The sequence below is a fragment of the Myxine glutinosa genome, chromosome 1 (assembly GCF_964187855.1).
Source record: "Myxine glutinosa chromosome 1, kmMyxGlut1.1, whole genome shotgun sequence".
Lineage (NCBI taxonomy): Eukaryota > Metazoa > Chordata > Myxini > Myxiniformes > Myxinidae > Myxine > Myxine glutinosa.
In genome coordinates, this window is record NC_136261.1 from 12,533,387 (window position 1) to 12,644,085 (window position 110,699).

General features: G+C 45.6%; 1 long non-coding RNA gene across 2 annotated transcripts; it reads right to left on the minus strand.

Moving 5' to 3' along the window:
* Positions 1–8,151: 8,151 nt before the first annotated feature.
* Positions 8,152–77,863, minus strand: LOC137418276 (uncharacterized). Of its 2 annotated transcripts, none has more exons than XR_010982599.2 (3): positions 77,737–77,863; positions 46,211–46,328; positions 8,152–8,351 (listed from the first exon to the last, which is right to left on the minus strand). It is a non-coding gene; the product is annotated as an uncharacterized LOC137418276 (long non-coding RNA). The 2 variants fall into 2 exon arrangements; XR_010982598.2 differs by lacking the exon at positions 8,152–8,351 and adding an exon at positions 44,798–45,081.
* Between the last annotated feature and the right edge of the window lie 32,836 nt (positions 77,864–110,699).

Consider the following 110,699-nt stretch of genomic DNA (forward strand, 5'->3'; position numbering starts at 1 on the left):
ACCGAAGGCAGCTCCGTAGACTGGGGAAGCGAGGACTAAAGGTGTGCGAGTCAGGTGTCATCCTGGATTTTGGGAGTTTAACCTGGAGAGAGTTACTGGAAGAACACCTGCATCCCAGAGTTGCCTGGATCCTGGAGTTGCCTGCATCCTGGAGTCTGACCTGCATCCTGGAGGTCAGAGGACTGAGAAAACAGAGAAGGGAGTTAAACCGAGGGGAGTCTGTTAAAAAAAAAATCGAGACTACCGACCTGCCTGAGATATGAGAGCAACAAACCTTGTGCTTCGGTTTCATAGCGCGAGATTCCAATAATGTTGGGACCTGTGGATTCCAACAGCCGGCTTTGTGTCTCGCCCAGGAGAGTTTCACCCAGGAGAGTTTCACCCAGGAGAGTCTCACCCAGGAGAGTCTCACCCAGGAGAGTCTCACCCAGGAGAGTTTCACCCAGGAGAGTCTCACCCAGGAGAGTCTCACCCAGGAGAGTTTCACCCAGGAGAGTTTCACCCAGGAGAGTTTCACCCAGGAGAGTTTCACCCAGGAGAGTTTCACCCAGGAGAGTCTCACCCAGGAGAGTCTCACCCAGGAGAGTTTCACCCAGGAGAGTCTCACCCAGGAGAGTCTCACCCAGTAGAGTTTCACCCAGAAGAGTTTCACCCAGGAGAGTCTCACCCAGGAGAGTTTCACCCAGGAGAGTCTCACCCAGGAGAGTTTCACCCAGGAGAGTCTCACCCAGGAGAGTCTCACCCAGGAGAGTCTCACCCAGGAGAGCTTCACCCAGGAGAGTCTCACCCAGGAGAGTTTCACCCAGGAGAGACCCATGTGATGCTGGAGCCCCAGCCTAGAGGGGACAACAACAACAACAACAACAACATGCATTTTTAAAGGCCATTTTCCCTGCTAGAGCGGGGGTTAGCCTTGCGGTCCCCATGACAATCTTCTCCATTTTGCCCTATTTTCTGCATCTCTCCTTGTTAACCCCCTTGCCCGCATTTCTTCTTCCACCATCTTTAGCCAAGTCTTTCTCGGTCTTCCCCTGTCTTCTACTTCCTTCTACATTCATTTCCATCACTCTTCTCAACCAGTCACTTTCATCCTTCCTCAACACATGACCAAACCATCTCAACCTGTTCCTCTTCACAGCATCAATCACAGGCTCTATTCCCATCATCCTTCACAATTCATCATTTGTCTTCCTCTCTCTCAACGATACTCCGCACATCCGTCGAACCATTCGCATTTCCACCCTTTCCAACCTTCGTTGCTGCTCTATGTTCATTACACATATCTCGCTCCCATAAATCATAACACTTCTCACACATGCAGCATACACCTTTCCCTTCAGCTTCAACGACACTCCCCTCATCATCAGCACGCCACTCAATTCCCGAAACTTCTTCCATGCACATCTCACTCGAGCAACCGTTGCCGAGTCTGATCCACCTTCTCCATTCAGCATATCTCCGAGGTAGCAAAATGTTTTCACACCTTCCAGCTTCACGCCGTCTCCAAGATCCAACTCAACATTTCCTCCATCTGCAGCTCCCTCTGTGCACACCTTACATTTGAATGTAGCTGCCACACTGGTTAATGACCCTCTCAGACCACAACATTTTTGATGAACCCACTCAGCGCACATTGTACACTGAATGGAGTTCACTCCGACACCCTTCCTACACACAGCACAGGGCCACTTCCCAGTTCTTTCCACCTCACCACATGCTTTACCACTTGCCATCACCTTCGTCTTTCCGATATTCACCTTCAGACCTTTTGTCTCCATACATTCCTTCCATGTGTTCATCTTTTCCTTCAGTCCATCCATACTTTCTGCAATCAACACCAGATCATCTGCATACAACAACTCCCACGGTAAACCCTCCTTTACGTTCTGAGCCAGCACCTCCATCACAGCTACAAATAGTAGTGGACTTAGTACCGACCCCTGATGCACTCCCACCTTCACCTCAAACTCACCACTGTTCCCGTCCTTCGTCCTTACAGCTGTGCGTGCTCTTTTGTACATTGCCATCACCACTCTGATCAACCATTCCTCCACTCCTAACTTCCTCAATGCCCATGTCAATACTTTGCGTGGAACCCGATCGAATGCTTTCTCCAGATCAACAAACCCAAGAAACAACTTCTTCCTCTTCTCCATGTACTTCTCCTGCAACTGCCTCACAATGAAAAGCGCATCTGTCGTTCCTCTTCCTGGCATGAATCCAAACTGCATTTCGTCGATCTTCACTTTCTTCCTTATCCTCCTCTCCAACACCCTTTCCAATACCTTCATTCCATGCTCCAATAACTTTATCGCTTGGTACGAGCCACACTCCAGAGGGTCACCTTTCCCCTTGTATAGAGGGACGAGGGTACTCATTTCCCAATCCACTGGAATGCGGCCTTCTTTCACCACCAGATTCCAGATCTCTGTCATTCTCTTCACACCCCAACTTCCTGCTGCCTTCAACATATCTCCCACAACTCCCGTCGGCCCTCCCGCTTTTCTACCCTTCATTGCTTTTATCGCTTCCTCAACTTCCTTCTCAGTTATCTTCTCTGCCGGTCCTAAAACTGGGTTACTCTCTATGTTGCCATCCCATTCATTCTCTGTATTCAACAGCATTTCCATATATCTTTTCCATCTTCCTTTAATTCCATCTGGGTCGACAACGATTTGTCCCACTTCATCCTTCAAGCAACTCACCCCCATCACATCACACCTCTCTTTCGCTATCTGCTTTGCAATCCTGAATACTGCTTTCTGACCCTCTTCCGAATCCAAGCGTTCTCCGAACATTTTCCTACATGCCTCCTGCGCCTTTCCTACCTCTTTCTTTGCAGCCTTCCTGGCTGCCTTATAACTTTCATGCTCTGCTGTTTCTGCTCCCGTACCCTTCGCCTTCTGCCACTCCTTGAACTTCTTCCTCTTCTCGTCAATCCTCTTTCCAACTTCATCATCCCACCACCATGTTTCCGAGTACCTCGGTGGTCCTTTTGTCCATTCACATACCTCACCAACGGCTCCCAACAGACTAGCTTTCATTGACATCCAACCACTTTCAAGCTCAACCACATCATCCTCGACCCTACTCAGCCTCTCTTTTAATGCCTCCCTTACTGTCACCTCTTTCAACCTCCACACCTTCATTCTCGGTTGGTACTTCACCCGCCGAGCTCTCCTCGCACCTTTCACCCTTACGTCGCAGACAACCAAGTGGTGCTGTGAAACAGCCTCCTCCCCCGGGATCACCTTTGTGTCCCGGAGGTGCCCCCTATCTCGCCTACGCACCATCAGGTAGTCAACGGTTGTCGTTGACCCACCTGACGTGTATGTAACAAGCTTATTATCCTCTTTCTGGAACTGAGTATTACAAATCAACAAATCAGCAAACTCCAAAATCCTTTCACCTTCTCCATTTCTCACACCATATCCGTAACCCCCATGAACTCCGTCAACACCATCCATACTCCTTCCCACATGTCCATTTAGGTCTCCTCCTACCACAACAACTTCCTCATCTTTCACGTTTTCCATCAGCTTCTCTATCGCACACCAGAACTTGTCCTTCTCTTCATCGCTTCGACCAACCTGTGGAGCATATCCCGAGATGACGTTCACCAAGAGCTTTCCAATCATCATTTTCACCATCATCAACCTATCACTCACTCTAGTCACACTCACCACACTGTCTACAAACTCCTCAGAAAACAGGACACCAACACCATTCACGCCCTCCAGGCACCCTTGCCACACAAACTTGTATTTCTGTCCCTGCCTACCCTTCACCATTCTCACACCACTTCCCTTCCATCTCGTCTCTTGCACACAACATATGTCCACTCTTCTTCTGACCAATACTTCCACCACTTCTCCTGATCTCCCTGTCATTGTCCCTACATTCCATGTCCCAAACCTCAGAAACCGATCTCCACTTCGGGCTGTACCCTGCCCACATGTAGTTGTAATTGTCATGGTTCTCTTTTTGAGGCAATGTTTTTATGGCCGGATGCCCTTCCTGACGCCAACCCTCTTAGTCGCCTCTTACGACACGCAGGGATACGGCATACCTATTCTTATCCAGGGTACACACTGGGGACACACATGCAGACAGCAGTATTCCCTAGAGGGGACAGCAGTATTCCATTGAGCTACGGATAAAGGCCTTGGTCTGCGAGTAGTTCTGATTTTTCAAGGAAAGATTTGGAATACCAGAGGATGTTCGGACTGAGGCTCACATTGGAAATCAGCTTTCTGATACAGTCGGCCAGAGGAGAAGGTGATGTTGAGACGGAGGAGTTCAAGAAACTGAACCTCTTTCCTTGGTTGACCATGGAAATCATTGGGTTTGTTTGACAAATCCTTCCAGAGCGAGACGATGGGACTGTGAGACTTTCCAAGAGTCAAGGGAATGTTCTATTTATCAGAGCAACATGTAATCCATTTCAGATCAGCAGAGAGTGAAACAGCTGCTGTCTGCCAGGAAATGGGATGATGCGGTACCATTCGACACCGGGTGGGAATAATCACGGCCACTACTACTCCGACGTCCTTGATTATTCCCACCTATTTGTGGGTAGGCCAAGCAACGTTTTTGGCCCAAGTCTTTCATGTACCAACTGATCAGTCCTTCCCTGATTCTACTGAAGGCGATTTGGATCGGATTTTGGAATTTCAGGGTGTCGGTGATAACTCACCTCCTGTTTGTGAAGGATACATAGGATGTTCAAGGTCCACCAACTAATGCCTGCAGACGTGAGGCCTAGGTTAATGTCCATTGAGGCACACACATTGATGCCTGCGACACACCAGGGCGGTAGTTTGTAGCTGGATCGAGATTCAAACCCAGGCCAATTACTGCTATATGCCCGAGTGCACATACCTCTAGGCTATCCTACCATATAGGCCAAGCAAGATGAGCTCCTCCCAGGAATAGGACTACCTTTAGAGGCCATTTTTCCCCGCAGAGCAGGTGTTGGCCTTTTTTGGGCACCGTGGTCCCCTTTTTGAAGCAATGTTTTATGGCCGGATGCCCTTCCTGCCACCAACCCTGTTAGTCACCTCTTGCGACACGCAGGGAATTACCAGTGAACTGGTACTCGATTTGCCGACCTCGGAAGGATGACAGGCTGAGTCAACCCCCCTGGTGTTCATTCAGCAATCGACCGGGATTCGAACCCAGGATCATAGGATCCCAAGCCGGCACCCTAACCGCTAAGCCAACACCTAGCTACTCCTCCCAGGAATACAGGTATTAATCTGCACACACAACTTTATTTACCTTTACTTTACCAAAATGAAATATTCTTCGAACAACAAAATGATTGCAAGCGATTCATTTTCCATTCTCACTCTAACAATACACCTACTTCACAAATGATCAAGCACACCTATAAATGCACACCTTCTCGAAGCAATGACCGTTAAGATTGACACGGTGTGCTCAAAACCGGATACCATCCTTACGACCCATGTGGTGACTCGTCCATTGTCTACCAATGTCCTTGAACATCGTATAAAATGCACTAATATCTCCCGATGTCTTTGTCCTGTCTGCAATCTCTGCAAAAGCTCCTCCATGATTTCGTCACTGTCCAGAAGACCATCACGTGAGTGATTGTCCCTGATTATTAAATGGCAGATTCTCGATCTAACAGGAGCTGATGATGTGGTTTACCATGCCCAAGAGAGGTCTTGGTTCTCTAATGACTTCAAGGTCCATTGGTTCGACGTGTATTACTTAGAGCATGCTACCTGGAGCATATCCACCAACCGAAGCCTAACGGTGGACATCGGGCAGAAGTGAAAGGTCACTGGTGTTCCCTTGTGCTTATAAACCTGAACAATCCAGCAGAGTTGAGGCCCATGGGGTATTTTAACACCTCCGGGAACACGACCTGTACCGGCTAAACCTGCCAATTTACCGGCTGGGTGGCCAGGTCGGTCGGGGTCGACTTATTTTGGGAAGAACACAGTTCCATTTTGAACGCAGACCCTCGTTTAGCTTCCCGACTTTCTGTACTTGATCATAAAAGTTAGTTGTACGCAAGCAATAAGAGTTACACGAGGGTCCATCTATTTATTACATACGTAAATGTGGTAGAATGTTTGATTTTTTTCCCAACTGTCTGTACTTGATCATAAAAGATAGTGGTACGCAAGCAATAAGAGTTACACGAGGGTCCATCTATTTATTACATACGTAAATGTGGTGGACTGTTTGATTTTTTCCCAACTGTCTGTACTTGATCATAAAAGTTAGTGGTACGCAAGCAATAAGAGTTACACAAGGGTCCATCTATTTATTACATACGTAAATGTGGTGGACTGTTTGATTTTTTCCCAACTGTCTGTACTTGATCATAAAAGTTAGTTGTACGCAAGCAATAAGAGTTACACGAGGGTCCATCTATTTATTACATACGTAAATGTGGTAGAATGTTTGATTTTTTCCCAACTGTCTGTACTTGATCATAAAAGTTAGTGGTACGCAAGCAATAAGAGTTACACAAGGGTCCATCTATTTATTACATACGTAAATGTGGTGGACTGTTTGATTTTTTCCCAACTGTCTGTACTTGATCATAAAAGTTAGTTGTACGCAAGCAATGAGTTACACAAGGGTCCATCTATTTATTACATACGTAAATGTGGTGGACTGTTTGATTTTTCCCAACTGTCTGTACTTGATCATAAAAGTTAGTTGTACGCAAGCAATGAGAGTTACACGAGGGTCCATCTATTTATTACATACGTAAATGTGGTAGAATGTTTCATTTTTTCCCAACTGTCTGTACTTGATCATAAAAGTTAGTTGTACGCAAGCAATAAGAGTTACACGAGGGTCCATCTATTTATTACATACGTAAATGTGGTAGAATGTTGGATTTTTTCCCAACTGTCTGTACTTGATCATAAAAGTTAGTTGTACGCAAGCAATAAGAGTTACACGAGGGTCCATCTATTTATTACATACGCAAATGTGGTAGAATGTTTGATTTTTTCCCAACTGTCTGTACTTGATCATAAAAGTTAGTTGTACGCAAGCAATGAGAGTTACACGAGGGTCCATCTATTTATTACATACGCAAATGTGGTAGAATGTTTGATTTTTTCCCAACTGTCTGTACTTGATCATAAAAGTTAGTTGTACGCAAGCAATAAGAGTTACACGAGGGTCCATCTATTTATTACATACGTAAATGTGGTAGAATGTTTGAGTTCTTCCCAACATCTGCCCCACACATGCCATATTCCCCTCCCTTTCTCTTATCTTTTCCCAACGGAACCTACTTTCCATCCCTCTGTCCTGCAACGTTTTCTTCATTTCCTCAATTTAACCACTTCCATCCACTCCCTTCAACATCATCATCCTCCGTGCATTGGCCCTTCGGCTGCATCATTCAATTCACGTGATTATCAAAAACCTGATGTTGTACAACAAAAAGTGTCATTGCACAGGACACCAGTAGTGGAAGAGCTGGTGTCCCACCAAACCGCGTTTGTCCGTGATGTTCACCTGCTTCGTTCTCCTGACAGTGTGACTCGATCATGGATATGACGGATGAAGATTTGGAGCTCCTGCTTTCCAAGGAGCTCGAACTGCTGTCGTTATCCGATGAAGACGGTAATGAGGACCTGGAAATCGGCGAGAGGAGTGAGGACGAAAGAGACGGTGTAAGTTTTCTCCCGTATGATCGTTACATCCCATGATTGAGTATCATAATCGTTTTTGTAAGGTAACACTTATCCATTGCGTGTCCACTTTATAAAAGCTTTGTTATCCTTATGTGATGCCTCCATTTTGCTAAGCTTTTGGTACCGGCTGCTTCAATGTATCTCATACAACCAATATAATCAAATGCAATTGTGATCTTTGGTAAGCAATGGTAACCTGTTACGTGTTTACTTGGAGGACCATGCACTTTGCAAAGTGATTCAACTGTGCATGCAAATACTGTAAGGTGGAATATTGAATCCCAGTGGCCCCTACCTCTCCGACGTGTGCTCCACCCAGCTCCTCTCACGATTCTCTCCACATCCTCTGAAACTCCTATTCTCTCCAATCATTCTCTGTTTCCTTCCTTTTGCATTAACATTTTGTTCCTGTTATCCCTTCCCTTTATACAAGTTAAATAGATGTCTCCTTCGAAGTGCTGCAGCCTGACACAGAACCTCTCCGCCCACAGGTGATGCTGTCAGAGAGAGTGCTCACCTGCCTGAGACTCGTGCAGCAGTGGACGCGCAAGATCGACGGACGTTTTGCTGACGATCTGCGGGATCTGAGCTGCTGTGGATCTGCCGAGGATTTCCATCTCACCCGGGTTGAATCCTCATTTGCGACACCTGTAACTGTGTGTGAAGTATTCGACGAAACGTCAACAAACACATGCAGATGCTTCCTTGGTTCAACAATCGTGCAGAGTATAATTAATTAATTCTGGATAACGTTAACTCCAAAGGGCAACGTCGCATCATTTTGCCACTAATAAATATTCGATGTAAATCGAAATTGTTGTGAACGTAAATATATTGGCCACCAGGTATCAATAAACACTCCTCTAATAATTGCATCACTGAGCCATGGCCGGTGCCAAAGACCAATTTGAATGAAACAGATACCTGAGGCCATAACACCTTTGGATTTTTATAAGAGACCTCGTCTCGCTGACTGAAAACTAACAATTAGCAGGTTATCGATAATGGCAATGATGTGATGCATGTTCATTCATTTCATATAGAGCACATGGCTGATGGTTTGCATTATTACTGGGAGCGTGGCTGTGCCGCTGATGCGGTGCCCTTTGTAGGTAAGAGCAGGAATTCGTATTTTGTTCAGGGGTGCCGGCGATAAGTCGCGTACTCTAACGTCCACCTGAGGGACAGCACACGCATTGATGAATCACTCTACCTGTGAAACACCGGGATGACAGTTTATAGCTGGGTCGGGATTTGAACCCAGACTAGATAGCTCAGAGGGGAGTATGCGTACCTCTATGCCATCCTGGTAACAGGTTATTTACATCATCAATTTAGTTTCGTCCATAAAATCTCCATTTTATTCATTGATAGCGTAATATGTACAACATGTTGTAAATTGGTTGTTAAAATATCAACCTGTACGGCCTGTTTGGAAATGCCCATCAGAGCAATGAGCTCATCATCCGGGCGTCCGACGTTCAAATTATATAAAACAAGCATTCTGAGTATTGCGCTGCATTACATGTCCCCTACCAAAGTTCCAAGTTCCATAACTTTGTCAAAAATGATCGAATATGCAAATTTATGCACGGTTGATGCTGGTTTTCAAACTTGATCTGAGGTATGCTGAGACACATGTGTGTCACGCCTCGCCTCGTTGATAAGCCCGCAAGGTCGCTCCATGGAGCAGCCTGCACGTATTGCACTGTGTGAATTATATAATTACCAACTCCCGGTCTGAGGTACTAGCGATTCAAGAGATATCCATTTTAAAAATACTTTCGTTTAATTAACGATATCTGCCAAACCACGTGACCTATCGCAAATTCCAAAAGGACATTTTAGTAGACTGACATGCGGAACAGATCTGTGAAGTTTCCCCTCGATTGGATCAAAAATGAGGGAGGGGCTCGGTTTTAAAGGTTCATGCTTAAAAACGTCATAACTCTGAAATCATGTGATGCATGACGTCATGCTCGTTGACTTTTTTTGTTCGTCATGGGTATGCGATTTTGCCTGCAAAGTTTGGCCTCGATCTGTTCAGCCGTTGCAGAGAAAAAGGGGTTTTCGTATTTTCACGAAAAACAATATGGCGGCCGAACCACGTGACATGTGACGTCATAATTACCATTAAAATATTCTACAGACCGAGTCCCCCCAACGGTGAAAATTTGATCTCAATCGGTCCTATTATTTCAGAGAAATTGGTTTTTAAAGGAAATTAAAATTTAAAATGGCACTGAGTTAAGGATCATCAGAATTATCAGAATTCCCAAAGTTCAAAGTGCCATAACTTTGTCAAAAATGATCGAAACGTCGTGAAGTTCGAACTTGATCTGTAACTTATCATGAGAAAACCATGTGCCAAGTTTGAAATCATTAGTATTAAGCGTTTAGAAAAAAAAGTCCGGAAAACTGTTCTTTGCGTGATGTACTGACAGCCTGACGGACTGACGGACTGACGGACAGACAGAGGGACGGCGTGCAAACCTATAGTCCCCTCCGGTGTACACCTGGTAGGGGACTAATAACTTGAGGACTTGATGCAAGCCAAGGTTTTTTTTTTGGATCCAAGATGGCGCCTGTACCATGTGACCAATGACGTCAGAATTATAATTAGAACAATTCTACCGAATGAGACGCTCATATTCTGAAAATTTTGTGTTCATCGGACTAACAGTTGCAGAGGAAAATGTTATTTTCAGACTGATCAGATCAAGCGTTGTACTTGTCGAATTATGATGTCATAGCCGGCGAAGCCGGTGTTGTGAATGAACGCGTACGTATTATGTTGAAAAGCCAGATTTTTCTGGATCCCTTGAGAATTTCGAAGCTTTGACGCACAAAATCGCTCTATGGAGGCCGCCATCTTGCGGATGCGGAAGTATGCATGAACAATTGCGAAAAAGTTCAATAGGAGTTTGCTTCACCGTCTTTTTTTGATTCACGATCTTATGCACCTCTAATTTGTAATTAAAATACTTTAAGACCAACCTCGTTCCCCCTGGTTATCTTCAACGAAAATCGTCACCAAACACCGGAACCAATGAGATTCGAGCATTTCAAAAAGTATTTCAAAAAAGCTTATGACCACGTTTCGGAGGCTGAAAATGGCGTCAAATATTCTAAAATTGACGAAGAATTAATTTTTAAAAATCTCGCGGCCATAGGGGATAGTTTTTCACGGCTGGAAATATCCGAAGTTGAGACGGAATTCACCGAATTAATCAAGAAGGAAATTTTATAAATTTTAATCTCATCTAGAATGCAAATAGTGTCATTTTGAACTAGGTACGGTACCTACTACACCTACCTACTACCAACTACCTAACCTACTGATGCCATAGTGATGGGTAAAATAGTGGCAAGAGGCTTTGGCTTCGCCGGCTCATTGCGGCTTTGCAGTCGGGTACTAGTAATAGAGGCACCTATGACATCATCATTGACATATCCTATTTCCCATGAGGTGTACTTGACAATGAGCCATGCTTCAATTTTTTTCCATTAAGCGGTTTGGGAGATATAGAGGTGTAACCTTTTTCCAAGATGGCGTCCGTACCACGTGCTCTATGACGTCATAATTTTCAGCAAAAAAATCTACGGGCAGAGGCGCTCCTACGGTAAAATTTCATGCCAATCGGACCAACGGTTGCCGAGAAAATGAATTTTTAAAATGGAGACACCGCACACGGCACAAGTACGACACACGTATGGCACACGGCACACATATGGCACACGTACGCAATGGATTGCTTAACCGTGTTTTCGCTTCGCGAGAGCAGGGTAATAATACAGTATTTTCCCTTCCAAGGAACTTCCATGCAAGAGGAGGCCATTAGGCACATCCATCAAAGCCTGCGTTGTTATTACCGACTTATTGTTGCTTGTCGGTGCTCTTCCTTTTTAAATGCTGAAGGCAAGCAAGGAAGCAGCCATTTTATAGTATTTGCTATGACTCGGCTGCCATCTGGGGTTGAAACTGTCGACCTCCCAGACTCAGTGCAGATGCTCTAAACATTACGCAGCCGAGGCTGGTTTATTGTCCCCCGTCGCACCGCGGAGCGAAAGGGGGACTATGGTTTACCCCTCCGTCCGTGTGTCCGTCCGTCAGTCCGTGCGTGCGTGCGGGCGTGCGTGCGTGCGTAAGCAAAGGACCGAATTCTAATTTGGTGTGCGGGTGCAACCCACGTCAAAATCCAAGATGGCCGCCGCCATGTATGTCTGACGCCATGCATGTCTGAACCTTGTGAGCGGAATATCTTTAAAAATAAGCGAAGTACCAACTTCAAATCTGGTGTGTGGGTGTATCTAGGCATAAGGAAGAACGATATTGAAAATTGGGTCGTCACGTTAACATACAAGATGGCCGCCACCATATATATGTCTGAACCTTCTGAGCGAAATATCTTGAAAAATAAACGAACTACTAACTTCTAATCTGGTGTGTGGGTGTATCTACGCATAAGGAATAACGCTTTTCAAAAATTGGGTCGCCATGTCAAAATCCAAGATGGCCACCGCCATGTATGTCTGAACCTTGTGAGCAGAATATCTTGAAAAATAAACGAACTACTAACTTCTAATCTGGTGTGTGGGTGTATCTACGCATAAGGGAGAACGCTATTGAAAATTTGGTCGCCACGTCAAAATCCAAGATGGCCGCCTTGCGTCTTCCACTTTGTCAACTCGCATCACTTCACCGACGGGGGACCTAGGCGTAACGCTTGTTCTATGTTGCTTTATCCATTGTCTAATGTCCTCTGACACATATCCATGTAAAAATATGTGTCCGAGCCATAGATGCTGAAAAAGGAAAGGTGGAATAGTATCTGCAATGTATCTTCCTCCAATGTATCTTCCCAGTTCCTGTTAGATCTACAGTAGGTGATAAGGATCATGGATTGGACCACGTGTCTCTAGAAGATCCATCTGTGAAGGGTGGAGGAGGGGGACAAGAGGTGGGTGTGTGGATCTTCTTCCTGCAAATACAGCACCTGGCTGTGGGTTTGCTTCATTGGTGGCAGTGCAGACACTTCTGTAGTGCCCCCTGTAGGTTAGGGCAGGATTTGTTTTAATTTGTTCAGGGTACCGGAACATTACAGTATACTCTTTGTTGAAAGGTACCGTGGAAGATGGTTCCCCAGCTAAACGTCCATGATGCAACAACTCAGGCAATGAAACTCCAGGATGACTGTTTCTCATTGCATCGGCCCTGGAGGGATTGAAGTGCCTGAGTGGCGCACACGGGCAGCACTATACCCCAGCCTGTATGTAAGTAGTGTGATATGCGGACTGTTCTGTAAGTAGTTTGTTATTACCCTCGCCAGAGGAGAGGGTATTGCATTTGAGTCCGTTTGTCTGTCTGTCTCCCCCTTCCTCTCTATTGTTGTTTTTATTCTGTAACGTATCGATCTGTTCAGTGTACTCGCTCTTTCATGAGCCGTGACCTTGTATACTAGTAATGTGCATCCAAACTAACCTCGATCATGTTCTGGAACATCGGTCGAGGCTCTCACTTTTTTCTTCTTCTTTTTCTTCCACCCTCACATTTTCACCTTTATTCGCTTTTAAATTAATTTTCTCTGCAACCGCTTGAGTGATTGACACGAAACTTTCAACATATGAGCGCGTACCAATGGTAAATGTTGATGAACAAAGTTAAATCATTATTGAATGGAAAATGTGGCCGGCGTTCCAAAAAGTCTGTTTTCCGTAGACATCGGTTGCAGGGTGTTTCACGTATCAGAAATAAAGACCTCGACTTCGCTTCGCTCGGCTATGGCCAAACAAAAGATAAAGTAATATACCCTTCATTAACCCCTCAGTCATTTTCATAACAATACATTATTCTCGGGCTTTTCGTTCAGTACACCAAACCGTCTTCATTTGATATCCCTATACACCATCAATCAGAGAACCCTCTGGTGCACATGTTCAGGATACTGAATATATAACTGAGTCCCAATAAGTTACGAGAAAGCATCTGAAAATGCAAAGGCCATCCGCATCAGTTTGTAATCAGACATCTTCTTCTTCTATGGTATGCCCAAAATAATGAAAACAGTTAAAAAATATATACAAAATGAAAATTGATAATTGTATGCAGCCTTGAACCTTGAGCTTTAGATCTAAAAAAAAATTTAATCAGGTCCTAGCTTTTGATTGGTGAACCAATTCTGTGACCCAATATGCAAATTCTTAAAATTTCAGGTCAATCAGATGAAAATTGATCATTTTATGTGACACTGACCTTTAACCTTTTGACCAAATAATTAATTTGCCTTCTCCATATACTCATAATAAGACTTTGTAGAAAATTTGATGACAAAACTCAAATGGTAAATTGAAATTTCAGGTCAATTGAATGAAAATTGATGATTTTATGTGACGCTGACCTTTGACCTTTTGACCAAATTATTAATTTGCCTTCTCTACATTCTCATCATAAGACTTTGTTGAAAATTTGATGACAAAACTCAAATGGTAAATTGAAATTTCAGGTCAATTGGATGAAAATTGATGATTTTGTGATGCTGACCTTTGACCTTTTGACCAAATAATTAATTTGCCTTCTCCATATTCTGATAATAAGACTTTGTTGAAAATTTGATGACAAAACTCAAATGGTAAATTGAAATTTCAGGTCAATTGGATGAAAGTTGATGATTTTATGTGACGCTGACCTTTGACCTTTGACCAAATTATTGATTTGCCTTCGCCGTATTGACATAATAAAGCTTTGGTGAAAATTTGATGGCAAAACTCAAATGGTAAATTGAAATTTCAGGTCAATTGGATGAAAATTGATGATTTTATGTGACGCTGACCTTTGACCTTTTGACCAAATAATTAATTTGCCTTCTCCATATTCTGATAATAAGACTGTTGAAAATTTGATGACAAAACTCAAATGGTAAATTGAAATTTCAGGTCAATTGGATGAAAGTTGATGATTTTATGTGACGCTGACCTTTGACCTTTGACCAAATTATTGATTTCCCTTCGCCGTATTGACATAATAAAGCTTTGGTGAAAATTTGATGGCAAAACTCAAATGGTAAATTGAAATTTCAGGTCAATTGGATGAAAGTTGATGATTTTATGTGACGCTGACCTTTGACCTTTTGACCAAATAATTAATTTGCCTTCTCCATATTCTGATAATAAGACTTTGTTGAAAATTTGATGACAAAACTCAAATGGTAAATAGAAATTTCAGGTCAATTGGATGAAAGTTGATGATTTTATGTGATGCTGACCTTTGACCTTTGACCAATTTATTGATTTGCCTACGCCGTTTTGACATAATAAAGCTTTGGTGAAAATTTGATGGCAAAACTCAAATGGTAAATTTAAATTTCAGGTCAATTGGATGAAAATTGATGATTTTATGTGACGCTGATCTTTGACCTTTTGACCAAATTATTAATTCACCTTCCCCACATTCTCATAATAAGACTTTGTTGAAAATTTCATGACAAAACTCAAATGGTAAATTGAAATTTCAGGTCAATTGGATGAAAGTTGATGATTTTATGTGATGCTGACCTTTGACCTTTGACCAAATTATTGATTTGCCTTCGCCGTATTGACATAATAAAGCTTTGGTGAAAATTTGATGGCAAAACTCAAATGGTAAATTGAAATTTCAGGTCAATTGGATGAAAATTGATGATTTTGTGATGCTGACCTTTGACCTTTTGACCAAATAATTAATTTGCCTTCTCCATATTCTGATAATAAGACTTTGTTGAAAATTTGATGACAAAACTCAAATGGTAAATTGAAATTTCAGGTCAATTGGATGAAAGTTGATGATTTTATGTGATGCTGACCTTTGACCTTTGACCAAATTATTGATTTGCCTTCGCCGTTTTGACATAATAAAGCTTTGGTGAAAATTCGATGGCAAAACTCAAATGGTAAATTGAAATTTCAGGTCAATTGGATGAAAATTGATGATTTTATGTGATGCTGACCTTTGACCTTTTGACCAAATTATTAATTCACCTTCCCCACATTCTCATAATAAGACTTTGTTGAAAATTTGATGACAAAACTCAAATGGTAAATTGAAATTTCAGGTCAATTGGATAAAAGTTGATGATTTTATGTGACGCTGCCCTTTGACCTTTGACCAAATTATTGATTTGCCTTCGCCGTATTGACATAATAAAGCTTTGGTGAAAATTTGATGGCAAAACTCAAATGGTAAATTGAAATTTCAGGTCAATTGGATGAAAATTGATGATTTTATGTGACACTGACCTTTGACCTTTTGACCAAATAATTAATTTGCCTTCTCCATATTCTGATAATAAGACTGTTGAAAATTTGATGACAAAACTCAAATGGTAAATTGAAATTTCAGGTCAATTGGATGAAAGTTGATGATTTTATGTGATGCTGACCTTTGACATTTGACCAAATTATTGATTTCCCTTCGCCGTATTGACATAATAAAGCTTTGGTGAAAATTTGATGGCAAAACTCAAATGGTAAATTGAAATTTCAGGTCAATTGGATGAAAATTGATGATTTTATGTGACACTGACCTTTGACCTTTTGACCAAATAATTAATTTGCCTTCTCCATATTCTGATAATAAGACTTTGTTGAAAATTTGATGACAAAACTCAAATGGTAAATTGAAATTTCAGGTCAATTGGATGAAAGTTGATGATTTTATGTGATGCTGACCTTTGACCTTTTGACCAAATTATTAATTTGCCTTCTCTACATTCTCATCATAAGACTTTGTTGAAAATTTGATGACAAAACTCAAATGGTAAATTGAAATTTCAGGTCAATTGGATGAAAGTTGATGATTTTATGTGATGCTGACCTTTGACCTTTGACCAAATTATTGATTTGCCTTCGCCGTATTGACATAATAAAGCTTTGGTGAAAATTTGATGGCAAAACTCAAATGGTAAATTGAAATTTCAGGTCAATTGGATGAAAATTGATGATTTTGTGATGCTGACCTTTGACCTTTTGACCAAATAATTAATTTGCCTTCTCCATATTCTGATAATAAGACTTTGTTGAAAATTTGATGACAAAACTCAAATGGTAAATTGAAATTTCAGGTCAATTGGATGAAAGTTGATGATTTTATGTGATGCTGACCTTTGACCTTTGACCAAATTATTGATTTGCCTTCGCCGTTTTGACATAATAAAGCTTTGGTGAAAATTCGATGGCAAAACTCAAATGGTAAATTGAAATTTCAGGTCAATTGGATGAAAATTGATGATTTTATGTGATGCTGACCTTTGACCTTTTGACCAAATTATTAATTCACCTTCCCCACATTCTCATAATAAGACTTTGTTGAAAATTTGATGACAAAACTCAAATGGTAAATTGAAATTTCAGGTCAATTGGATAAAAGTTGATGATTTTATGTGACGCTGCCCTTTGACCTTTGACCAAATTATTGATTTGCCTTCGCCGTATTGACATAATAAAGCTTTGGTGAAAATTTGATGGCAAAACTCAAATGGTAAATTGAAATTTCAGGTCAATTGGATGAAAATTGATGATTTTATGTGACGCTGACCTTTGACCTTTTGACCAAATAATTAATTTGCCTTCTCCATATTCTGATAATAAGACTGTTGAAAATTTGATGACAAAACTCAAATGGTAAATTGAAATTTCAGGTCAATTGGATGAAAGTTGATGATTTTATGTGACGCTGACCTTTGACCTTTGACCAAATTATTGATTTTCCTTCGCCGTATTGACATAATAAAGCTTTGGTGAAAATTTGATGGCAAAACTCAAATGGTAAATTGAAATTTCAGGTCAATTGGATGAAAATTGATGATTTTATGTGACGCTGACCTTTGACCTTTTGACCAAATAATTAATTTGCCTTCTCCATATTCTGATAATAAGACTTTGTTGAAAATTTGATGACAAAACTCAAATGGTAAATTGAAATTTCAGGTCAATTGGATGAAAGTTGATGATTTTATGTGATGCTGACCTTTGACCTTTGACCAAATTATTGATTTGCCTTCGCCGTTTTGATATAATAAAGCTTTGGTGAAAATTCGATGGCAAAACTCAAATGGTAAATTGAAATTTCAGGTCAATTGGATGAAAATTGATGATTTTATGTGATGCTGACCTTTGACCTTTTGACCAAATTATTAATTCACCTTCCCCACATTCTCATAATAAGACTTTGTTGAAAATTTGATGACAAAACTCAAATGGTAAATTGAAATTTCAGGTCAATTGGATAAAAGTTGATGATTTTATGTGATGCTGACCTTTGACCTTTGACCAAATTATTGATTTGCCTTCGCCGTATTGACATAATAAAGCTTTGGTGAAAATTTGATGGCAAAACTCAAATGGTAAATTGAAATGTCAGGTCAATTGGATGAAAATTGATGATTTTATGTGACGCTGACCTTTGACCTTTTGACCAAATAATTAATTTGCCTTCTCCATATTCTGATAATAAGACTGTTGAAAATTTGATGATAAAACTCAAATGGTAAATTGAAATTTCAGGTCAATTGGATGAAAGTTGATGATTTTATGTGACGCTGACCTTTGACCTTTGACCAAATTATTGATTTGCCTTCGCCGTATTGACATAATAAAGCTTTGGTGAAAATTCGATGGCAAAACTCAAATGGTAAATTGAAATGTCAGGTCAATTGGATGAAAATTGATGATTTTATGTGACGCTGACCTTTGACCTTTTGACCAAATAATTAATTTGCCTTCTCCATATTCTGATAATAAGACTGTTGAAAATTTGATGATAAAACTCAAATGGTAAATTGAAATTTCAGGTCAATTGGATGAAAGTTGATGATTTTATGTGACGCTGACCTTTGACCTTTGACCAAATTATTGATTTGCCTTCGCCGTATTGACATAATAAAGCTTTGGTGAAAATTTGATGGCAAAACTCAAATGGTGAATTTAAATTTCAGGTCAATTGGATGAAAATTGACGATTTTATGTGACGCTGACCTTTGACCTTTTGACCAAATAATTAATTTGCCTTCTCCATATTCTGATAATAAGACTTTGTTGAAAATTTGATGACAAAACTCAAATGGTAAATTGAAATTTCAGGTCAATTGGATGAAAGTTGATGATTTTATGTGATGCTGACCTTTGACCAAATTATTGATTTGCCTTCGCCGTTTTGACATAATAAAGCTTTGGTGAAAATTCGATGGCAAAACTCAAATGGTGAATTTAAATTTCAGGTCAATTGGATGAAAATTGACGATTTTATGTGACGCTGACCTTTGACCTTTTGACCAAATAATTAATTTGCCTTCTCCATATTCTGATAATAAGACTTTGTTGAAAATTTGATGACAAAACTCAAATGGTAAATTGAAATTTCAGGTCAATTGGATGAAAGTTGATGATTTTATGTGATGCTGACCTTTGACCAAATTATTGATTTGCCTTCGCCGTTTTGACATAATAAAGCTTTTGTGAAAATTCGATGGCAAAACTCAAATGGTAAATTGAAATTTCAGGTCAATTTCAGATTTTTAAAATCTCAAAAAAAACAAAAAAAAAACCCAAAAACATTTCCTTCCGTTTTTATTCGTTTATTCGTTCTTAGTTGTTCGTTCGTTCATTCTTCGACCACGCTGTTTGTGATCACGTTGTTAAAAAATGTTTCACCTGAACCCTGAAGACCTATATTCTGTCATATTCTATAACACCTTTTTCTTCTTCTTCTATAAAAGGATGCTTTCGACTTGCTCACCAAATCCATTCATTCCCAAAAAAAATTCCATCTCTTATAGTGCATCTTTCATTCATTCCCTAAACTCTCCAGCACTCCATCCTGCCTCCAGCGTCCTCAAACGTATTTTTGACTCGAATGTCTCAAGAAACTCATTTTGCAATAAATGTTCGTTTCCCATTAATCGTACATTTTTCAAAATCCCATCACCCCAAAATCCCATTTCCCATCACCCCTCCCCTCTAAATCTACCCCCTTGCCCATCCCCTCCAAATCATCCCCATCATCCATCTCTTTCAAATCTTCCCCCTTGCCCCTCCCCTCCAAATCTTCCCAATCACCCATTCCTTTCAAATCTCCCCCCACACCCCTCCCCTCCGAGACTCTCCCTCACTCCTCCCCTCCTAGACTCCCCTCTCACCCCTCCCCCTCAAAGCGTCCTCCCCGCTTCTTCCCCCTTCCAACTTTCACCTTCATCTCCCTCAACCTTCTGCCTCGCTCTTCCCCCTCGTCAAATAACACCTCACTGCGCCTCTCCCAATCACCATCAAACCTTTTGTCCGCCCCATCCTTCCCTTTCTCCGAGCTATTCTGTAATCTCTGACACACCTTCAACAGCTCTCCCTACCTCTTCCTCCTCTTCCACATCTTACCCTACCGCTCCCCCCCCCCCCCTGTTCTGTATCCGATGCTCCCCCTTCCTCTTCCTTAACAGTATGGACCTCAAACATCCGGGGCCTTCGCTCAAACATGTCTGATCTCTCCATACAGGTTGCTTCTGACAAACCCGACGTGATCTGCTTAACAGAAACTTTCCTCCTTCACGATGTCTCTGATTCCTTGGTATCTCTCCCAGGTTACTCCCTACTCCGGTATGATAGACCTGAGCCTCGTCCTGGAGGTGGGGTTGCTATCTTTATAAAAAACTCTCTTCCTCACTCGCCCTGCACTGCCCTCTCTCCACCTCACCCCCAGGAATACCTTTGGCTACGGCTTCCCCTTCGCTCCCACCTTTTGTTCATATGTGTGTTGTACCGTCCACCAAACAGTGATGACTCCATCTACATCTCGCTGTCTGAGAATATGGACCAACTTCTATCTACCCATCCCAACTCTCTCTTCCTCATATGTGGTGATTTCAACTGTCACCATGCCAGTTGGCTGGGTGTGGGTACCTCTCTCACCAGCCATGGCTCTTCAGCAAAGGACTTCTGTGACTCACTGGGACTGACACAAACTGTCAATTTCCCGACCCGGATTTCAGTCAACGGAGCATCTTCTCTTCTGGACTTGGTTATGACTAACTTCCCTGAAAATGTCTGCTGCTCTTCTTCTGCTCCAATCGGTTCTTCTGATCATGTGCTTGTTAAAGTGGACATCTCTCTGACCATTCTCAGAGAGCCTCCTCAGCGTCGACGAGTCTGGCATTTCACTCAGGCCAACTGGCACGGTCTTCAAGCAGCCATCAATCATCTGGACTGGTCTCCCATCTCTACTGCCTCTGACATAAATTCTTCCTGGGAATTCTTCCAAAGCAAACTGCTCTCTCTCATGCACAGATTTATCCCATCTCGTCTTCTGTTGTCATACCCTTCCTCCCGTCCATGGTACACGGAATCTTGTGGTGAGGCTATTGCCCAGAAACAACTTGCTTTCGTCTCCTGGAAAGCAAATCCAACGTCAGGAAATCTCATTTCCTTTCACAAAGCCCGAAACAAGTGTGTGTCCACGCTCAGGAGAGCCAGGAAACAATATCTCTCCGTTCTCAGGACCGAACTCTCTTATCTGTCTCCCTCTTCCAAATCCTGGTGGCGTCTGGTCAAATCTGTTTCTGGTGTTTGTTCCCCCTCCATCCCCTCCCTCACCTCAAATGGCCACACGGCTGACTCCGCACGCGAAAAAGCTGAATGCCTCAACTCTGTGTTTGCCTCTAAATCTTGTGTCCCAAACCCATCCCTCTCTGTACCCACCGTACCCAGTCGTACCCAGCTGCTCCTGGACTCTGTGTCCTTTCCTCCTGACAAGGTGGAAAAGTTTCTGTCAACCCTCGACTCGGATTCTGCAACTGGACCTGACGGCATCAGCCCACGGGTCCTAAAATCCTGTTCTTCCGCTCTTTCACTCCCTCTCTCTGTTCTCTTCACCCTCTCTTTTGCTCAAGGTCATCTTCCATCTGCTTGGAAATCTGCCAACATCACCGCTTTGCACAAAAAAGGTGCAAAAACAGATCCCAGCAACTACAGACCAATCAGCCTTCTCCCAATTATCAGCAAAGTCATGGAATCCATCATTGCTTCAGATATGAAATCTTTCCTCTTCTCCAATGGCTTGATCTCTGATCATCAATTTGGTTTCAGACCTGGACACTCTACTCTGGACATGCTGCTTCTGCTTTCTCAACAATGGATGGAGGTCCTCAATGCCAAACAGGAAATTAGAGCAGTCTCCCTTGACATATCACGTGCCTTCGATACGGTCTGGCACCCCGCTCTGCTCACCAAACTCTCCTCTTTTGGTATCCATGGAAATCTCCACGCATGGCTGGCGGACTTCCTCTCTAGTCGTAGTCAACGTGTGGCCCTGAATGGGTTTCTCTCATCTCCTCTTCCTGTTCAGGCTGGAGTTCCACAAGGCAGTGTTCTAGGCCCTGTCCTTTTTCTGGTCTTCATCAATGATCTCTCTGACTCTCTTGAAAATCCTCTGTATCTCTTTGCTGATGACTCTACTCTCTGTCGCTCCATTCTTCATCCCTCAGATCGGCAGTCTGCTGCCTCCTCACTCTCTGCAGACCTGGACAAAATCACAGACTGGGCAAACAAGTGGAACATGTCTTTCAATCCTGACAAATCTCACACTCTTACGATGTCTCTCCGAAAAGACCGACTGGACAACCCTCCCATCCACTTTCTGAATAATCCTCTCCAAGAAGTTCTGTCACTCAAGCTTTTGGGTCTCACTATCTGCCATGATCTTTCCTGGGAAAACCACATTTCAAATCTGGCCTCCAAAGCCAGTCGCCGACTGGGCATCCTCCGTCGTGCGAAGTCCTTCCTTGGCACACCTGAGCTCCTCACCACATACAAGGCTTTCATCCGCAGCTCAATGGAATACTGCTCTCCCCTCTGGGCTGGTGCTCCTGCCTCACACCTAGCTCGTCTTCACGCTGTTGAAACCAAAGCATTCAGAATCATTGGAATCTCCCGCGATGAAGCTAACTCCAAGGGCCTCTCACTCACTCACCGCAGGCAGGTTGGTGGTCTTTCCATCTTCTACCGACTCCTCTCTGGCCTTGCCCCCCCAGCTCTCTCTGGGCTCTGTCCCGCAAATATTCCTACAGGTCGCACAAGATCTGCCTGCAACCCTCTTATGGTCAAACTGCCAAAATCAAGACTCTCTGCTCACCTTCACTCCTTCATTCCTCTTTTCTCCCGCCTCTGGAACAAACTCCCTCACTCTCTTCAATCCCACTCCACCCTCCAGGTCTTTAAAACAGCTGTTCACCACCATCTCTTATCTTCCCCCATCCAAAACCTTGATCTTTTCTACCCCCGCTAATTTCACCCCAATTCCACTTTTTTGAAATACCAACTTCTGTCCTGGAAGTCATTGGTGTCCTTGTGTTTTATACTTCTCCCTCCACCCCCCCCCCCTTCCCATGCCTCCTCCCCCCAAGCCCTCTCCCTTCCACACATCTCCCTGCTCTCAAATGTTGTGTTTGTGTGCTTCACCTTCTCTCCCCATCTTGTTTTCCGCTCCCGCTTTTTATATATTTTGTTTGTCTGCTTGATTTGTTTGTGAAGTAAATGTTAGCTCTTTCACGAGCCTCGATTCAGTATACAAAAAAAAAAAAAAAAAAAAAAAAAAAAAAAATTGGATGAAAATTGATGATTTTATGTGATGCTGACCTTTGACCTTTTGACCAAATTATTAATTCACCTTCCCCACATTCTCATAATAAGACTTTGTTGAAAATTTGATGACAAAACTCAAATGGTAAATTGAAATTTCAGGTCAATTGGATGAAAGTTGATGATTTTATGTGACGCTGACCTTTGACCTTTGACCAAATTATTGATTTGACTTCGCCGTATTGACATAATAAAGCTTTGGTGAAAATTTGATGGCAAAACTCAAATGGTAAATTGAAATTTCAGGTCAATTGGATGAAAATTGATGATTTTATGTGACGCTGACCTTTGACCTTTTGACCAAATAATTAATTTGCCTTCTCCATATTCTGATAATAAGACCTTTGAAAATTTGATGATAAAACTCAAATGGTAAATTGAAATTTCAGGTCAATTGGATGAAAGTTGATGATTTTATGTGATGCTGACCTTTGACCTTTGACCAAATTATTGATTTGCCTTCGCCGTATTGACATAATAAAGCTTTGGTGAAAATTTGATGACAAAACTCAAATGGTAAATTGAAATTTCAGGTCAATTGGATAAAAATTGATGATTTTATGTGACGCTGACCTTTGACCTTTTGACCAAATAATTAATTTGCCTTCTCCATATTCTGATAATAAGACTTTGTTGAAAATTTGATGACAAAACTCAAATGGTAAATTGAAATTTCAGGTCAATTAGATGAAAATTGATGATTTTATGTGATGCTGACCTTTGACCTTTTGACCAAATTATTAATTCACCTTCCCCACATTCTCATAATAAGACTTTGTTGAAAATTTGATGACAAAACTCAAATGGTAAATTGAAATTTCAGGTCAATTGGATGAAAGTTGATGATTTTATGTGACGCTGACCTTTGACCTTTGACCAAATTATTGATTTGCCTTCGCCGTATTGACATAATAAAGCTTTGGTGAAAATTTGATGGCAAAACTCAAATGGTAAAAAAGTTACGGCCCGGACAGACAGACAGACAGACAGACAGACAGAAACACAGAGGTGATTACAAAACCCCGTCTACTCCTGTACACGGGACGGGCTAATAAGGGGGCTGGTGGATGGGCATCTTGCCCCACCTGGCCAGAGTTATCTTGCCCCAATTAGCTGACTCTAGTTGAATGTTCTAAAGTAAAATTAACAACCTGTATTATTGAATGTTTTTGTGCATCAAGGGGGAAATGATTCATTCACTTGTTTTCTGTTTCAGCCTCTTGCGGAAATGACTGTGGACGAGCAGAGCGACAGACAGCATGGCACACTTTCACCAAGTAAATGTACATTTCCAGTTCGGTTTTTTTTACTCTACTTCCCAAGGGTCATCCATTTATTAAGTATGCATGATTTGGACCGTGTTGCATATGCCTGGTACATAGGGAAGGAGAGGGCAGGTGAAGCATTCCCCCAAAATTTGCTTACATAGTAAATCGATGGTCTCTCAGTGAAACATCTAACGGCTGTTACCACATTTAATGTCGTGCTTTGCTGTCTTCTCCTCGCAGCAATGGCCGGTGGAGACGTGAACTGTCAAAGTGACAGTAATTTGTCCTTCATCTGGACTCAGACCTCCATACGTGACCACAGGTTCATCAATCGGACCTCACCGCTGCCTCCATCTTCACCAGCGTGCCAGCAGGTCCCGTCACCTCATCTTCCATCCCGTTTCGTCCCTCCTCAAATCAAGATGTTGCCGCTCCATTCTCGTCACCTTTCGGCACGACCTCGTTCAGCCCCAGCCTCCCTGGACCGTCGTCCCTCGGCATCTGCTGATCCCGCTCCCTGGCTTGGGAGAAAGGCCTTGGCCAGTTGTTGTCCCACTTTGCGCGTTTCTGATATACTCAATCATGGCTTTCCATCCACCTGTTCCTCCTGCTTCAAACCTCCTTTGTCTACTCATGTCACAGGCCACCCGCGTTCTTGCTCATCTCACAACCACCACTTATATAATTTCAACAACCCACTACAATCGATCCCGTATTCACTGCCATTCCATTTCCCGAAAAATCCTTCGCCGGACTTCTTATCCCTCGAATCCCACTCACAATCACCACCAACGCCGGACATTCATGTCAACGAGAAGCATACCGGTCATTGCACTTACCTGGCAAGCATAATTGATGAAGATGGAGATGGAGAAGGAGTAAAAGAGGAAGCGATACAGGAGACGAAGGTGATGGAAGGTAAAAAGGATGATGGACGTGACACGTTGGCCCAGTTACACATTTTCCTGGATGAACAACTTTGCTTGAGACAAGCTCACCTGGCAAGTAGCTCTGTCGGGATATCCTCACCTGTTCGTTTAGTGCCACTTTCACTTTCCACACAACTTGAGATTAAGGACCACCTTTACAAACCCAATAGAGGGTCCACTGAGGTAGAGGCTCATAGAAGGTTTCAATGTAATGATTATATGTGCAAAGCTCTGCAAACACAGATGTTCTTGAGTTATTACCTCCTCCACCAAAGGTGGATGGAGGTTATGTTTTCACCCCTGTCTGTCAGTTTGTCTGTCCGTTTGTGAACAAAATATCTCAAAAAGTTGTGGACGGATTCGGAGTAAATTTGGCAGAGACGTAGCGAATGTGACAGGGCCGAAATTATTACATTTTGGTGAAGATTCGGATCCGGATCCAGCCACTACAATTTTTTATGTGAATCTTCACCATTGGGAGATCCGGCCAAAAACGATACACAGCAGGATATCTCAAAAAATTATGGACGGATTTGGACGAAACTTGTTGGACAGGTTGTGTGTGTGACAAGGAAGAATCGATTCGATTTTGGTGAAGATCTGAATATGGATTTGGATATGAGAATTATTTAATTTTCAAGTGATTCTTCATCATTGCGAGATAGGGCCAAAAACGATACACAGCAGGATATCTCAAAAAATTATGGACGGATTTGGACGAAACTTGTTGGACAGGTTGTGTGTGTGACAAGGAAGAATCGATTAGATTTTGGTGAAGATCTGAATATGGATTTGGATATGAGAATTATTTAATTTTCAAGTGATTCTTCATCATTGCGAGATAGGGCCAAAAACGATACACAGCAGGATATCTCAAAAAATTATGGACGGATTTGGACGAAACTTGTTGGACAGGTTGTGTGTGTGACACAAGGAAGAATCGATTCGATTTTGGTGAAGATCTGAATATGGATTTGGATATGAGAATTATTTAATTTTCAAGTGATTCTTCATCATTGGGAGATATGGCTAAAACGATACATAGCAGGATATCTCAAAAAGTTACGGATGGATTTGGACGAAACTTGTTGGACAGGTTGTGTGTCTGACGAGGAAGAATCGATTAGATTTTGGTGAAAATCCAGATCCAGCTTGTAGAATTTTTGAAGTGATTCTTCACCATATAGTGATATGGCCAACCAGGCGGAGGTTTGCTCTCTACTGAGTGCCGTTCTAGTTTGTCCGCAATGAAATGCTCAGATGATTCAGAAATTCCAATGCTTTATCAACAATATGCCCATTATTAAAACTGATCACCTGTTCTTGAATCATATAACATTCACCAATGAATCATATTTGAAAAAACAATTAGATACATTTGCATTTGGTAATTAAAACATGTCTACTTATTGTGTACTTTCAAATGCTGCAACCCTTCCCCTCACACCCTACACTCTACACACTACACACTCCCCCTACATGCCACTCTCTTCCCCTCACACTCTACATACTCTCTCTACATGCCGCTCTCTTCCCCTCACACTCTACATACTCTCTCTACATGCCGCTCTCTTCCCCTCACACTCTACATACTCTCTCTACATGCCGCTCTCTTCCCCTCACACTCTACATACTCTCTCTACATGCCGCTCTCTTCCCCTCACACTCTACATACTCTCTCTACATGCCGCTCTCTTCCCCTCACACTCTACATACTCTCTCTACATGCCGCTCTCTTCCCCTCACACTCTACATACTCTCTCTACATGCCGCTCTCTTCCCCTCACAATCCACATACTCCCTCTACATGCCACTCTCTTCCCCTCACACTCTACATACTCTCTCGACATGCCGCTCTCTTCCCCTCACACTCTACATACTCTCTCTACATGCCGCTCTCTTCCCCTCACACTCTACATACTCTCTCTACATGCCGCTCTCTTCCCCTCACAATCCACATACTCCCTCTACATGCCACTCTCTTCCCCTCACACTCTACATACTCTCTCTACATGCCGCTCTCTTCCCCTCACACTCTACATACTCTCTCTACATGCCGCTCTCTTCCCCTCACACTCTACATACTCTCTCGACATGCCGCTCTCTTCCCCTCACACTCTACATACTCTCTCTACATGCCGCTCTCTTCCCCTCACACTCTACATACTCTCTCTACATGCCGCTCTCTTCCCCTCACAATCCACATACTCCCTCTACATGCCACTCTCTTCCCCTCACACTCTACATACTCTCTCTACATGCCGCTCTCTTCCCCTCACACTCTACATACTCTCTCTACATGCCGCTCTCTTCCCCTCACACTCTACATACTCTCTCTACATGCCGCTCTCTTCCCCTCACACTCTACATACTCTCTCGACATGCCGCTCTCTTCCCCTCCCACTCTACATACTTCCTCTACATGCCACTCTCTTCCCCTCACACTCTACATACTCTCTCTACATGCCGCTCTCTTCCCCTCACACTCTACATACTCCCTCTACATGTCACTCTCTTTCACTCACACTCTACATACTCCCTCTACATGCCGCTCTCTTCCCCTCACACTCTACATGCTCTTTCTACATGCCGCTCTATTCCCCTCACACTCTACATACTCTCTCTACATGCCGCTCTCTTCCCCTCACACTCTACATACTCTCTCTACATGCCGCTCTCTTCCCCTCACACTCTACATACTCTCTCGACATGCCGCTCTCTTCCCCTCACACTCTACATACTTCCTCTACATGCCACTCTCTTCCCCTCACACTCTACATACTCTCTCTACATGCCGCTCTCTTCCCCTCACACTCTACATACTCCCTCTACATGCCACTCTCTTTCACTCACACTCTACATACTCCCTCTACATGCCGCTCTCTTCCCCTCACACTCTACATGCTCTTTCTACATGCCGCTCTCTTCCCCTCACACTCTGCATGCTCTCTCTACATGCCGCTCTCTTCCCCTCACACTCTACATACTCCCTCTACATGCCACTCTCTTTCACTCACACTCTACATACTCCCTCTACATGCCGCTCTCTTCCCCTCACACTCTACATGCTCTTTCTACATGCCGCTCTCTTCCCCTCACACTCTACATGCTCTTTCTACATGCCGCTCTCTTCCCCTCACACTCTACATGCTCTCTCTACATGCCGCTCTCTTCCCCTCACACTCTACATGCTCTTTCTACATGCCGCTCTCTTCCCCTCACACTCTACATACTCACTCTACATGCCGCTCTCTTCCCCTCACACCCTACATACTCTCTCTACATGCCGCTCTCTTCCCCTCACACTCTACATGCTCTTTCTACATGCCGCTCTCTTCCCCTCACACTCTACATGCTCTTTCTACATGCCGCTCTCTTCCCCTCACACTCTACATGCTCTTTCTACATGCCGCTCTCTTCCCCTCACACTCTACATGCTCTCTCTACATGCCGCTCTCTTCCCCTCACACTCTACATGCTCTTTCTACATGCCGCTCTCTTCCCCTCACACTCTACATGCTCTTTCTACATGCCGCTCTCTTCCCCTCACTCTCTGCATACTCTCTCTACATGCCGCTCTCTTCCCCTCACACCATACATACTCCCTCTACATGCCGCTCTCTTTCACTCACACTCTACATACTCCCTCTACATGCCGCTCTCTTCCCCTCACACTCTACATGCTCTTTCTACATGCCGCTCTCTTCCCCTCACACTCTACATACTCTCTCTACATGCCGCTCTCTTCCCCTCACACCATACATACTCCCTCTACATGCCGCTCTCTTCCCCTCACACTCTACATACTCTCTCTACATGCCGCTCTCTTCCCCTCACACTCTGCATGCTCTCTCGACATGCCGCTCTCTTCCCATCACACTCTACATGCTCTCTCGACATGCCACTCTCTTCCCCTCACACTCTACATACTCTCTCTACATGCCACTCTCTTCCCCTCACACTCTACATACTCTCTCTACATGCTGCTCTCTTCCCCTCACACCCTACATACTCTCTCTACATGCCGCTCTCTTCCCCTCACACCCTACATACTCTCTCTACATGCCGCTCTCTTCCCCTCACTCTCTGCATACTCTCTCTACATGCCGCTCTCTTCCCCTCACACCATACATACTCCCTCTACATGCCGCTCTCTTCCCCTCACACTCTACATACTCTCTCTACATGCCGCTCTCTTCCCCTCACACTCTACATGCTCTCTCGACATGCCACTCTCTTCCCCTCACACTCTACATACTCCCTCTACACGCCACTCTCTTCCCCTCACTCTCTACATACTCCCTCTACATGCCGCTCTCTTCCCCTCACACTCTACATACTCTCTCTACATGCCGCTCTCTTCCCCTCACACTCTACATGCTCTCCCGACATGCCACTCTCTTCCCCTCACACTCTACATACTCCCTCTACACGCCACTCTCTTCCCCTCACTCTCTACATACTCCCTCTACATGCCGCTCTCTTCCCTTCACACTCTACATACTCCCTGTACATGCCACTCTCTTCCCCTCACTCTCTACATACTCCCTCTACATGCCGCTCTCTTCCCCTCACACTCTACATACTCCCTGTACATGCCGCTCTCTTCCCCTCACACTCTACATGCTCCCTCTACACGCCACTCTCTTCCCCTCACTCTCTACATGCTCTCTCGACATGCCACTCTCTACCCCTCACACTCTACATCCTCTCTCTACATGCCACCCTCTTCCCCTCACACTCTACATACTCCCTCTACATGCCACCCTCTTCCCCTCACACTCTACATGCTCTCTCGACATGCCACTCTCTTCCCCTCACACTCTACATCCTCTCTCTACATGCCACCCTCTTCCCCTCACACTCTACATGCTCCCTCTACACGCCACTCTCTTCCCCTCACTCTCTACATACTCTCTCTACATGCTGCTCTCTTCCCCTCACACCCTACATACTCTCTCTACATGCCGCTCTCTTCCCCTCACACCCTACATACTCCCTCTACACGCCACTCTCTTCCCCTCACTCTCTACATCCTCTCTCTACATGCCACCCTCTTCCCCTCACACTCTACATGCTCCCTCTACACGCCACTCTCTTCCCCTCACTCTCTACATCCTCTCTCTACATGCCACTCTCTTCCCCTCACACTCTACATGCTCCCTCTACACGCCACTCTCTTCCCCTCACTCTCTACATCCTCTCTCTACATGCCACCCTCTTCCCCTCACACTCTACATGCTCCCTCTACACGCCACTCTCTTCCCCTCACTCTCTACATACTCTCTCTACATGCCGCTCTCTTCCCCTCACACCCTACATACTCCCTCTACACGCCACTCTCTTCCCCTCACTCTCTACATCCTCTCTCTACATGCCACCCTCTTCCCCTCACACTCTACATGCTCCCTCTACACGCCACTCTCTTCCCCTCACTCTCTACATCCTCTCTCTACATGCCACTCTCTTCCCCTCACACTCTACATGCTCCCTCTACACGCCACTCTCTTCCCCTCACTCTCTACATCCTCTCTCTACATGCCACCCTCTTCCCCTCACACTCTACATGCTCCCTCTACACGCCACTCTCTTCCCCTCACTCTCTACATCCTCTCTCTACATGCCACCCTCTTCCCCTCACACTCTACATGCTCCCTCTACACGCCACTCTCTTCCCCTCACTCTCTACATACTCTCTCTACATGCCACTCTCTTCCCCTCACACCCTACATACTCCCTCTACATGCCGCTCTCTTCCCCTCACACTCTACATACTCCCTCTACATGCCGCTCTCTTCCCCTCACACTCTACATACTCCCTCTACATGCCACTCTCTTCCCCTCACTCTCTACATGCTCTCTCTACATGCCGCTCTCTTCCCCTCACACTCTACATACTCTCTCTACATGCCGCTCTCTTCCCCTCACACTCTACATACTCTCTCTACATGCCGCTCTCTTCCCCTCACACTCTACATACTCCCTCTACATGCCGCTCTCTTCCCCTCACACTCTACATACTCTCTCTACATGCCGCTCTCTTCCCCTCACACTCTACATACTCCCTCTACATGCCACTCTCTTCCCCTCACTCTCTACATGCTCTCTCTACATGCCGCTCTCTTCCCCTCACTCTCTACATGCTCTCTCTACATGCCGCTCTCTTCCCCTCACACTCTACATACTCCCTCTACATGCCGCTCTCTTCCCCTCACTCTCTACATGCTCTCTCTACATGCCACTCTCTTCCCCTCACTCTCTACATGCTCTCTCTACATGCCGCTCTCTTCCCCTCACACTCTACATACTCCCTCTACATGCCGCTCTCTTCCCCTCACACTCTACATACTCTCTCTACATGCCGCTCTCTTCCCCTCACACTCTACATACTCCCTCTACATGCCACTCTCTTCCCCTCACTCTCTACATACTCCCTCTACATGCCGCTCTCTTCCCCTCACACTCTACATACTCTCTCTACATGCCGCTCTCTTCCCCTCACACTCTACATACTCCCTCTACATGCCGCTCTCTTCCCCTCACACTCTACATACTCTCTCTACATGCCGCTCTCTTCCCCTCACACTCTACATACTCCCTCTACATGCCACTCTCTTCCCCTCACTCTCTACATACTCCCTCTACATGCCGCTCTCTTCCCCTCACACTCTACATACTCTCTCTACATGCCGCTCTCTTCCCCTCACACTCTACATACTCTCTCTACATGCCGCTCTCTTCCCCTCACACTCTACATACTCTCTCTACATGCCGCTCTCTTCCCCTCACACTCTACATACTCCCTCTACATGCCACTCTCTTCCCCTCACTCTCTACATACTCCCTCTACACGCCATTCTCTTCCCTTTACTCATGTTCTCTTCCAAGTTAAAAAAAACAGTTTTTTCCAAACCTGCCTCACCTAAATGCGTGGTCCATCACCCCTGCAGTAACCCTCTTCTTTTTAAACCTCAGAAATCCAGACTCGCTGCTCACCTGCACTCACTTGTTCCTCTTTTCTCTCACCTGCTGAACCAACTTCCCCAGTCTGTTCAGTCCCATTCTTCCCTATCGGGCTTCAAGACAGCTGTTCAACACGCATCCATAGTCGTGACTGATCTCGTCTACCCCCAAATGATCCCATTCTCAAGCTACGCCCTCTTATTGTCCCTTTTTCCACGTTATTGTGATTTCCCTGCTCCCCCTCTCCTCTTTCCATTTGCCCGTTTTCGATTGTTTTGTTCCTTTTCTGTTTCATCCCCACCTTCCACGTCCTTTTCTTCTTATGTTGCATTCAGCTTGTGTGCAGCTTGTTCACCCCCATGTGTCCTCTGCCCCTTTAATGTCACTCTCTTCTATTGTTGGTGTTTCCCCCTTTCCATCTTGTTCCCTTCCATTCTGCTCTCGCTCTTCCATGAGCCTCGACCATGTATACAAAAAAAAAAAACTTCCCTCCTCTCCCCGCTCCTCCAACACTTCCATCCTTTCTCTCTCCTATCATCCTTCCTTCTCTTCTTTCTCTCAATATTAATTCTCTCAATATAGAGCCCTCTTTGCCCCAGTTATATACGTAATAGATAGTTGGCCCCAATGCTTTATTTGTTTTTGTAAGATACGTTTTTCTGTTAACCCAATGACATTTTATTTAATTAATCCATATTGATTCTCAGATCAGGATCAGTATTCTCAGCGAATGGGATGACGACACTACTTTTTGTTCGGCACAAGGATGAGTGACCACCTTTCCAGGACCAGGGTCCACTCATGGCTGATTAGGATTTGTTTAAGCCTGCAGGACTGAACCACTCTCTCGGTATCACTCGGTATATATCCTGATAGAACAGAAAGACTGTTATGTGACAGACTATGCTGCCCGCCAGGAGGCAAAGGTTCGCAATTTGGCCTCGACGCTGGCATACAATGGCCTACTCTCGGTTGAAATATACTGTGGGATCTTTCTTAAGACCCACAAGTTAGTGCTTCAAAAGGAACAGACGACTTAGTAGCTTGACCTATCCTAACTAATGACATTGGAGGCCCTACTTTATGGTGCAGCAACTACGGATGATAGCAACCCTAACAGAATTTCCAATGGCGTATAAAGAGATCTGATAGAAAAATTCCTCAAGAGACCTCGATCACATTTCTAACTATAAGGAATGCTGAAATTCTTTGAAAATTTGTGAATCCAGTTTGTGCAGAGCCAATAGTCCCCCGCTATAAGCACACCTGTGTGATTGACGCCCTCTTGTGGTCTTCGTTTATATCGTGACTAACCCTTGTTATACTCTCATGCGGCTCCGTCAACAGGTGGAGATGGAAATGCACTTGAATTCATACGTGGAGGCTTTGTGGGTCCAGATGAAGGAGCGTCAGGTACATGACATTGTAGCCTACTCTCGTTTCCTGACTTACACCTGCCTCTCTGATACATACAAGATTCTGTCTCGAATCCTAATTATGAACCCACAGTTACCTTTATGGTGGATATTGAAATAGAGGATGTACTTCAGTATCATATGACTTTTTATAAGATGTTCATATAACAGTAGATCATGCTCTTCGTGCAGGTCGAGCTTGATGGCGTTTGTGAAGAGATGAAGGAAGAGCAGAGGAGACAGCAGGAAGAGTGGAAAAAGGTGGAGAACGGTGCAGCAGCCAGGCAGCAAATTGCTGCACTTTGCATCCAGGCTACGTGGCGGAACTGGCAACAGTGCAGGATTGAGCAGGAAGAATGGACGGCTATCACACAAACGGAGGAACAACTGGCAACAAAGAGATGCGAATCACAAAATAACAGAGAGGATCTTGGCCCAAATGGAAGTGAAGGCAAAGAATTCGAGAATAAGACGGAAAAGAACAGCTGTTATCGGAATGAGACAGGACTTGGAGAGCAGAAAAGTATCGCTGAAGATGGAGAAAATAAGAAAACTATCAGGACTTCAATAGAACAATTACAAGATGTAACTGAGAACGAGGAAGTAGTAACACAAGATGAGTTTGGAGAACGTTGTGGGATAAATGTCGAGTTACATTGGGTTCAGCAATGTAGAAATGGCAGTTCTTCGCAGTGGCACAAAGAAGAAGGGGAAAGGGTATCTATAAACGAAGGAACAGCATTAAAGATGGAACATTTTGCAAGGAGACAACGAGAAGGATGTGAGCAGACTTCAGTGGAGGTTCAAAAAGAGTACCGGGAGCAACGGAGCGAGGAAAGAAAGAGTAGAGAAACTGAAAGCACTGAAGTAGATAATAATTTAAAAGGTCAGGACTTGAAAGAGGAACCTGACTTTGAAATGGAACCAAAGGAAAGTTCATCTTTGGCCTTTCACATGGGGAATGTGATAACGAAGAAGGAATACAAAGAACATCCGGTACATTCCGGAAAACAAGAACAGGGCAACTTTGATACAGGAGAAAGTGCAGAAGGGAAAACCATACACAGTGATGGGATTCATGAAGAACCTACAAATGAAGAAACAAACATTTTGGATGGAATGCGAACTGAGGGAGACAAGTTAGAGAAAATGCAAACTGTTGATGAAGAAGTTCGACAGGATGGAGAGCATGGAAGAATGGATGAAATGAAGAGCAACATTGAAGATGGCAAGGTGATGGATCGAGGGGAAGCGAACAATGAGCAGGGTGGGATGGAAGTTTTAAAAAATCACACGGAACAAACAAAAACTGAAGAGGTATTCCAACAAGAGCAGAGAAAAACAGGGAATGGAAAAAGAAGGAAAAAACATGAAAGGAAGAAAGTAAAGGTGGAAGAGGAACGAGAAAAGGTTAAGGATGAACATTTTCCCAAAGAAAGGAAGATTGAAAAAATGGGAAACGAGACTGAAGAGAAGAAATCATTAGTTGACGGAGAAAAACAGGTGTTTGACGAAAAAAGGAATAATCCTCATGAAAGGATAAATGAACAAAAACACAAGGATGAAACAACAAATACTGCAAAAGGACAATTCAGGAAGGGCAGAGAAAACAACATGAAGAAAGAAGATGGGTTCAAGTCATTCGAAGAGCAAAGGATTGTGGAAAAAGAGGCGGACGAGGAAAAGGATAGAACCTTTTTGGAGTGGAAAAGGAGTTTGGAAGTAGAGCAAAAGAAAATTGAGGAAGAGAACGTAAGGTTTCTTGAGAGCTTGAGGAGAATAGAAGAAAAGCAAATGAGGTTTGAAGAGGAACGACTGAAGGACCAAAAGAAAAGGGAGAAACAGGACGATATGGAAGAAGGTCAGAAAGGAGAGAGAAATTATGACGAAATACATGGGAAAGAACTGCTAAAAATAAACAATATAGAAGCTTGGAAAAAAACTCCAAAAGAAGAAAGTCCAACTGGGCTGAAGAGGACCGATGAGGTGACGAAGAAAAGTGAGGACAGAACGGGCCACGAGCAATTGGCCGATCCTGAAGAATCGCTAAACGAGAAGAATGAAGTTGAAGTAAGGAAGGTTCAGCTAAACCATCCAAATAAGAAAAGGCAGAATAGTGTAGAAAAGCCAAAAAGCGTCGAATTGTTCAAATCGCAAACGGTTAGGCCATTGCGGACGAGGGAGGAAGAAGAAAAGACTGAGCGAAATGAACGACGGACACGGGAAGAAAGAAAAAGTATAACGAAAGACATCGGTGTGAGTGGTGGTGCAGAGATGTACAAAACAACACAGGTGGAAGAAAGCGAAGAACAACGCAGGCAAGAGGATGAGGGAGTGAAGAAGTTGTTGAGCCTTGACAGAAGTCATCACCATGATGCAGCCACCTTAATCCAGGTACGTTTAGTTTGTAAACACTTGCAGTTGTTTTGATGGAGAGGGGCCATACCCGTGGCCGTACCTCCGCACGGTACACGCGTGGCTCGCCGTGCCCGCACTCACATCAATATCAATGTGCCGTATTGTTTGCGCGCACAAGTGTGTGCCCCCGGGGACCCTTCGGTTTTAAGATGTGCGGCCTATCTTTTGAACCCCATTCTCTGCGGGGTTAATAACGTGCGTAATAAACCGGCAAGCCGGGGCCACGTACGGATTGCGTCTGCGTTACATTGTGGTGTCAAACATTGCGCTCTTTCGTCCACCACAAGAGTCCGCATTGAAGACCCGGCCGGTTTGGGGATTGCTTAGTCCCGAGGTTGGAATTCTGGTTTATGCCGAGGCGGGAGAGCATTGCCCTGGGAGAAGAAGCCGTTAGAAAGGCTCCCTGTGAGTCGTGAGTGCGAACGGAACGCTGCGAGCAGTCTAAACATGGCTTTCATGGTGCCTCTGCTAGGCCTAAAACAGCAGCCTGATTGACCCTCCGACCCCTTCCCGCCGTTAACAGCGAGCAGTGTACGTTGTACTCTGCGTGCTGCTCCCCAGCGAGCTGGCCTGCCCGCCCTCGCTCCCTCTCGCCCCACGTTTGGGACGCCAGGGTGCGCTGAGGTTGAGCAGAAACCTAGCCGAGGTGCTGCAACTGCCGGGTTTTCATAACGTGTGGTGCGAGTGGAGTGCCACACTGGGCTGCACCATCCCTTATGGTATCGTGTACGATTGAGTGTCTGCAAAGGCTCTTTCAAGTGTTGACTACACCATGATTGGCGCTTCAGAGCGATCACACGATAGGTATTTCGCAGAAGAGTACGGTGGAGGTATAGACCACTATACAGACCTCATATAACAGTTATATTTACCATAACGATCAGAGGGCTAGAGGGCCTACAAAAAGACCACATAATGTGTTACCATGAGGTTCTGAAGATCGATCCCTTGGATAACGGAACATCAAGTTTCACAAGAATTTGAGGATGTAATCACACATAGATACATACACACATACAAACAAACTCGACACACAAACATGTACCCATGTGTGCATACGCACGCACACACACACACACACACACACACACACACACACACACACACACACACACACACACACACACACACACACACACACACACACACACACACACATCACACATATGTACACACACATATATATATATATATATATATATATATATATAACGGAGGTGGATACTTAGAGACAGTAGATCTCCGTTCCATCTCCTTAGGTCCACCCACATGTGGGGATAGGAAGCAAAAACACCATGCATGCATACACATACACACACACACATGCATATACCTGCACACACTCATACACATACACACACTCACGAAGGTGGATAGGTCAAGACCTGAGAGGGCTCCGTTCCACCTTCTGAAACCCGCGTTTGGAGATAACAAGCAATGACACATACAGTGCCTTCAGAAAGTATTCACACCCTTTGACTTTTTTCACAAAAGACGCTCATCAACACATAATACCCCATAATGTCAAAAGTGGAAATCGTTTTTTTGGAATTTTTACAAATCAATTAAAATGAAAAGCTGAAATGTCTTGAGTCGATAAGTATTTAACTCCTTTACTATGACACTCCAAATTGAGCTCAGGTGCATCCAATTTCCTTTGATCATCCTTGAGATGTCTCTACAACTTGACTGGAGTCCACCTGTGGCCAATTCAATTGTTTGGACATGATTTAGAAAGAAACACACCTTTCTATATAAGGTCCCACAGTTGACAGTGCATGTGAGAGCACAAACTCCACCAGGAAGTCCAAGGAACTGTCCGTAGAACTCCGAGATCTAATTGTGAGGAGGCCTAGATCTGAGGATGGGTATAAATCAATTTCTAGAATGTTGAAAGTTCCCAAGAGCAAAGTGAGCTCCATCATTAGGAAACGGAAAGAATATGGATCGAACGAGACTCTTCCTAGAGCTGGCCGTCCGACCAAACTGAGCAACAGGGCAAGAAGCACCTTAGTGGGGGAGGTGACCAAGAACCCAATGACCACTCTGACAGAAATACAGAGTTCCTTGGCTGAGATGGGAGAACTTGCCGGAAGGACGACGGAAGCCACTTCTGAGAAAAAGGCACATGACAGCATGCCTGGAGTTTGCAAAAGAAAAGGCACGTGAAAGACTCGGAGCATGAGGCAAAAAATTCTGTGGTCTGATTAAATCAAAATTGAACGATTTCGCCTGAATACAAAGCCATTTCTGGTGGAAACCGAGCACAGCTCATCACTGAAACGAATGCAATCCCGACCATGAAGCATGGTGGTGGCAGCATCATGTTATGGGGATGCTTTTCAGCAGCAGCGACTGGGAGATTTATAAGGATAGAGGGAACAAGGAATGGAGCCGAATACAGATACATCCTTGAGGAGAACCTGCTTCAGACTGTAAAAGACCTTTGACTGTGGCGAAGACTTACGTTCCAACAGGCCAATGACCCCAAGCATATAGCCAAAGCAACTCTGGAATGGCTTCAGAACAAGATTGTGAAAGTCATTGAGTGGCCCAGCCAAAGCCCAGACTTGAATCCCATTGAGAATATGTGGAAACACTTGAAGATTGCTCTTCACCGACGTTCCCCATACAACTTAGAGTCTGAGCAAATCTAACCTGCAAAAGTGTAATTTCTGCCAAAGGCGCTTCTACGAAGTACTTACTTATGGGGTTGAATACTTATTTAAAATATATATTTCTATATTTAAGTTTTAATTATTTTGTAAACATTTCTGAAAAATAAACCCACTTTGACATCAAGGGGTATTATATGGAGATCATCGACAAAAAAAACAACTCGATTTAATCCATTTTAAAATGCGGGCGCTAACACAACAAAATGGGAAAAGTCAAGGGGTGTGAATACTTTCTGATGGTACTGTATACCCACATACACACACACACACACACACACACACACACACACACACACACACACACACACACACACACACACACACACACATGCGGAGGTGGATACTTTGACATGTGGTAGGTCTCCATACCACCTCCTGAAACCCACTCATGTGTAGAGATAGCAGCCAACAATAGCAACTTGCCTGCACACACACACACACACACACACACACACACACGCACACACACACACACACACACACACACACACATGCATGCACACATGAAGATGGATACTTTGAGACATTGGAGGGCTCAATTCCATCTTCTGAAACGCGTATATGGAGATAACAGTCAACGACACACACAAACACACACTCTACATACACTCCACATACACACACTCACACACACAATCTACATACATACGTACACACACACACACACACACACACACACACACACACACACACACACACAATTAATTGTACAGTATCGGTTGTTCCTAAACTTAAATATAAATAATTTAAAGGATTTCTGGAAATGATGTTAATTTCACAACATGCCATGTTCAACTTTATTTAAATTGTAAACCTCAAACATAATTTCTCCACCTAAACTCCTAAAGCAAGAACGTTAACCCGTAAGCAATTGACTTGTTTCCCGACTGCATGGATCATCAGCTGGGCACCGTTCTCCTCGAGGTCTCAATCCTTTCAGCCCAGGAGCTCTCTAAACAGCGGATCCACAACCTCGATCATGGATCCACATCAGTAGATGGTACATCAGTAGATCCACAACCTCAGTTGCGTCCAGGCAGTCAGTCAACCCATCAATGCAACATCACTTATTCCAACTTTACTCGCAATAGGATTTAATGTATTATTATATATTTATAACTTTCCTTACACACTCGATAATATGATATTGAAGGAGCTGCGCTCCAACGCGAGTCGAAAGAATTGACGCGACCAAAGACGGAATTCGTCCGAGTTGCTTTATTGAAACAAAACAGCTCAGGTATTCTGACAAGCCCGTTTATCGGGCAGCAATATATATATACACATTTATGCCGGGGCGTTTGCCCGGGAAAACCGAGACCGGGCATGCCCGGGTGTCAAGGGCGAGTCCTGGAAAGGCGAGTCTGGACATGCCCGGGCGTCCTGGACGCGGCATGGCAAGTCGAGGCTGGGCGAGCCCTGGAAAGGCGAGAGCGGGCATGCCCGGACGCTCTGGGCGAGCCCTGGAAAGGCGAGTCTGGACATGCCCGGGCGTCCTGGACGCGGCCTGGCAAGTCGAGGCTGGGCATGCCCGGGCGCTCTGGGCGAGCCCTGGAAAGGCGAGAGCGGGCATGCCCGGGAAAGACGAGACCGGGCGTGCCCGGGAGGTACGGGCGTGCCCGGGAACAGCGATTCCGGGCATGCCCAGGAGAGGCGCGTCTGGGCCCGTCCGGACGAGCCCGGCATGGCGATCGCGCCCTGGCCGCGTCCTGGCAGGTGCAAGGCGATTGTGTACATTCAGCGGGAACCGCTACACATGCCCCTCCAGAATCGACCTGCACCGGCAGGGTCAATTTAAGGGGGGTCCGGATGACCCGGCCGAAGCGACCCCTGGAGGGTCGTGGGGGGGGGGGGGGGGTCCGATCTGGTGGTGGGTGGTCGAGCGGGGGGAACTGTGGACGTGGGGCGGCCTCGCCGCGGAGGAAGGGCCAACCGTGGTGGTCGGTCGACGTCCACGTGCGCCGGTTTGAGGCGGTCCACAGAGATCCGGTCCGACCGGCCGCCGACGTCGACGACGAAGGACTTGTCGCCCCGTCGCAGGACCCGGAAGGGCCCGTCGTATGGCGGCCGGAGTGGCCCCCGGTGCGCGTCATGACGCACAAAGACGTACTCCACTGTGCGAAGCGCCGGGGGGACGTAGGACTGGGGGCTACCGTGGCGGGACGTTGGCACGGGGGCAAATCGTCGGGCGGCCTCCTGGAGGTCCGAGCGCTGGTGTGCAGCGGACCAGGGACTGGTAGCGTCGGGCATGAACTCGCCCGGGACGTGGAGCGGTTGGCCGTAGACGAGCTCGGCGGCGGATGCCCGGAGGTCCTCGTTGGGGGCCGTGCGGAGGCCCAAAAGGACCCACGGCAGCCGGTCGGTCCAACCGTCGTCCTGAAGGCCGGCCATGAGTGCGGCCTTCATGGAGCGGTGAAACCGCTCGCACAACCCGTTGGCTTGGGGGTGGTAGGCCGTGGTGCGGTGCAGCGTGACCCCCAACGAGCGGGCGACCGTGCCCCAAAGTTCGGACGTGAACTGTGGGCCGCGGTCGGACGAGATGTCCGCCGGTGCGCCGAAGCGCGCGACCCGGTGGCGATGAACGCCTGCACCACGTCGGCGGTGGTGGTGGAGGTGAGGGGCACGGCCTCCGGCCACCTGGTGGTCCTGTCCACCATGGTGAGCAGGTGGGTGAACCCCCGCGATGGGGGCAGGGGACCCACCAGGTCCACGTGGACGTGGTCGAAACGCCGTGCAGGCACGGTGAAAGGTGCTAGCGGGGCCTGGGTGTGGCGGTGGACCTTGGCCCGCTGGCAGGCCGTGCAGGCGTTGGCCCAGTCGCGGACGTTCCGTCGAAGGCCGTGCCAGACGAAACGCGCCGACACCAGCTTCTGAGAAGCTTTCCGGCCCGGGTGAGAAAGGCCGTGGATGGAGGCGAAGATGCGGCGCTGCCAGGAAACGGGCACGATGGGGTGAGGCTGGCCCTGGGAGACGTCGCAGAGCAGGACGGTGCCCGCGAAGGGGATGTCGGCCAGCCGGAGGTCCGTGTCCGCCGCCCGGAGGGCCTGCACCGAGGTGTCGGTGGTCTGGTCGGCCGCCATGAGCGCGAAGTCCACGCCGAGGTGGACCGCGTTCGCGCTGGCCCGAGAAAGACAGTCGGCCACGGCGTTGTCTTTGCCGGCGACGTGCCGGATGTCCGTGGTGAATTCCGACACGGCGGAGAGGTGGCGCTGCTGGCGGGCCGACCACAGCTCCGTGACTTTGGCCATTGCGTAGACCAACGGCTTGTGGTCGACGAAAGCCGTGAATGGGCGGCCCTCCAGGAGGTGTCGGAAATGGCGAACGGCCAGGAATAGACCGAGCAGCTCGCGGTCGAACATGCTGTATTTTAACTCGTTCGGCCGGAGTTGCCGGCTGAAAAAAGCGAGTGGCTGCCAAACCCCGTCCACCCATTGTTCATGGACGGCGCCCACCGCGTAGTTGGAGGCGTCCGTAGTGAGGGCGATGGGCGCGTTGAGCACCGGGTGAGCCAGCAGCGTTGCGTCGGCGAGGGCCCGTTTTGCGCTCGCGAAGGCCACGTCCATGGCCGCGGACCAAACAATGTCATGCTTGGCCGGATTGCCCCAGAGGGCCTCGTAAAGGAGCCGCATGAGCTGAGCAGCGCGGGGCACGAATCGGTGATAAAAATTCACCATGCCGAGGAACTCTTGTAGGGCCTTGATGGAACGGGGATGCGGGAACGTGGTGGTGGCCTCGACCTTGGTCGGCAGAGGCACGGCCCCGGTCTTGGTGATGCGGTGGCCCAAAAAGTCAACGGTCGTTGTGCCGAAGTGGCATTTGGCCGGGTTGACAATTAAGCCGTGCTCGCTGAGGCGACTGAACAGTGTTCGGAGGTGGAGGAGGTGCTCGGCGCGGGGCGTGCTGGCGACGAGGATGTCGTCCAGATAGACGAAAAGAAATGGCAGGTCGCGCAGCATGCCATCCATGAAGCGCTGGCACGCCTGGGCCGCGTTCTTGAGGCCAAACGGCATCCTCAAAAATTCGAACAGGCCGAACGGCGTGATGACGGCCGTCTTCGGGACGTCGGCCGCCCAGACAGGTACCTGGTGGTATCCCCGTATCAGGTCAATTTTGGAAAATATGACCCGTCCCGCCAAACGGGCGGAAAAGTCCTGGATGTGCGGGATCGGGTACCTGTCGGGGGTGGTAGCGTCGTTGAGGCGGCGGTAGTCGCCACACGGGCGTCATCCGCCCCCCGGCTTTGGCACGATGTGCAGTGGTGAGGCCCACGCGCTATTGGAGCGCCGCACGATGCCGAGGTGCTCCAATGCGTCGAACTCGGCCTTTGCCACGTCGAGCTTGGCCGGGTCGAGGCGGCGGGCCCTGGCGTAGACCGGCGGGCCCGTAGTGGGTATGTGGTGCTCGATCCCATGCCGCACTGCGACGGCCGAAAACGTCGGCCGTGTGAGGGCCGGGAATTCCGCGAGCAGGCGAGCGAACTCGTTCGCCATCGGGAGGGCGCACGCCAGTTCGATCAGCGCGGAGCTGCTCATCGTGCACGCCAGGGAGCTGAAGGTCTCGGCGTTGACAAGGCGACGTCGTTTGACGTCGACCAGCAGCCCATGCGCGCAGAGGAAGTCGGCGCCCAGCAAAGCCATGGGGACGCAGGCGGTCACAAAGGTCCACTGAAAGCGCTGGCTGCCGAAGCAGAGGGTGACGTCGCGCGGGCCGAAAGTGCGTATGGCCGAGCCATTAGCAGCGACCAAAGAGGGGCCGCAAACGGCGTCCCGCCTGTCCTGCTCGGAGGCGGGTATGATGCTCATTTGGGCGCCGGTGTCACAAAGGAAACGCCGCCCGGACGCTTTGTCCCGAATATAAAGCAAGTTGCCCGAGTGGCCGGCGCTCACGGCTGGGAATGAACGCCGGCCCGGCCGTTTCCCGACTTGCCGAAAGTGCATGGGGGTCGGCACGTCCGAGCCTTGTGTCCGAACCTGGCGTGGTAATAACACCACGCCTGGTCAGGTGGAGGCCCCGGCCGTCGTGTCGGAAGCGGTCGGCGCGGCGTGGCAGCCGCCAGTTGCACCGGCAGTTCGGCCTCCAACCGCGCAGGGTGCTCGGGCGTCGCCTCGGACGGCGGCAGGCTCCAGGTAGCCATGCCGATGTGTTGGCCCGCCGAGGAGATCTTATCGGCTTCCCTGGCGAGGGCGCGGGGATCGGTGATCGACGTGCCAGCCAGGGCGAGGCGTACCGGGTGAGGCAGCTGGCGAAGGAACAGCTCGCGGAACAGAAAATCCGGAGAGTGCTCACCGAGCAACGAGAGCATATAGTCCATGCGCTCAGACGGGCGCGTGTCGCCGAGCTCGGGCAGGTCGAGCAGGCGCCGTGCGCGTGCCGCCGGTGAGAGGGCGAAAGCGTCGAGGAGGAGCGTCTTCAGCGCGTCATACTTGTCAGCAGCCGGCGGGTGCTCGAGGAGGCTCAGGGCGCGGGCCGCGGTGGCGGAACCGAGCGCTGCCACGACGTGGTGGAAGCGGGTGTCGTCCGCGGTGATGCCTCGCAGGGCGAACTGGGAGTCCGCCTGGGCGAACCAAACAGCCGCGTGAGCCTCCCAGAAGGTAGGCAGTTTAAGAGTCACTGCCGTGTCCATGTCGGTCGGTCACCAGTGAAGGAGCTGCGCTCCAACGCGAGTCGAAAGAATTGACGCGACCAAAGACGGAATTCGTCCGAGTTGCTTTATTGAAACAAAACAGCTCAGGTATTCTGACATGCCCGTTTATCGGGCAGCAATATATATACACATTTATGCCGGGGCGTTTGCCCGGGAAAACCGAGACCGGGCATGCCCGGGTGTCAAGGGCGAGTCCTGGAAAGGCGAGTCTGGACATGCCCGGGCGTCCTGGACGCGGCCTGGCAAGTCGAGGCTGGGCGTGCCCGGGCGCTCTGGGCGAGCCCTGGAAAGGCGAGAGCGGGCATGCCCGGGAAAGACGAGACCGGGCGTGCCCGGGAGGTTCGGGCATGCCCAGGAGAGGCGCGTCTGGGCCCGTCCGGACGAGCCCGGCATGCGATCGCGCCCTGGCCGCGTCCTGGCAGGTGCAAGGCGATTGTGTACATTCAGCGGGAACCGCTACAATATCATTAAATCATTCACATCTTCCGTTAAATATACCACAGCTACCAACCAGCACGACCACACAACCTACCTATCGATCAAACTACTTCGAATGTATGTTCAAACTGTCATTTATAACGGTTTTTTGCATCCTAGCAACCACTGATTCCTCGCAACATTGATTTGTAGTATATTTAATCATTATAAAACCACCGTTTAGAGGCCATTTTTCCCCGCAAAGCGGGGGTTGGCCTTTTCGGGGACCGTGGTAGTTGTTTTTCAGTCCCCTTTTTGAAGCAATGTTTTACGGCCGGATGCCCTTCCTGATGCCAACCCTTTTTGCCGCCTTCAACGACAAACAGGGAATTACCAGTGAACTGGTACTCAATTAGCCGACCTCGGAAGGATGACAGGCTGAGTCAACCCCCCTGGCATTAATTCGGCGATCGACCGAGATTCGAACCCAGGATCCTAGGTATCCTAAGCCGGCACCCTAGCCGCTAGCCCAACACCAGGGATCATTATAAATAAATATTATAAATAAATAAATATTTAATCATTATATTGTACTGTATTTACATAAAGATCTCATGAACAATATTAGTGTGTAATATTATCGTTATCGATAATAATAATAATATTATCGTTACATATTGTAACGATACAATATGTAACGATACACACACACATACACTGGATCCGACTCTTCCTCATGAGCCAATGAATGACAATATGTGACGATATGAGGTGTTTCCCAATGGTTTTTACTTTGGTAGGCCCATATACAAAATGGAGATCCCCCTCGTCCATGCTATCTGTGAACTCCCCTTTTACAGGCGTCCTGGCGTGGGTTCAGACTCCGTGCCATGTTTCGGCGCATCATGGAGTCTGTTCGACTGTCTGACAGCGACTCGGAAGAGCTGGAACAAGTGGACGTGGAAGAGTTTGCACGGCAGGAGGTCAGTCTGACACATCCATCCAGTCACTGATGTTTAAGTGTCGACTGCACACCGTTTTGTCGTATTTTGTTTCCATGGTTTAATCCATACGTATGTAACAAACTTTCTATACATTAAGATTCCTCTATCTATACAATGATTCACCTACTCTTAATGAAAGACATCCTGAGATCTTCAACATCCACCAGCGAATGCCAGAAGACCAGACATCCATCTTGACGTCCATCCGAGGGACGGCACACTTCGTGATGCAACGCGTTACCTGTGAAACACCAGAGTGGCAGTTTATAATCGGGTCGTTAATCAAACCCAGACTAGACAGCTCAAAAGGTGACAGATCCATCCTCTCAGAACAACACTGTGACAAAAGAGTATGATAAACAACAACAACAACAACAACAGGCATTTTAAGGCCATTTTCTCTGCCAGAGCGGGGGTTAGCCTTGCGGTCCCCATGACAATCTTCTCCATTTTGCCCTATTTTCTGCATCTCCCCTTCTTAACCCCCTTGCCCGCATTTCTTCTTCCACCACCTTTAGCCAAGTCTTTCTCGGTCTTCCCCATCCTCTACTTCCTTCTACATTCATTTCCATCACTCTTCTCAACCAGTCACTTTCATCCTTCCTCAACACATGACCAAACCATCTCAACCTGTTCCTTTTCACAGCATCAATCACAGGCTCTATTCCCATCATCTTTCGCAATTCATCATTTGTCTTCCTCTCTCTCAACGACACTCCGCACATCCACCGAACCATTCGTATTTCCACCCTTTCCAGCCTTCGTTGCTGCTCTACGTTCATTACCCATGTCTCGCTCCCATAAATCATAACACTTCTCACACATGCAGCATACACCTTTCGTATGTCCTAAAGAGTACGATATCTATGCTTTAAATCAGTCCCAGTGTCCATTTTAACATTATATTGTGGCGGACACGAAAGCACTGACGTGGTGACATCACCCCGCACACCAAGTGGGGATGGGCCACGCCAGGGAGAGAGGCGTGGCCTCACGATATACACGGGGCGCGCAGCCCTGAGCAGCTTAGTGCTGCAGTTTGAGTGCTTTGAATAAAGACTCTTTTATGAACCGCGTTGTCCGCTTGCTCCTTGCGTAAGCATTAGCGCGCGCAGCATCGCGCTTTATATGGTGACCTCGACGTTGGATCTGCCGTAGCGATCCTTCCGAACACGATGCCATTGCAATGGCAAACGACAAGGCAATGACGATTAAACTTCCCGAATTTTGGGAGGCCCAGGCCGAAGTCTGGTTCGTTCAAGCCGAAGCCCAATTTCAGCTTCGGCGCCTCACAGGCGACGACACGCGCTACTGCCACGTCGTCGCCTCCCTCGGGCCCGGCACGGCTGCTCGAGTTGTGTCCGTCCTTCGCCACCCACCGGACGGCCACAAGTACGAGGCACTCAAGCGGCTACTCCTAGCCACGTTCGGCCTCACGGACGACGCACGGGCCGACCGCCTCCTGGATCTCCCCGAGCTCGGCGACACGCGCCCGTCGGTCCGAATGGACCATATGCTGTCACTGTTGGGCGACGAAGCCCCCGGTTCTCTATTCCGGGCACTTTTCCGTCGCCAACTTCCAGCGCAGGTTCGCCTCGCGTTGGCCGGGACCGGGCTAACGGAACCCCGAGCATTGGCAGCCGAGGCGGACAGGTACTTCGTGGCTTCGGATACGCGGGCGAGAGTCGGTGCGGCCGTCACGGACCTCGAGGCTGATGCTGCTGATGCTGCTGATGCTGCTGATGATGCTGATCCACAGCATCAGCTTACACAGCATACGCAGCATGCTGATACGCCCCTCGTGACCGCCGCCACACCCCGCCCACCGCCGCGGCGAAAACCGCCACCGCGGGGAAAACCGCCAACTCCACCGGCCTGGCGGAGCCAGCCACACTCCTCCAGCTCCACCACCTGGTGCTGGTTCCACGCCAAGTTTGGCCACGAGGCTCGGCAATGTCAACCGCCATGCTCCTTCAACAGGTCGGGAAACGCCCGGGCCGGCGCTCAATAGTGGCGATGAGCGCCGGCTGTTCGAGCAGCCTGCTGTTCATAACGGACACCTTATCCGGGTGCCGTTACCTGTGCGACACGGGAGCGCAGGTGTGTGTCGTTCCTGCCGGTACGTCAGACAAGCACGCCGCGGGCGGGGGCCCCGCGCTGCTTGCCGCGAACGGGACGCCCATCCGTACGTACGGAAAACGCTGCCTCTCTCTGCGGTTCGGAGGGCAGGTTTTCCGATGGACGTTCGTCACCGCCGACGTGCCCATGGCACTACTTGGCGCGGACTTCCTGTGCGCTAATGGGCTCCTGGTCGACGTAAAGCGCAGACGTCTTGTCCAGGCCGAGACGTTCAGCTCGCTCGCTTGTGCGCTGCCCAGCTCGTCGAGCAGCTCAACGAGGGGCTTGCCAAGCGGCTTGCCGAACGGTTCGGTTCCGGCCACGTTGATCTGTACGCTTCCGGCAGCGGACGCATTCACCCGACTCCTCGCCGGCTTCCCGGCCCTCACGCGGCCCACCTTCTCGGCGGGGGCCATCAAGCACAGGGTGGCCCATCACATCCCCACCGTCGGGCCACCGGTCTACGCCCGGGCACGCCGCCTCGAGCCGACGAAGCTGGCGGTGGCAAAAGCGGGGTTCGCTACCCTGGAGCGACTCGGCATCATTCGGCGCTCAGAGAGCGCTTGGGCGTCGCCGCTGCACATCGTGCCGAAGCCCGGCAGGGGATGGTGACCGTGCGGGGACTATCGCCGTCTCAATGACGCCACCACTCCCGACCGCTACCCCGTCCCCCACATTTAGGACTTTTCCGCCCGTTTGGCGGGCATGTCCTTCTTCTCGAAGGTGGACCTCATACGCGGCTACCATCAGGTCCCCGTCAGGCCGGAGGACATCCCGAAGACGGCGGTCATCACGCCATTCGGACTCTTCGAGTTCCTGCGGATGCCCATCGGTCTGAAGAATGCGGCTCAGGCGTTCCAGCGACTGATGGACAGCGTCCTGCGCGACTTGGATTTTGTCTACGTCTACCTGGACGATATCCTCGTCGCCAGCGCGTCCCGCGAAGAGCACCTACGCCACCTCCGCACGCTCTTCGAATGCCTGGGCCAGCATGGCCTGATTGTGAACCCCGCAAAGTGCCGGTTCGGCGCCGCCGTAATCGATTTTCTGGGGCACCGTGTCACCAGGCACAGAGCCGTCCCCCTGCCGGCCAAGGTGGAGGCGGTGAAGGGGTTTCCGCGCCCCCGCACGATCAGAGGGCTGCAGGAGTTCCTGGGCATGGTGAACTTTTACCATCGGTTCCTGCCCCGTATCGCCCAGCTCCTGCGCCCCCTGCACGAAGCTCTCCGAGGTAAGCCGGGCAAAGGCGACGTTACCTGGACCGAGCAGATGGACACGGCGTTCACGGGCGCGAAGCTCGCCTTGGCTAACGCCACCATGCTCGCGCACCCGGCGCCCGATACACCGATCGCCCTCACCACCGACGCCTCGGACTACGCGGTGGGCGCGGTGCACGAGCAATGGGTGCGTGGAGCTTGGCAACCGCTGGCGTTCTTTAGCCGGCAGCTTCGCCCGCCCGAACGCCGTTACAGTACCTTCGACCGCGAGTTGCTCGGGCTTCACTTGGCGGTCAGGCACTTCCGCCATCTGCTCGAGGGCCGTGCGTTCACGGCCTTCGTCGACCACAAGCCGCTGATCTTCGCGATGGGCAAGGTCACCGAGCCGTGGTCGGCCCGGCAGCAGCGTCACCTCTCGGCCGTGTCCGAGTACACGACGGACATCCGGCACGTCGCGGGGAAGGACAACCCGGTGGCGGATTGCCTTTCCCGGGCCGTCGCCCACGCAGTCCACCTCGGCATCGACTATGCCCGGATGGCAGCGGACCAGGCCGCTGACCCCGACGTCCAGGCCTTGCGGACCGCCGTCACGGGCCTCCGCGTCACCGAGGTGCCGTTCGACGGCGCGGGTGCGGCCCTCTTGTGCGACGTCTCCCTCGGGCGTCCTCGCCCCATCGTGCCCGCGGGCTGGCAGCGCCAGGTGTTTGACGCCATCCACGGCCTGTCCCACCCGGGCGTGAGGGCCTCCCAAAGGTTGATCGCCGACAAGTTCGTCTGGCATGGCCTCCGGAAGGCCGTCCGCGGCTGGGCCAGGACGTGCCTCGCGTGCCAGCGTGCCAAGGTGCACCGGCACACCCAGGCCCCGTTGGCCCCGTTCACGGTGCCGGAACGCCGGTTTGACCACGTCCACGTGGACCTGGCGGGACCTCTGCCCCCCTCGCGGGGTTTCACCTACGTCCTCACCATGGTGGACCGCACCACCCGGTGGCCGGAGGCCGTGCCCTTGGCGTCGACGACGGCAGCGGATGTCGCGCAGGCTTTCATCGCCACCTGGGTCGCCCGGTTCGGCGCCCCCTCAGACATCTCGTCCGAGCACGGCCCCCAGTTCACCTCGGAGCTCTGGGGGCGGTCGCGCAGGGGCTCGGGGTCCGGCTGCGCCAAACCACGGCCTACCACCCCCAGGCTAACGGCCTGTGTGAGCGATTTCACCGCTCATTGAAGGCCGCGCTCCGGGCCACCCTCCGCGACGGCGGCTGGGTCGACAGGCTCCCCTGGGTCCTGCTGGGCCTCCGGACGGCGCCCAAGGAGGACCTGCGCGCATCCGCGGCGGAGTTTGTCTTCGGGCAACCGCTGCGGGTGCCGGGCGATTTCCTCCCCGACTCCACGGCACCATGGTCCGCGGCACAGCAGCGCTCCGCTCTGCAAGAGACCGCCCAGAGGTTCGCCCCGGTGCCAACGGCATGCCACGGGCACCCACCGACGCACGTCGCCCCGGAGCTTCGCACGGTGGAGTACGTCTTCGTCCGCCACGATGCCCACCGGACACCACTGCGGCCCCTGTACGACGGGCCTTTCCGCGTGCTGGAGACCGGGGCGAAGCACTTCACCCTGGACATCGGCGGTACTCCTGACCGCATTTCTGTAGACCGCCTCAAGCCGGCCCACCTCGACGTGGACCATCCACCGCCAGTGGCCCGACCCCCGTGTCGGGGCCGCCCCCCTGCGGGCGGACCCCCGGCACCGCCCAGCCCCGCCGCCACGCCGCCCCCCGGTCCTGCAGCCGGAGGCATCCCAGATGGCATCCCTGCATCCCAGACGCCGCCAGTCGCCAGGGGGCGCTTCGGCTGGGTCATCCGTTTGCCCCGCAAACTGACCCTTCAGGTGCGCGGGGATTCTGGGGGGGCGTGTGTGGCGGACACGAAAGCACTGACGTGGTGACATCACCCCGCACACCAAGTGGGGATGGGCCACGCCAGGGAGAGAGGCGTGGCCTCACGATATACACGGGGCGCGCAGCCCTGAGCAGCTTAGTGCTGCAGTTTGAGTGCTTTGAATAAAGACTCTTTTATGAACCGCGTTGTCCGCTTGCTCCTTGCGTAAGCATTAGCGCGCGCAGCATCGCGCTTTAATATGTTATATAACGACTGACTCGATGTGCACCATCCTGACTTGTGGAATCAGCTTTTTCACTTTCTTCCCCTCATACCCAATAAGTTGGTGTTCAGGGTGTTTGAAAATAAGTGGACTATTTGAGCAGCATGAAATTCTGTCCTTTCTAATGCTATACCCTTCTCTCTTACAGATTATGGTGGTGGTGGTGGTATGCCATTTCTAGCAAGTAGTCAGTAGGGCCCTACGTCAACTATGGTGGTCACAGTGGAACAAAAAGTGAAAATTATGACTTTGTGGTTCGAGACAAAACCCTATGTGCATGTGCGTCGACGATACTGTCAGTATTACAATGTTCAAACATGTAATGGACCTTCCAATGGGAGAATTCAGCAGAGCACTTCCAAGCCAATGGAAGCGTGAAAAATAAACAACAAAGGCAACAGTGGTCGCCACCAAGTGTTACCAAGGACCAACGGAACATTGATCTCGTGAGAGATTCTGCTATCGAAAGTCCTACGAAATCGCACCGTTGACGTTCCCGACAAGTGACGACCTCAGCCTCATCTGTGTGGCGCATTCCCACTTCTGAACGCAAGCTCTACCACTGCATCATATCTGTAAGGCATAAACTAACACTGAATGACATGGCAAGACGAGTAACAATGTGTGATTGGTTCAGCGACCGAATGGAAAGGTACCCAAATTGGATCAACTCCTTGTGGTTCAGTGATGAAGCAGACGTCCATTTGAATGGGGCTATCAACAATCACAACAACATCTTCTGGGGTGCTGAGACTCCTGAGGAGGTGTCTGAGATGTCTCTCAAGAGCCCCAAGTCCACTAGTTTCTGTGCATTGAATGACAGATGGGGTATGCTGGGGCCGTATTGGTTTGAGGACACCAATGGTAAGATGGTGACGGTCAACGGCAAGCGGTACAGCGAGGTCTTACACGTTGAGCCACGCTGATCTCGCTCAACTCTTGTCTCCAAACCACCTCAGACTTTCATGGTTCATGCAGGATGGTGTCCCAGTGTTACGTGCTCCTCCCCGACCCCCTGGTCACGGTGTACCTCCGAGCCCCGAGAGGAGTCACGGCAGAAAAATGTGTTATTCCGTATGTCAAAGATCAATGGTGAAGCCACACCAATTGTTACTGACAAACAAATATTGTATTAAGATCACACAAGAATAACAGTACAACAATAATAGTAATAAAAAGTACAATCAATATATCCGATGATGGTACCATCAGTTTCGTAATATATAACTCACTGTGCTCCAAGTGAGTGAAACCAGAACATTCCCAATGTCTCTTTCCCGGCCTCAAACCCAAGTTGATTCCGGTTTCAAGCCGAAGTCGATTCGCTCCAGCGATCGCCAGAACGATGTCCAATCGAGACCAGAATCCCGTGCAGATGGCTAGTACAGTCACACAACCCAAAGCTGCACAAAGGCACCCTCAAGGCGACTGGGAAATCACACCCTCGGGTATGGACTTTCACGGCTCACAGTCGGCGAACCGCAAATTAATCTTCAAAAGCCACCATGCACACACACACACCAGATACGTCTGAAAGCGGTGAAAACGGCTGATGAAACAAAGAAACCTTGCTCGACGCGCGAAGCGCGCGAGTCAAAATGGCCGACGACCCGTTCTTGAGGCGTAACGGCCCGACGATAATTCTCCTTGGAATCCACTGCCAAAAACCTGACACGCAGGTTGATCGGTCACAGCGATGACAACTCTGTCGCAGGGATCCCTTTCCCGGGAAACCCGAAAGTTCGCTAGTGACTTCCATTCGACAACGTTCGCTTCAGAACTCGGAGCAGCTCGGCTTTCTTCTCTGACTCACTCGCTCCGCCCTCTTTTCTTCTTCTTCCTCTTCGTCGTCCGGTTCCCGATCCGGTTTCCTGTTTCTTTTAACATTAACTTTTTTACCTTTTGAAAACAGTTCATGAACAATAAACCATTTGAAAACAATAATAGTACATGGAATCAGAAATATTTACAGTGGATGAAAACCACCACAACGGAAGTGACGAATCCGTAACAGTATACAAAAACAAACAAACATATTAATTGTTGTGAGGGTGGTGTTACGGGCAAGGCGGTCTCATCTGCCTTCCAGCTGGCGGAATAACTGTCCAGTTTCATGTCGGGCGGTTTGGTGATGCCGGGAGGTTTGGTCATGCCAGGCGGTTTGGTCATGCCAGGCGGTTTGGTGATGCCGGGAGGTTTGGTCATGCCGGGAGGTTTGGTCATGCCGGGAGGTTTGGTCATGCCAGGCGGTTTGGTCATGCCAGGCGATTTGGTCATGCCAAGAGGTTTGGTCATGCCAGGCGGTTTGGTCATGCCAGGCGATTTGGTCATGCTCATGCAGAGGAATTTGTAATTTGTTGAGGGTGCCAGAGATAACTCACCTACTCTTCACAAAAGACACTAATAATAATAATAATTCATTTATTTTGTATAGCGCTTTTCATGAAGCCCAAAGGCACTTTGACAGAGTGCAAAACATAATGCATAACAAAACATGAAAACAACAATTGCAAAAAGACAAGAATCAATAGGGAAATATTTAAAGCAAAAGGAGGGAGAAGGAGAAGTGATAGTCAGGGGTTAAATGCTGTGGGTTGAATGTTGAATGCAGTGCTGAACAGGTGGGTCTTGAGTGATGTTTTGAATGTGGTGAGTGAGGAGGAGTCTCTGATGGTGTGAGGTAGTGAGTTCCAGAGGGTGGGAGCAGCGATGGAGAAGGCCCTGTCCCCCCAGGATCTGAATTTGGTCCGGATGGGGGGGGGGGGGGGGGTCAGGAGGTTGGTACCAGCAGAGCGGAGGTTGCGGGTGGGAGTGTGTCTGGAGAGGAGGTCAGCCAGGTAGGATGGGGCCAGGTTATGGAGGGCTTTGTAGGTCAAGAGGAGGATTTTGTACTGGATTCTCTGGGAGATGGGGAGCCAGTGAGGCTTGTAAAGGACGGGGGTGATGTGGTCACGGGTCCGGGAATGGGTGAGTAGATTGAATATTTTGAATCACTAGATTGTCACTCTAGTGATTAGATTGTCACTCTAGTAATCACTAGAAATCACTAGATTTCATACTGAATCACTAGAATATCACTATAATAATAATAATAATAATTCATTTATTTTGTATAGCGCTTTTCCAGAAGCCCAAAGGCGCTTTGACAGAGTGGAAAACATAATGCATAACAATACATGAAAACAACAATTGCAAAAAGACAAGAATCAAGAAAACAAACAGCAGCGATATACGGCATATATATAAGACAAGAATCAAAAAGACAAGACAAGAATCAATAGGGAAATATTTAAAGCAAAAGGAGGGAGAAGGAGAAGAGATAGTCAGGGGTTAAATGCTGTGGGTTGAATGTTGAATGCAGCGTTGAACAGGTGGGTCTTTAGTGATGTTTTGAATGTGGTGAGTGAGGAGGAGTCTCTGATGGTGTGAGGTAGTGAGTTCCAGAGGGTGGGAGCAGCGATGGAGAAGGCCCTGTCCCCCCAGGATCTGAATTTGGTCCGGATGGAGGGGGTCAGGAGGTTGGTACCAGCAGAGCGGAGGTTGCGGGTGGGAGTGTGTCTGGAGAGGAGGTCAGCCAGGTAGGATGGGGCCAGGTTATGGAGGGCTTTGTATGTCAGGAGGAGGATTTTGTACTGGATTCTCTGGGGGATGGGGAGCCAGTGAAGCTTGTAAAGGACGGGGGTGATGTGGTCACGGGTCCGGGAATGAGTGAGTAGACGGGCAGCGGAGTTCTGAATGTATTGGAGTTTATTGGTGATTTTTGAGGGTGAACCATAGAGGAGGCTATTGCAGTAGTCCAGACGGGAGGTGATGAAGGCGTGGATGAGGGTTTCTGCAGCCGTGGAGGAGAGGGATGAGCGGAGACGGGCAATGTTTTTCAGGTGAAAGAAGGCTGACTTTGTGATCTGTTTAGTGTATTTGTCGAAGGAATATTAGATTGAATATTTAACTCCACCAATTACTGGTGCTGGCAGAGAGGTCCTCTGGCGTAAACGTACTTCTGATGGATGGCACACGCATTGATGCCTCGGCCTGCATGTGAATTGTGAAACATATTATGTATATAGCTGGGTGTGGATTCAAACCAAGATTACACAGCTCAGATTTGAGTGCACATACCTCGACGCTCTCCTCCTAGACCCCATGAGCTTTAGACCCTGTCAAAAAACATTAAGGTTCTTCCACAGCAAAGTGTGTAAATGTGTGTTGGACATATGAATGCCGATTTTGAAGGTTGTTGATACAGGCACACAACCCAAATTTAATGTTGGGGTTGGGGAGGGCTTTGGGGGGTGGACCCGTGATGACTGTTGAGGTGTGTGAAGTGCAGCTGGTGTTTGTCAAAATTTCTCCATTTTGTGTCTGTGATGTATTAACTGCTTCGAGCGTTCTTGTCTGTTTAGAACATTGGTTGTAAATGCTACTTAATTTACCCACAATGGTATTGAATCTGATGGAAGGACCTGTGGAAGATATTGCGTTCACCGTTTATAGGGTTCAGCATCTCTTCAAAAGACAACTTGCTCCCACGTATGCGCTGAAGCTGAAGTCTGAACTCACCCTTCCCACAAGAAGGCTTCCCTTCTTGGAAATGCTGTGTGAAGTGATCTTTTTCATTTTATAAGAATATTTAATGATCGTGCTGTGCGCTATTTGTATGTCACTGTCTCCCACGTGGATATGAATGACAATATGTAACGAGATGAGGTGTTTCCCAATGGTTCAGTATTATCAGGGAGGGGATTGATCGAGTCCAAGAGAGTCTGGGAGATGAGGTGAGTCGGTCCGTGGAATATCCCCAATTAATCGCCTTGTTGCCCACCAGGCCATCCTGGAGGAATGCTGGCTGCCAAAGATCACGGAGCCACCTGAACACCCTCGGCTTGCGTGGGACATTGGAGGTGTAAAGATCTGCAACAGGCAAGGCGCTTCCTATAAAACTTCCATAGCAGTGTACTTGTTTGTACGACTTGCTCATGGATGGAGCATATGATTAGTTTCGCTCATATTAATTGTTACTGCTATCTTATTGGATCGACGTTGGAGAATCATTTATTTGTCACAGGGGAGACAACTTCTTGAGGAAAAAATGTTCATGAGCACAAAAGTTTAGTAGACCTGTGTGGGGATACCAGTGAGCAAATAATGTAAGTATTTAATTATTTTGAAGTACTCTAAGTCTCTAAGCTGTCTGTCACCAGGAAGTGAAGAGATTGCCTTGAGACATTGATTTATTCTATACTAGGGCATGCCCGTACTATATATAAGCTAGGACGTGCCCGTACGTGGGTGCCCGTTCCTTGCCAAAAAAAAAAAAAAAAAAAAATTTGTGTAGGGGTGTGTGTGTGTAAACATCCTAGGGCGTGCCCGTACGTGGGTGCAAAAAAGCATGCGTGCAAATAACAACAACAAAAAAAAACTTTGAAACCACGTGGCAGTAACGACCACAGAACCCCCCCCCCCCCCTCTATTTACATGAATGGTTTGGTCCATTCGCAACGACCACAGAACCCCCCCCCCCTCTATTTACATGCAATGGTTTGGTCCAAAGCGAACGGCTTGCAGTGTTTGGTAAAGAAATCGCCATAGCTCGGTAACTACTTCTCCGATTAATATGAAACCTTGAAAAGGCACATCCTCGGGTCCCCAGCAATATACCTGGCAAGTTTAAAGTATATCGGACCGGTAGTTGTCGAGAAACAGCGGTCACAGACAAACATACACACATACAAACACACATACACACATACACACAGAGATTAATGGAATTATAGATAGATGTTTCGAGTCAACAATGAACCAACCATACACCGCTTCAATCCAGTAACTTTGCAGTCATGACAAAGGGATTGCAGTGTTATGATTATATTTATATTATTATTGTTATTAACGTTGTTATTATTATTATTATGAAAACAATACTACTGTATTACGAAACCTGGGATAATTTGTCCGAAGCAGCCTGAAGGTGAGGCATGAAGGCATGAGGCCGAAGGCCTATAAGTACTGTGTCGTTGTAAGATCCGTAACGCCCATGCTTTTGATATTTCATGGTCATTTTAACAATCGGTTTGTTTGTGTTTCACACTGAATGAAAAACGTTGGAGTAGAGCATGGTGATTGTGATATATGACAGGTTCGACGATATCTACGGCCTGAACGGCATAGGAATCAAAATGGCGGTGTGCGGAGTCAGCCGTTGTACGCGGTAATGACATCACCCTGTCATGTGACCACATCCTCAGCTCTGATTGGTGTATGTTTGAGGGGACATACATACATACGGACAGACAAACACTGTTCTAGATGGCTTTGCCTTCTGGGCTACGCCGTAAAAACGTTTCTGCAGACCGCCCATGAGCCTGGGTTTGCAAGGCGCAATCTACAATTCCAATAGAAGAGACATAACTACTCTTTTATGGAAAATGGTTTTCGAGTTTGTTTTATCCCCAAAAATAGACCGTAGTGAACATGTTCATGTTAAAATATTGAACTTTCAAACCTACCTTATGAAGGGGGACAGACATCTGTACAAACACACTCCCTTTTATGGATGTGTGTGTGTGTGTGTGTGTGTGTGTGTGTGTGTGTGTGTGTGTGTGTGTGTGTATGTATGTATGTATATATATATATATATATATATATATATATATATATATATATATATATGTATGTATGTATGTATGTATGTATGTATGTGTATGTATGTATGTATGTATGTGTATATGTATATATATATATATATATATATATATATATATATATATATATATATATATATATATATATATATATATATATATATATATATATATATATATATATATATAGTTGCGGATATGAGGATTGCATTTTTTTGATTGTGTGTATTGTAGTGGCAAATTGTTGTGTAACATTGGTTGGATATGGCCCCTCCTGCCTCCAGAGTTGTGTAAAGGTAAAAAGGGCGTCTCGGTAGTTAATTCCATGAAACACCACATTGAAGGACCCGATAAAACCCTTGTTCAGTAGCTTATATCTTATTATGTGTTTTAGAGTAAGGCCTTGTCTTCCATTAGAATTTTTTTTTTTTTTTTGTATACAAGATCGAGGCTCGTTTAAGAGCTTGCACATCAAACACATATTAGCACATAAAACACAAAAAACATAAACGGACACGTAAAACAATAAAGGGAGGGGGCGACAAGATGGGGAGAGAGAGGGAAGCACACAAGCACAACAGTAGAGAACAGGGACATCAGGAGATCTGTGGGAGGGAACGGGATGGGAGAGGGGGTGAGGGCGGGGGGGGGGGGGGGGAGGAAAGGGGTACACGATACAAAACAAATTGACACTACAAGGAATTTCAGGAATGAAGTCGGGGATTGAAAGATGTGGATCTGGGGTGTATTAACGGGGGTAGAAAAGATCAAGGTTTTGGATGGGAAGATAAGGTTTGGGTTTTGGTCGATTTGTTTGGGATAAGGTTTGGGATAAGGATGGGTTTTGGATGGGGGAAGATAAGAGAGGAAGATAAGAGATGGCGGTGAACAGCTGTTTTAAAGACCTGGAGGGAGGAGAGGGATTGAAGAGAGTGAGGGAGTTTGTTCCAGAGGTGGGAGAAAAGAGGAATGAAGGAGTGAAGGTGAGCAGAGAGTCTTGATTTTGTCAAGGTGGATAAAAAGTGATCAAGGTGGATGCGAGGAATGAGTGATCAGATGTAAGGGTTGTGTTGCTGACATGGATACAAAGGCATTTATATCCAGTAGCTGGCTGATTCTGTAGTGGTCGACACTGCTTTTAACATTGGGCGGCTCTGTGTTTGTCATGCACTTACTAAGCCCGAGGTTAAATTTTAACATGTATACAGGGTGTCCACAAATTACCGTTCCAAATTTAAACTGTAAAACTAGAAAGCATCTAAAAATACAAAGCCGTCCGTTTCCGCTATGTATTCGGACTTATTTTCATATGCTAAGCATGACAAAAACAGCTCAAAAATATTGACGATTTTGGGTGATCTTGACTTTTTGCCCTCAAAAGCAATAAGCTTCAGTGACCCAAAATGCAAACGCTGCTCAGATTTCAAGTCAATCAGATGAAAATTGATGTTTGGTGACATTGACCTTTCACTGTTTGACCTCAAAACAATCAGCTTCTAGCATTTTATTGGTGAACCAATTCAGTGACCCATATGCAAACCCTGTTCAAATTTCAAGTCAATTAAGATGAAAATTGACGATTTTATGTGAGATTGACCTTTGTCCTTTTGACGAAATTAGTAATTTTCCTTCTCCATATTCTCATAATAAAGCTTTGCTGAAAATATGATGGCAAAAGCTCAAATGGTTAAAAAAAAAGTTCTGGCCCGGACAGACAAACACACACATGATTGTAAAACCCCATGTTTCCTCTCTCTCAACTCTATTGACACTCTATTGCACCGAATCAATTAAGAATAGCTCCCCTTCAATACTTCCATTTCCCAGCCAAACTCTCCATCTGCGGGTAAAGCAGTTCACAAGCGTGGGGTGCACGCCCTCTCATTTTGCTGCTATAGTGAATATGTGCTCCGTGCTCTGTTTGAACAGGAGGGGCGGGGTCGCCCGGGAGAGGCAAGCCCAGGGCGCGCCACGAAGGGCGGGGCTGTTCAGCCCCATGCCCAAATAAGGAAACAAGCCCGTGGCTCGCCACGAGGGGCGTGCCGTCGGCGCCATGCCCAAATAAGGAGACAAGCCCGTGGGATTACCATACAAGGTCACGAAACAGAGCACGGGGGGAGGGGGGGGGGGGAGGGCGGTACCAAAACCGAGGAGGGCGTGTCAGACCCGCACTGAAGGTTTGGACAGAAGGGTGCGACGATCGCTGGGACAAGCTACACAAAAGATACGGCAGATGAGTCCAGGTGCGTAAGAGGGTTGGCAGTCCACCGAGAGAGAGTTCAGAGTGGCACCGGAGTTGCGTGAGAGATACGCAAAGCCTTTGACAAAGAGCCGCTTCAGCCAGCCCCGTTTCAACCAGCCGAGTGACCCTGCCGGCGTGCGCTGTGAAGCCGAATACAAGGAGCTGCCGGCTCCTCGCTTCCCGCCCGGAGTGGACCTGCTCGCTGTGCCCTGTGATCCCACCTGCTCATCCCTCCAAACGATTCCTACCCTTCCATCCATTTGCGTACGTGAGTTTGTTCTGTTCGTGCTATCCTGGGTAGTAAACTAAGTCAGTATAAGCGAGTAATTTGCACTGTGTTACCTGCTTTTTCATGTCCGCTGTAAATACCCATGACTGCTCTTTTTGCTTATGTGTGTGTAAATAATAATAAACCCCGTTACTCTTCTGTACGTCTTCTTCTTCTTCCTCTTTGCATTCGTCGTCTTAGTCTTTTCCACATTGAATATCTGTGGCGCGATACGGCCAACGTTTGGGTGAATCGGGTTTAGTCGGGGAACAACTGTTCGGCCGTGGTGCCTTCGCTCGGCAAACAACATCCTTATCCGCGGACCGTAACAATATATATATATATATATATATATATATATATACATATATATATATATATATATATATATATAGAGTCACCTGAAAAAGTAAGTACACCCCATGTAAAGTTTTGACTTTTTCAACATATTTCAACATACAGCTATTTGATCTTCATTTCAACAATATTGATAGATAAAGGTGATATAATATAACAAATCTCATGAAACATTTACATTTTGTCGTCCATTGTATAATTTAAATAAACATAAATGCAATTTTCGCATGTGGAAAAAGTAAGTACACCCTTGGCTCTAATAGGTGGTATTGCCCCCTTTGGCAGACACAACCTCAAGTAGGCATTTCTTCTAACTGTCTACCAGTCTCTGACATCGACTGGGATAAATTTTTGCCCACTCTTCCATGCAGAATTATTTCAGCTGTGCGATGTTTGAGGGGTTTCTTGCATGCACAGCTCGTTTCAAATCCCCCCACAACATCTCAATGGGATTTAGATCCGGGCTTTGACTTGGCCATTCCAGAACGCTCCATTTCTTTCTTTTCAGCTATTCCTTGGTGGATTTACTGGTATGTTTAGGGTCATTGTCATGTTGCAAGGTCCACCTTCGGTTGAGCTTCAACTCTCCCACAGATGGCCTCACATTATCCTCAAGCACCCTCTGGTACAATGAAGAATTCATAGTGGATTCTATGATGGTGAGCTGCTCAGGCCCTGATGCAGCAAAGCTGCCCCAAACCATAATATTTCCACCACCATGCTTTACAGTTGGTATCAGGTTCTTGTGGTCAAATGCTGTCTTTGGTTTTTGCCAAACATGTCTTCTGGTACTGTGGCCAAATAGCTCTACCTTTGACTCATCTGTCCAGAGCACATTGTTCCAGAAGTGCTGGTCTTTGCCTAGGTGTTCATTGGCAAACTTTAGTCTTGCCCTGATGTTCTTTCTGGACAGCAAAGGTTTCCTCCTGGTACACCTCCCATGTAGATCAAATTTGTGCAGCCTCTTTCTGATGGTAGACTCGTGCACTTTGAAATCAACAGTGGCAAGAGCTACCTGTAGGTCCCATGATGACATTCTGGGGTTCCTAGAGACTTCTTTCAGCATCTTGCGGTCTGCTCTCGGGCTGAACTTGCTGGGGCGGCCTGGCCTGAACAAGTTGGCAGTTTTTTGGAATCTTCTCCACTTGTAGATGATCTTCCGGACAGTCGAATGATTGATTTCAAATTGTTTGGAGATCTTTTTAAAACCCTTCCCAGACTCGTCGGCATCTATAACCTTCTTTCTGAAGGCCTCAGAGAGCTCTTTTGATCTCGGCATGGTGACGCCGCACACTTCAACAACAAAGAGCAAACCAAACGAAATGTCTGAGGTTTAAATAAGACAGGTTCCTCCAAGATCCTCTCTAACGATGTTCTAATCATTTGCACCTGAGCTGGTGCACCTGATTTTAATTTTAGGTATTTGAAGTAGTGATAAATGTGGGGGTGTACTTACTTTTTCCACATGCGAAATTTGCATTTATGTTTGTTTAAATTATACAATATAATATAAATAATAATTTATATTATATTGTATAATTTAAAGAAACATAAATGCAAATTTCGCATGTGGAAAAAAAAGTAAGTACACCCCTATTTAAATTATACAATGGACTACAAAATGTAAATGTTTCATATTTGTTGTATTATAATCACCTTTATCTGTCAATATTGTTGAAATGAAGATCAAATATCTGTATGTTGAAATGTGTTGATAAAGTCAAAACTTTACACGGGGTGTACTTACTTTTTCACGTGACTGTGTGTGTGTGTGTGTGTGTGTGTGTGTGTGTGTGTGTGTGTGTATATATATATATATATATATATATATATATATATATATATATATATATATATATATATATATAGATATATATATATATATATATATCGTCACCTTCGTGCCATTCTTGCTCAAGTCGAATTTTATCGAAAATGACATTTTGTTATCCGGTGATTGGTTATTGTGTCTAGTTACTGTCAATTCATAATAGAATGTCTATACACGTTTTTTTTTTCGCCGAAAAAAATGTGTTTGTTCAACTCTGTGCCATTTCTGCCTATTGAGTGTTCGTGCCATTTCCGCTCATCGTATATCACCGAAATAATGACTCCTCCCATTTAATTCAACGAACCCTAACCCATCTCTATAACCCTAGTTGAAAAAAGTTGGGACGGACAGACGGACATCGAGACCGGCATTATTAGTGACCTATCTCCGGAAGGAGATGACCTAAAAAAAACTAGTGTATAAATGAAAACAAAGTCAATGTATCATAAAAATTAATTTCTTCATTATTCGTTCGAAAGGGTCGTCAGCATTTATGTAGAACCGTGAGCAATATTGTCTCTAGCACTTCTCTGTGCCATAATTGCCCAAGCCAAAATTGCTCACGGTGATTTCTAATCTCTGTTATTTATAAATTTAGCTTAGTTACACGTTTCTCTACAATTGCATGCAATGATAATCTCAGTGTTTTTGTGATTATGTCGTAAACGCTTTTTTCGCCTTGAGCAAGAATGGCACGAAGGTGACGATATATATATATATGTATTGTTGCGGTTTTGAGAACCCACACAGGTAACATCATTAAAGGTTAAAGGTTGCACCCCATAGTTAGTCCACGAGCAACACGTAGGTCACCTTCGAACGTTAGTTATTTCTTAGTATATGTGAGATAAGGCCATTTCCAATAGTTATCATCTGCGCTGTGTAAAACAAATAAGAGTAGGCCCCGTTCATTCTGCAGCCCTCTCTCCAATCGACTCCATTGCGTCCATCCAGTCTGCACCCCATTGCCCCTCGCAGTTTGTTACGCGTTGGGCCGGCAGCGTTAGCTGCCAGTTGCTCGCTCAAACCAGCCAAATGCCACGAGGTAAGGCCCGGAAAGGGGGCGGAGCGCGAGGTCGGGGGTATGGCCATGTCAAGCAAACATCAAGGGCAGAGCCGGTAAGACCCCACCAGCCAATCAGGGCTGAGGCGACATCGCCTGACAGGGTGTGGCTAGATATTCCAGAGGGTTCCTGGGGGCGTGGCAATAAAACCCTTTGTGCGAGGCCCCCACCTCAGTTATGAGGAGGACGTGCGCTGAGTCAGATCCCCCAGGAAAGTGCTGAGCTCGAGTTATGAGAAGGGAGAGGCAGGTGCTCGAGTCTTGGAAGTGAACAGAGTTATGAGAAGGGAGAGGCAGGCGCTCGAGTAGAGGACTTGCACGATTGCGTTTTACCAAGAGGACTGAACGGCACTCGGTATATGATAAGGACTCGCGTGCATACGGCAGTGGCAAAGAACTGGGACTTGGCTTGGCTTTGGTGACATCATTGGGAAAGCATTGCCGGAGCGGCGCATTGCAGAGGACTTGGGGAAGTGGCGCATTGTACCGAGCTATACCGGGAGCGCGTATAAGGCACCGGTACAACTATTATGTACGCCAGTATAATCGCCCAGCCTACCTCCCCCTGGTATAATTGTCCGATCCGCGCCACCGACACGGGGAAATCTTGCCTGCCGTCCACCATCACCATCTGCTTCGTGGTACGGGTCGGGGACCGGAGCGAGCTGTGGATGCCATCGATGGACCCTCAACCCGACCATCTACAACCCCGTGTGAGTCTGAGAGTGAGTCTGAGTGCGAACCGGCCCGTGTCCAGGGGATAAGTATAAGACTGTATAAGGCTGCCCTGTGTATCTGCTTCTTCTTCTTCATTGTACATTGCTTCTCCTTCTCCTTCCTTGTACAAAGTGTAATAAATTACCTGTTCTTCCTTTTTTCCTCTTAATTCGACCGTCTTAGTGATTTCTCAATTGGGTAAGTGTGGCACGATCACAACCGCTCCAATCGGGTTAAAACCTGTTAACGGCCCGAATCGCGGCTTGCTAATCGCTCGGCGTGTCCACTGAAACCGTGGTTCGGGTGGGGTTATTTCCTTGCTTCACGGCCAGTGTTAGTACTTAGGTAATAAGACTAATTCGGCTTACAACCCTATTTAACACCGACCGGAAGGAACGTAATAGCCCCGGATCGCGTCGGCTAGTAAAAAGACAAGGGGATTAATCCCCCCTTGATAAGGGGGAGGCCGACGTTGGAGATCCGCAACAATATATATATATATATATATATATACATATATATATTGTTGCGGATATGAGGACTGTATTTTTTTTATTGTGTGTATTATTATTATTGCTTGAGTCTGGCCCCTCCTGCCTCCGGAGCTGTGTAAAGGTCAAAAGGGTGTCCCATAATTAGTCCAAAAGCATGCACGTCAGCCAATCATAGAATACCCCTGTTCGATAGTTATATCTTATTATGTGTTTTAGGGTAAGGCTGTGTCTCCCATTAATTGAAATACTCCATTGCACCAGTGAAAGAGATAGATTCCCTTCATTCCCATTCCCAAAACCTCCATTCCCCCCTTTCGTCGATTGGAAATTACCTCCCCTCCAATAACCGCCATTGACCACGAGGCAGGGTCGGAGAAGAAAGGCGTGTCTCCACCTCGTCATAGAGGGGAGGAGTGAGCCAGCCCCACTCGACCAACCATGAGCCAGGGGTTTGGCTAGAGAGGGCGGAGGAAGAGCGATCGGGGAGGTTCGCAAAAGTTGAGGGGCGGGGCCTATATAACCCACGGCAGGGCATATCCCGAGGGCAGATGAGCTTTTACAGGGAGACGAGAGGGAGTCCAAGCAGTTGGGTCCAAGAGATGCGCTTTGAGTTGGGTCCAAGAGATGCGCTTTGAGTTGAGTCCGAGAGAAGTCCAGAGTTGAGCTGCAGCTTGAGCCACCGAAACTGCGTTTACAGCAGCTCGAGCCACCGAAACTGCGTTTACAGCAGCTCGAGCCACCGAAACTGCAGCCACAGCAGCGTGGGCCTGGACGGCAGTTTGGAGCAGGGCCGCAAAGGAACGGCGGCTGCCCAACGAGCCGATCGTGCGGCAGTACCCGTGGACCTTCCTCTCCCTCCAGCCATTCACCTCCTGCCAGTCCTATCATCATTCCCCGTGTGAGTCTGTCCTTGTTTGTTCTGTCCCAGGGTTAATTAAGACTGTAGGTAAGCTAGCGTTGCACTGTGTATCTAATATCTTCTGTAAATTATTTTCTTATCCTTCCTTCTTCCTTGGTTATTTTGAGCCTGTAAATAGTAAATAAATTTAGTAATATTTTCAACCCCTCTTCTCGTCTTATTCCTTTTCCTCTTTGCATTCGGTCGCTTTAGACTTTAGAGTTTTCCCGATTGAATAGCGATGGCGCGATCCGGCCAAAGTTTGGGGTAAATCGGGTGTTAGAGTCGGGGAATAATTGTTCGGTCGCGGAGCCTCCGCTCGGCAAATATAACATCTTTAACCGCGTCCGTAACAATATATATATATATATATATATATATATATATATATATATATATATATATATATATATATATATATAGTTACGTTTGTAGGGGGTAGGCAATACCTTCGTCCAGGTAGAATAGAATAGGTAATATGCTCTGACTGTCGTGAAGAAGAAGAAACCCCATGTAATAAATAGGAAATTCGTTTAGACTGTATGTCGTGGAAGAGCGGATATTTGTCTCCATGAGAGGGGTGGGGTTTGTTTATTAGCTAGGGATTATGGGTAATTAATCCCCTGTATGTAATGGCCTCTGTTATTATTCCTCTGTTCTTTATGACACATGCAGAACACACACCGAGTGAGAAATCACCCATTAACCACATTAATTAAAAACCAACCGGAAACCAGGCATCTCACACTACCGCTGGTGCCGCAGCCGCTACATGACCACCTCAATCAGGCAGGGCCATGGAGCCACACCCCGAAGAGCAGTGATTGGTCCGGGATTGATTGGTTCAAGAAAGGACTGGTAAGAAGGGACTATGGGATTGGTGGAGACGTCATGAGATGACGTTGGTGCCTTTTTTGTTTTTTTTTGTTTTTTGTATACAGAGTCGAGGCTCGTGAAAGAGCTAACATTTATCAAACAAACAAATCAAACAAACAAGCAAACAAAGTATATAAAAAGGGGAGTCGTCGACAAGATGGGGAGAGAAGGGGAGGAAGCACACAAACACAACACCTGAGAGCAGGGACATCGGGAGATGTTTTTGGAGGGAGAGGGCCTGGGGGGAGGCAGGATAGGTAAAAAACGTAAGGACACCAAAGACTTCCAGGAAAGAAGTCAAAAGTCACCTCAAAAAAGTGGACCTGGGGTGAAATTAGCGGGGGTAGAAAAGATCAAGGTTTTGGATTGGGGAAGATAAGAGATGGTGGTGAACAGCCGTTTTGAAGACCTGGAGGGAGGAGTGGGATTGAAGAGAGTGAGGGAGTTTGTTCCAGAGGTGGGAGAAAAGAGGAATGAAGGAGTGAAGGTGAGCAGAGAGTCTTGATTTTGGCAGTTTAACCATAAGAGGGTTGCAGGCAGATCTTGTGCGACCTGCAGGAATATTTGGGGGACAGAGCCCAGAGAGAGCTGGGGGAGCAAGGCCGGAGAGGAGTCGGTAGAAGACGGAAAGACCACCAACCTGCTTGCGGTGATTAAGTGAAAGGCCCTCGGAGATAGCGTCATCGCGGGAGATTCCAATGATTCTGAACACTTTGGTTTCAACAGCGTGAAGACGAGCTAGGTGTGAGGCAGGAGCACCAGCCCAGAGGGGAGAGCAGTACTCCATTGAGCTGCGGATGAAAGCCTTGTATGTGGTGAGGAGCTCAAGTGTGCAAAGGAAGGACTTCGCACGACGGAGGATGCCCAGTCGGCGACTGGCTTTGGAGGCCAGCTTGGAAATGTGGTTTTCCCAGGAAAGATCATGGCAGATAGTGAGACCCAAAAGCTTGAGTGACAGAACTTCTTGGAGAGGATTATTCAGAAAGTAGATAGGAGGGTTGTCCAGTCGGTCTTTTCGGAGAGACATCGTATAAGAGTGTGAGATTTGTCAGGATTCAAAGACATGTTCCACTTGTTTGCCCAGTCTGTGATTTTGTCCAGGTCTGCAGAGAGTGAGGAGGCTGCAGACTGCCGATCTGAGGGATGAGGAATGGAGCGGCAGAGAGTGGAGTCATCAGCAAAGAGATGGAGAGGATTTTCAAGAGAGTCAGATAGATCATTGATGAAGACCAGAAAAAGCACAGGGCCCAGAATACTGCCTTGGGGAACTCCAGCCTGAACAGGAAGAGGAGATGAGAGAAACCCATTCAGGGCCACACGTTGACTATGACTAGAGAGGACGTCCGCCAGCCATGCGTGGAGATTTCCATGGATACCAAAGGAGGAGAGTTTGGTGAGCAGAGCGGGGTGTCAGACCGTATCGAAGGCACGTGATATGTCGAGGGAGACAGCTCTAATTTCCTGTTTGGCATTGAGGACCTCCATCCATTGTTGAGACAGCAGAAGCAGCATGTCCAGAGTAGAGTGACCTGGTCTGAAACCAAATTGATGAGTAGAGATCAAGCCATTGGAGAAGAGGAAAGATTTCATATCCGAAGCAATGATTGATTCCATGACTTTGCTGATAATTGGGAGAAGGCTGATTGGTCTGTAGTTGCTAGGATCTGTTTTTGCACCTTTTTTGTGCAAAGCGGTGATGTTGGCTGATTTCCAAGCAGATGGCAGTTGACCTTGAGCAAAAGAGAGGGTGAAGAGAACAGAGAGATGGAGTGAAAGAGCGGAAGAACAGGATTTTAGGACCCGTGGGCTGATGCCGTCAGGTCCAGTTGCAGAATCAGAGTCGAGGGTTGACAGAAACTTTTCCACCTTGTCAGGAGGAAAGGATACGGAGTCCAGGAGCAGCTGGGTACGACTGGGTATGGTGGGTACAGAGAGGGATGGGTTTGGGACACAATATTTAGAGGCAAACACAGAGTTGAGGCATTCAGCTTTTTCACGTGCGGAGTCAGCCGTGTAGCCGTTTGAGGTAATGGAGGGGATGGAGGGGGAACAAACACCAGAAAGAGATTTGACCAGACACCACCAGGATTTGGAAGAGGGAGACAGATAAGAGAGTTCGGTCTTGAGAACGGAGAGATATTGTTTCCTGGCTCTCCTGAGGGTGGACACACACTTGTTTCGGGCTTTGTGAAAGGAAATGAGATTTCCTTCCGTTGGATTTGCTTTCCAGGAGACGAAGGCAAGTTGTTTCTGGGCAACAGCCTCACCACAAGATTCCGTGTCCCATGGACGGGAGGAAGGGTATGACAACTGAAGACGAGATGGGATAAATTTGTGCATGAGAGAGAGCAATTTACTTTGGAAGAATTCCCAGGATGAGTTGATGTCAGAGGTGGTAGAGATGGGAGACCAGTCCAGATGATTGATGGCTGCTTGAAGACCGTGCCAGTTGGTCTGAGTGAAATGCCAGACTCGTCGACGCTGAGCAGGCTCCCTGAGAATGGTCAGAGAGATGTCCACTTTAACAAGCACATGATCAGATGATCCGATTGGAGCAGAAGAAGAGCAGCAGACATTTTCAGGGAAGTTAGTCATAACCAAGTCCAGAAGAGAAGATGCTCCGTTGACTGAGATCCGGGTCGGGAAATTGACAGATTGTGTCAGTCCCAGTGAGTCGCAGAAGTCCTTTGCTGAGGAGCCATGGCTGGTGAGAGAGGTACCCACACCCAGCCAACTGGCATGGTGACAATTGAAATCACCACATATGAGGAAGAGAGAGTTGGGATGAGCAGATAGAAGTTGGTCCATATTATCAGACAGCGAGATGTAGATGGAGTCATCACTGTTTGGTGGACGGTACAACACACATATGAACAAGAGGTGGGAGCGAAGGGGAAGCCCTAGCCAGAGGTATTCCTGGGGGTGAGGTGGAGAGAGTGCAGTGCAGGGCGAGTGAGGAAGAGAGTTTTTGATAAAGATAGCAACCCCACCTCGAGGACGAGGCTCAGATCTATCATACCGGAGGAGGGAGTAACCCAGGAGAGATACTAAGGAATCAGAGACATCATGAAGGAGGAAAGTTTCTGTTAAGCAGATCACGTCTGGTTTGACAGAAGCAACCCGTATGGAGAGATCAGTTAAGTTTGAACGAAGGCCCCGGATGTTTGAGGTCCATACCGTTAATGAAGAGGAAGGGGGAGCATCGGATACAGAACAGGGGGGAGGAGGGGTAGGGTAAGATGTGGAAGAGGTGGAAGAGGTAGGGAGAGCTGTTGAAGGTGTGTCAGGGATTTCAGAATAGCTCGGAGAAAGGGAAGGATGGGGCGGACAAAAGGTTTGATGATGATTGGGTGAGGCACAATGAGGTGTTATTTGAGGAGGGGGAAGAGCGAGGCAGAAGGTTGTGGGAGATGGAGGTGAGAGTTGGAAGGGGGAAGAAGCGGGGAGGACGCTTTGAGGAGGGGGAGTGAGAGGGGGGAAATTGAGAAGAAATGAGGGTGGGGAGATTTGAAGGGGAGGGGCCAGGGGGGAGTTTAGGAGGGAAGGGACAAGGGGAGGGATTAGAAAAGGGATGGGATATTGGGGAGATTTGGAGGGGAGGGGTGAGGGAGGAGTCTAGGAGGGGAGGGGTGAGGGGGAGTCTTGGAGGGGAGGGGTGAGGGGGTAGTTTAGGAGGGAGGGGGCAAGGGGGGAGATTTGAAAGGGATGGGTGATGGGGAAGATTTGGACGGGAGGGGTCATGGGGAAGATTTGGAGGGGAGGGGTGAGATTGGATTTTAGAAAGTGTACGATTAATGGGAAACGAACATTTATTGCAAAATGAGTTTCTTGTGACCTTCGAGTCAAAAATACGTTTAAAGACGCTGGATGGAGGATGGAGTGCAGGAGAGTTTAGGGAATGTAGAAAAAATGCACTATAGGAGATGGAATTTTTTTTTGGGATGAATAGATTTGGTGAGCAAGTCGAAAGCAGCCTTTTAAAGAAGAAGAAGAAAAAGGTGTTATAATATACGACGGAATACAGAACTTGAGGGGAAAGTGTAAACATTGAAGGTTAATAACAGTGAAAACTATCTGGGGAAATGGGGGAGAAACACGTGGTCGAAGAATGAACGAACGAATAAGAACGAATAAACGAATGAGAATAAAGAATAAGAACAGAGAAGGAAATGGTTTTTGTTTTTTTTTTTGAGTTGAGATTTACACAAGGAAGTAGGCTATGGGGTGAAAAGATTGGGAAAAGCAGAGAACGAAAGTTATTGGAGCACAAACGACGGACCGCTGAGAGAAAAACAAAGCCTCAAGGTTGTACACTGTACAAGGCCTCAAAAGATACGAGACGAATTAAAACGATTTTCTACACAGGTATGAGAGATTTGCACCGAAAATCTTCCTCGGGACACACGATACGTACACACACCATAAAATAAATACAGTTATAACGAAAATACAAATGGGAACAATTACTTAACTTCGATTTCGATGGAGAGCTGCGAATAAACGAAACCTCGCCGGCAAGACCGGAAGCGGCAGTCAATAGCCTTGACGATAAAGGAACGCTCGGCCGACATTTTCTCTCTTGCGCAAGGGAGATTCATCACGAACAGTCATGTCCTGACATTTTGTCTCTTTCTTGTTCTCTCGCTTTCCTCGTGGCTTTCTCTCTTGTATTGGGTTGCTCCGGAGCGAGGGACATTCTTAAAGAACGGGGACATAAACGGTGCGCTCTTGAGCAAGGGACATTCATTGGGAGCAGCCACGATTTTGTATCTCTCAGTTGATGGATCTGGTGGTGAATGGTCATGTTCCGACATTTTCATCGTGATCGTGAGGAGGAGGAACTGCAGACCGAGGTTCAAGAGCCGAATAGAGCAAAGTGCCACACAAACACATATTTATTTTCCAGTTATTTTATCCCTTGTGTTGTAATCGAGTCTGTGGGGGCCCCTCCAATTAAGAATGATAGTTTTTATTTGGCCGTGTTTTATTTTGTTAATATTTCGTGTCTCGAAGTTAAAGGTTGTCTGGTCATCCGTGCCGCCCTGCGGTGTTCACCACAGGGCAGGCACACGACAATATATATATATATGTATTGTTGCAGATCTCGACGCCAGCCTTCTCCCCTTACCAAGGGGGGAGGGGGGGGGGGGGTTAGTCCCCTTGTCTTTGACTGGCCTGACGGGACCTGGGTCCTATGACATCCCTCCCGGACAGCGCGAAATAGGGTATTAGGACTAGAATCGCTATTACCTAATTACTCGCGCTGCCCTGAAACGAGGAAATAAGCCCTGCACAAACCAGGCGTGTGGAGACGCCGAGCGGTGCGTACACACAATCCATGCCGTTTATATGGTGAACCCGGTTCTAGCGATCTTATTCGTGCCACGCTCAGTCAATGGCGAAATCACAGAGGCGATCGAATTGGAAAAAGGAATAACAGGTTTATTTACACTATTCACAATGGTTCAGAGAAAAAGGGGACACAGTGCAGCCTTAAAACAGTCTTAACTTAATACCCAGGACAAACGGGCCCATCACACACACTCACACAGGGTTTGCAGCTGCAGGATGATGGTCCGCGTCCAAGGATGGCTCTCGTGCAGCTCCCTCCGGTCTCCGGCTCATCCCGTGCAGATGGTAAGTAGAGAAGGCAGGAGCTCTCCGCATGTCGTTTGGCGCACAAGAGTTAATACGGGGCGATTTGGTAGGGAGCGGACTTCGGTGGTTAGCGGTTATCACTGGCGGCTATTACCGCGTTTACTCGCGTGGCTGAAGTCGGCGCTATTTGCCACCGGCGTGTCTGGCTGCAGCCGTGTACTCAGCGCCTCTTCTTCCTCTCCTCTGGCGCGTACGTTATATGCGAGATACAGTTCAAAGCCTCAAAGCGAGTGATGCGAGTCAAGTTCTTTCTCTCTCTCCACTTGCGAGTCAGTCCTCTCGATCAAGCCCTCTCCCAGCAAGTCCTCCAAGTCCTCCAGCGCTAGTCCTTTCTCTCCTCTGCGAGTCCTGTTTAAGGGCTTTGTGTAGCGACTTATATGGGCACGCCCCGCGAACCTTCTCAAACTCACCAGACGCGCCTCTCCACGCCCTCTCATGCCATGCGGTTCGAGCCCTGGTTGGCTGGTGGCTCTTACCATCATCGCCTCTGACGCTCCGTCTTGACGCCGCCCCCACCCCGACCCCACGCTCCTCCTTATTAGACCTACCTCGTGTTACTCGACTAGTGAGTGAGCAAAGGGCAGCAAATGCTGCGGGCAGCCAAAGCGTAATAAACTGAGCGGGCAGACAAATGGGGCAAGGGATCAATTACGCCCATAGAGGTGGAATCGGAGGGTGGACGCAAAAATGAGCGGGACCTAATCTCATGTCTTTACACAACGCAGGTATCAATAGGGGAAATGGCGTATACTTACACATACTATGACATAACTAATACTACAAGTGGGCCTACGTGTTGTCCGTGGACTAACTATGGGGGGCAACCCTTTAACCTTTAATGATCAATATGTGCAAATCTCAAAACCGTGTGTGTGTGTGTGTGTGTGTGTGTGTGTGTGTGTGTGTGTGTGTGTGTGTGTGTGTGTGCGCGCGCACGCGCGCAAGCTTGGCCCCTAAGGTAAGTTGTGTACACATGAAAGCCGGACATGTAACAGTCTCAGTTTTCTATTTGCAGTGATGAGGACGCAGCTAAAAGCCCTTCAGACAAGCGACAAAGCTGGGAGGAAAAACGGGAGCAAATCCTGGAGGAATGGTAAGTTTAATTACCATCAGACTTGGCATGGTTCTTATGTTTGAACATAATTTGTTGTGCACAAAGAGATTGAACACCATTTGTCACCATGAGGGGACTTCTCGGGCTCCTCCTGACAACCAGTCCTGAGGATAACTGACATAGATAACTCCGTGATCCGGTGGGTTCCTAATCAACCACAAACGACAATCAGATGGCCAAATCTCCCAGGGTCCTCCATCTGACACAGTTTACCTGGGGGTGACGTGGCCAACCTAACCAGGGATTGCGCCCTCGGTTCGTACTCACCTTATATTATCTAATCAGGGGCAGCCGAGTGAACTGCCGAGTACAGACCGGCTAATGTTGTGGAGCCAATTGGTTGGGGAAGAATGTCCCTGCTGTCACTATTACACCTTAGCCGAGTCAATAGGAAAAGAGACGAAACGGGCAGGGTGGAAACAACTGTTTACCAAAATAATTCACACAAGTATTTACAAGGAAAAATAAAGCAACACATTTACACAGCAATTTACAATGGTCAAAAATAAAGTAATTACAAGCACAATTATAATTTACAAGTACAAGTCACAATAAAAGAAACCACACAGTCAATACTCACAACCCGAAAAGTGTAATCCCTCTTAACGCTTAAACCCTTTCACCAATCCTGATTATTTATACACGAAACATGGGCCCACCAGAATCACACTCCAAGGAAAGCTAGAGAAGAAGGAATAGAGAAGGGGGAGAATGAGTACAGAGCTTAGGTTCGGCCCTCGTTTTACTTGGGCACTGTTGACGAATGGGTACCGATCCTGATACAGGTTGGGGGGGGGGGGGTCGTCTGTATTATAGTGTGGTGCTGTGTAGTCTAGTACAACCTCGTTCTCCACCAGAGATCTCTGCTTGTCCTGCCGGCCTTTCACCACTTGCATGGCGCTTCGTGCCCAGTGCAGCATGGATCGCTTCTTCAGGGCAGCGGTCTTTCCCTCAGGGCAAAGTGGGTTTGCCCTCAAACGACAAGCAGGAGATCCTTCCTAATGCCTTGTACCACTTGCATGGCGCTTCGCGCCTAGCACACAGGTCACTCCTTCATGACAATGGTCTGTTTTCAGCATAACGGTCCCTCCCTCAGCACAACGTGATTTCTCCTCAGATGACAGGCAGGCGATCCTCCTCCCCCACAGCAGATGTCTGGCTCGATTCCAAGGCTATGAACAGTGCTTGCATCCGCCTTTATAATCACTTAAGCAGGGTGGAGCCTGGTCTCGCACAGAGCGTTCGGATTGGTGCGCTTCCAGACACTCCGCCCTGCTCCCCTGTCAATCACTCTCTCTGGGGATCTTCTTCACGGAGCACCCCGCTTCCTGCCAAGGCGAGTTAAAGCTGAGAGGACATGACTGCCTTCATGTGTGTTGTTCGTGTTTAATAAAGGAGGTGTTTGCATTTCATAAATATTCCTGGATGGAGGGAAAATATTGGTTATGAGGCGAATCGACAATGACGCATGTACTGTTCATGTTTGTTAAGAGTTGCTAATGTCTCAAATGTGTCTGGAGCAGTAAATAAACCGAATTGGAGCTGTGTCTAACTGTGGCTGTAGAGAGAAGCCGAATGAAATAGTGTCTAAAATGCACAGTGGTTACCAACCTAGTGCTGTCAAAGTCGAGTTGTGAAAAGGGTGTGTAGGTGGAAAAGGACAGTGGAGGGAGGAAAGAAGAAGACCTCTCTATAGTCTTCATATACACATATCTCCCATTTTCCCACTACACCAAAGGGAGAACTATCTAAATACAAATACCAATGAGACAATTTAACTTGGGAACCTACTTGCATGGATGTGCACTCACCTAGGGGGGTAGGAGGTGGTTCACAGAACCGCAGCCATGTATACCTGTTCCAGTTGGCATTTACTACTACTACTACTACTACTACTACTGCTACTACTACTAGTATTAGTATTATTACTACTACTACTACTATTACTGCTACTTTCATTCCATCTGATGAATCCCACTTTCTAGTAATGTCGGCTGCACGAGTTTTCACTACCCACACCCTTCTATCCCAAGCATCCTGTCTCTGGACCCACCTCTATCATGTCCCTCCCCACACCCCTCTATCCCAAGCATCCTCTCTCATGTCCCTCTCCACACCCCTCCATTCCAAGCATTCTCTTTCTTATGTCCTCCACCAATTCACTTTTAGTCTGCCACTTATCCTACCACTGCATTCGTATCAATGTGCCATCAATCAATGCCGACATGGATTCTTTTTTTGTTCTTCATCTTAACCGCACACTTGATTTACGGAATTCCTCTTTATTTTAATCCCACAGGGGCTTTCGAAACCCCCTGACCGCCCAGCTGGTGATGCGCCGGGCACACAAGATGCAGCCGAGGGCTGCCGCACGCGCCCACCGCACGCAAGGTACGACCCTTCCCCTCCGCGCCAGATTTCTGAGGCCACCAAGGCAGATTCGGGTCACCCGAGGTGACCACGCGGTCCGACAGAGAGATGAAAGCACAGAGCCCGATACCTCGGTGTTCCCGGCACCCGCTTCCTGTTGGTCGGCGTCCGCCGGTCAAGATCGGTCCTGCGGTAATTGAGCCCGGCGTGGCAGAGCGGCGCTCCGATAAAACGATCGGTGCGTATCGGTGCCTAGGAAAATATCTTGGAGCGGCTTCTTGAGCGCGCACGTGTGGATGAAAGGCAGCATTTGTAGATGGGAATACTTGATTATGCACCGAGTCTCGGCTTCGAACCCATCCCTGTTTGGTTAATGAAGGTGTTGGTTACATCCCTGCCATCGTCAATTACTCACGCAGCCTGGGATGGGAATTTCTCATCTCGGGGCTCTTTGCAAGGCCATTGTAAAGACAAAGTAGAATTCCTTATTCCTGAGATTTCAACTGAGGCTGTATTCTCTTATTAAGGGTGCAAACATGGCGGAAAAATCTATTCCTCCTCCTCCTCTTCCCACCTACCATTGCTTCCCCTTCCCTCGATCCATAATGTGAATAAAAAAATTAATTCCCTCTTAAGCTGTGCCTGATTTTAATTCCCTATGAGTGTGTCCTTAAGACAAGTAACGCATCTTGCAAGCCCAATGGTTCTGTGTGTGGCAAACATTTCCTGAGTTTCTCAACTTTCCGTGCCAGTTGCTCTTTCTTTCTACGTCACTCGAATCATTACGTCACTGGTAGAGTTTATTCCAAGGCCACTCGTGTGCAAATGACTTTGTTGGTCACGCTAAGAGAATTGTACACATCTGTCCATGTGCGTATCTTCGATGTCGTTGTCAGTGGGCAAACGGTCTCCCTGTGAGCTGGTCCTGGGATGCGACTTGCCCGGTTCAAAGGCATTTCTGACTAAGGCCATGCGCACGCCGTGCGATCATGTTTCTTGCCTTGGCCACGTCAGGCTGATTGAAGCTGAAAAATTAGGCCCATGGGGGGGTGTCTCAGTAGGCAAGGGTCAGCTGGTAGTATGGCTTAAATCTCTTGTGCGAATGTATCGTTATGTTATTACTGGACCACGAGTCTGCGTATTAGGGCCTTGTCGAGGAGCCGACGCTCCGTGTTTGTTTTCCGTAAGTCTGCATAAGTCGTGTCTTTCCGTGAGGTGCACCCTGGGTCTGTCGCCACTCCTGTCTATGGTCGATGCACACCACCGGCGCACGGATGCACACTTATGATCGACGCACCCACCCACAACATGAATCTTTCCTGATACGTATTTGATGAAATGCTCAGCACATCTCTTGAGAAATTGGAGGATATTCATGTACGGGTAAAAGCAAATGCTTCACGAGAGGCAGGAATTAGTTTGATTTTATGATGCGGATTCCAAAGAACCGTTTGAAGGTTGCTCATACCACGTGCTGTATAAGGCAGGCCTCAGGTGTAAAGGTACTGCAATCTGATAAACCCAACGTGAACGTTCGCTGCTATCGCATGTGCAAGTTAAAGTAAACGGGTCGTTGCGTGGTGAGAAAGTATGAAGTAAATGAAATGTGCACGTGGCACTCATGTGTTTACCCCATATTGACGTCTTCCTGCTTCCTCGTGTATCCCAGCAAAAGTGCATTTAAAACGTGCGACGCGCTCGAGACTCCGCACCAAGGTGAGCCGTGCAATGACTTCCTCGGCACGCCGGCTCGGCCTCAGTCATTAACGCATCTACTCAATGAGACCGCTTGTGCTTTCTTCTCAAAACATGACCTGCAGCAAACGTTTCCAAAGATTAGCTTTTCCAGCAGCAAGCTCGGATTAGCAGAATGTAATACGTTTCACAAATGACCCCAATTAAGAAAGGTAAATAAATACATTGGCTTTTGCACGGGGACTTGAATGGGAACAATGCAGCTTCTTAAACTGTCAAACCAACACCTCCTTCAGCCCCTCTAGAGCTGTCCCTCTTCACCGCATGGTTGCCCTGTGTCAATCCCGTGAGGTTGCGCTTTCTCTGCAGACCCATCTGTCCGGCTAGCACGCTTCAAAAATGTCGAAGCTTCGCACCTCAAGGCTCGTCTCTCTCATCATTGGCTGAACCGAAGGCAGAGGGATCTCAAAGGTACGTCAGACTGTCTCCGAACTGTTTTGTGATTTATAAAGTAGACAGCATTGGACCGTCTGTTCATTCGGCCTTTTGTAATACAGTGCTGTATAATATATATATATATATATATATATATATATATATATATATATATATATATATATATATATATATATATATATATATAATCTTTAATATAACACTAATATACTCGATATTTAATATAATACAGTACTGATATCACTTTTTGAGGACTCATTAGAAACACTCTCATCCCACAGGTACAGATAAATGCTTAAATGGATCCGTTCACTTTAGCACCTTCTTCCTCTTCTTCTTTCATTTGCAGCATATGGCTGCAAGTCGCATCATTGGCTTTTTGCGTAGCTGTGCCGCTGATGCAACGCCCCCTGTAGGTTAGGGGAGGAATTTGTAAATTGTTCATGGTGTCAACAATAACTCACCTACTTTTCGCGAAGGACCCCGTGGGATCTTTAACGTCCACCAGCTAATGGTGACATAGAGAATACTCAGTTTAATGTCCATCCGAGGGACGGCACACACACTGATGTCTCGTCCAACCTGCCAGACACCAGAATGACAGTTTATAGCTGGGCAGAGATTCAAACCCAGGCCAGACAGCTCGGAGGCGAGTGTGAATACCTCCACGCTATCCTGGCGGTCAATTGTTCAGATGGGAACAAACAAACAGGCTAAACCAAGTTTAAGTACACCGACATATACTACTGGTATGTACGTATATATACAGATATGTCTCATTATACATTTCCTCATTTTGGGAACCCGCCTGGAAGTCTGAATCCATGGTTTTGCTTGTCATGCACAGTTGCTGTAGTTCAGTCCAGCTGATGTGCCAGCTCGAACCTTTCCCAGTGTAGTGTGGCCAAAAACGTCAGCACATATGGCAGCAGAGGCTTTGTGCATGTGGATGCACTTCCCATCACTGGACTTGTGAGCCGACTGCCAGGGCTCTGACGGCAAATCTTACAGCATTCACCATTGGCTCACCGCTGAAGGCTGAGATTCCGCATCTTTTAATGTGCGTTAGGTTCATGAAAGGGGTTTTGTACATGTTGTATTATACAGGGCAAAGACGTCAATTCACCTTTGTATGAATTGCAGGAACATTAGCAGAGGATGGAAAAATCAACGCAGTATTTGGGATTGTACAATAGATAAATTGTACAATAGATGAACACATTTCCATTGATAAAGAAGAAGAAGAAGTCTGACTCATAAATTATATGACAAATGGCTTTGCCTACACAATACACCTTTTCACTGTGTCCCTTAATTTCTACAGTTGTTGTATTACAGTCAGACAAAAGAACAAACACAGAGTAACACCAGGAATTATCAACATCGTCACACCCGTGAAACTGCTCGTACCGGCAGAATATGAGCTCCTGCTTAAAGCTAAACTGTAAGCAACCAACAACAAATACAGTACTAAGGTTAATTTGACAAGCTTTTTAAAAGTCCTGGAAAAAAAAAACATGGAGGATAAACAAACGACATGAGGAAAACGAAAAAAGAGGAGATGAAATGCAAATATGGAAGAAGAAAAGGAGATGGAATGATAATGATGTTTGAAAAACTTGAATTGCAGTTGGTTTGCTGTCACATGACCAGTGATTCTTCCACAATGAGCAGCACCTCACAGGAACCACGTAGGTCTGAAAACCGTCAGTTATTCCTCATATGTGGCGTTGAGAGGTGTATCACACATCTAGACAACCGTACTGACATTAATACTGGACAGCAACTTGTTATGAGGTTACCTGAAAGCTCAAAAGTACGTGAAACGTTTGGACTCGTGATCAGCGCTTCAAACACATGGAGGTGTTTCACCAGACTGCACCAGACGAGCCTTACAAGAGACCCTCGATTCGCATCCGGGAGACGGAGCTTAACGCTCATGCCCCGGCCATTCGAGGAGAAGGAAAGCCAGGAGAAGTGCTTTGATACTCTCAGTCTTCCTTTATGGCTCCAACGACGAGACTCACGGACAATCTTGAGGATAACTTTGCTGATCGGATAACAAACTACACAGCACTCAATGAAGCACACGTGATAGTATAAGCGCTCACGTGATGAATGCCCAATTATGTCGGGCGGGCGACCGAGTACGAATGGGGGAGGTCAGGCTCCCCAAAAACATATCTGATGGAAAACGCCAATACATCACAAGGGGCAAGGGCTGCCAAAAGCTTCTATCGAAACATCTCGAAGCGGAACCTCAACCGCTGCACGATTCTAAATGACTGAGAATCGTCGGCACAGAACATACGTGCATCGGTTGATAATGGCATCGGAGTATTGGAGGACTAAGGAGGTCTCCTAAGATGCTCTGTTCCGGAGATGGACCAAATATGTAACTTGTTCCGGCTGCATCTGTCGTACCAGTTTTTGTTTTCAGTCATCGAGTCCCTCATTCTAATGGACACGGTGGAAGACATCGTTGTCGTACTGGCGGACAGTGAACAGGTCACAAAATGGAGGATGCTCTCCGGTTTGTACACTAGTCCGTATAAAAATTACTTGGGGGAATAAAATGATCAATAAATAATGAGGCATTCGCTTTGGGTTAGAGTCAGACAGATTTTTAATTGTTAGTCTTTCGTTCACAAAGAGACCCTTATATCTGTGAAAATTGCCCACACTTAAAATGGTCTTTTACTAAAGCTCCTAATGGAGCTTGTACACAAATCACACGCAGGACAAGGACATTAGCAATAGACATCGGTGTAGACAATGGTAGAGAATGGACAAAGATATCTTGTGCATGGGATTTAAACCTGAGTTCTGAGCATCGCGAGAGCCGGGTTCAGGTGAGAACGTTAAACAGGCAAACCTGAGTTTGTTATTGTTAGTCTTTCACTGGCAAAGAGACCATTATGTGCATGAAGCAAGTTCATAGCAGAGCAATTGGTGTGTATATTTTCAACCTGGTTAATGACAATCAATTCCATGTGCCACGCTTTCGTCCCAATACTACCACAGTAGGAGCTCTGTAAAAGAGTTCTCTATTTTTCCCGTTTCCATGGCCAATAGTGAATCCAGCTGCCGGTCCATCTATCTGTGCGTGCGCGGACGCTCTGTCTCGTGTGAAGAATCGACTGTGGAACGGCTTTTGTGCACCTGAACATTCCTCCGTGGACTTGGCATCTCGCCGTACACTCATCGGCGAGTGCCAAGCAAGACCGTCGGCGTGCGCTCGACTCGCAAGACGAGTGTTGTCGGAAATGGATTCCAGGCCAGATTCCCGAATCCTTGTTGGCTCCTTAGTGCGTCCTCGCAGAGCGACCGTCAGTTTCTGCGTCAGTGTCGTCGTTTCACTTTGCATTTTCCTTGCGAGATGAAATGACGCGCTGCGATTCTTCTTTTCCGGCGATTGCTTTGGATGTTGCAGAGGCATTTCCACTCACTTCCAGAGGCATTCTTCCAGAGACTTCCAGAGGCATTTCCACTCACTTCCAGAGGCATTCTTCCAGAGACTTCCAGAGGAATTTCCACTCACTTCCAGAGGCATTCTTCCAGAGACTTCCAGAGGAATTTCCACTCACTTCCAGAGGCATTTCCAGAGGCATTTCCACTCACTTCCAGAGGCATTCTTCCAGAGACTTCCAGAGGAATTTCCACTCACTTCCAGAGACTTCCAGAGGCATTTCCACTCACTTCCAGAGGCATTCTTCCAGAGACTTCCAGAGGAATTTCCACTCACTTCCAGAGGCATTCTTCCAGAGACTTCCAGAGGAATTTCCACTCACTTCCAGAGGCATTCTTCCAGAGGCATTTCCAGAGGCATTTCCAGAGGCATCATGATTCGTATTGAACCCGATTTCAAGATTGGAGTTGCTATAAAGTCCAAACCAGAGGTTCTCGCTTCACTTTGGAATTTCTCCTAGACGCCCGAGTTGAGCTCTTTGACTCGTGCGGTTAGGGAAATTTGGAAGAATTCCAGGTCAAGTATATTGTAAGGAATATCAATTAATGCTTTCCCACTGAGTCTAACCCGAAGACTTAAATTCGATGCGAATGGAGCACAGAGAAGGAAAAGGTTAGGGAAGTCGAACAAACGGTGAAAGTGAACCCATGCCACAGTGCTTGGAAGAGAACTTCAAAAAGATTCGATTTGATATGGATTCTAACACAAAACAGAGCTGAGGTGTAAAACAGAATAAACAAACCGAGATTGAGGGAGAGAAGAAGAGGGAGATCCCCAGAGAGCATCACCTTGGACCACCAACTGAAAGGGGCACTGTGTACCAGTCACTGTGATTACCTTTGTATTACCATTCCTCTAAACCAGTACTATTTGTACCCTAAATCTTCTTAACCAGGACAACCGGGCTTCTCTGCCGGCTAAAGCGTCTGCCAAATAAACCGAGAGCTGAAGGACACTGTGAATGTGCTAAACTCCAAAAACGTTTACAACAAATACGCAAAGGTGGAGATAAAATAGAAATAGAAAGTTATTAAATGAATGAAGGAAGAAGAATAATGTAAATTGCTTGTTATCCTCACATTATTGGCATAATCAGTGGATTAACTTCTCGCATGGACCAGAATGTGGCGGAGATGGAGAGAAAGAGGGAAGAAAGGGAAGAGTGAAAGAGTAACATCCCAACACTCTGTTTTCCCTAATCCTCCCATACCCTCCTCTCTCCCTCCCCACCTCCCCCACTCATCCACCCTCCTCCCTCTTTGCAATAAGATTACTTTCACAGAAATCCGAGTCCGCCCGTTGCCCGAAGCTGTTTTGGAGCCCATCATTGCACAGACATCGTCAGCACTAGGGCAGCATGGAGGACGTGAAGTGAACTTTAATACCTTCTGCATGTGTATATACATATAAACACTCTCTTTTGAGATTCCAATTTGATGTTATTCCCAGGGAGGTTATCTGGTCAATCGTTGGAATTTTTTCACTTTGAGACAACACCACACGGAGCACCTCATCGTCGGTGGATTGTCTAAACGTTTGATAAAACGTACGTTCATAACTTCAATCCACACGCATGGGAACATAATAACACACGTCCAGTCTTAAAGCACGGAAGTCCCAACAAATGTATCGAATTGAGCATTGAAGTTTGATTGCATGGAAGTCTAGAGAAGAATAGATATTCTGCGGTTGAGAAGGGAGGTTGTCGTCCACCAGATTGTCGAAACATCAGTGTTCACGGTTGTGTGATCCAACACGCACCATTGAATGATTGGTGCATGAAGGTGCTGTGTAAGAATTCAGAGAAGGGTGCTTTGACTTCCTTTTTCCCCTTCCAATATCTGCTTCTGGCTTTGTTCACATGATTTGGACATGACGTAAACCATCGGTTGCCTGTTATTGTTGTTGGCGATAAGAAATCGTTATTGCAGTCGATAGTCGGTGTTTTCCATGGGCCAAGAGGTTCACTCCCATGGACGCCTTTCTTGGACATCCCTGGTTCCTTATATCGATCCAATTTTTGTCGGTGTCCATCCATTCATGGCTTTGCCATCTTTGCACTTCCCTTTAGCCACACAAAAAACACATTTCCAATGCTTCCAACTTTTCTTATCCTATCCGTGTTCAATATCCATGTTTTGTTTGCATACAGCAAGGTGGACCCTGTATAATAGTTCATAGAAAGTACTCTCGTCGATATTCATCACACAAGGAAGTTCAACGCAGGAGGAGGCCGCTCGTCCCATCGAGCATCCACAATAGTGCCAATGTCCACGTACCGCTCTATCCCCAGTGTCTACGTACCAATCCAATTGTAGTACTTATCCCTCATTTGTTGGTACCTCTTCCATGGTGGTAAAAGTCTCCATGGAGATCTCTATTCTTATTCTAGTCGTAGGTTCTTCAGACTCGTGTCGTCATTTATTCAGCCTTTCATCCCGCTAAGCTCCTTGGATATCATTCCTGTAGACAAAGACAAAGCCGAGGTAAGGCGCGCATGCTCGATGACATGTACAACAAATATGTTGTGGTCAGAAGAGATTTGTGCATTATCCAAGTACATGAGCTCTAAAACCACCGAGCATTTGTTTTGTTTTTTTTGGATACAAGATGGACGCTCGTGTAAGAGCTAACATTAATCACATAAAAACAAACTTACACATAAAACATATGATAAAGGGAGCGGGAGACGAGATGGGGAGAGAGAGGAAAGCACACAAGTACAACAGTAGAGAACTGGGACATCGGGAGATCTGTGGGAGGGAGAGGGCTTGGGAAGGGGGCATGGGAAGGGGGGATTTGATTTATGAACATTGAGTAGGCCTTGATAGGGAGGGAAGTTTGTTATGTGGTCGTCTCTGGGCTGTCTGTCTGCTCATAGATCAGAATGAAGTTTGACTAAAACCGCCACCCTGGTGAAGTTCTGGTTAGGCGTGCTCCATCCCTTGGATTGGGGATATAAAGCCACCTGTTTTGGATCATGGACTTTAAAGATCCCATGACATCTATATAGAAGGGTAGACCATTGTGTGCAGGTACGTTGGCCACATTCCCGGCCTCGAGATGAATAGGATATGCAAGTTCCTGATAAAGGGTTGTCCGAGAGGCTTGTATGAAGGAGATTCTCACAATAATCGAAGACATGTCAATGATGTTTATTTGTTTACTATGCGAGTAAACAAAATGTTTACTATGTATTATAATTAGTAACAAAACGTATCAAAGAATACTGGTTTTTTTCTTCCGATTCTAGGGCTTTGTTTACCCACATCTCAATGTCTTCAAAAAAATCCCCTAGATAATCTGCCTTCTGCTGCAGAGTCATTTGTATTTTGAATCGCATTTGATGTCCAGTGGTTCCAGGTCCATATAAGAGAAGATCTTGCAGGTGCTGTAGAGAGAGAGGGTAGGCCCAGGCTATTGTGTGCCAGTACCAATGTTTCGGTTGAATGGTTGTTGTGACAGGGCTGATAGGCCTAGAGGTACACACACTCACCTCTAAACTGTCTCGCCTCGGTTTGAATCCCGACGCAGCTATGAACTCTCATCCTGGTGTTTCGCAGGTGATTCATCAATGTGTGTGCCGTCCCTCGGATGGACATTCAACTGGGTGTCCCGTCTGCTGGCTTTAGTTGGTGGACGTTAAAGACCCCACAGTGTTCTTCACAAAGAGTAGGCGACCTATTGGCGGCATGATGAACAAATTACAAATTCCTGCCCTGACTTCCAGAGTCGGAGTGGTGACCTGCCAGGACGGTAGCCTAGTAACAGCTTCAGCAGCACCAACGTTCTGCATAGGGCATGCTACATGATGATGATGATGATGATGATGATGATGATGATGATGATGATGATGATTGTTGGGACATTTTACAAACTTACATGACTGATACACACCGATCTTTTTGGTAGTAAACCAAGGTATTTGATCTATCTCTGGAGGCCTATCTCCGTTAGTGCATTCTCATGACGGTGGCTGCATGGGTAACACCATGTCAGAACCCCTTCCTGCTTTCAGGTGAACAAGAGCGAGGTGATGTGCTGGGTGAGCCATCCAAACTAGTACATGATCACCGGCGTTCCCTGACGTGTGCTTGGGTGCACGCACATCAAATGCCTCTGGGACACTTCGTGGGTGACCATGACCCAAGGTACGAACAACGGCTGCCAACGCCAAGACCCGCTGGGCCAGATTTAGGAATGGGCAAGCTGGGCAGTTGCCCAGGGGCCTCCATAACCAGGGGGCCTCCACATATTTCATGAAAAAACAAATTTGTTAGGAAAAATGTACAGTAAAACTTCCTCCAACGCGGTTTCCAATTATTTTACGCGCTGAATTAAATGCGTCAAAACCTCCCCAACGCGAGGGTGTTTCGCATTTACGCGATTGTGGCTGGTGTTTTCCCAAAGATTTATATTATTCTTATTCCTTTTTAGTATTCTAAGGTAGGGTGGGCCTCCACTACTGAAGGCTGCCCAGTGGCCTCCACATGTCTAAATCCGGCCCTGAAGACCCGTATAGTGTACAATTGCGTTGTACAATGGAACTTCATGTTCTTCAAAGAGTGCTGCCTTCTCCTCAAAATAAACAAAACAATGTCCGACTAAACAGTTTTTCTATGATTTTTATCACAGGAATCTTGATTTGTTGTCATCATATCATCAAAAACATTGAACTCGATTGTTTTGCGGCCTTCGGGCCTCTTTTGCCTCGTTGCTTTTTGCTGATTCCGCTCGACAAGAAGAGCGGCCGAAAATCCCACTCCCAGATTACCGTCAAATCACGTAGGCCTTACGGAGTGGCCAAGCTAGCACCGTCCTAACAACACCTGCTATCATTGGCCGATTAAACCCAAGTTTCTCATTGGCTGACAAACACCAACTGGCTGCTCATGACTTGATCATCGCAACCTCTTGCCAGGAAGAGGCACCAGGTGCACAAGCTGCCATTGTCACAATGATAGACTACTGTCAGAGTGTTTCAAGACGATGCAATGATGGCATCAAGTTGGCCATCCTGCTCCGAGTCTATACCTACACTTAGATCGCTGCGCAAAAGGATTTCTCCAATTTGGAAGACAAACTTTTGAAATAATTTGGGGACTCCAAAATGTTAAAAGCTTCAGATTGTTGTGCTGAAATCGCTTCTTTCCTTCCTTTATTCTGATCGATCTGACTTGTTGATTGAATGAGTTTTAAAGTGTAAATTGCATTTCTCGATACATTTTTGTGCCGAGTTGGGAGTAAATCCAAAGGAGCAGATTCAGTGTTCACGTTTGCCAGGGGATTTGTGAATGGATGAACAACAGCAGTAACACACAGGCCACATGTTGTTTCCAGACCCAAGCACTTCCTGCCAGAACTCGACCCTGTGGTGCTGAGTGGAGGACGCGTGGAGCTGGTGGTGAGAGGCACATCCGCTGCACCCTAACACTCCTCACACTCGTATACGTCATGTGCATCTTTGTGGTCGGTGCAAGAGGATGCTTCAAATTTGACCCAGACTATTTAGTAAAGGTAAAGCAGTGTACCTAGATAACCGCAGTATACGTTGATAAATAATTCTGGGAGAGTTTGTCCATATAGTACTGTATTGGCAACCAATACCCATAATCTCGTGTTTCAATCACGTGTCAACGTAGTTACTGAAAAACAATATGGCGGCGAGTGAGACAGCAAAGATGGAGGAAGAACGGATGATTGGTGAGTTTCTTGTCAGCAAAGGCATCGGGCCTGCTAAAATTTACAGACAGGTGGCTGCACCCCGCGACGACAGCTACCTGTCAAACATGTCCGTGTTTCCCTGATGCAAGTACAGCAATTTAAAGATGGACGTGAAAGTGCACAAAACGAATCGCATGTTGCCAATACCAACCACCTCAATCGAGCACACACGTCGCACACATGAGATGAGGGTTTTACTTTGACCGACTGGAAGTATCCAAATCTGTGTACAAAGCTGGAGAATATCTTCAATAGTCATGAGATTTTGTTTTCATGTGCAGGTAAGCGTAGTCCAGGTGGAATTTGAAGCATCCACATCAAATGTGTAATGTCAGCCTTGATGGCATTCGCATCTGAACCCTTACCTCATGATGCAGGAAACATAGGTTCAAATCCCATATCCCTTATGTGTCTGCACCCTTGTCTACCAATGGTCTTGGAATTCACATTTAAGTATGCTCATGTCGACTAATGTCCTTGCCCTGCGATCCATTTATGGATAATCTCCACTGTGAGCTTTGGATCAGGCGGTAAATGTAGTATCTCTATAACTCAGTCACAGATACAGTCGTGGCCGATAATATTGGCACCCTTGCACATTTTTCAAATAATGCACCATTTCTCCAGAAAATTGTTGAAATTAACAAATCTTTTGGTGTCCACAAATGTATTTCATTGGTTTGCCGTGGAACAAAACCAAAAAAGCTGAAAAAATTACAAAATCTTAACCTACTCCACACAGAAATCCTAAAATGGCCCGGACAATATTATTGGCACCGTTTAGAAGTTGTTAGAAATAATTACGTTTCAAGCAGGTGATTCTTCTTTACTTTGGAATTGAACTCACCTTTGGTGAGTTGCAGGTGCCTGCAATATAGAAATCACTCATTCAACCGGTTTGAATGTAGAGAAGGTGTCATTCTGCTGTTTTGTGTCACTGTGTGTACCACAATGAGCTTGGAAAAAAGAAAGAAAACCAGAGAATTGTCTGAGGAGGTCAGACACAAGATTGTAGCCAAGCATGGACAATCTTAAGGCTACAAGTCCATCTCCAGAGATCTTGATATTCATGTGTCCACCGTATGCAATGTTATCAGGAAGTTTAAGGCCCATGGCACTGCAGCCAACCTCCCTGGACGTGGCCCCAAGAGAAAACTTGATCGAAGATTGCAGCGAAGGATCTTCGAATGGTGGAGAAAGCACCTCAATCAACTGCTAAGCAGATTCAAGTTGACCTTCAGATACAAGGTACGACAGTTTCAACTCACACCATCCGTCGCCAACTCAATGAAAGGGGGTTCTATGGTAGGAGAACCAGGAGGACCCCACTGCTGAGAGAGAGACATCAGAAAGCCCAACTGGAGAGTTTCCAAAACACATCTGAACAAGCCAAAATCCTTCTGGGAGAATGTCCTGTGGACAGATGAGACCAAACTAGAGCTTTTTGGTAAAGCACATCATCTCTATGTTTACAGAAAACAAAATGAAGCCTTCAAAGAAAAGAACACCTTCCCTACAGTCAAACATGGAGGAGGTTCAGTGATGTTTTGGGGTTGCTGTGCTGCCTCTGGCACTGGGTATCTTGAATGTGTGCATGGCATCATGAAATCAGGAGATTACCAAGGTATTTTGGAGCGCAATGTTCAAGCTAGTGTCAGAAAGCTGGGTCTCCGTCGAAGGGCATGGGTCTTGCAGCAGGACAATGACCCCAAACACACTTCAAAAAGCTCCCAGCAATGGTTCAAGAAAAAACGCTGGACTGTTCTGAAGAGGCCAACAATGAGTTCAGATCAAAATCCCATTGAACACCTGTGGTGAGATCTGGGAGAAGGCATCCTTCACATCTGGGAGAACTGGAGCAGTTTGCACAAGAAGAGTGGGCCAAACTGCCAGTAGCGGGGTGTAGGAAGCTCATTCATGGCTATAGGAAGTGATTTACTGCAGATATTTTGTACAAAGTCTGTGCTACCAAATATTAAGTCTCAGGTGTCAATAATTTTGTCAATGCCATTTCTTTTTATTTTCTGATTTAAAAGGATATTATTAAATTCTGAATCAAAAACAAAGGTTCTGTAATATTAACAGTGAAATAAAGAATTGTGGAGACCAAATACATTTGTCAATTTCAACTTATTTTTGGAGAAAATTGTGAGTTATTTGAAAAAAGTGCAAGAGTGCCAATATTTTTGGCCACGGCTGTATCTGGAAATTTTAACTTTCGTCAAGACATCTTGTCATGTTGGACCAATGTTTTTAACCAATGGTCTATGGCTATCCCTTGAACCATCGGTCCACAGTCCCAACGCTTGATTGGACTCTGTACAGCGGGAGAGGGTAAGAATATGGACTTTAGGCAGGCCATGTCCCATCACTACCTCGTTGTCAAAAGTACTGTGCGCATTTAAAATCCTCCATTCATCAATGCGAGTGAAGAAGTCTTCAGCATAATGTCCCCCCGAGGGACTGCGGACTCATTGGTACTACACCATGCCTGCAAATCACCAATCCGAGCCCCAGAGATATATGTGTTACGAGTTCCTGGTTCAGTCACAGTAAATAATTATAACTTCATTAATGTTGACGAAAGGATCTATTTCTATTTTTAAAAAATTGTGTATACTTGCATTGTAGACAATAAAACTTCACGACAATAGAAGGGCCTGCATATCAAATATCAGGATAAAAGGATGTGCCTTCTATATGAAGGTCTTGGAAGCCAAAAGGTGGGGTTAAGGAGGAATCTGCTGGACCCCACTGAGTGACCCTGCAAACCTAAAGTCAATAAACATCGTATGGCCTGTGTAAAGGACATTCGGTTCAAGGGGGCTTCCCGAGCAGTGCCGAGTGACCTGCAGTGGGTGCGTATAGTGCGGTAGAGAACTTTTCACTCAAAACAACTCATCCTCCTCTGACACCACAGACACAATTTGAACGAGAGGAGCAGTTGCAAAGAAGCACTGACAAAGGACAGAGCACCATTTCGATCATTTCTTCTGACCGGGACCAAGCAACCCTACGTCCTTACCAACTTGGCCTGAAGGCCCACCATGGTAAGGAGACTGACATCGTCACTATACACCCAATGCCGTAAGTCTGTCCTGAATAAGGACCATGATAGCTGTTCGGTGTGAAGGAATCAGGAAACTCGCAAATCTTCCCAAATATAGCCGTTGAGAACCTGAACATAAGGGCCGCAATTCCGAAACATATATTACAGAGGAACAGCACAATGTAACGGAAATGTGTGAGTGTGCACACACACCTACATACACACACACACATGCAAGCATGCACACACATACACATACACTCACATCACATGCGTGCACACACACACACACACACACACACACACACATTATGTTTATGTGTTATACATACACATACACAAAAAATTGTGCACATGTTGTATTGTAATTCTTGGGTAAAATGCCATGGGCATAGAAAAGACCCTTTATATAAGGGTATGTGCCATGTGGCAAAGTATAGAAAAGAAGGGACATTCCATAACTTATAGAAAATGCCAAACAATAGAAAATAAGGGACATTCAAGAAATCTCGTGTACATGCTGGACTACCCTTGTGTTCTTAGGAGGAACCAAGTAATGCTCTATAAAAGTTAATATAAAGGTTCATAAATGTCTAGCAAATAAAATATATTTACTTCTTCATGCAGGTGTATGAATCAAATCGGCGCCCCTTTATATGAACTTTTCTAGAGCATTACTATGTTATTGAATGTGTAACTCATTCTATAAATATATTGATAAGTTGTGTGGTGTGTTAGTAAACGTTTTACTAGCTGTATTAATCTATTGATACATTGTGTGGTGTGTTAGTAAACGTTTAACTAGTATTAATCTATTGATAGGTTGTGTGGTGTGTTAGTAAACATTTAACTAATTGTATTAATCTATTGATACGTTGTGTGGTGTGTTAGTAAACGTTTAACTAGTATTAATCTATTGATAGGTTGTGTAGTGTGTTAGTAAACGTTTAACTAGCTGTATTAATTTATTGATATGTTGTGTGGTATGTTAATAAACGTTTAACTAGTTGTATTAATCTATTGATAGGTTGTGTGGTGTGTTAGTAAACGTTTAACTAGATGTATTAATCTATTGATAGGTTGTGTGGTGTGTTAGTAATCGTCTGACTAGCTGTATTAATCTATTGATAGGTTGTGTGGTGTGTTAATAAACGTTTAACTAGTTGTATTAATATATTGATACACTGTGTGATGTGTTAGTAAACGTTTAACTAGATGTATTGATCTATTGATAGGTTGTGTGGTGTGTTAGTAAACGTTTAACTAGTTGTATTAATATATTGATTGGTTGTGTGATGTGTTAGTAAATGTCTAACTTGCTGTTTTACTGTATTGATCAATTGTGTGGTGTGTTAGTAAACGTTTAACTAGTTGTATTAATTTATTGATAGTGTTACGGACACGACTTAGATGTTATGATGGGCCGAGCGGAATGGCCGCCGTGTTCGCACAAGTTTACCCGATTATACTCGAACGTTGGCCGAGTCGCGCTACGCTAAATCAATTGAGGAAAAGGACACAACGGCTGGGTTAAAATGACACGACACCAAGGGTACAGTTCTCAAGACCTCCGGAGGAGGTTATAATATATCGGAACGTTTAGATTACAGGGATGAGAGAGACAGCATAGGAAGATAGGCACTTAGACACACTTATCTTATTCCCGACAGACCACAGATAAACGGGACAAAACTGACTCACACGGGGATTGATGGCAAGGAGGGGCAGGTATTCGATGGCTCAAGGTGCACCTTGGCTCAGGGGCAAAATCGACCCGGTCCGGTCCAAAGATGCGGGGAGGTCGCTCAGCGCTCGGAGGTCGCGACTTGTCTTTCCAAGCTGGGGGCGCATCTGACCTCACGTCCGGTAAGTGGCTGCGCATATCCGGCGGGGAGTGACACGCCCTCGGCTCGTTAGCTCCGCCCCAGATGGAATCGGCCCGCCGCTTCTCACTGGCTGCGGGGGGTTACCGGGCTCCGCCCCTGACGAGGAGCTGACAGCCAGCCCCTTCGTGGTAACCCCGTGGAGCGCATGGGCAATGGCGGCTAACCAAGCCGGAGTGAGGACGCACACTCCCCGCGCCGCGCCGCACCGCCCCCCTCTGTTGTTGTAGTTGTTGTTGTAGTTGTTGTTGTAGTTGTTGTTGTTATTGTTTCATGGGGAAGATGGGAGGAGGTATGGGGAGGTCCTAAACTCACTACTGGTGCCATACAATCACATTCTGGTGCAACGAAGAGTCAGAATTAATGGAAACGAGTCCTTAACTGACATAGACTAAGAATAACTAGCAAGATGTCCGAAAGTTGTCTACGTGAGATGCGGTGGACCTGGGCACAACATTTAATGGGGGAAGAAGGGGAAGGTCGGTTCTACAGAGTGTTGTTTACAGACAATGGGACTAGGGAATGGGGGATTGGGGATAGTTGGGGAGTATTGGGGAAATAGGGGAATATTTACAAGCGGATATGGAGGCCAAATCCCATATCCGCAACAATAGGTTGTGTGGTGTGTCAGTAAACGTTTAACTAGTTGTATTCATCTATTGATATGTTGTGTCGTGTGTTAGTAAACGTTTAACTAGTTGTATTAATTTATTGATAGGTTGTGTGGTGTGTCAGTAAACGTTTAACTAGTTGTATTCATCTATTGATAGGTTGTGTGGTGTGTTAGTAAACGTTTAACTAGTTGTGTGGTGTGTTAGTTTAGCAAAATATTAATCTATTGATAGGTTGTCTGGTGTGTTAGTAAACGTTTAACTATTTGTATTAATCTATTGAAAGGTTGTGTGGTGTGTTAGTAAACGTCTGACTAGCTGTATTAATCTATTGATAGGTTGTGTGTTGTGTTAGTAAATGTTTAACTCGCTGTTTTACTGTATTGATAAATTGTGTGGTGTGTGTTCTGGGTCCTACTGTTCTGATTTATTTCACTTGCATTTGTACCACTGAAGTTTCCTTCAATTAAAATAATTTCTATCCAAGGGTGTTCCAAGAATGTTGAATGGAAAGGTATGTCGTTTATCAAACAGCCCGCACACAAAAAGAAAAGCGGGGTTCGGAATTGTTGCACTTTTCTGTCTGTCTGTCTGTCTCTATCTACAGACATCAGTCTATGATTGAGTAAACACTTAATTACAATTGAATTTTCCATTTTGAACACTGTAGAACACGAATTAGCACATGAACTGGAAAATAAACCTGCAGTTTCGTAGCACTTTGGCTCTGAATTACAAATTGTATGGAATCTCTGGAATCTCGTCACGATCGCGTATGCGCATGGAGAAGTAAGATAATATTGTTACTCTGTCTGCCTGGCAGTGAAAAAAAATTGAAAATCATTCCAAATACTGTTTTTAGTGACGTCATTAAGGACACAAACAACAGGCATGGATAACTAATGTAACTTGTCAAATAAGGTGGTGTATAAGACAGTGCATCAATTGTGGTAAACTTCTACAAACTTCTAAAGGGATTTTTTCTTCAGCCTTTAAAACTGAGTTTATTTCAATTGAATTATATACTTTAACAATGTGGTACACTAATTGAAGACCTGAGTGGTCTTCAATTGCCTTCTTGGCACTTTCAGAAACCTTCTGTTTAGCAATACTTGGACAAAATATTTATACCGTCTTGCACCCTGAGGACAGAGTAACTCAAATTTCGTGGTGCCAAGTGTATGGTTACCATTGCTCCTGTAATTCAAAGTTCCTGAACAAAATTAATATAGATTGTGCTCGTAAAGGCAAAGCAAGAGTTGAATAGATCATACTCCATGTCCTTTTACTCAAGACTGCGTGGATTAAGGTATTCTATGAACTCCATCGTTTAAACCTCCCCCTTTCGGATAAGGGGGAGGTTGTTGTAGGGTTTGTTTCTACAATTAGTGCCTCCAATTTTTAATGGTACCTCAGAGTTTCTTAGGCCCCAAGGAGTACAAAACCCCATTTAGGTGGGAGGAAGGGAGGGAGTTCTTCCTTTTTTTCTGCCAATTTGGGGGCTGTATCTCGGAGCCGGTTGGGATTTTCCAAATGAAATTTTGCATCAATAATGTGAATAGAAAGTTTGTGGGGTTGCCATATTTTTTTAACCTTAACTTCATTTTAAGGTCAGAGCTAATTATAAACCTTTTAACATTTTTCACCATAATTCGACTAAGGTTTGGCTGATCAGACCGAAATTGCCCTCTTTAGAGATAGCCGAGAGCAAGTTGCATTTACACTTCATTTACATCATACCCCTCCGGGTTAGAGGTCAAAGTCAAATGGCGGTCTAAAAAAAAATGCGTTTTTTTGCGTTAGAGGTCAAAGAATGCGTTAGAGGTCAAAGTCAAATGGCGGTCTTAAAAAAACAATGCGTTTTTTTGCGTTAGAGGTCAAAGTCAAATGGCGGTCTTAAAAAAAAATGGTTTTTTTTGCGTTAGAGGTCAAAGAATGCGTTAGAGGTAAAAGTCAAATGGCGGTCTTTAAAAAAATGTGGTTTTTTGCGTTAGAGGTCAAAGAATGCGTTAGAGGTCAAAGTCAAATGGCGGTCTTAAAAAAAATGAGTTTTTTTGCGTTAGAGGTCAAAGAATGCGTTAGAGGTCAAAGTCAAATGGCGGTCTTTAAAAAAATGCGGTTTTTTTGCGTTAGAGGTCAAAGAATGCGTTAGAGGTCAAAGTCAAATGGCGGTCTTAAAAAAAATGAGTTTTTTTGCATTAGAGGTCAAAGTCAAATGGCGGTCTTAAAAAAAATGGGTTTTTTGTGTTAGAGGTCAAAGAATGCGTTAGAGGTAAAAGTCAAATGGTGGTCTTAAAAAAAATGCGGTTTTTTTGCGTTAGAGGTCAAAGAATGCGTTAGAGGTCAAAGTCAAATGGCGGTCTTAAAAAAAATGAGTTTTTTTGCGTTAGAGGTCAAAGAATGCGTTAGAGGTCAAAGTCAAATGGCGGTCTTAAAAAAAATGAGTTTTTTTGCGTTAGAGGTCAAAGAATGCGTTAGAGGTCAAAGTCAAATGGCGGTCTTAAAAAAAATGAGTTTTTTTGCGTTAGAGGTCAAAGTCAAATGGCGGTCTTAAAAAAAATGGGTTTTTTGTGTTAGAGGTCAAAGAATGCGTTAGAGGTAAAAGTCAAATGGTGGTCTTAAAAAAAATGCGGTTTTTTTGCGTTAGAGGTCAAAGAATGCGTTAGAGGTCAAAGTCAAATGGCGGTCTTAAAAAAAATGAGTTTTTTTGCGTTAGAGGTCAAAGAATGCGTTAGAGGTCAAAGTCAAATGGCGGTCTTTAAAAAAATGAGTTTTTTTGCATTAGAGGTCAAAGTCAAATGGCAGTCTTAAAAAAAATGGGTTTTTTTGCGTTAGAGGTCAAAGAATGCATTAGAGGTAAAAGTCAAATGGCGGTCTTTAAAAAAATGCGGTTTTTTTGCGTTAGAGGTCAAAGAATGCGTTAGAGGTCAAAGTCAAATGGCGGTCTTAAAAAAAATGAGTTTTTTTGTCATCGCTCAATTTTGTTAATTCGGAATCTTAAAGACCGCTTGGCCTTCCAGGACGTTCATGCATCCTAATGGTGTGCCTGCATTGAATTTGTGCGTCTGATATTTGATTCGTGTTATAAACCTAATTTTTTCGAATTATGATCAAATTAACAAAAAACACCTTTTTGATCATAACTTGAATAATTTTGCTTCAATTTTCATGATGTTGAGGATTATGGATACATTGTAGATGGGGACACGTTTTATTAATGCACATTCTAGCCATAAATATTGAAGGTCAACGTCATATGGTGATCCAAAAGAAATATGGCCATCATTGGATCGTGGAGAGGCTTACCCATGGCGATCATTTTGTGATTATCTCGTTATTATTAATATTGATTTGTAACTCTAAAATGTGAGTTTGTTTTCCTTTTTAATTCGAGCTCTTTTGGATAAATGTTGTCGTGAAACTGATGAAATATAAACCCATCATTAATTGTCAATGAATCTCAAGACGTTTCTGCACCTTCTCGCAGATGTTCATTGATTCCTGCTCATGCGTTCTCAATACAATCACATTGGTACATGTGCAGGAACAAATTTGCAAAGAAAGGTGCCGGATTCGAACCCAAGGGTATCACTAATGTCTGCTGTAGGGTCATGTTTGCCATTGTTGCCCTAACGTAAAGTAGCTGTTGTTCAAGAGAAATCGAATATTTTCTTTCAGTTAATTGTTTTGAAAATAAACACATGAAAATGGACCTTTCTTTACATACTTTCCAAAAGATTACCGTGTTCTCTTGTTTTGATGGATATCACGTATATTACAAATACATTTGTGCAAAATAATTGTTTGAATTATGATTGGTTTAAACCATGACAAAACGGCAACTCGGGTACAGTCATTTATCTATATATCGACACATCTGGGCAGTGTCTGTGTTGTCACTTAACGACTCCCTCAAACTTTTGTTTCCGTAGTTGTGAAGTGTTTTTAATAACGTTGTGGTGGTTTTGAATCACGTGGTGGTGAGGTATTTTGAATTGTGTGGTGGTGAGGTGTTTTTAAATGACGTGGTGGTGAGGTGTTTTTAAATCACATGGTGGTGAGGTGTTTTGATTTACGTGGTGGTGAGGTATTTATAATTACGTGGTGGTGAGGTGTTTTGATTTACGTGGTGGTGAGGTATTTATAATTACGTGGTGGTGAGGTGTTTTTAATTATGTGGTGGTGAGGTGTTTTGAATTAGTTGGTGATGAGGTGTTTTCAATTTCGTGGTGGTGAGGTGTTTTTAATTTCGTGGTGGTGAGGTGTTTTTAATTACTTGGTGGTGAGGTGTTTTGAATTTCGTGGCTGTGAGGTATTTTTATTACATGTTTTATGGCTGTGAGGTGTTTTTATTACGTGTTTTATGGTTGTGAGGTGTTTTTATTACGTGTTTTATGGCTGTGAGGTGTTTTTATTACGTGTTTTACGGCTGTGAGGTGTTTTTATTACGTGTTTTATGGCTGTGAGGTGTTTTTATTACGTGTTTGATGGCTGTGAGGTGTTTTCAATTTCGTGGTGGTGAGGTGTTTTTAATTTTGTGGTGGTGAGGTGTTTTTATTATGTGTTTTATGGCTGTGAGGTGTTTTAAATTACTTGGTGGTGAGGTGTTTTAAATTACTTGGTGGTGAGGTGTTTTAAATTACTTGGTGGTGAGGTGTTTTAAATTACTTGGTGGTGAGGTGTTTTGAATTACGTGGTGGTGAGGTGTAATCGTTCCAAACTTCCAGTCTGCACCTACTCCTCCCCTATGTATGTGCTGAGGGGTTCTTTCTTGAAAAAAAAACATTCAACCTAAATCTTCAACCTAAATTGCCTATAAAAATGTAATATCACAAACACAACAAATACATTTGTGCAAAGTAATTGTTTGTATTATGATTGGTGTAAATCATGACAACACAGCAACTCAGGTACAGTCATTAGCCTCAGCTAAAATAAGCCCGTTCCTCAGTAACGACGCTGCGCTCGCCTCACCAAGCTAGTATATATATATATTTATATATATATATATATATATATATATATATATCTGGGTTTTATATATATATGTGCACACACACACACACACACACACACACACACACACACACACACACATACACATACACACACACACACACACACACAACCATAACATCTACAGACACAAACTGTTGTGGGACAGAAATTTAATTCTTCATTTATCAAGGTCCTAGTAATTAATTAAACCCCGAGGAGAACCTCATCGGCGAGGAAGCGGCGTGCCTCTAACTTTTGGACATTTTGAAATGCTTTTGCTATGGGATCAAAAGGAATGTGAAGTCAGAGATTATGGAGAGGGAGAGAAAGTAAGAATACATCAAATGAGAGAAAAAACAAGTAAAGAAAAATAAATTGAAAGAATAAATAAATGATGTCATATGCACATTAGTTTGCAAGTCGTTATTTGTATCAGAGTGCGATTCAGGACAGGAGAAACTTAAAGAATAAAAAACATATGACGAATGGACAGACAGCTCGATACAGACCGGAGTCCATTGCCACGATGCTATCCAGTTTTTGCCAATGGTGGCCTAGCTAAAGTGAGATTGCCCCTCAGGCTTGCTCCCTTGGCACCCCCTCCAACGTGGAACCAATTACCGAGGGGTCAGGGCAGGGACAGGGTTGGAAGGTCGGGGGTTCGGGTTCTCCTCCATGGCTGCTTCGGGGAAGGCCTGAAAAGAAAACTGAAGGTCGCTCTTATAACCCACATTCTGCTCGCCATGCTTTCCCGTAACCTGTGACACATCCTTCCAGAAATTGCAAACTTTACATTTCATTTACCGGTGCACGGTTACTATTCCGTTCCTTGCAGCTGTGTACGAATTTTCATCTCACTCCCGTCATGAATTTGATGCGATTTGTTTTTAAACAAGGAACTTCACTTCTAAATAGTCACAATCTTAACGATCACTGTCGGAGTTGTGACGTCATGTAAAAAAAGCATATACACAGCTCATAAAAGAGCAAGCTACATATAAGCTCACCTAAAAGAGTTCCATTAATGTGGTTTATTTAAATAAATCGGGAGCTGGATTGTTGGAAGAATTGTATTTGCTTCACGGGGCTGGTTGACCTGTTTAAAGAATAGTTTACAACAAAGAGTAACCGAAGTAATCCATTTCAGGTAATGTACAGGGTGAATCAAAAGTAGCGCCCGCGCCCGATTTCTGTTTTTTCGGCTGTCAGATTCTTTCTGGTATGTCATGTTGTTAATAATTGTCTTGCAGGTTATTAATTTTCTTAATTTATTTATTTATTTATTTGTTTTGCAGGTTATTGCTGAGAGTTTGGAAAGTTACTGAATTTGCACCAAATTGAACCATGAATTACCTTTCAATGAATCAACGCATTGCGGCTGTGAAACATTACTACAAATGTAATGAACAACCAACGATGGCAGCACGCCGTTTGGCACAGGAATTCGATAATAACCCACCCCAGGGAAGAAACATACGATTGATTGTCGGGAAATTTGACGCAACAGGGTCGGTAGCCACTGCAAAGAAGTCCGGTCATCCAAAAACGGCAACGAATGTAGCTAAGGCTGAAGAAGCCATCAGGAGACTGGAACAAAGTCCGCAAAAGTCAACTCGCCGTTTATCTGCAGAGTTGGAAGTGAGCCAATCAAGTGTTATCCGTATCCTTCACCAGAAAAACTGGAAACCTTACATTCCACGCTTACTGCATGCCCTTCATGATGGAGATGACGACCGCCGTCTTCAATTTTGCGAAGAGTTCTTAGCTAAACTTGACGAAGAGGACACAATGCTAGACAACATCTGGTGGTCAGATGAGGCATGTTTTAAGCTTAACGGCACAATTAACAGACACAATTTTGTCGACTGGGCTGCGGAGAACCCAAGAGTGACAGTTGAGAAGGAGGTAAATTTACCTGGCGTCACAGTTTGGGCAGCCATATCTCCATTAGGGATAATTTGACCCTTTTTCTTTGAGGGATCTGTCACTGCAGAAATTTACCTGGATATGCTGCAAACCTTCTTTTGGCCCAGGGTACAAGATCAGGATTGTTATTTCCAGCAAGATGGAGCTCCACCTCATTATGGACGTCATGTTCGTCAGTGGCTTGATAAAAACTTTCCCGGAAAGTGGATCGGCCACCGCGGTCCGATCGAGTGGCCGGCACGCTCCCCAGACCTTACACCTCCAGATTTCTTTCTTTGGGGGCTCATGAAATACCTTGTTTATCGTGAAAAGCCTCGTACCATTCAGGAATTGAAGGCTCAAATCACTGCAAAGTTTGAGGAAATTGATATCGAACTCTGCAAGCATGTGTGCCACTCTGTGCCTGCTCGGCTGCAATTGTGCATCGATCACGAGGGAGGGCACTTTGAAAATAATTGCAAGTAAAACAGGTTGGTCCAGTTCCGTAATAATTTTCCCCCGAATAAATGGTTAGATAAACATGTCATTCATTTATTTCTACCTTCTTGTACACTGTAATACAAATGGCAAACAAACAATCAACTGACAGAAATATATATATATATATATAAACAGAAATCGGGCGCTACTTTTGACTCACGCTGTATGTATCATTGTTTTCTCTACAGGTGGCAGACGGGCTCAGAAATGTATGGATTTTTCCATGAAAGATATAAGGCCTATTTCCTGTGTATTCTATTGAATCGATGCTGCTGGATATAACGATTGGGGTATGTACTAATGAAACGAGTGTTTACCCCACACGACCCCACAGATCGACCTTGAGGGAGGATTTGATTCTGTGCTATACCTTGAACGACACTTGGGTTGTTGGCACAACAGCTCGGAATGTCGATGCTGGGATCGTCACGTTCAAACGGCGTGTTCAAGTCACAGACGGTCATGTCATAGCTCTCCTACACGAGCAGGATGAGTACTCGTGTGACTAGTACTTCACTGTTACAATGAAGGAACCCAGGGTTTCCGATATACAAGTGTCTAGGAATTGTTTGTAAGAAATTAATCAAACCTCAACCGGACCCTAGAGGTGAACCAAAGCATTGTTCTATTGTCACAATTGTCACCTGAATCCACAATCGGCATGGGAGTAATTTGTGACATGGCACCAAATTGAAAGACGAATGAAGACAAAAGGGTTCAAGGTGTCTTCCCTAACTAGGTCTTTCATCCCAACGTTGGTGAGCATACCTGGTTATCGAGCATTAACATTGTGATGTGAAACCATGTTGTGCATTTTTATTATATCTCATGCAGTTTTTTGCTGTTCTTTGTTTAACTTTCAAGTCGACCATTGATGAATACTTCACCTTGTTAGCTCCGCCACCGAAGGTAGATGGAGGTTATAATGGTTTCATCCTTATGTTTGCGGTCCATCTGCAGGATATCTCAAAACGTTGCAGATGGATTCGGACGAAATTTGATCAAGAGGTTAGGTACAGTATGTGACAGTGATGAATTCATCAAATTTTGGTGAAGATCCGGATCCAGATACGATAATTTTTTTTAATGATTCTTCACCATTGAGCCACAAGTGATGTATAGCATGGAATCAAAAAACGTTGTGGACGGATTCGGATGAAACTTTGTAGAGAGGTTGGGGTTTGTGCCCAGGACGACTTTATTCAATTTTGTTTCCGAATCCAGATCCGGCCTATCAATGAGATAGAAAACGTAAACCACATTTCAAAGTTGGCCTCCAAAGCTAGACGCCGACTGGGCATCTTCCGTCATGTAAAGTCCTTCCTTGACACACCTGAGCTATCCACCTACAAGACATTCATCTGCAGATTGATGGAGCACTGTTCTCTCCTCTGGAATGGCTTCCCTGACTCACATCTTGCTCAGCTTGACGCCGTGGAAACCAAGACCTTGAAGATCTTTGGAATCTCTCACGATGAAGCTGAGTCTATGGACCAATCACTTCACCATCGTCGACAGGTCGCTGGTCTCAGTTTTCTTCTGCCTCATTTCTGGTCTGGCACCTCTGCCCTCTCTGTGCTCTATCTCCCTCCATCCCAAGTATCTGCAGGACGCATGAGGTCCACCAGCAACCCCCTCCTAGTGAAACTGCCTAAATCCAGAACTACTGATCACCTCCACTCATTTATTCCTCTCTTTTCCTGCCTACACGAGCAGGATCTACACGAGCCTAGACAATGTATGAAAAAAACCCCCAAAAAAGCCATTCTAGTTTTGGGAATGTAATGATAGGTAGCCTGTTTTTTCATTTCCAATACAGGTAGATATCTGTCATTGTAACCAAAGGATAACTTCTCATGCTTTGTATGTGAATAACCATAAATTATGACCGCACACCTTTGCCTTGGCTCTTCACATAGCACAATGGCAAGGTGCGAAGCGAAAAGGCTAAACAAAGATAAAGGACAAACTGGTTCGGTCGCCCTGCATATGGGTTTGAACAAGACTTGACATCAAGTTCAGTACCTGGTGGAGTCTCTCTGGTCTGATTGGACTTTTCACCAGTAGAGAGTGCTGTACTGTGTGTGTTCATCCTGGCTGTCTATCACAAAACCCAAAGGTTCTTTACTCGAACGATCCACTCCGAACGGCGGGTGAGCTCCAAACTCTAGTCTACTGCAAGCCAAAGTGGTGTCCGTCGCACGGACAGTAAAACACCTCATCATTTGCTGTTCTCAATCTTCTCCCCCTTGTACATTCCTTCCTATTTATACACGAATATATCCTCGGAGAGAGAACATTCAAGAAACTCCCTCCCTCAACAGCCTGCTCGTACTTTCCAGACAAATCTATATACAGAAGTAACCGAAATTCTCTTGAACCCTGGCGATCTTTACAGGTTAAAGTCGAACAACAGCATTATACCTTGTCCCCTTTTTACTTTACTCGACTTTTAGTATAAACATCTCACCTCACCATTACAGTGACACATGACAAACAATTTGTTTTGTATTAAATCGTAGCCATACAGGAGTTAACATCACACTTTACTGTACAGAGCCTGACAGACACAAGTAAATAAAACATGACACAAACACACACACAGTTACACATACATATGCGTGCACACACCCATTTGTGGGTGCGTACCAGTTAGGTTCCTGACAGATATCGTTTTTAGTGTGTGGGAATTATTTAGGGTTCTCGAATAAATAAATAAATAAATCATCCTGTACCTGCAATGGGTAAAGTATGAGGTGAGAATCCCAACAAAGTTTTTCAGTAAAGTTTAACAAAAAAGGAAAGTACAGGAACGAGTGAAGGAATAATGAGGGTTATTAAAACCCAGCAATCTTTGGTTGGCTCATTCCTTCACATCAGCCTCGTTAACCATCAAACAGACGTGCCACACGCTGATATCCCACCTCCTCTAAAACAGGAACACTTGTGTATGACCATTTGACTCGAAAGATCAAAAAAAAGCTCGAAACCTCTCAATTTCAACTTCAAACTCAACAACAACAATGCAATAAATAACAACTGGGTAAATAAGAGAGTGACAAACCATCTCGTACTCCTCACCCTCTCCCTCAACCAAGATGGTTCAAACCTCCTCAAAGTCCTTCTCCAGCACTGCGAGGTCCTCTCGTGCCTCCGTGAACTCTCCCTCCTCCATTCCTTCAACAACACGCATTGGTTTTAGTTAGGTACAGGTTTCCTGTTGTTCTTGCACTCAGGGGGACATCCCTAATAAGTAGCTTAGTGATAGAACCAACATGGTTTATATGGTAACCATCATTTTAAAAAATACACCTATCTGCATGTATAAGCCTTATGCAGCACCACTTGTGGCTATTGAAATCAATAGATCATTATTTATAGAGTAGCTTTGGATTGTTCTTACATATTCTGTACATGTTTCCAAAAAAGTAGCAGCATTGAAGACCTTGATACATGAAAATAATGTAAAATATACGCTAAAAATTAATTATGAAAAAAAAAAAAAAAAAATTTAATTAATTACATTTTTTTATTTATCGCAAATAACAGGTTCCATTGGCTTCAAAGACAAATAACAACTCAATGTTGGCAGTTTAATGTATTTTTCATCATCACAAGTGAAATATATGAATGAATAGTAGAGCGGTAGAACAAAATACCACTCAGGTGTTCATGTAACCAGTTACCACCGCACACAGTAGATATTTCATAATTCTCATTCTTTGTCAGAGTTTTTTTTAAAGCTAACAAGAATCATGATACTAACAAGGGCTGATATCTACTTTGAAAAGGTAATCAGAGGATAAATATTTAATCTGTGCGGTAACTGGTACCATGTGCGTTATTTGGTTCCACCTCTTTAATCGGGTTGTGATGCGCACACACATTCATGAACGGGTTGATAATGGCTATATGTGCGAACAAAAAAACAAGAAAAACGCTCTTCAAGACACGTTCTAACCCCCCCCCCCCCACCACCTCAAAAAAAGTTGCCATTGGAAACATCAAATTGTCCATTTAATTCAGATTAAAATAGATAATCTTAAACATAGGTCAGATCAATCGGATGAAAATTGACGATTTTTCAAATGAAAATTTATGATTTCAGAAATTTGACAATAGGTTGACCTTTTGACCTAAAAAATAGTTGTTTTCCCAATTCAGTGATGCACTATGTGATTGCTCTTTAATTTTCAGGTTAATCGGATGAAAATTGATGATTTTACAAGTTTGACATTTTGACCTCAAAAATAGTTGTTTTCCCAATTCAGTGATGCACTTTGTAATTGCTCTTTAATTTTCAGGTCAATCGGATGAAAATTGATGATTTTACAAGTTTGACATCTTGACCTCAAAAATAGTTGTCCCAATTCAGTGATGCACTATGTAATTGCTCTTTAATTTTCAGGTTAATCGGATGAAAATTGACGATTTTTCAAAAATTGATGATTTCAGAAATTTGACAATAGGTTGACCTTTTGACCTCAAAAATAGTTGTTTTCCCAATTCAGTGATGCACTATGTGATTGCTCTTTAATTTTCAGGTCAATCGGATGAAAATTGATGATTTCAGAAATTTGACAAGAGGTTGACCTTTTGATCTAAAAAAGATAGTTGTTTTCCCAATTCAGTGATGCACTATGTAATTGCTGTTTAATTTTCAGGTCAATCAGATGAAAATTGCTGATTTTACAAGTTTGACCTCAAAAATAGTTGTTTTCCCAATTCAGTGATGCACGATGTGATTGCTCTTTAATTTTCAGGTCAATCGAATGAAAATTGATGATTTCAGAAATTTGACAAGAGGTTGACCTTTTGATCTAAAAAAGATAGTTGTTTTCCCAATTCAGTGATGCACTATGTAATTGCTGTTTAATTTTCAGGTCAATCAGATGAAAATTGCTGATTTTACAAGTTTGACCTCAAAAATAGTTGTTTTCCCCAATTCAGTGATGCACTATGTAATTGCTCTTTAATTTTCAGGTTAATCGGATGAAAATTGACCATTTTTCAGAAATTTATGATTTCAGAAATTTGACAATAGGTTGACCTTTTGACCTCAAAAATAGTTGTTTTCCCAATTCAATGATGCACTATGTGATTGCTCTTTAATTTTCAGGTTAATCGGATGAAAATTGATGATTTTACAAGTTTGACATTTTGACCTCAAAAATAGTTGTTTTCCCAATTCAGTGATGCACTATGTAATTGCTCTTTAATTTTCAGGTCAATCGGATGAAAATTGATTTCAGAAATTTGACAATAGGTTGACCTTTTGACCTAAAAATAGTTGTTTTCCCAATTCAATGATGCACTATGTGATTGCTCTTTAATTTTCAGGTTAATCGGATGAAAATTGATGATTTTTCAAAAATTTGTTTTCAGAAATTTGACAATAGGTTGACCCTTTGACCTAAAAAATAGTTGTTTTCCCAATTCAGTGATGCACTATGTGATTGCTCTTTAATTTTCAGGTCAATCGGATGAAAATTGATGATTTTACAAGTTTGACATTTTGACCTCAAAAATAGTTTTCCCAATTCAGTGATGCACTATGTAATTGGCTCTTTAATTTTCAGGTCAATCGGATGAAAATTGATGATTTCAGAAATTTGACAATAGGTTGACCTTTTGACCTAAAAAAATAGTTGTTTTCCCAATTCAGTGATGCACTATGTGATTGCTCTTTAATTTTCAGGTCAATCAGATGAAAATTGATGATTTTACAAGTTTGACATTTTGACCTCAAAAATAGTTGTTTTCCCAATTCAGTGATGCACTATGTGATTGCTCTTTAATTTTCAGGTTAATCGGATGAAAATTGACGATTTTTCAAAAATTGATGATATCAGAAATTTGACAATAGGTTGACCTTTTGACCTAAAAATAGTTGTTTTCCCAATTCAGTGATGCACTATGTGATTGCTCTTTAATTTTCAGGTTAATCGGATGAAAATTGACGATTTTTCAAAAATTGATGATTTCAGAAATTTGACAATAGGTTGACCTTTTGACCTCAAAAATAGTTGTTTTCCCAATTCAATGATGCACTATGTGATTGCTCTTTAATTTTCAGGTTAATCGGATGAAAATTGATGATTTTACAAGTTTGACATTTTGACCTCAAAAATAGTTGTTTTTCCAATTCAGTGATGCACTATGTGATGGCTCTTTAATTTTCAGGTCAATCGGATGAAAATTGATGATTTCAGAAATTTGACAATAGGTTGACCTTTCGACCTAAAAAAATAGTTGTTTTCCCAATTCAGTGAAGCACTATGTGATTGCTCTTTAATTTTCAGGTTAATCGGATGAAAATTGATGATTTTTCAAATGAAAATTGATGATTTCAGAAATTTGACAATAGGTTGACCTTTTGACCTCAAAAATAATTGGTTTCCCAATTCTGTGATGCACTTTGCAATTGCTGTTTAATTTTTCAAGTTAATAGAATGAAAATTGATTATTTTTCAGAAAAAAAAGATTTTTGACTTTCGAAGTTTGACCTTAAGTTGACCTTTGACCGTTTGACCTAAAATAGTTGGTTTCCCAATTTCTTGAGGGACTATGCAATTGCTGTTAAATTTTCAAGTCAAATGACCTTTGACCTCAAAATCAATAGGCTTCTCAGTTGAGACAACTTCTACAACTTGGTAAAGTTTCGTTATGATTGGCTTGGAATCATGACCTGTAGGTGAGTGACAAACACACAGAATAACAAAGTCGAGCGACCAATATAGTTGAGAAATGTTCGATTTTGCACGTAACAAAATGCATGTTAATACATTTTGGAGCCTATTCAAGTTGCTTTAACACACAGAATGAAAAAGACTTCACAAAGATGTACCAGGTATGTTTAAAACATTTGGTTTTGCTATTTTTTATCACTACAAGTATAGGGTCTATATCTATATCATGAAAAGTTGAATTTCATAACAAATCAACCCTGAAAAGGTGATGTTGCTGGATTTCAAGTTGGATCATCAAACATATACACAAACATTTAAATAACGAAAGAATAGTCCAAATATCAAAGCAATTCATCACATACATGCAGACTTGTGGAATTGGGAACGAGTCAGACAAAAGATGTAACATTAGAGACTCCGACATAATCGACAGCGTCACGGAGGAACCAAAAATTGCTCTGTCAACAAATATGCAATGGCGGGCATGAGGAAATATGATTATGTGACCAGAAAATGAAATTAAATGTTTTTAAAATTAATAGCTGTACTGATGACAAAACAAAATGACACAGCAAAAGCATAAAAATTATTAGCATCTATGAATGATCGTTTTAAGGTTTTTTTGGTTTCTTTTTTTAAGGAAGTTTCAGTTTAAGGAAGCAGAAGTTAGGTTGGTGGAAGCGATGTACAAGGGAACAAAGAGAAGAGTTTTGTTTGGTCCTGATGTCGGAGGAGTTCAGTTTGAAGATCGGTTTGAGGCAGGGAAGCTCTCTTAGCGCACTAATGTTTATAATAGTGATGGAGCTGGTAAGCAGGAAGGTGAACTTGAGGGGTAGTATTGGAGGATATTGTGTGCAGATGATATGGCTGTTGTGGTGGAGAGTGAGCGGGAGATGCAGGAAGTACTGGGGGAGCATAAGGAAGCATGGGCTGAAAATGAGTATGGAGAAGACAGGTGATGTGGGTCAGGTAGCAGAGTAAACAAATTAATACCAGGTTAGAGGGGAAGGAGATCAGACAGCGAAATAGGTTTGAATATCTGGGGAAAACGGTGACCGGGGATGGTAAGTCAGAGGCAAAGGTACGTAGTAGGGTCAATATACGAAAAAAACTCACCTAACCCCCAAAAAATTGATACAAAAGGTTTTTCAATGGATTCTGGTACCATTGGGCATGCTAAATAACATACTAAAAATCTAGTAACATCTGACTTCCGGAAAGGGGTCATTTTCAAGATGGCGTCCAAGATGGCCACCGGGAGCTTAAAATGGCCATATCTCAATTATTATTCAACCTAGAAAGGTGGTTTTGGTGTCTAACCCTAGGTTTTTTTTTTGTATACAGGATCGAGGCTCGTGAAAGAGCTAACATTTATCACACAAAAAAATCAAACAGACTAGGGCCCAAGGAATCCAATTGAATCAATAAAATTACCATCAGTTAATTTATTTATTGACAAGTCCAAGATGGCATCCCAAGGTGACATCCTGATCCACGAAAATGGCTCTGTCGAATAGTAGTCAACCCAGAGAGATTTTTTCAGTGTGTATACCTAGGTTTAAGGCACCCAGGAAATCATCAAATTACTTAAATAAGCACAAAGTAATCAAGTAATCCAGTAAGCCAGGTTTACCAGCCCATTAGGCATTTGTTGTCTTATAGTTAGTCGCTGTCTTATACAGGCATCCAAGGTCATCGATCACCTCTGTGGTCTGGTTTGGGACGGTGAATGTGTTGGCACAAGACCGAAGGACAGGGTCTCCTTTTACAAGCTTCTGGAAAGCAGTCTTTTTGCCAACACCAAAAATCCGAGAAGTCGTGTCACAACCAGTCATGGCATGGATGAATATCAACTGAGAACACATGTCATGTCCGAGGATTTCTTTTAGACGGTTGATGTCATACACTTTAAAACTGCCATCAGCTTTGGACTTGTCTGATCTGAAATAAAGGCTCTTACTGTCTCCCTGCGCATAGTAAAGGAGTAAGACAAGGAGATCAGTATCTTCTCCAATCAGTGTAGTGGTGTGTAGAAGAGATGCCTCCACTGCAGCCTTTACTATATCTACGTCAGCATCTCCAGGTGCATTGACCACAGTGCAATACCTTTCTCTCAGTTCATCACTTATCATCCCGATCAGTCTCTGATCCCGATCAGATCAGATGACGATGAATAGCGACTAACTGTATAAGACAACAAATGCGTAATGGGCTGGTAAACCTGGCTTACTGGATTACCTGATTACTTTGTGCTTATTTAAGTAATTTTGATGATTTCCTGGGTGCCTTAAACCTAGGTATACACACTGAAAAAATCTCTCTAGGTTGACTACTATTCGACAGAGCCATTTTAGTGGATCAGGATGTCACCTTGGGATGCCATCTTGGACTTGTCAATAAATAATTAACTGATGGTAATTTTATTGATTCAATTGGATTCCTTGGGCCCTAAAACCTAGGGTTAGACACCAAAACCACCTTTCAAGGTTGAATAATAATTGAGATATGGCCATTTTAAGCTCCCGGCGGCCATCTTGGACGCCATCTTGAAAATGTCCCCTTTCCGGAAGTCAGATGTTACTAGATTTTTAGTATGTTATTTAGCATGCCCAATGGTACCAGAATCCATTGAAAAACCTTTTGTATCAATTTTTTTGGGGTTCAACCATATATTGACCCCTCTAACGGAGGATGATTCAGGTGTGGTGTGAATGCGTGGAGGAGGGCGGAGGATGTAATGGCAGACAGAAAGATACCACACAAAGGTTATTCAAAAGTTGATTCAGCTCGATGTCAATCCAGCGATTATCCCTGTAATCAGTAGCTTCCTTTAAACCACATGCAGACATTTCGATATTGTGGCGTATTGTCATCCCCACAGCAGCTTACTTGTGGGGTCCCGCAGGGGACCAAGCTAGGCCCCATTATCTTTCTGGTTATGGTGAATGATGCTGCACTGTCAACTGAAAATCCATGGAAATATGTCTGACCCTCAGCTTGCTGGAGGCTGTCCCAAAATCTCAGCAGAGCGACATGCAGTGTCGATTGTGGGGATTCTCAAGTTCAGCACACGATTTCACGCTCCTCCCGATGCCTCTACATTTTCTGTAAACTCAAGAAAAATGGAGTCGCTACCGCTGATTTGGTGTTTATTTACACTACTTACATCCGTCCCCTTTTGGAATTTGGTTCCCCCGTATGGAGCCCTAGCCTAACAATGCAGGGGTCGGCTAGCATTGAGGGAGTTCAGCGAAAAGCTGTCCATATGATCGCCTTTCCCGAGCGATATCACCACGTCGGTCTACCTCTGGACTATACTATCACCTCCGTTGCTGCAAAGAGAACCGACATCCTCAACAACTTCGCGAAATCGCTCCTTATTTCTACTCGTCATCGTAATTTATTCCCTCCTACATGCCAAGGATAACCCCAAATGAGGTTGAGAAACTCACACCACATCCACATCCCCCAAATAAGAACTCCGAGATACAAATATTCGAGAATTCCTACTTTGGTCCAAATGTTAAATTCCCAATAGAATAATAAGGTGCAATATTATTGCTTTGCCAAAAGCTCTCATCGTCTTCAACCTGCTCTACATTGTCATATATTTC